This window comes from Primulina tabacum, chromosome 14 (assembly GCF_025594145.1).
Source record: "Primulina tabacum isolate GXHZ01 chromosome 14, ASM2559414v2, whole genome shotgun sequence".
NCBI lineage: Eukaryota > Viridiplantae > Streptophyta > Magnoliopsida > Lamiales > Gesneriaceae > Primulina > Primulina tabacum.
Genome location: NC_134563.1, coordinates 35,312,129 through 35,456,307, shown reverse-complemented (window position 1 = coordinate 35,456,307; position 144,179 = coordinate 35,312,129). Strand labels below are relative to the sequence as shown.

General features: G+C 35.1%; 14 protein-coding genes and 2 pseudogenes across 15 annotated transcripts; 7 read left to right on the top strand and 9 right to left on the bottom strand.

The window, feature by feature from the left end:
* Window positions 1–3,895: 3,895 nt before the first annotated feature.
* On the bottom strand, window positions 3,896–6,801 carry LOC142525668 (putative pre-mRNA-splicing factor ATP-dependent RNA helicase DEAH5). Its single transcript, XM_075630020.1, has one exon. The coding sequence runs from the start codon at window positions 6,770–6,772 to the stop codon at window positions 4,484–4,486; it is 2,289 nt and encodes a 762-aa protein (XP_075486135.1). The 5' UTR covers window positions 6,773–6,801; the 3' UTR covers window positions 3,896–4,483.
* Window positions 6,802–15,316: 8,515 nt separating this feature from the next.
* Window positions 15,317–18,222, bottom strand: LOC142525663 (putative pre-mRNA-splicing factor ATP-dependent RNA helicase DEAH5). Its single transcript, XM_075630009.1, has one exon. It carries the CDS (start codon window positions 18,191–18,193, stop codon window positions 15,905–15,907), a length of 2,289 nt encoding a protein of 762 aa, XP_075486124.1. The 5' UTR covers window positions 18,194–18,222; the 3' UTR covers window positions 15,317–15,904.
* A 9,079-nt stretch (window positions 18,223–27,301) lies between these two features.
* Window positions 27,302–30,239, bottom strand: LOC142525660 (putative pre-mRNA-splicing factor ATP-dependent RNA helicase DEAH5). The gene has a single exon (XM_075630007.1). It carries the CDS (start codon window positions 30,176–30,178, stop codon window positions 27,890–27,892), a length of 2,289 nt encoding a protein of 762 aa, XP_075486122.1. The 5' UTR covers window positions 30,179–30,239; the 3' UTR covers window positions 27,302–27,889.
* A 9,481-nt stretch (window positions 30,240–39,720) lies between these two features.
* On the bottom strand, window positions 39,721–42,626 carry LOC142525662 (putative pre-mRNA-splicing factor ATP-dependent RNA helicase DEAH5). The gene has a single exon (XM_075630008.1). It carries the CDS (start codon window positions 42,595–42,597, stop codon window positions 40,309–40,311), a length of 2,289 nt encoding a protein of 762 aa, XP_075486123.1. The 5' UTR covers window positions 42,598–42,626; the 3' UTR covers window positions 39,721–40,308.
* A 14,648-nt stretch (window positions 42,627–57,274) lies between these two features.
* Window positions 57,275–58,282, top strand: LOC142525082 (ethylene-responsive transcription factor ERF014-like). Its single transcript, XM_075629253.1, has one exon. It carries the CDS (start codon window positions 57,299–57,301, stop codon window positions 58,028–58,030), a length of 732 nt encoding a protein of 243 aa, XP_075485368.1. The 5' UTR covers window positions 57,275–57,298; the 3' UTR covers window positions 58,031–58,282.
* Window positions 58,283–65,446: 7,164 nt separating this feature from the next.
* Window positions 65,447–67,600, bottom strand: LOC142524903 (uncharacterized). Its single transcript, XM_075629062.1, has 3 exons — window positions 66,476–67,600; window positions 65,862–66,090; window positions 65,447–65,771 (listed from the first exon to the last, which is right to left on the bottom strand). The coding sequence occupies exons 1-3, from the start codon at window positions 67,375–67,377 to the stop codon at window positions 65,607–65,609; spliced, it is 1,296 nt and encodes a 431-aa protein (XP_075485177.1). The 5' UTR covers window positions 67,378–67,600; the 3' UTR covers window positions 65,447–65,606.
* A 1,271-nt stretch (window positions 67,601–68,871) lies between these two features.
* Window positions 68,872–70,322, top strand: LOC142524920 (uncharacterized). Its single transcript, XM_075629082.1, has 2 exons — window positions 68,872–68,996; window positions 69,038–70,322. The coding sequence occupies exon 2, from the start codon at window positions 69,318–69,320 to the stop codon at window positions 70,320–70,322; it is 1,005 nt and encodes a 334-aa protein (XP_075485197.1). The 5' UTR covers window positions 68,872–68,996; window positions 69,038–69,317.
* A 12,253-nt stretch (window positions 70,323–82,575) lies between these two features.
* LOC142524180 (DIS3-like exonuclease 2) lies at window positions 82,576–88,140 on the bottom strand. 2 transcript variants are annotated; one of them, XM_075628003.1, is made up of 8 exons: window positions 87,775–88,140; window positions 87,016–87,372; window positions 86,867–86,916; window positions 86,711–86,779; window positions 86,120–86,258; window positions 84,033–86,005; window positions 83,481–83,552; window positions 82,576–83,386 (listed from the first exon to the last, which is right to left on the bottom strand). In XM_075628003.1, exons 1-8 carry the CDS (start codon window positions 87,908–87,910, stop codon window positions 82,997–82,999), a joined length of 3,186 nt encoding a protein of 1,061 aa, XP_075484118.1. In that variant the 5' UTR covers window positions 87,911–88,140; the 3' UTR covers window positions 82,576–82,996. The 2 variants fall into 2 exon arrangements, with proteins under 2 accessions (XP_075484118.1, XP_075484117.1); XM_075628002.1 differs by having other exon boundaries at window positions 84,033–86,258.
* Window positions 88,141–90,310: 2,170 nt separating this feature from the next.
* Window positions 90,311–102,893, top strand: LOC142523987 (alanine--tRNA ligase-like). The gene is made up of 21 exons (XM_075627713.1): window positions 90,311–90,348; window positions 90,544–90,785; window positions 90,899–91,137; window positions 91,245–91,385; window positions 94,936–95,082; window positions 95,201–95,353; window positions 95,779–95,908; window positions 96,283–96,379; window positions 97,459–97,579; window positions 98,115–98,174; window positions 98,456–98,506; window positions 98,580–98,675; window positions 98,875–98,976; window positions 100,491–100,613; window positions 101,003–101,146; window positions 101,235–101,306; window positions 101,401–101,476; window positions 101,545–101,687; window positions 101,800–101,908; window positions 101,987–102,174; window positions 102,849–102,893. The coding sequence occupies exons 1-21, from the start codon at window positions 90,326–90,328 to the stop codon at window positions 102,891–102,893; spliced, it is 2,502 nt and encodes an 833-aa protein (XP_075483828.1). The 5' UTR covers window positions 90,311–90,325.
* LOC142525073 (alanine--tRNA ligase-like) lies at window positions 102,219–104,663 on the top strand. The gene is made up of 4 exons (XM_075629241.1): window positions 102,219–102,495; window positions 103,052–103,234; window positions 103,344–103,523; window positions 104,071–104,663. The coding sequence occupies exons 2-4, from the start codon at window positions 103,094–103,096 to the stop codon at window positions 104,140–104,142; spliced, it is 393 nt and encodes a 130-aa protein (XP_075485356.1). The 5' UTR covers window positions 102,219–102,495; window positions 103,052–103,093; the 3' UTR covers window positions 104,143–104,663.
* Window positions 104,664–105,593: 930 nt separating this feature from the next.
* LOC142525511 (uncharacterized) lies at window positions 105,594–107,065 on the top strand. The gene is made up of 5 exons (XM_075629828.1): window positions 105,594–105,846; window positions 106,083–106,157; window positions 106,263–106,345; window positions 106,487–106,686; window positions 106,826–107,065. Exons 1-5 carry the CDS (start codon window positions 105,692–105,694, stop codon window positions 106,916–106,918), a joined length of 606 nt encoding a protein of 201 aa, XP_075485943.1. The 5' UTR covers window positions 105,594–105,691; the 3' UTR covers window positions 106,919–107,065.
* A 6,142-nt stretch (window positions 107,066–113,207) lies between these two features.
* On the bottom strand, window positions 113,208–115,236 carry LOC142525439 (uncharacterized; annotated as a pseudogene).
* A 1,828-nt stretch (window positions 115,237–117,064) lies between these two features.
* On the bottom strand, window positions 117,065–124,733 carry LOC142525328 (synaptonemal complex protein 1-like). The gene is made up of 19 exons (XM_075629588.1): window positions 124,217–124,733; window positions 124,091–124,140; window positions 123,420–123,627; window positions 123,217–123,342; window positions 122,990–123,088; window positions 121,396–122,072; window positions 121,047–121,295; window positions 120,837–120,965; window positions 120,677–120,745; window positions 120,491–120,601; window positions 119,802–119,909; window positions 119,618–119,728; window positions 119,461–119,547; window positions 118,778–118,843; window positions 118,579–118,686; window positions 118,333–118,419; window positions 118,176–118,238; window positions 117,645–117,748; window positions 117,065–117,160 (listed from the first exon to the last, which is right to left on the bottom strand). The coding sequence occupies exons 1-18, from the start codon at window positions 124,368–124,370 to the stop codon at window positions 117,647–117,649; spliced, it is 2,604 nt and encodes an 867-aa protein (XP_075485703.1). The 5' UTR covers window positions 124,371–124,733; the 3' UTR covers window positions 117,065–117,160; window positions 117,645–117,646.
* Window positions 124,734–125,341: 608 nt separating this feature from the next.
* On the bottom strand, window positions 125,342–126,863 carry LOC142525464 (multifunctional methyltransferase subunit TRM112 homolog A-like). The gene is made up of 2 exons (XM_075629768.1): window positions 126,711–126,863; window positions 125,342–125,906 (listed from the first exon to the last, which is right to left on the bottom strand). The coding sequence occupies exon 2, from the start codon at window positions 125,843–125,845 to the stop codon at window positions 125,477–125,479; it is 369 nt and encodes a 122-aa protein (XP_075485883.1). The 5' UTR covers window positions 125,846–125,906; window positions 126,711–126,863; the 3' UTR covers window positions 125,342–125,476.
* A 123-nt stretch (window positions 126,864–126,986) lies between these two features.
* On the top strand, window positions 126,987–129,167 carry LOC142525506 (ubiquitin-related modifier 1 homolog 1-like). Its single transcript, XM_075629821.1, has 4 exons — window positions 126,987–127,124; window positions 128,105–128,180; window positions 128,288–128,373; window positions 128,900–129,167. Exons 1-4 carry the CDS (start codon window positions 127,102–127,104, stop codon window positions 129,015–129,017), a joined length of 303 nt encoding a protein of 100 aa, XP_075485936.1. The 5' UTR covers window positions 126,987–127,101; the 3' UTR covers window positions 129,018–129,167.
* A 10,347-nt stretch (window positions 129,168–139,514) lies between these two features.
* LOC142524371 (phosphatidylinositol 4-phosphate 5-kinase 1-like) lies at window positions 139,515–143,921 on the top strand (annotated as a pseudogene).
* Window positions 143,922–144,179: the final 258 nt, after the last annotated feature.

Sequence of the window (144,179 nt, the reverse complement as noted above, 5' to 3'; positions counted from 1 at the left end):
ATCGTTTTGCGATATATATATATATATTAGTTATAGTAAAACTTAGAAATATAAAGGCTAATAATTCTCAAAAACAAAAAAGAAATGTAAAGGCTAATTATTTTCATATAAAATATATAATATTACAAAAATAAAATGAAATTATTTATTATCTAATTAAATTTTATTTTTTTGGTTTAGTTTTGACAAATATATCCCTACCCCGAACAATATAAACTTCTTTTTAAATATTTATATGCGAATAAAACAATGATTTTCGTATCATTTTGGTTCAATTTGTTTTCAACTTTTTCCGTTTGGATTTATGGTTTTTTCTAGTCACATTAAAGGTTAACACCTATATATCAAAGTCAGTGACTTGCTGATGCATTTTGAACTATGCCATATCTGGTTTTTATAACGAAAACAAAAAATAACTATGTTGCACCAAAAATATTTTTCACATAGAAATTTTTTTGCTAAATCAAAATTTTAATTTTTTTTCTCTTTTTTGTGCTTCATATATAAATTAATTTATATGTAAGATAATTAAATGAAGATTCAATTATTAATTTTTTAACAGTGGTTCAACGTTTATGAGAGAAAAAATTGTAATATAAGATAATTTTAAATGATCGTACTTATGTTCTCCAAATCAGTGCTATGGCTATCGAAATCGTGATTACAATTATCTTCATGCTTTATGTCATGTCAAATTTTCATCGATGAATATGTGTACTAATTTTTCGAGAATGTGATTTACGTATAGAATTTTATAATTTCAAAATATGCCACGAGAAATTTAAAAATTATTGTTGTTGTAAAAAATTTAATTGATATATTTGTTTTTTGTCTTATTACTTTGAATAATCATAGTCTGACTATATTATTTTACAATTTTAAGGTTGTGAGTTTAAAATAGGTGTCAACGTGATAGTAAGAATATGATTCCGATTTATGGATCACATTAATAAAAATTATTATATTGAGACAAAATATTAAAAAAATATAATTATATGTATATCAATCTTAAAACAACTAAATTATATTATTTTTCAAGAACTCGGCGAAAATAAAATCTGAACTTTATCGAGATATCGTTGATTGGATTAATTGTTGAAAAATAAAGACAGTGAGAATATGATGAAAATTGTTCTCTTCATATAATCCTTGTATATTCTACACGTGCAACACACGTGCATATCTTCTAGAATAAATATCCAAAATCATGCTGGTGCCTGTATAACTCCTCCAAGACAGCAAATTTCTAATTTATATATACACTCAACATTGATATGCATACTATTGAATTGCAAAAACAAAAAAAGATTAATTATTAAGCCAAACAAAAGTTTTTCAGTCTCAAAATCTCAATGCTGACATTCCATACAAGTAATAAAATCTCCAAGAAATCCTATATCATCTCCCCTTCATTATGGCTATTTAATTCTTCCACATATAAATTAATGCAAATTACTCTTCCTATACATACATATATTACAAGAACAACCTTCAAACCATTGACCAAAATGATGCAGGCTTTTTCTCTGGAAGACAAGAATAACTCACAAATCATGAAGGTAACCGACCCATTTTAATAGTGTGTGTATTTCGTTATATAATGATTATTAATTTCATAATCACAACGAAACATATTGATTTTTGTATGAGTGAATTTCAATTTTTTTTTGTTTCCTGATATTATTATGTGGTCATGTATAATATTGTGCCATGTTGTTTGATAATCCGTCGAGGCAACAAAAGATTGTGCTTCATGTGCTCACAAACGAAGAGAAAAGTAGAGATACAGAGGAGACAAAGTGTAATTGGTCCACGAGAAAGTGTCGCCTGGGTACAATTTAATGAGGACAATTAACGAGAACAATAGAGTAAAATCACAATTCAATCTGTATATTTATGTAGATATAATAATAGTATTGGATATAGATATAGATTATTGACGTAACACCGAAAATGCTGATGTGACACCTGAAATGTTAAATTGATATCTTAGTAAGTACATCATATATTTGGTTTTAAAATGTGAACACTTTGATCATGTCGAACCATAAATAGAACGAAAAAATAGCAAATAAAAAAAAAGTTGAAGAACCCGGCACTGTTGTTGGATTTTTGCACATGATTTATTCATTTTGTTTGAGTTGTATTCATTCAGTTTTACTGAAGCTAGTTTAAATTGTTTTCTAAATTTGAAAATCTCATAAACAAAGCATCTGTCGTAGTAGGGATTGTCGCTTTGCCTTGGAGTCGAACTTCTTCAACAACAAAAAAAAAAAAAAAAAAAAGATAGCCGCTGTATTTAGTTCATAAATAGTTCAAGTTTGGTTGCACTTAGGAGCTTATGGTTATAAATTAAATTGTGTGCGTACTGGAACAACAAAACCAAATTATTTAAACATCAAATCTTATTTCAAATATACTATGTTACCGAAACCATCAAACATGTTTTGCTAGTGAAAATACCAATTCTTTGTTCTCGATAAATTATTTTTAAATCTACATTTTTTTTTACCATTTGAGATGCACAAGTAAATCTCGTAGACCAAAAAGATGTTCTTCAAAATTGTCAAGTGATTGAGAGTACACTCTACAAGGAGGAAAATGACTAATTAATAATTATGTTGTCTCTAAATAAGTTTTTCTTCCTCTGGAAGTAGCGCCTCAGATACCACAATTGGAATATGGCAGCAACAATGCACATACCAATGGCCATAATGCTATACTACACAACTCTGATATTTTTTTTCTGGCTCGCTTTACTCGTATTTGCTTCCATGCAAAAATAAAATAACTTTTTTGGTCTGACATTTTAGTCATACATTTAGATATTGAAGGATATACAATGCAATTTATCTGATAGAAAATCCACAGCGGGATGCTTTACCTTTGTTGGGGGTAACTTAGTGACATGGAGAAGTAAGACACAGAAAATAGTAGCACTGTCAATAAGTGCTGAAGCTGAGTTTCCAGGAATGGCTGAGGGACTTTGTGGACTTATATGGCTCAGAAGACCGGTCTCAGAGATTGGTTTTGCGAATTTATTTTTGGACCACAAGGCCGCCATTGAAATATCTCATAATCCTCTATTCAGCATGACCGAACGAAGCACATTAAGATAGACAGATGCTTGATTAAACAAAAGCTTGAAGGAGTGATTCAGTTTCCCTTTGTAAGGTCCGAAGATTAACGAGCTAATATGCTTACAGAAGTATTTGAATGAATTGACCTTTGCTAATGTAATTCAAATTCATGAACTGGTATCAATAAAACGAGTCTCTTATTTCATAAAACAATGTTTTTTTACTTTAGCTACCTTTGATGTCTAAGAAAATAGTAGAAAAAATGAGTTAAAGCGTTTGATTTGTAATGAAGGAAAGAAAGTTGTCTGAGGAAATTTTGCAAGTAAAATCACATGACAAACTCATCTGGTTTCTGTATCAGTGGAACTTTAGTATTTCTCAATATTTTTTTGGAGTAATAAGGCAACTACCTTTTCAAATCAAAAGGAAAATTAATTAATTAAAGACAAAAATATACAACACTTGAGGAGAAAAAAGAAGCTTTAAATATCATTCATTATTAGCTATATACAAACACAATCAAGAAATTTACAGAAGCTTTTATTCATGTTCCGCCAAACATAATAGGCCAAAAATCTATAAACATATCCATTCATAAAAGAAAATAAAGCCCAGCAAGAATCAGAACCTCACTGAAAGATTTATTTCTGAAAACTAAAGCTTTAACCTGAAATACTCAAGTGATGGAAAACCCCTTCGAATTAATTCATCCAAAAAAAACTCGTAATTGTACAAAGCATCTAGTTTTAGACTTCACCGGGTTAGCAATACTCAAACATAACAGGCGATATGATGATAACTAAGAAATTACAAGATACCCAATGATCAAGATGATGTCCACAAGAACCACAAAATATGAATTTCTTGTTTGCAGTCACAAAAGAGAATCAAGAATCAACAGCGATATGAACTTAAAAACAGAAATGTAAAGAACACAAGGTTTACGTGGTTCGATCAAAATGATCTACGTCCACGGGAGGCGATCTCATTAGAATTGATAGACACGGAGTACAAAGAATATTATAGCAAGATGTCACTGCCAAAAACCCCTACAACACACACTTGTTCTTTTCTTATGACTTCCAAAAGAACACTCCCTGGTCTCCGTTGTGAGGAGATGTAGTTGTTGATATTTCAATGCTTCGTCCCCCTGATTTAAGTCAGCTTGATATTATATATCTCGATCAGATAAGAGGGAATCCCCTCTCATCGCTCTTGATCACCAGAAAGCCTTGGACTAAATTCCATCCTCCTCTCAACCAACCAACTGCCGTATCTTGACTCGATAGCTTTTAATTTTCCTTTGACTATCCTCCTTTAATTGTTGACACTGGAACTACAATGATGAAACAGTACTTCCATGCTTGATACAAGGAAAAAGAAAAGGTAACATACTTGAACAACTAAGCACGCCTTTTGCTTAAACGCCAAGAGTTAGGTTCATGGTGTCTGTCGTAGAGTGGTTCGATTCGCTCTTGTCTCTTCCGCTTGCTCATTTTCATAGAATTTGGCACCTTGAACATTTTTGGTGCTAGTTCCACCAGCCACTCTGGACTTATTGCAGTAACATCGTGGATGTACACCTTTGTGGTCATCACCATCTCATGATATATGACCCAGTCGGGCTGCCTTTGAAAAACAGCGCTGCTCGGATGAAGGTAAACCGGCTGGTTGTCGACCAATGTCCGGTAACCTTCCTGTGGATCTTTCCGAGCAGCATGGAAGAAGAAACCTGCAGCTATGGCTTTCCGGATCTTTGTGAAGTTCTTTCCAGCACTAACAACATCCAGTTTGAGCTTATCCATGATGGACAGAAGCTGTTTTCTCACGTCCTGTGCTCTCCTCAGTGATCGAGACTGAACAAAATTTTCAAAGCACCAGGGACCAGAAAAATTCTTTTCTTTCCAGGCCTCATACACCGCGAGTAACGTCAGATGATCTCCTTCAGGCTGGAAAAATTTGGCCCTTTTCTGGTCTGCCTGGGATTGTTTTTCCATAGGACGGTAGAAGATGTTCCCCGTCTGAATCATCGAAATAATGGTCAGAACTTCATCACTGCAACCAAGATCCACGCTGGCAAGAAGCATCTTGGAAAGAGGAGGATCCAGAGGAAACTCGGCCATTCTCCTTCCCAACTTTGTAAGCAGTCCCTCTTCTTCCAGAGCACCCAATCTATATAGCTGTTTCAAGGCATAAATGAGGGCCTGAGGTGATGGGGGGTCCATGAAATCAAAGGATAGCAGATCATTAATGCCCATGGCCTTCATTGTAAGAGTAGTCATCCCGAGGTTAATCCTCTGGATCTCCGGAATCGAAACGGGGGACATCTCACTGTGGAATGCACTCTGTGTGTAGAGCCGATAGCACTTTCCTGGTCCAGTCCGTCCCGCTCTCCCTGCTCTTTGCTTCGCGGATGCTTGTGATATCGGAGTTATCACCAGTGAATCAAGCCCCTGTTGAGGATTGTAGACATTTTGCTTTGCAAAGCCAGGATCAATGACATAAACTATGCCATCAACAGTCAAAGATGCTTCAGCTATATTGGTGGCGACGACCACCTTTCTCTTACCTGGAGGAGTGGGTTCAAATATCCTGGACTGCATTTCGCTAGGTAGGACGCCATATACTGGCAAAATAATCAGCTCGGGAACTTTTTTTCCTAAACTCTTCATCCTTTCATAGAGACACTGACAGGCATGATCAATCTCTTCTTGGCCAGTCAAAAACAGAAGTATATCACCTTCAGGTTCACTCAAGTGAATTTGCATCACTGTTATCAAGGATGCCTCCAGGTAGTCACTTTCTTGCTGCTTGGTGTAAAGAATTTCTACCGGAAAATTTCTTCCAGGGATAGTGAAGATGTTACAATCGAAGAAATATCCCGAGAACTTGTCTGCATCCAAAGTTGCAGAGGTGACGATCAGGCGAAGGTCCGTTCTCCGTCTCAGAAGTTGCTTCAATAATCCAAAAAGGACATCCGTGTGAATCGTCCTCTCGTGAGCTTCATCAAGAATAATCACTGAGTACTGAGACAAATCTGCATCATTCAGAATCTCCCTCAGAAGCATACCATCAGTCATGTATTTGATTAAGGTCTCCGGACCTGTGCAATCTTCGAAACGAATAGCGTATCCAACTTCTTCCCCTATGCGGCAACCAAACTCCTCGGCGACTCGCTTGGCTACCGAGATTGCAGCCATCCTACGAGGTTGAGTACAACATATTCTCCCGTTGGTAGTATACCCCGCGTCGGCTAGATACTGCGGTACCTGCGTGGACTTCCCAGATCCTGTCTCGCCAATCACAACCAAAACCTGATTATCATGGACAGCCTGAACCAATTCACTTTTCAAATTGTAGATTGGCAAACTCTGCCTCTGCTCCTGAAGAGAGAGCTTGGATCTTTTCCCAAAAGTCGGAGCTTTACCATAGTCATCCTTCCTCCACTCCGGCATGTCATATGCGGACAACCCGACTCCCTTCAGTTCCTGAGCAAGAAGTCTGTCACCCGTTTCGGGCATCGGATCTTCCCATTGCCTGTTCAGATCCTTTGGAATGGAATCCAACATCTTTCTTTGATGTTGTTCCCTGAATTCTCTCCTCTCTTTCGCGAGAGCAGATTGAAGAGCTGCCGATCGACCCAAAGACCCCTCCGAGTTCTTCCATGTCCTCACAAGCGAACTCATCGGCATCGTCGAAAAACTTGTTTCAATTTAGAATTTTGATATGTTGAAATTTTGGTCAGATATTTCCTTTCTCACATATATATATATATATATATATAAAATATATATTCAAAGGAGTAATATATTGGATATCAAACAATCTTATCAAACAATCTTATAAAATAATAGATTTTATTTCTTCTTTTATTGGATTTATTGAGATTTTATAACAATCTTATCAAATCCAATATCATTAAAAGATGAAATAAAATCTATTATTACTCCTTTCAAAGATGGTTAAATTTTTGGATCGGTTACGTCTTACATTTATTTTTAGATATCTTTTAATGTTAAAAGGATAAGATTATCATATAAAGATAAATAATAATATTAATCATAAAATAAATAAATAAATTATAGTTAATATAATGTTAAAGATAAATAATACTATTAATCATAAAATAAATAAATAAATTATAGTTGATATAATGTTAAATTTGATTGATAAATAATAGTTTGTTTGGTTTGATGGATTAAATTTAAGATAATATAATAAATTATTATTTTGTATTTTTAATAATTAAAAAAATATTAATAATATTGTTTATTAAGAGTGATATTGTAATTTAAATTTAATAATTTGATTGATGTAAGATAAAAGTTAATTAGTTGAATTATTTAGTTATTATCCCTAATAACGTTTTAATTAGATTAATTATTCATAATAATTATTATTATTAATTACACCTTGAAAAATTCTATATGTATTTGTTTGATTGATCGAAATCGGCGTGGATAATGATTGAAATGACTATGGATATTAATATTAATTAATAAATAATATTAATATTAAATTAATTAATTATCAATCGGTGTTTAATGTAAATGTAACAACCTTGAACAATATATTTTTTTTTCACCTCTTCCCGTATTCGCTATATTCAATTTAAGGAAAATATATTTTTCCTTTCATTAACTTGTCTATTTTTGTTTGGCAAAAACTTATGTGAGACGGTCTCACGGGTCATATTTGTGATACGGATCTCTTATTTGGCTCATCCATGAAAAAATATTATTTTTTATGCTAAGACTATTCCTTTTTATTGTGAATATGGGTAGGGTTGACCCGTCTCACTTATTAGGATCCGTGACACGGTCTCACATGAGACTGACTGACTCTGTTTGTTTTGGTCCACTAAATTTTCGATTTTGATTTTGGTATGCTAATTTGGATATTTATGTCTAACTAGATGATGCGACCCTGCTCACTCATTTCACCAGGATCGCATCACTAGATAAATGCACGTGCGTTGCACGTAGACAAATATAGATAATTTGTATATGATAACCTTATTTAAATATGTTGAAATTATTTTTGAAATAAGAATAACTTTTAATAGATAAATAATTAATTATTTGCTTACAAATGAAATCATCACATTTTCTTGTGTTTGATTTGAAGACCTCCTGAAATCTTTTTGTACCCATTGGTTTTATCTTCTTAGCTCTTTTTTTGTAGTCGGCAATTGGTTCGTCATCTCAAATCTCTATTTCAACTTCCTCTTCGTGGATCTTCATGTTTCTGTTGATGCTTAATTTATTTGATTTTTCTATCTTTAATGGTACATTGCTTTGTTTATTTTGCTTGTTAATTTTCTGATATCTCCGTTTTTTGATATTGACATTTGTTGTTGGATCATTGTCATGTATCTCAATAGCTTCTGTCACAAACCACTGAATTATCCAACTTGAACAAGAATGTGTGGAGCTTGGAGCTTGGTTGATTTAGCAAATATTTATATAGGTTATTTGGTAAATTCTACATTGCAGATTTTTATTGTTAGATTGAAAATCTAAATATTCTATTTATGTAGATATAGAATCATTTGTTTGTTTTATTTTATACGTAGTCATGAATTTGAATGAAACCTTCAACAGAACATCCAAAAAAAGATGCTGCAACTTTTCCAAATAATGTTATTCTTGTCGTCTCATCTTCAATTATGATTGTTATTATGTACATGTAACATAAAGAAATAAAGTAGTGATCGTCTCTTTTTTTTTAGTGTGCTCTAAAACTTGGGTTGGTATTGATATTTTTTTATTACCTTGGAATGATAGTAATTGGATAGTTGATGCAATTGGCACAACTTGCTTTGTTGTTTGTTTTTGTAGCAGCTTGGAAACAATGATCACATGTTTCATACCATGGAGCAGCTTTGTTTTCGATTTACTTTATGTTGCTCCGTATCAAATAGGAGTTGTTCTATGTAAAAATAAGAAGCATTTCGAATCTTGATTTACTTTGAATGTTTGTTGTTAAAAATTTTAATATTTAGCATGAGCAAATTATCTGGTTTTTGTTTTGTATCATTTTAGTAATTAAAACCATTAAGATTCATAAATAGTAAATGCAGTACCTCCGTCAACATAGCTCGTTTTTTTTTTTTTTTTGCATCATCTAATGTCACTTGATTGGCGTCTGTGAGTACCTTCGTAACCCAAATTTCATTTAACTTATCTTATTTTTGGTCTGCATCCAACCTACAAATTTAGTATAAATAATAGTCTTTAAGCATTCATATATTATAATAAACAAAATGTCCATATTTTTATGTAGTTTCTAATATTATTTTATATATTTAAAAAGAAAGTTTTCATAGTAGAATAATTTTTGTGAACAAATAAGTAAGTTTCGTACAGTTTTATGCAATGAAATGTATAACTCGCAAATACAAAGAGTTAGAAATTCATAAATATGTACCATGTTTGTATTGCTTTGGCGGTGTCACATAGTGGGTTAAGAATCATTGCAGTTGTCGGCGTAGTTTGTAACTGTTGTGAATCTATTTCATTATTTCGATTTACACCACACATTAGTCATTTTTGCTGAAAAAAACATTTAGGGAATGAAGAAAGAATATTTGTTTTATAACATACTAAAAAATATTTGCATGGTCAGATTGGAAAATGCAACAATATGATGTTCATACTCAATGTGCTTCATCAATTGTCCTTCGTGTATTGCCAAGTCGTCCCACACAGTGACAGAAATAGTTTCCATTCTAAACAAAATAATTTATATGTTACAAATTTTAAGATATGCATGTTTATATGTGTCATTTTTTTTATTTAAATTTACCTCATGTTGAGAAGCATAATTTGTCTCCTTTGACTTTCTGTTTTATCTGGTCCGGTGAAATTGCTTAATGGCATGACTTTATTTAATATATCGATCACATCTGTACACATTTCATTGTTGTTATGCAGATGAATATGACATCTATTCAACTAGAAAATTTATTTATTTGTGATAAGGGAACTTACGCAGAATTTCTTTTGCATTCACAATATTGGCGAGTTCGTCGTATTCCTTGAATTTAAATGTTAGGTGTGGCATCTTTAGCATCCGACGTAGCTCTGCAACCATGGTACTCTTCCGTAAATTAATCTCAAATTTGAGGTTGACATTTGAATATCTGGAGTCTATGCATTTGATAAGAGGGTTGTATATCGTATACTTGGTTTCCAGTAACTTGCCGAAATATTCTTTGACATTTGAGAAAATCAATCCATGAATCATTGTACCCCGTTTTGCAAAAGAAAAGTAAGAAATATTAATTTGATGGTAAAATACGTGAGTATGAATACTAAACTTGAGGGAAAAGTAAACTTATATATGTCTGTTTAATTTTTTTCAAAGTTAAAGAAATGAGCATATGTTGAGAAATAATAATTTTTTATTACTCTGATGGTGGAATTATGTTTTTATATCGTTTTGCGATATATATATATATATTAGTTATAGTAAAACTTAGAAATATAAAGGCTAATAATTCTCAAAAACAAAAAAGAAATGTAAAGGCTAATTATTTTCATATAAAATATATAATATTACAAAAATAAAATGAAATTATTTATTATCTAATTAAATTTTATTTTTTTTGGTTTAGTTTTGACAAATATATCCCTACCCCGAACAATATAAACTTCTTTTTAAATATTTATATGCGAATAAAACAATGATTTTCGTATCATTTTGGTTCAATTTGTTTTCAACTTTTTCCGTTTGGATTTATGGTTTTTTCTAGTCACATTAAAGGTTAACACCTATATATCAAAGTCAGTGACTTGCTGATGCATTTTGAACTATGCCATATCTGGTTTTTATAACGAAAACAAAAAATAACTATGTTGCACCAAAAATATTTTTCGCATAGAAATTTTTTTGCTAAATCAAAATTTTAATTTTTTTTCTCTTTTTTGTGCTTCATATATAAATTAATTTATATGTAAGATAATTAAATGAAGATTCAATTATTAATTTTTTAACAGTGGTTCAACGTTTATGAGAGAAAAAATTGTAATATAAGATAATTTTAAATGATCGTACTTATGTTCTCCAAATCAGTGCTATGGCTATCGAAATCGTGATTACAATTATCTTCATGCTTTATGTCATGTCAAATTTTCATCGATGAATATGTGTACTAATTTTTCGAGAATGTGATTTACGTATAGAATTTTATAATTTCAAAATATGCCACGAGAAATTTAAAAATTATGGTTGTTGTAAAAAAATTTAATTGATATATTTGTTTTTTGTCTTATTACTTTGAATAATCATAGTCTGACTATATTATTTTTACAATTTTAAGGTTGTGAGTTTAAAATAGGTGTCAACGTGATAGTAAGAATATGATTCCGATTTATGGATCACATTAATAAAAATTATTATATTGAGACAAAATATTAAAAAAATATAATTATATGTATATCAATCTTAAAACAACTAAATTATATTATTTTTCAAGAACTCGGCGAAAATAAAATCTGAACTTTATCGAGATATCGTAGATTGGATTAATTGTTGAAAAATAAAGACAGTGAGAATATGATGAAAATTGTTCTCTTCATATAATCCTTGTATATTCTACACGTGCAACACACGTGCATATCTCCTAGTATAAATATCCAAAATCATGCTGGTGCCTGTATAACTCCTCCAAGACAGCAAATTTCTAATTTATATATACACTCGACATTGATATGCATACTATTGAATTGCAAAAACAAAAAAAAGATTAATTATTAAGCCAAACAAAAGTTTTTCAGTCTCAAAATCTCAATGCTGACATTCCATACAAGTAATAAAATCTCCAAGAAATCCTATATCATCTCCCCTTCATTATGGCTATTTAATTCTTCCACATATAAATTAATGCAAATTACTCTTCCTATACATACATATATTACAAGAACAACCTTCAAACCATTGACCAAAATGATGCAGGCTTTTTCTCTGGAAGACAAGAATAACTCACAAATCATGAAGGTAACCGACCCATTTTAATAGTGTGTGTATTTCGTTATATAATGATTATTAATTTCATAATCACAATGAAACATATTGATTTTTGTATGAGTGAATTTCAATTTTTTTTTGTTTCCTGATATTATTATGTGGTCATGTATAATATTGTGCCATGTTGTTTGATAATCCGTCGAGGCAACAAAAGATTGTGCTTCATGTGCCCACAAACGAAGAGAAAAGTAGAGATACAGAGGAGACAAAGTGTAATTGGTCCACGAGAAAGTGTCGCCTGGGTACAATTTAATGAGGACAATTAACGAGAACAATAGAGTAAAATCACAATTCAATCTGTATATTTATGTAGATATAATAATAATATTGGATATAGATATAGATTATTGACGTAACACCGAAAATGCTGATGTGACACCTGAAATGTTAAATTGATATCTTAGTAAGTACATCATATATTTGGTTTTAAAATGTGAACACTTTGATCATGTCGAACCATAAATAGAACGAAAAAATAGCAAATAAAAAAAAAGTTGAAGAACCCGGCACTGTTGTTGGATTTTTGCACATGATTTATTCATTTTGTTTGAGTTGTATTCATTCAGTTTTACTGAAGCTAGTTTAAATTGTTTTCTAAATTTGAAAATCTCATAAACAAAGCATCTGTCGTAGTAGGGATTGTCGCTTTGCCTTGGAGTCGAACTTCTTCAACAACAAAAAAAAAAAAAAAAGATAGCCGCTGTATTTAGTTCATAAATAGTTCAAGTTTGGTTGCACTTAGGAGCTTATGGTTATAAATTAAATTGTGTGCGTACTGGATCAACAAAACCAAATTATTTAAACATCAAATCTTATTTCAAATATACTATGTTACCGAAACCATCAAACATGTTTTGCTAGTGAAAATACCAATTCTTTGTTCTCGATAAATTATTTTTAAATCTACATTTTTTTTTACCATTTGAGATGCACAAGTAAATCTCGTAGACCAAAAAGATGTTCTTCAAAATTGTCAAGTGATTGAGAGTACACTCTACAAGGAGGAAAATGACTAATTAATAATTATGTTGTCTCTAAATAAGTTTTTCTTCCTCTGGAAGTAGCGCCTCAGATACCACAATTGGAATATGGCAGCAACAATGCACATACCAATGGCCACAATGCTATACCACGCAACTCTGATATTCTTTTTCTGGCTCGCTTTACTCGTATTTGCTTCCATGCAAAAATAAAATAACTTTTTTTGTCTAACATAACACAAAAACAAATCATAGTATTTCTTTCATGTAGACCATATGTTCATTCCATCATTCCCCTAAGCGTTGATCATTAAATAAGCAGCATCCTCGTCATTATACTATTCCGGACAAAATACATCGCATCCATGAACAAAAATACCAAACCAGAGAAGAAATGGATTGACTAGAAAGTTAGTAAATACCTTCATTATGAGAGGGAATTTAAGAGGGTTAGAAAAGAAAAGACTTGCAAGAAAAAGGACATACAAAAGAAAAATAATTGCAAAAATATAAAGCGACAGAGAGATAGTCGAATATCAACAGAAGAAAAATGAATTAACTTGCCTCGATAAGTGCTGGAAATTTAAGTCTTTTTACGTTTGCTCCAAGAACCAATTGTGAGATATTTGATTGATATGTGATTGATTGTTTTAAGTTTCTGCACTTCGGAGTTCGATGAATTTCCACGTTCCACGCCCACCATTCCTAACTAGACTCTCCCATTGTTCTCTAAGAATGGACATTTAGATATTGAAGGATATACAATGCAATTTATCTGATAGAAAATCCACAGCGGGATGCTTTACCTTTGTTGGGGGTAACTTAGTGACATGGAGAAGTAAGACACAGAAAATAGTAGCACTGTCAATAAGTGCTGAAGCTGAGTTTCCAGGAATGGCTGAGGGACTTTGTGGACTTATATGGCTCAGAAGACCGGTCTCAGAGATTGGTTTTGCGAATTTATTTTTGGACCACAAGGCCGCCATTGAAATATCTCATAATCCTCTATTCAGCATGACCGAACGAAGCACATTAAGATAGACAGATGCTTGATTAAACAAAAGCTTGAAGGAGTGATTCAGTTTCCCTTTGTAAGGTCCGAAGATCAACGAGCTAATATGCTTACGAAAGCGCGCTGTCTCTAGCAAAATCTTGCATTGCTCACTTGACAAATGGGGTATAAGAGAATACATGAGTGTGTATTTTTACTTTTTTTACCAATTTAAACTTACTAGCTGCAGAACTAGAAGCAATCGACTTGAAAAATATTCTACCATTAGTACATCTTTTATACATGTTTTTCTAATGACATTGTAGGAACAATTTTATGTTTGAATTGTCTAAAAATAGTTTTTTTGGCAGTTGTTAACTAACTACTTGTATGAATTCTCCTAGAAAATATAACAATCAATATATATTTCTATAGATATATTCCATTGAATGAAGTAAAAAAGGAAAAGTCGATAGGAGGAAAAAAAAAACTTTAACACTTTCTTGTGATTTCATATTATGCTTCTATTCAAAATACATGGGTTGTGAAATTTGAATGAATTGACCTTTGCTAATGTAATTCAAATTCATGAACTGGTATCAATAAAACGAGTCTCTTATTTCATAAAACAATGTTTTTTTTACTTTAGCTACCTTTGATGTCTAAGAAAATAGTAGAAAAAATGAGTTAAAGCGTTTGATTTGTAATGAAGGAAAGAAAGTTGTCTGAGGAAATTTTGCAAGTAAAATCACATGACAAACTCATCTGGTTTCTGTATCAGTGGAACTTTAGTATTTCTCAATATTTTTTTGGAGTAACAAGGCAACTACTTTTTCAAATCAAAAGGAAAATTAATTAATTAAAGACAAAAATATACAACACTTGAAGAGAAAAAAAAAGCTTTAAATATCATTCATTATTAGCTATATACAAACACAATCAAAAAATTTACAGAAGCTTTTATTCATGTTCCGCCAAACATAATAGGCCAAAAATCTATAAACATATCCATTCATAAAAGAAAATAAAGCCCAGCAAGAATCAGAACCTCACTGAAAGATTTATTTCTGAAAACTAAAGCTTTAACCTGAAATACTCAAGTGATGGAAAACCCCTTCGAATTAATTCATCCAAAAAAAACTCGTAATTGTACAAAGCATCTAGTTTTAGACTTCACCGGGTTAGCAATACTCAAACATAACAGGCGCTATGATGATAACTAAGAAATTACAAGATACCCAATGATCAAGATGATGTCCACAAGAACCACAAAATATGAATTTCTTGTTTGCAGTCACAAAAGAGAATCAAGAATCAACAGCGATATGAACTTAAAAACAGAAATGTAAAGAACACAAGGTTTACGTGGTTCGATCAAAATGATCTACGTCCACGGGAGGCGATCTCATTAGAATTGATAGACACGGAGTACAAAGAATATTATAGCAAGATGTCACTGCCAAAAACCCCTACAACACACACTTGTTCTTTTCTTATGACTTCCAAAAGAACACTCCCTGGTCTCCGTTGTGAGGAGATGTAGTTGTTGATATTTCAATGCTTCGTCCCCCTGATTTAAGTCAGCTTGATATTATATATCTCGATCAGATAAGAGGGAATCCCCTCTCATCGCTCTTGATCACCAGAAAGCCTTGGACTAAATTCCATCCTCCTCTCAACCAACCAACTGCCGTATCTTGACTCGATAGCTTTTAATTTTCCTTTGACTATCCTCCTTTAATTGTTGACACTGGAACTACAATGATGAAACAGTACTTCCATGCTTGATACAAGGAAAAAGAAAAGGTAACATACTTGAACAACTAAGCACGCCTTTTGCTTAAACGCCAAGAGTTAGGTTCATGGTGTCTGTCGTAGAGTGGTTCGATTCGCTCTTGTCTCTTCCGCTTGCTCATTTTCATAGAATTTGGCACCTTGAACATTTTTGGTGCTAGTTCCACCAGCCACTCTGGACTTATTGCAGTAACATCGTGGATGTACACCTTTGTGGTCATCACCATCTCATGATATATGACCCAGTCGGGCTGCCTTTGAAAAACAGCGCTGCTCGGATGAAGGTAAACCGGCTGGTTGTCGACCAATGTCCGGTAACCTTCCTGTGGATCTTTCCGAGCAGCATGGAAGAAGAAACCTGCAGCTATGGCTTTCCGGATCTTTGTGAAGTTCTTTCCAGCACTAACAACATCCAGTTTGAGCTTATCCATGATGGACAGAAGCTGTTTTCTCACGTCCTGTGCTCTCCTCAGTGATCGAGACTGAACAAAATTTTCAAAGCACCAGGGACCAGAAAAATTCTTTTCTTTCCAGGCCTCATACACCGCGAGTAACGTCAGATGATCTCCTTCAGGCTGGAAAAATTTGGCCCTTTTCTGGTCTGCCTGGGATTGTTTTTCCATAGGACGGTAGAAGATGTTCCCCGTCTGAATCATCGAAATAATGGTCAGAACTTCATCACTGCAACCAAGATCCACGCTGGCAAGAAGCATCTTGGAAAGAGGAGGATCCAGAGGAAACTCGGCCATTCTCCTTCCCAACTTTGTAAGCAGTCCCTCTTCTTCCAGAGCACCCAATCTATATAGCTGTTTCAAGGCATAAATGAGGGCCTGAGGTGATGGGGGGTCCATGAAATCAAAGGATAGCAGATCATTAATGCCCATGGCCTTCATTGTAAGAGTAGTCATCCCGAGGTTAATCCTCTGGATCTCCGGAATCGAAACGGGGGACATCTCACTGTGGAATGCACTCTGTGTGTAGAGCCGATAGCACTTTCCTGGTCCAGTCCGTCCCGCTCTCCCTGCTCTTTGCTTCGCGGATGCTTGTGATATCGGAGTTATCACCAGTGAATCAAGCCCCTGTTGAGGATTGTAGACATTTTGCTTTGCAAAGCCAGGATCAATGACATAAACTATGCCATCAACAGTCAAAGATGCTTCAGCTATATTGGTGGCGACGACCACCTTTCTCTTACCTGGAGGAGTGGGTTCAAATATCCTGGACTGCATTTCGCTAGGTAGGACGCCATATACTGGCAAAATAATCAGCTCGGGAACTTTTTTTCCTAAACTCTTCATCCTTTCATAGAGACACTGACAGGCATGATCAATCTCTTCTTGGCCAGTCAAAAACAGAAGTATATCACCTTCAGGTTCACTCAAGTGAATTTGCATCACTGTTATCAAGGATGCCTCCAGGTAGTCACTTTCTTGCTGCTTGGTGTAAAGAATTTCTACCGGAAAATTTCTTCCAGGGATAGTGAAGATGTTACAATCGAAGAAATATCCCGAGAACTTGTCTGCATCCAAAGTTGCAGAGGTGACGATCAGGCGAAGGTCCGTTCTCCGTCTCAGAAGTTGCTTCAATAATCCAAAAAGGACATCCGTGTGAATCGTCCTCTCGTGAGCTTCATCAAGAATAATCACTGAGTATTGAGACAAATCTGCATCATTCAGAATCTCCCTCAGAAGCATACCATCAGTCATGTATTTGATTAAGGTCTCCGGACCTGTGCAATCTTCGAAACGAATAGCGTATCCAACTTCTTCCCCTATGCGGCAACCAAACTCCTCGGCGACTCGCTTGGCTACCGAGATTGCAGCCATCCTACGAGGTTGAGTACAACATATTCTCCCGTTGGTAGTATACCCCGCGTCGGCTAGATACTGCGGTACCTGCGTGGACTTCCCAGATCCTGTCTCGCCAATCACAACCAAAACCTGATTATCATGGACAGCCTGAACCAATTCACTTTTCAAATTGTAGATTGGCAAACTCTGCCTCTGCTCCTGAAGAGAGAGCTTGGATCTTTTCCCAAAAGTCGGAGCTTTACCATAGTCATCCTTCCTCCACTCCGGCATGTCATATGCGGACAACCCGACTCCCTTCAGTTCCTGAGCAAGAAGTCTGTCACCCGTTTCGGGCATCGGATCTTCCCATTGCCTGTTCAGATCCTTTGGAATGGAATCCAACATCTTTCTTTGATGTTGTTCCCTGAATTCTCTCCTCTCTTTCGCGAGAGCAGATTGAAGAGCTGCCGATCGACCCAAAGACCCCTCCGAGTTCTTCCATGTCCTCACAAGCGAACTCATCGGCATCGTCGAAAAACTTGTTTCAATTTAGAATTTTGATATGTTGAAATTTTGGTCAGATATTTCCTTTCTCACATATATATATATATATATATAAAATATATATTCAAAGGAGTAATATATTGGATATCAAACAATCTTATCAAACAATCTTATAAAATAATAGATTTTATTTCATCTTTTATTGGATTTATTGAGATTTTATAACAATCTTATCAAATCCAATATCATTAAAAGATGAAATAAAATCTATTATTACTCCTTTCAAAGATGGTTGAATTTTTGGATCGGCTACGTCTTACATTTATTTTTAGATATCTTTTAATGTTAAAAGGATAAGATTATCATATAAAGATAAATAATAATATTAATCATAAAATAAATAAATAAATTATAGTTAATATAATGTTAAAGATAAATAATACTATTAATCATAAAATAAATAAATAAATTATAGTTGATATAATGTTAAATTTGATTGATAAATAATAGTTTGTTTGGTTTGATGGATTAAATTTAAGATAATATAATAAATTATTATTTTGTTTTTTTAATAATTAAAAAAAATTAATAATATTGTTTATTAAGAGTGATATTGTAATTTAAATTTAATAATTTGATTGATGTAAGATAAAAGTTAATTAGTTGAATTATTTAGTTATTATCCCTAATAACGTTTTAATTAGATTAATTATTCATAATAATTATTATTATTAATTACACCTTGAAAAATTCTATATGTATTTGTTTGATTGATCGAAATCGGCGTGGATAATGATTGAAATGACTATGGATATTAATATTAATTAATAAATAATATTAATATTAAATTAATTAATTATCAATCGGTGTTTAATGTAAATGTAACAACCTTGAACAATATATTTTTTTTTCACCTCTTCCCGTATTCGCTATATTCAATTTAAGGAAAATATATTTTTCCTTTCATTAACTTGTCTATTTTTTGTTTGGCAAAAACTTATGTGAGACGGTCTCACGGGTCATATTTGTGATACGGATCTCTTATTTGGCTCATCCATGAAAAAATATTATTTTTTATGCTAAGACTATTACTTTTTATTGTGAATATGGGTAGGGTTGACCCGTCTCACTTATTAGGATCCGTGACACGGTCTCACATGAGACTGACTGACTCTGTTTGTTTTGGTCCACTAAATTTTCGATTTTGATTTTGGTATGCTAATTTGGATATTTATGTCTAACTAGATGATGCGATCCTGGTGAAATGAGTGAGCAGGGTCGGGTGCTCCACCGGATCTGCTATCAAAATGATGAAGGAAAGAAGATCAATGTAGTTATCTGAACCAGAAGCTTCTTCCCCGGGCGGAGAGGATTTCCTGCACTCAAGAAGGTAACCACGTGAATGGGCGCCGGAGAGGTGTCCGGCGTGGCCACTCCGATGCTTAAGTCAGTGAATGATTCAAGCCAAGAACCAATGTAACCAAGTGATGGTTGTGATATTGGTGTGAATGAATGAATGTAAATGTAAAGATAGAACCCAGTATTTTTTGTAGGAGAAGTAATGATGACCTCGTTCTCCGTGCTACCTACTAATTATAGTAGGACGGCTGAGCACACCCTATATTATGTCATGTCGGCAGGAAGGGTTCATCAGGAGCCGGCGGGTGAATGCCTGGGACGTCTCCTCCCCGGGCCACCGGACGCCCGGGCTCTCGTTCAAACTCCCGGGAACTTTCTACCTGGGCCATCTCGATATGAGCACCACACTCGAGTATAACTAGCAGAATAGGATGTGGGCGACTGTCTCATCTCTGACATCGATCCAAGTGGTTGACGGAATCAGACAGACAGGATTTGACTAGTATATGATTTGACATGACAGAATATAGTGTGTGCTCAGCCGTCCTACTATAATTAGTAGGTAGCACGGAGAACGAGGTCATCATTACTTCTCCTACTATAAATATCAGGTTCTATTTTTCCATTTACATTCATTCATTCACACCAATATCACAACCATCACTTGGTTACATTGGTTCTTGGCTTGAATCATTCACTGACTTAAGCATCAGAGTGGCCACGCCGGACACCCCTCCGGCGCCCATTCACGTGGTTACCTTCTTGACTGCGGGAAATCCTCTCCGCCCGGGGAAGAAGCTTCTGGTTCAGATATCTACATTGCTCTTATTTCCTTCATCATTTTGATAGCAGATCCGGTGGAGCACCCGACCCTGCTCACTCATTTCACCAGGATCGCATCACTAGATAAATGCACGTGCGTTGCACGTAGACAAATATAGATAATTTGTATATGATAACCTTATTTAAATATGTTGAAATTATTTTTGAAATAAGAATAACTTTTAATAGATAAATAATTAATTATTTGCTTACAAATGAAATCATCACATTTTCTTGTGTTTGATTTGAAGACCTCCTGAAATCTTTTTGTACCCATTGGTTTTTATCTTCTTAGCTCTTTTTTTGTAGTCGGCAATTGGTTCGTCATCTCAAATCTCTATTTCAACTTCCTCTTCGTGGATCTTCATGTTTCTGTTGATGCTTAATTTATTTGATTTTTCTATCTTTAATGGTACATTGCTTTGTTTATTTTGCTTGTTAATTTTCTGATATCTCCGTTTTTTGATATTGACATTTGTTGTTGGATCATTGTCATGTATCTCAATAGCTTCTGTCACAAACCACTGAATTATCCAACTTGAACAAGAATGTGTGGAGCTTGGAGCTTGGTTGATTTAGCAAATATTTATATAGGTTATTTGGTAAATTCTACATTGCAGATTTTTATTGTTAGATTGAAAATCTAAATATTCTATTTATGTAGATATAAAATCATTTGTTTGTTTTATTTTATACCTAGTCATGAATTTGAATGAAACCTTCAACAGAACATCCAAAAAAAGATGCTGCAACTTTTTCAAATAATGTTATTCTTGTCGTCTCATCTTCAATTATGATTGTTATTATGTACATGTAACATAAAGAAATAAAGTAGTGATCGTCTCTTTTTTTTAGTGTGCTCTAAAACTTGGGTTGGTATTGATATTTTTTTATTACCTTGGAATGATAGTAATTGGATAGTTGATGCAATTGGCACAACTTGCTTTGTTGTTTGTTTTCGTAGCAGCTTGGAAACAATGATCACATGTTTCATACCATGGAGTAGCTTTGTTTTCGATTTACTTTATGTTGCTCCGTATCAAATAGCAGTTGTTCTATGTAAAAATAAGAAGCATTTCGAATCTTGATTTACTTTGAATGTTTGTTGTTAAAAATTTTAATATTTAGCATGGGCAAATTATCTGGTTTTTGTTTTGTATCATTTTAGTAATTAAAACCATTAAGATTCATAAATAGTAGATGCAGTACCTCCGTCAACATAGCTCGTTTTTTTTTTTTTTTTTTTGCATCATCTAATGTCACTTGATTGGCGTCTGTGAGTACCTTCGTAACCCAAATTTCATTTAACTTATCTTATTTTTGGTCTGCATCCAACCTACAAATTTAGTATAAATAATAGTCTTTAAGCATTCATATATTATAATAAACAAAATGTCCATATTTTTATGTAGTTTCTAATATTATTTTATATATTTAAAAAGAAAGTTTTCATAGTAGAATAATTTTTGTGAACAAATAAGTAAGTTTCGTACAGTTTTATGCAATGAAATGTATAACTCGCAAATACAAAGAGTTAGAAATTCATAAATATGTACCATGTTTGTATTGCTTTGGCGGTGTCACATAGTGGGTTAAGAATCATTGCAGTTGTCGGCGTAGTTTGTAACTGTTGTGAATCTATTTCATTATTTCGATTTACACCACACATTAGTCATTTTTGCTGAAAAAAACATTTAGGGAATGAAGAAAGAATATTTGTTTTATAACATACTAAAAAATATTTGCATGGTCAGATTGGAAAATGCAACAATATGATGTTCATACTCAATGTGCTTCATCAATTGTCCTTCGTGTATTGCCAAGTCGTCCCACACAGTGACAGAAATAGTTTCCATTCTAAACAAAATAATTTATATGTTACAAATTTTAAGATATGCATGTTTATATGTGTCATTTTTTTTATTTAAATTTACCTCATGTTGAGAAGCATAATTTGTCTCCTTTGACTTTCTGTTTTATCTGGTCCGGTGAAATTGCTTAATGGCATGACTTTATTTAATATATCGATCACATCTGTACACATTTCATTGTTGTTATGCAGATGAATATGACATCTATTTTCAACTAGAAAATTTATTTATTTGTGATAAGGGAACTTACGCAGAATTTCTTTTGCATTCACGATATTGGCGAGTTCGTCGTATTCCTTGAATTTAAATGTTAGGTGTGGCATCTTTAGCATCCGACGTAGCTCTGCAACCATGGTACTCTTCCGTAAATTCATCTCAAATTTGAGGTTGACATTTGAATATCTGGAGTCTATGCATTTGATAAGAGGGTTGTATATCGTATACTTGGTTTCCAGTAACTTGCCGAAATATTCTTTGACATTTGAGAAAATCAATCCATGAATCATTGTACCCCGTTTTGCAAAAGAAAAGTAAGAAATATTAATTTGATGGTAAAATACGTGAGTATGAATACTAAACTTGAGGGAAAAGTAAACTTATATATGTCTGTTTAATTTTTTTCAAAGTTAAAGAAATGAGCATATGTTGAGAAATAATAATTTTTTATTACTCTGATGGTGGAATTATGTTTTTATATCGTTTTGCGATATATATATATATATATATATTAGTTACAGTAAAACTTAGAAATATAAAGGCTAATAATTCTCAAAAACAAAAAAGAAATGTAAAGGCTAATTATTTTCATATAAAATATATAATATTACAAAAATAAAATGAAATTATTTATTATCTAATTAAATTTTATTTTTTTTGGTTTAGTTTTGACAAATATATCCCTACCCCGAACAATATAAACTTCTTTTTAAATATTTATATGCGAATAAAACAATGATTTTCGTATCATTTTGGTTCAATTTGTTTTCAACTTTTTCCGTTTGGATTTATGGTTTTTTCTAGTCACATTAAAGGTTAACACCTATATATCAAAGTCAGTGACTTGCTGATGCATTTTGAACTATGCCATATCTGGTTTTTATAACGAAAACAAAAAATAACTATGTTGCACCAAAAATATTTTTCACATAGAAATTTTTTTGCTAAATCAAAATTTTAATTTTTTTTCTCTTTTTTGTGCTTCATATATAAATTAATTTATATGTAAGATAATTAAATGAAGATTCAATTATTAATTTTTTAACAGTGGTTCAACGTTTATGAGAGAAAAAATTGTAATATAAGATAATTTTAAATGATCGTACTTATGTTCTCCAAATCAGTGCTATGGCTATCGAAATCGTGATTACAATTATCTTCATGCTTTATGTCATGTCAAATTTTCATCGATGAATATGTGTACTAATTTTTCGAGAATGTGATTTACGTATAGAATTTTATAATTTCAAAATATGCCACGAGAAATTTAAAAATTATTGTTGTTGTAAAAAAATTTAATTGATATATTTGTTTTTTGTCTTATTACTTTGAATAATCATAGTCTGACTATATTATTTTTACAATTTTAAGGTTGTGAGTTTAAAATAGGTGTCAACGTGATAGTAAGAATATGATTCCGATTTATGGATCACATTAATAAAAATTATTATATTGAGACAAAATATTAAAAAAATATAATTATATGTATATCAATCTTAAAACAACTAAATTATATTATTTTTCAAGAACTCGGCGAAAATAAAATCCGAACTTTATCGAGATATCGTAGATTGGATTAATTGTTGAAAAATAAAGACAGTGAGAATATGATGAAAATTGTTCTCTTCATATAATCCTTGTATATTCTACACGTGCAACACACGTGCATATCTTCTAGTATAAATATCCAAAATCATGCTGGTGCCTGTATAACTCCTCCAAGACAGCAAATTTCTAATTTATATATACACTCGACATTGATATGCATACTATTGAATTGCAAAAACAAAAAAAGATTAATTATTAAGCCAAACAAAAGTTTTTCAGTCTCAAAATCTCAATGCTGACATTCCATACAAGTAATAAAATCTCCAAGAAATCCTATATCATCTCCCCTTCATTATGGCTATTTAATTCTTCCACATATAAATTAATGCAAATTACTCTTCCTATACATACATATATTACAAGAACAACCTTCAAACCATTGACCAAAATGATGCAGGCTTTTTCTCTGGAAGACAAGAATAACTCACAAATCATGAAGGTAACCGACCCATTTTAATAGTGTGTGTATTTCGTTATATAATGATTATTAATTTCATAATCACAACGAAACATATTGATTTTTGTATGAGTGAATTTCAATTTTTTTTTGTTTCCTGATATTATTATGTGGTCATGTATAATATTGTGCCATGTTGTTTGATAATCCGTCGAGGCAACAAAAGATTGTGCTTCATGTGCCCACAAACGAAGAGAAAAGTAGAGATACAGAGGAGACAAAGTGTAATTGGTCCACGAGAAAGTGTCGCCTGGGTACAATTTAATGAGGACAATTAACGAGAACAATAGAGTAAAATCACAATTCAATCTGTATATTTATGTAGATATAATAATAGTATTGGATATAGATATAGATTATTGACGTAACACCGAAAATGCTGATGTGACACCTGAAATGTTAAATTGATATCTTAGTAAGTACATCATATATTTGGTTTTAAAATGTGAACACTTTGATCATGTCGAACCATAAATAGAACGAAAAAATAGCAAATAAAAAAAAAGTTGAAGAACCCGGCACTGTTGTTGGATTTTTGCACATGATTTATTCATTTTGTTTGAGTTGTATTCATTCAGTTTTACTGAAGCTAGTTTAAATTGTTTTCTAAATTTGAAAATCTCATAAACAAAGCATCTGTCGTAGTAGGGATTGTCGCTTTGCCTTGGAGTCGAACTTCTTCAACAACAAAAAAAAAAAAAAAAAGATAGCCGCTGTATTTAGTTCATAAATAGTTCAAGTTTGGTTGCACTTAGGAGCTTATGGTTATAAATTAAATTGTGTGCGTACTGGATCAACAAAACCAAATTATTTAAACATCAAATCTTATTTCAAATATACTATGTTACCGAAACCATCAAACATGTTTTGCTAGTGAAAATACCAATTCTTTGTTCTCGATAAATTATTTTTAAATCTACATTTTTTTTTACCATTTGAGATGCACAAGTAAATCTCGTAGACCAAAAAGATGTTCTTCAAAATTGTCAAGTGATTGAGAGTACACTCTACAAGGAGGAAAATGACTAATTAATAATTATGTTGTCTCTAAATAAGTTTTTCTTCCTCTGGAAGTAGCGCCTCAGATACCACAATTGGAATATGGCAGCAACAATGCACATACCAATGGCCACAATGCTATACCACGCAACTCTGATATTTTTTTTCTGGCTCGCTTTACTCGTATGTGCTTCCATGCAAAAATAAAATAACTTTTTTTGTCTAACATAACACAAAAACAAATCATAGTATTTCTTTCATGTAGACCATATGTTCATTCCATCATTCCCCTAAGCGTTGATCATTAAATAAGCAGCATCCTCGTCATTATACTATTCCGGACAAAATACATCGCATCCATGAACAAAAATACCAAACCAGAGAAGAAATGGATTGACTAGAAAGTTAGTAAATACCTTCATTATGAGAGGGAATTTAAGAGGGTTAGAAAAGAAAAGACTTGCAAGAAAAAGGACATACAAAAGAAAAATAATTGCAAAAATATAAAGCGACAGAGAGATAGTCGAATATCAACAGAAGAAAAATGAATTAACTTGCCTCGATAAGTGCTGGAAATTTAAGTCTTTTTACCTTTGCTCCAAGAACCAATTGTGAGATATTTGATTGATTGTTTTAAGTTTCTGCACTTCGGAGTTCGATGAATTTCCACGTTCCACGCCCACCATTCCTAACTAGACTCTCCCATTGTTCTCTAAGAATGGACATTTAGATATTGAAGGATATACAATGCAATTTATCTGATAGAAAATCCACAGCGGGATGCTTTACCTTTGTTGGGGGTAACTTAGTGACATGGAGAAGTAAGACACAGAAAATAGTAGCACTGTCAATAAGTGCTGAAGCTGAGTTTCCAGGAATGGCTGAGGGACTTTGTGGACTTATATGGCTCAGAAGACCGGTCTCAGAGATTGGTTTTGCGAATTTATTTTTGGACCACAAGGCCGCCATTGAAATATCTCATAATCCTCTATTCAGCATGACCGAACGAAGCACATTAAGATAGACAGATGCTTGATTAAACAAAAGCTTGAAGGAGTGATTCAGTTTCCCTTTGTAAGGTCCGAAGATTAACGAGCTAATATGCTTACAGAAGTATTTGAATGAATTGACCTTTGCTAATGTAATTCAAATTCATGAACTGGTATCAATAAAACGAGTCTCTTATTTCATAAAACAATGTTTTTTTACTTTAGCTACCTTTGATGTCTAAGAAAATAGTAGAAAAAATGAGTTAAAGCGTTTGATTTGTAATGAAGGAAAGAAAGTTGTCTGAGGAAATTTTGCAAGTAAAATCACATGACAAACTCATCTGGTTTCTGTATCAGTGGAACTTTAGTATTTCTCAATATTTTTTTGGAGTAATAAGGCAACTACCTTTTCAAATCAAAAGGAAAATTAATTAATTAAAGACAAAAATATACAACACTTGAGGAGAAAAAAGAAGCTTTAAATATCATTCATTATTAGCTATATACAAACACAATCAAGAAATTTACAGAAGCTTTTATTCATGTTCCGCCAAACATAATAGGCCAAAAATCTATAAACATATCCATTCATAAAAGAAAATAAAGCCCAGCAAGAATCAGAACCTCACTGAAAGATTTATTTCTGAAAACTAAAGCTTTAACCTGAAATACTCAAGTGATGGAAAACCCCTTCGAATTAATTCATCCAAAAAAAACTCGTAATTGTACAAAGCATCTAGTTTTAGACTTCACCGGGTTAGCAATACTCAAACATAACAGGCGATATGATGATAACTAAGAAATTACAAGATACCCAATGATCAAGATGATGTCCACAAGAACCACAAAATATGAATTTCTTGTTTGCAGTCACAAAAGAGAATCAAGAATCAACAGCGATATGAACTTAAAAACAGAAATGTAAAGAACACAAGGTTTACGTGGTTCGATCAAAATGATCTACGTCCACGGGAGGCGATCTCATTAGAATTGATAGACACGGAGTACAAAGAATATTATAGCAAGATGTCACTGCCAAAAACCCCTACAACACACACTTGTTCTTTTCTTATGACTTCCAAAAGAACACTCCCTGGTCTCCGTTGTGAGGAGATGTAGTTGTTGATATTTCAATGCTTCGTCCCCCTGATTTAAGTCAGCTTGATATTATATATCTCGATCAGATAAGAGGGAATCCCCTCTCATCGCTCTTGATCACCAGAAAGCCTTGGACTAAATTCCATCCTCCTCTCAACCAACCAACTGCCGTATCTTGACTCGATAGCTTTTAATTTTCCTTTGACTATCCTCCTTTAATTGTTGACACTGGAACTACAATGATGAAACAGTACTTCCATGCTTGATACAAGGAAAAAGAAAAGGTAACATACTTGAACAACTAAGCACGCCTTTTGCTTAAACGCCAAGAGTTAGGTTCATGGTGTCTGTCGTAGAGTGGTTCGATTCGCTCTTGTCTCTTCCGCTTGCTCATTTTCATAGAATTTGGCACCTTGAACATTTTTGGTGCTAGTTCCACCAGCCACTCTGGACTTATTGCAGTAACATCGTGGATGTACACCTTTGTGGTCATCACCATCTCATGATATATGACCCAGTCGGGCTGCCTTTGAAAAACAGCGCTGCTCGGATGAAGGTAAACCGGCTGGTTGTCGACCAATGTCCGGTAACCTTCCTGTGGATCTTTCCGAGCAGCATGGAAGAAGAAACCTGCAGCTATGGCTTTCCGGATCTTTGTGAAGTTCTTTCCAGCACTAACAACATCCAGTTTGAGCTTATCCATGATGGACAGAAGCTGTTTTCTCACGTCCTGTGCTCTCCTCAGTGATCGAGACTGAACAAAATTTTCAAAGCACCAGGGACCAGAAAAATTCTTTTCTTTCCAGGCCTCATACACCGCGAGTAACGTCAGATGATCTCCTTCAGGCTGGAAAAATTTGGCCCTTTTCTGGTCTGCCTGGGATTGTTTTTCCATAGGACGGTAGAAGATGTTCCCCGTCTGAATCATCGAAATAATGGTCAGAACTTCATCACTGCAACCAAGATCCACGCTGGCAAGAAGCATCTTGGAAAGAGGAGGATCCAGAGGAAACTCGGCCATTCTCCTTCCCAACTTTGTAAGCAGTCCCTCTTCTTCCAGAGCACCCAATCTATATAGCTGTTTCAAGGCATAAATGAGGGCCTGAGGTGATGGGGGGTCCATGAAATCAAAGGATAGCAGATCATTAATGCCCATGGCCTTCATTGTAAGAGTAGTCATCCCGAGGTTAATCCTCTGGATCTCCGGAATCGAAACGGGGGACATCTCACTGTGGAATGCACTCTGTGTGTAGAGCCGATAGCACTTTCCTGGTCCAGTCCGTCCCGCTCTCCCTGCTCTTTGCTTCGCGGATGCTTGTGATATCGGAGTTATCACCAGTGAATCAAGCCCCTGTTGAGGATTGTAGACATTTTGCTTTGCAAAGCCAGGATCAATGACATAAACTATGCCATCAACAGTCAAAGATGCTTCAGCTATATTGGTGGCGACGACCACCTTTCTCTTACCTGGAGGAGTGGGTTCAAATATCCTGGACTGCATTTCGCTAGGTAGGACGCCATATACTGGCAAAATAATCAGCTCGGGAACTTTTTTTCCTAAACTCTTCATCCTTTCATAGAGACACTGACAGGCATGATCAATCTCTTCTTGGCCAGTCAAAAACAGAAGTATATCACCTTCAGGTTCACTCAAGTGAATTTGCATCACTGTTATCAAGGATGCCTCCAGGTAGTCACTTTCTTGCTGCTTGGTGTAAAGAATTTCTACCGGAAAATTTCTTCCAGGGATAGTGAAGATGTTACAATCGAAGAAATATCCCGAGAACTTGTCTGCATCCAAAGTTGCAGAGGTGACGATCAGGCGAAGGTCCGTTCTCCGTCTCAGAAGTTGCTTCAATAATCCAAAAAGGACATCCGTGTGAATCGTCCTCTCGTGAGCTTCATCAAGAATAATCACTGAGTATTGAGACAAATCTGCATCATTCAGAATCTCCCTCAGAAGCATACCATCAGTCATGTATTTGATTAAGGTCTCCGGACCTGTGCAATCTTCGAAACGAATAGCGTATCCAACTTCTTCCCCTATGCGGCAACCAAACTCCTCGGCGACTCGCTTGGCTACCGAGATTGCAGCCATCCTACGAGGTTGAGTACAACATATTCTCCCGTTGGTAGTATACCCCGCGTCGGCTAGATACTGCGGTACCTGCGTGGACTTCCCAGATCCTGTCTCGCCAATCACAACCAAAACCTGATTATCATGGACAGCCTGAACCAATTCACTTTTCAAATTGTAGATTGGCAAACTCTGCCTCTGCTCCTGAAGAGAGAGCTTGGATCTTTTCCCAAAAGTCGGAGCTTTACCATAGTCATCCTTCCTCCACTCCGGCATGTCATATGCGGACAACCCGACTCCCTTCAGTTCCTGAGCAAGAAGTCTGTCACCCGTTTCGGGCATCGGATCTTCCCATTGCCTGTTCAGATCCTTTGGAATGGAATCCAACATCTTTCTTTGATGTTGTTCCCTGAATTCTCTCCTCTCTTTCGCGAGAGCAGATTGAAGAGCTGCCGATCGACCCAAAGACCCCTCCGAGTTCTTCCATGTCCTCACAAGCGAACTCATCGGCATCGTCGAAAAACTTGTTTCAATTTAGAATTTTGATATGTTGAAATTTTGGTAAGATATTTCCTTTCTCACATATATATATATATATATATATATATATATAATATATATTCAAAGGAGTAATATATTGGATATCAAACAATCTTATCAAACAATCTTATAAAATAATAGATTTTATTTCATCTTTTATTGGATTTATTGAGATTTTATAACAATCTTATCAAATCCAATATCATTAAAAGATGAAATAAAATCTATTATTACTCCTTTCAAAGATGGTTGAATTTTTGGATCGGTTACGTCTTACATTTATTTTTAGATATCTTTTAATGTTAAAAGGATAAGATTATCATATAAAGATAAATAATAATATTAATCATAAAATAAATAAATAAATTATAGTTAATATAATGTTAAAGATAAATAATACTATTAATCATAAAATAAATAAATAAATTATAGTTGATATAATGTTAAATTTAATTGATAAATAATAGTTTGTTTGGTTTGATGGATTAAATTTAAGATAATATAATAAATTATTATTTTGTATTTTTAATAATTAAAAAAATATTAATAATATTGTTTATTAAGAGTGATATTGTAATTTAAATTTAATAATTTGATTGATGTAAGATAAAAGTTAATTAGTTGAATTATTTAGTTATTATCCCTAATAACGTTTTAATTAGATTAATTATTCATAATAATAATTATTATTAATTACACCTTGAAAAATTCTATATGTATTTGTTTGATTGAATGAAATCGGCGTGGATAATGATTGAAATGACTATGGATATTAATATTAATTAATAAATAATATTAATATTAAATTAATTAATTATCAATCGGTGTTTAATGTAAATGCAACAACCTTGAACAATATTTTTTTTTTCCACCTCTTCCCGTATTCGCTATATTCAATTTAAGGAAAATATATTTTTCCTTTCATTAACTTGTCTATTTTTTGTTTGGCAAAAACTTATGTGAGACAGTCTCACGGGTCATATTTGTGATACGGATCTCTTATTTGGCTCATCCATGAAAAATATTATTTTTTATGCTAAGACTATTACTTTTTATTGTGAATATGGGTAGGGTTGACCCGTCTCACTTATTAGGATCCGTGACACGGTCTCACATGAGACTGACTGACTCTGTTTGTTTTGGTCCACTTAATTTTCGATTTTGATTTTGGTATACTAATTTGGATATTTATGTCTAACTAGATGATGCGATCCTGGTGAAATGACTGAGCAGGGTCGGGTGCTCCACCGGATCTGCTATCAAAATGATGAAGGAAAGAAGATCAATGTAGTTATCTGAACCAGAAGCTTCTTCCCCGGGCGGAGAGGATTTCCTGCACTCAAGAAGGTAACCACGTGAATGGGCGCCGGAGAGGTGTCCGACATGGCCACTCCGATGCTTAAGTCAGTGAATGATTCAAGCCAAGAACCAATGTAACCAAGTGATGGTTGTGATATTGGTGTGAATGAATGAATGTAAATGTAAAGATAGAACCCAGTATTTTTTGTAGGAGAAGTAATGATTACCTCGTTCTTCGTGCTACCTACTAATTATAGTAGGACGGCTGAGCACACCCTATATTATGTCATGTCGGCAGGAAGGGTTCATCAGGAGCCGGCGGGTGAATGCCTGGGACGTCTCCTCCCCGGGCCACCGGACGCCCGGGCTCTCGTTCAAACTCCCGGGAACTTTCTACCTGGGCCATCTCGATATGAGCACCGCACTCGAGTATAACTAGCAGAATAGGATGTGGGCGACTGTCTCATCTCTGACATCGATCCAAGTGGTTGACGGAATCAGACAGACAGGATGTGACTAGTATATGATTTGACATGACAGAATATAGTGTGTGCTCAGCCGTCCTACTATAATTAGTAGGTAGCACGGAGAACGAGGTCATCATTACTTCTCCTACTATAAATATCAGGTTCTATTTTTCCATTTACATTCATTCATTCACACCAATATCACAACCATCACTTGGTTACATTGGTTCTTGGCTTGAATCATTCACTGACTTAAGCATCAGAGTGGTCACGCCGGACACCCCTCCGGCGCCCATTCACGTGGTTACCTTCTTGACTGCGGGAAATCCTCTCCGCCCGGGGAAGAAGCTTCTGGTTCAGATATCTACATTGCTCTTATTTCCTTCATCATTTTGATAGCAGATCCGGTGGAGCACCCGACCCTGCTCACTCATTTCACCAGGATCGCATCACTAGATAAATGCACGTGCGTTGCACGTAGACAAATATAGATAATTTGTATATGATAACCTTATTTAAATATGTTGAAATTATTTTTGAAATAAGAATAACTTTTAATAGATAAATAATTAATTATTTGCTTACAAATGAAATCATCACATTTTCTTGTGTTTGATTTGAAGACCTCCTGAAATCTTTTTGTACCCATTGGTTTTATCTTCTTAGCTCTTTTTTTGTAGTCGGCAATTGGTTCGTCATCTCAAATCTCTATTTCAACTTCCTCTTCGTGGATCTTCATGTTTCTGTTGATGCTTAATTTATTTGATTTTTCTATCTTTAATGGTACATTGCTTTGTTTATTTTGCTTGTTAATTTTCTGATATCTCCGTTTTTTGATATTGACATTTGTTGTTGGATCATTGTCATGTATCTCAATAGCTTCTGTCACAAACCACTGAATTATCCAACTTGAACAAGAATGTGTGGAGCTTGGAGCTTGGTTGATTTAGCAAATATTTATATAGGTTATTTGGTAAATTCTACATTGCAGATTTTTATTGTTAGATTGAAAATCTAAATATTCTATTTATTTAGATATAAAATCATTTGTTTGTTTTATTTTATACCTAGTCATGAATTTGAATGAAACCTTCAACAGAACATCCAAAAAAAGATGCTGCAACTTTTCCAAATAATGTTATTCTTGTCGTCTCATCTTCAATTATGATTGTTATTATGTACATGTAACATAAAGAAATAAAGTAGTGATCGTCTCTTTTTTTTTAGTGTGCTCTAAAACTTGGGTTGGTATTGATATTTTTTTATTACCTTGGAAAGATAGTAATTGGATAGTTGATGCAATTGACACAACTTGCTTTGTTGTTTGTTTTTGTAGCAGCTTGGAAACAATGATCACATGTTTCATACCATGGAGCAGCTTTGTTTTCGATTTACTTTATGTTGCTCCGTATCAAATAGTAGTTGTTTTATGTAAAAATAAGAAGCATTTCGAATCTTGATTTACTTTGAATGTTTGTTGTTAAAAATTTTAATATTTAGCATGGGCAAATTATCTGGTTTTTGTTTTGTATCATTTTAGTAATTAAAACCATTAAGATTCATAAATAGTAAATGCAGTACCTCCGTCAACATAGCTCGTTTTTTTTTTTTTTTTTTGCATCATCTAATGTCACTTGATTGGCGTCTGTGAGTACCTTCGTAACCCAAATTTCATTTAACTTATCTTATTTTTGGTCTGCATCCAACCTACAAATTTAGTATAAATAATAGTCTTTAAGCATTCATATATTATAATAAACAAAATGTCCATATTTTTATGTAGTTTCTAATATTATTTTATATATTTAAAAAGAAAGTTTTCATAGTAGAATAATTTTTGTGAACAAATAAGTAAGTTTCGTACAGTTTTATGCAATGAAATGTATAACTCGCAAATACAAAGAGTTAGAAATTCATAAATATGTACCATGTTTGTATTGCTTTGGCGGTGTCACATAGTGGGTTAAGAATCATTGCAGTTGTCGGCGTAGTTTGTAACTGTTGTGAATCTATTTCATTATTTCGATTTACACCACACATTAGTCATTTTTGCTGGAAAAAACATTTAGGGAATGAAGAAAGAATATTTGTTTTATAACATACTAAAAAATATTTGCATGGTCAGATTGGAAAATGCAACAATATGATGTTTATACTCAATGTGCTTCATCAGTTGTCCTTCGTGTATTGCCAAGTCGTCCCACACAGTGACAGAAATAGTTTCCATTCTAAACAAAATAATTTATATGTTACAAATTTTAAGATATGCATGTTTATATGTGTCATTTTTTTTATTTAAATTTACCTCATGTTGAGAAGCATAATTTGTCTCCTTTGACTTTCTGTTTTATCTGGTCCGGTGAAATTGCTTAATGGCATGACTTTATTTAATATATCGATCACATCTGTACACATTTCATTGTTGTTATGCAGATGAATATGACATCTATTTTCAACTAGAAAATTTATTTATTTGTGATAAGGGAACTTACGCAGAATTTCTTTTGCATTCGCGATATTGGCGAGTTCGTCGTATTCCTTGAATTTAAATGTTAGGTGTGGCATCTTTAGCATCCGACGTAGCTCTGCAACCATGGTACTCTTCCGTAAATTCATCTCAAATTTGAGGTTGACATTTGAATATCTGGAGTCTATGCATTTGATAAGAGGGTTGTATATCGTATACTTGGTTTCCAGTAACTTGCCGAAATATTCTTTGACATTTGAGAAAATCAATCCATGAATCATTGTACCCCGTTTTGCAAAAGAAAAGTAAGAAATATTAATTTGATGGTAAAATACGTGAGTATGAATACTAAACTTGAGGGAAAAGTAAACTTATATATGTTTGTTTAATTTTTTTCAAAGTTAAAGAAATGAGCATATGTTGAGAAATAATAATTTTTTATTACTCTGATGGTGGAATTATGTTTTTATATCGTTTTGCGATATATATATATATATTAGTTACAGTAAAACTTAGAAATATAAAGGCTAATAATTCTCAAAAACAAAAAAGAAATGTAAAGGCTAATTATTTTCATATAAAATATATAATATTACAAAAATAAAATGAAATTATTTATTATCTAATTAAATTTTATTTTTTTTGGTTTAGTTTTGACAAATATATCCCTACCCCGAACAATATAAACTTCTTTTTAAATATTTATATGCGAATAAAACAATGATTTTCGTATCATTTTGGTTCAATTTGTTTTCAACTTTTTCCGTTTGGATTTATGGTTTTTTCTAGTCACATTAAAGGTTAACACCTATATATCAAAGTCAGTGACTTGCTGATGCATTTTGAACTATGCCATATCTGGTTTTTATAACGAAAACAAAAAATAACTATGTTGCACCAAAAATATTTTTCACAGAGAAATTTTTTTGCTAAATCAAAATTTTAATTTTTTTTCTCTTTTTTGTGCTTCATATATAAATTAATTTATATGTAAGATAATTAAATGAAGATTCAATTATTAATTTTTTAACAGTGGTTCAACGTTTATGAGAGAAAAAATTGTAATATAAGATAATTTTAAATGATCGTACTTATGTTCTCCAAATCAGTGCTATGGCTATCGAAATCGTGATTACAATTATCTTCATGCTTTATGTCATGTCAAATTTTCATCGATGAATATGTGTACTAATTTTTCGAGAATGTGATTTACGTATAGAATTTTATAATTTCAAAATATGCCACGAGAAATTTAAAAATTATTGTTGTTGTAAAAAAATTTAATTGATATATTTGTTTTTTGTCTTATTACTTTGAATAATCATAGTCTGACTATATTATTTTTACAATTTTAAGGTTGTGAGTTTAAAATAGGTGTCAACGTGATAGTAAGAATATGATTCCGATTTATGGATCACATTAATAAAAATTATTATATTGAGACAAAATATTAAAAAAATATAATTATATGTATATCAATCTTAAAACAACTAAATTATATTATTTTTCAAGAACTCGGCGAAAATAAAATCTGAACTTTATCGAGATATCGTAGATTGGATTAATTGTTGAAAAATAAAGACAGTGAGAATATGATGAAAATTGTTCTCTTCATATAATCCTTGTATATTCTACACGTGCAACACACGTGCATATCTTCTAGTATAAATATCCAAAATCATGCTGGTGCCTGTATAACTCCTCCAAGACAGCAAATTTCTAATTTATATATACACTCGACATTGATATGCATACTATTGAATTGCAAAAACAAAAAAAGATTAATTATTAAGCCAAACAAAAGTTTTTCAGTCTCAAAATCTCAATGCTGACATTCCATACAAGTAATAAAATCTCCAAGAAATCCTATATCATCCCCCCTTCATTATGGCTATTTAATTCTTCCATATATAAATTAATGCAAATTACTCTTCCTATACATACATATATTACAAGAACAACCTTCAAACCATTGACCAAAATGATGCAGGCTTTTTCTCTGGAAGACAAGAATAACTCACAAATCATGAAGGTAACCGACCCATTTTAATAGTGTGTGTATTTCGTTATATAATGATTATTAATTTCATAATCACAACGAAACATATTGATTTTTGTATGAGTGAATTTCAATTTTTTTTTGTTTCCTGATATTATTATGTGGTCATGTATAATATTGTGCCATGTTGTTTGATAATCCGTCGAGGCAACAAAAGATTGTGCTTCATGTGCCCACAAACGAAGAGAAAAGTAGAGATACAGAGGAGACAAAGTGTAATTGGTCCACGAGAAAGTGTCGCCTGTGTACAATTTAATGAGGACAATTAACGAGAACAATAGAGTAAAATCACAATTCAATCTGTATATTTATGTAGATATAATAATAGTATTGGATATAGATATAGATTATTGACGTAACACCGAAAATGCTGATGTGACACCTGAAATGTTAAATTGATATCTTAGTAAGTACATCATATATTTGGTTTCAAAATGTGAACACTTTGATCATGTCGAACCATAAATAGAACGAAAAAATAGCAAATAAAAAAAAAGTTGAAGAACCCGGCACTGTTGTTGGATTTTTGCACATGATTTATTCATTTTGTTTGAGTTGTATTCATTCAGTTTTACTGAAGCTAGTTTAAATTGTTTTCTAAATTTGAAAATCTCATAGACACGCATCTGTCGTAGTAGGGATTGTCGCTTTGCCTTGGAGACACGCATCTGTCGTAGTAGGGATTGTCGCTACAAAAAAAAAAAAAAAAAAAAAAAGATAGCCGTTGTATTTATTTCATAAATAGTTCAAGTTTGGTTGCACTTAGGAGCTTATGGTTATAAATTAAATTGTGTGCGTACTGGATCAACAAAACCAAATTATTTAAACATCAAATCTTATTTCAAATATACTATGTTACCGAAACCATCAAACATGTTTTGCTAGTGAAAATACCAATTCTTTGTTCTCGATAAATTATTTTTAAATCTACATTTTTTTTTACCATTTGAGATGCACAAGTAAATCTCGTAGACCAAAAAGATGTTCTTCAAAATTGTCAAGTGATTGAGAGTACACTCTACAAGGAGGAAAATGACTAATTAATAATTATGTTGTCTCTAAATAAGTTTTTCTTCCTCTGGAAGTAGCGCCTCAGATACCACAATTGGAATATGGCAGCAACAATGCACATACCAATGGCCACAATGCTATACCACGCAACTCTGATATTCTTTTTCTTACTCACTTTACTTGTATGTGCTTCCATGCAAAAATAAAATAACTTTTTTTGTCTAACATAACACAAAAACAAATCATAGTATTTCTTTCATGTAGACCATATGTTCATTCCATCATTCCCCTAAGCGTTGATCATTAAATAAGCAGCATCCTCGTCATTATACTATTCCGGACAAAATACATCGCATCCATGAACAAAAATACCAAACCAGAGAAGAAATGGATTGACTAGAAAGTTAGTAAATACCTTCATTATGAGAGGGAATTTAAGAGGGTTAGAAAAGAAAAGACTTGCAAGAAAAAGGACATACAAAAGAAAAATAATTGCAAAAATATAAAGCGACAGAGAGATAGTCGAATATCAACAGAAGAAAAATGAATTAACTTGCCTCGATAAGTGCTGGAAATTTAAGTCTTTTTACCTTTGCTCCAAGAACCAATTGTGAGATATTTGATTGATTGTTTTAAGTTTCTGCACTTCGGAGTTCGATGAATTTCCACGTTCCACGCCCACCATTCCTAACTAGACTCTCCCATTGTTCTCTAAGAATGGACATTTAGATATTGAAGGATATACAATGCAATTTATCTGATAGAAAATCCACAGCGGGATGCTTTACCTTTGTTGGGGGTAACTTAGTGACATGGAGAAGTAAGACACAGAAAATAGTAGCACTGTCAATAAGTGCTGAAGCTGAGTTTCCAGGAATGGCTGAGGGACTTTGTGGACTTATATGGCTCAGAAGACCGGTCTCAGAGATTGGTTTTGCGAATTTATTTTTGGACCACAAGGCCGCCATTGAAATATCTCATAATCCTCTATTCAGCATGACCGAACGAAGCACATTAAGATAGACAGATGCTTGATTAAACAAAAGCTTGAAGGAGTGATTCAGTTTCCCTTTGTAAGGTCCGAAGATCAACGAGCTAATATGCTTACGAAAGCGCGCTGTCTCTAGCAAAATCTTGCATTGCTCACTTGACAAATGGGGTATAAGAGAATACATGAGTGTGTATTTTTATTTTTTTTACCAATTTAAACTTACTAGCTGCAGAACTAGAAGCAATCGACTTGAAAAATATTCTACCATTAGTACATCTTTTATACATGTTTTTCTAATGACATTGTAGGAACAATTTTATGTTTGAATTGTCTAAAAATAGTTTTTTTGGCAGTTGTTAACTAACTACCTGTTTGTATGAATTCTCCTAGAAAATATAACAATCAATATATATTTCTATAGATATATTCCATTGAATGAAGTAAAAAAGGAAAAGTCGATAGGAGGAAAAAAAAAACTTTAACACTTTCTTGTGATTTCATATTATGCTTCTATTCAAAATACATGGGTTGTGAAATTTGAATGAATTGACCTTTGCTAATGTAATTCAAATTCATGAACTGGTATCAATAAAACGAGTCTCTTATTTCATAAAACAATGTTTTTTTTACTTTAGCTACCTTTGATGTCTAAGAAAATAGTAGAAAAAATGAGTTAAAGCGTTTGATTTGTAATGAAGGAAAGAAAGTTGTCTGAGGAAATTTTGCAAGTAAAATCACATGACAAACTCATCTGGTTTCTGTATCAGTGGAACTTTAGTATTTCTCAATATTTTTTTGGAGTAATAAGGCAACTACCTTTTCAAATCAAAAGGAAAATTAATTAATTAAAGACAAAAATATACAACACTTGAAGAGAAAAAAGAAGCTTTAAATATCATTCATTATTAGCTATATACAAACACAATCAAGAAATTTACAGAAGCTTTTATTCATGTTCCGCCAAACATAATAGGCCAAAAATCTATAAACATATCCATTCATAAAAGAAAATAAAGCCCAGCAAGAATCAGAACCTCACTGAAAGATTTATTTCTGAAAACTAAAGCTTTAACCTGAAATACTCAAGTGATGGAAAACCCCTTCGAATTAATTCATCCAAAAAAAACTCGTAATTGTACAAAGCATCTAGTTTTAGACTTCACCGGGTTAGCAATACTCAAACATAACAGGCGATATGATGATAACTAAGAAATTACAAGATACCCAATGATCAAGATGATGTCCACAAGAACCACAAAATATGAATTTCTTGTTTGCAGTCACAAAAGAGAATCAAGAATCAACAGCGATATGAACTTAAAAACAGAAATGTAAAGAACACAAGGTTTACGTGGTTCGATCAAAATGATCTACGTCCACGGGAGGCGATCTCATTAGAATTGATAGACACGGAGTACAAAGAATATTATAGCAAGATGTCACTGCCAAAAACCCCTACAACACACACTTGTTCTTTTCTTATGACTTCCAAAAGAACACTCCCTGGTCTCCGTTGTGAGGAGATGTAGTTGTTGATATTTCAATGCTTCGTCCCCCTGATTTAAGTCAGCTTGATATTATATATCTCGATCAGATAAGAGGGAATCCCCTCTCATCGCTCTTGATCACCAGAAAGCCTTGGACTAAATTCCATCCTCCTCTCAACCAACCAACTGCCGTATCTTGACTCGATAGCTTTTAATTTTCCTTTGACTATCCTCCTTTAATTGTTGACACTGGAACTACAATGATGAAACAGTACTTCCATGCTTGATACAAGGAAAAAGAAAAGGTAACATACTTGAACAACTAAGCACGCCTTTTGCTTAAACGCCAAGAGTTAGGTTCATGGTGTCTGTCGTAGAGTGGTTCGATTCGCTCTTGTCTCTTCCGCTTGCTCATTTTCATAGAATTTGGCACCTTGAACATTTTTGGTGCTAGTTCCACCAGCCACTCTGGACTTATTGCAGTAACATCGTGGATGTACACCTTTGTGGTCATCACCATCTCATGATATATGACCCAGTCGGGCTGCCTTTGAAAAACAGCGCTGCTCGGATGAAGGTAAACCGGCTGGTTGTCGACCAATGTCCGGTAACCTTCCTGTGGATCTTTCCGAGCAGCATGGAAGAAGAAACCTGCAGCTATGGCTTTCCGGATCTTTGTGAAGTTCTTTCCAGCACTAACAACATCCAGTTTGAGCTTATCCATGATGGACAGAAGCTGTTTTCTCACGTCCTGTGCTCTCCTCAGTGATCGAGACTGAACAAAATTTTCAAAGCACCAGGGACCAGAAAAATTCTTTTCTTTCCAGGCCTCATACACCGCGAGTAACGTCAGATGATCTCCTTCAGGCTGGAAAAATTTGGCCCTTTTCTGGTCTGCCTGGGATTGTTTTTCCATAGGACGGTAGAAGATGTTCCCCGTCTGAATCATCGAAATAATGGTCAGAACTTCATCACTGCAACCAAGATCCACGCTGGCAAGAAGCATCTTGGAAAGAGGAGGATCCAGAGGAAACTCGGCCATTCTCCTTCCCAACTTTGTAAGCAGTCCCTCTTCTTCCAGAGCACCCAATCTATATAGCTGTTTCAAGGCATAAATGAGGGCCTGAGGTGATGGGGGGTCCATGAAATCAAAGGATAGCAGATCATTAATGCCCATGGCCTTCATTGTAAGAGTAGTCATCCCGAGGTTAATCCTCTGGATCTCCGGAATCGAAACGGGGGACATCTCACTGTGGAATGCACTCTGTGTGTAGAGCCGATAGCACTTTCCTGGTCCAGTCCGTCCCGCTCTCCCTGCTCTTTGCTTCGCGGATGCTTGTGATATCGGAGTTATCACCAGTGAATCAAGCCCCTGTTGAGGATTGTAGACATTTTGCTTTGCAAAGCCAGGATCAATGACATAAACTATGCCATCAACAGTCAAAGATGCTTCAGCTATATTGGTGGCGACGACCACCTTTCTCTTACCTGGAGGAGTGGGTTCAAATATCCTGGACTGCATTTCGCTAGGTAGGACGCCATATACTGGCAAAATAATCAGCTCGGGAACTTTTTTTCCTAAACTCTTCATCCTTTCATAGAGACACTGACAGGCATGATCAATCTCTTCTTGGCCAGTCAAAAACAGAAGTATATCACCTTCAGGTTCACTCAAGTGAATTTGCATCACTGTTATCAAGGATGCCTCCAGGTAGTCACTTTCTTGCTGCTTGGTGTAAAGAATTTCTACCGGAAAATTTCTTCCAGGGATAGTGAAGATGTTACAATCGAAGAAATATCCCGAGAACTTGTCTGCATCCAAAGTTGCAGAGGTGACGATCAGGCGAAGGTCCGTTCTCCGTCTCAGAAGTTGCTTCAATAATCCAAAAAGGACATCCGTGTGAATCGTCCTCTCGTGAGCTTCATCAAGAATAATCACTGAGTATTGAGACAAATCTGCATCATTCAGAATCTCCCTCAGAAGCATACCATCAGTCATGTATTTGATTAAGGTCTCCGGACCTGTGCAATCTTCGAAACGAATAGCGTATCCAACTTCTTCCCCTATGCGGCAACCAAACTCCTCGGCGACTCGCTTGGCTACCGAGATTGCAGCCATCCTACGAGGTTGAGTACAACATATTCTCCCGTTGGTAGTATACCCCGCGTCGGCTAGATACTGCGGTACCTGCGTGGACTTCCCAGATCCTGTCTCGCCAATCACAACCAAAACCTGATTATCATGGACAGCCTGAACCAATTCACTTTTCAAATTGTAGATTGGCAAACTCTGCCTCTGCTCCTGAAGAGAGAGCTTGGATCTTTTCCCAAAAGTCGGAGCTTTACCATAGTCATCCTTCCTCCACTCCGGCATGTCATATGCGGACAACCCGACTCCCTTCAGTTCCTGAGCAAGAAGTCTGTCACCCGTTTCGGGCATCGGATCTTCCCATTGCCTGTTCAGATCCTTTGGAATGGAATCCAACATCTTTCTTTGATGTTGTTCCCTGAATTCTCTCCTCTCTTTCGCGAGAGCAGATTGAAGAGCTGCCGATCGACCCAAAGACCCCTCCGAGTTCTTCCATGTCCTCACAAGCGAACTCATCGGCATCGTCGAAAAACTTGTTTCAATTTAGAATTTTGATATGTTGAAATTTTGGTCAGATATTTCCTTTCTCACATATATATATATATATATATATATATATAAAATATATATTCAAAGGAGTAATATATTGGATATCAAACAATCTTATCAAACAATCTTATAAAATAATAGATTTTATTTCTTCTTTTATTGGATTTATTGAGATTTTATAACAATCTTATCAAATCCAATATCATTAAAAGATGAAATAAAATCTATTATTACTCCTTTCAAAGATGGTTGAATTTTTGGATCGGTTACGTCTTACATTTATTTTTAGATATCTTTTAATGTTAAAAGGATAAGATTATCATATAAAGATAAATAATAATATTAATCATAAAATAAATAAATAAATTATAGTTAATATAATGTTAAAGATAAATAATACTATTAATCATAAAATAAATAAATAAATTATAGTTTATATAATGTTAAATTTGATTGATAAATAATAGTTTGTTTGGTTTGATGGATTAAATTTAAGATAATATAATAAATTATTATTTTGTTTTTTTAATAATTAAAAAAAAATTAATAATATTGTTTATTAAGAGTGATATTGTAATTTAAATTTAATAATTTGATTGATGTAAGATAAAAGTTAATTAGTTGAATTATTTAGTTATTATCCCTAATAACGTTTTAATTAGATTAATTATTCATAATAATTATTATTATTAATTACACCTTGAAAAATTCTATATGTATTTGTTTGATTGATCGAAATCGGCGTGGATAATGATTGAAATGACTATGGATATTAATATTAATTAATAAATAATATTAATATTAAATTAATTAATTATCAATCGGTGTTTAATGTAAATGTAACAACCTTGAACAATATATTTTTTTTTCACCTCTTCCCGTATTCGCTATATTCAATTTAAGGAAAATATATTTTTCCTTTCATTAACTTGTCTATTTTTTGTTTGGCAAAAACTTATGTGAGACGGTCTCACGGGTCATATTTGTGATACGGATCTCTTATTTGGCTCATCCATGAAAAAATATTATTTTTTATGCTAAGACTATTACTTTTTATTGTGAATATGGGTAGGGTTGACCCGTCTCACTTATTAGGATCCGTGACACGGTCTCACATGAGACTGACTGACTCTGTTTGTTTTGGTCCACTAAATTTTCGATTTTGATTTTGGTATGCTAATTTGGATATTTATGTCTAACTAGATGATGCGATCCTGGTGAAATGAGTGAGCAGGGTCGGGTGCTCCACCGGATCTGCTATCAAAATGATGAAGGAAAGAAGATCAATGTAGTTATCTGAACCAGAAGCTTCTTCCCCGGGCGGAGAGGATTTCCTGCACTCAAGAAGGTAACCACGTGAATGGGCGCCGGAGAGGTGTCCGGCGTGGCCACTCCGATGCTTAAGTCAGTGAATGATTCAAGCCAAGAACCAATGTAACCAAGTGATGGTTGTGATATTGGTGTGAATGAATGAATGTAAATGTAAAGATAGAACCCATTATTTTTTGTAGGAGAAGTAATGATGACCTCGTTCTCCGTGCTACCTACTAATTATAGTAGGACGGCTGAGCACACCCTATATTATGTCATGTCGGCAGGAAGGGTTCATCAGGAGCCGGCGGGTGAATGCCTGGGACGTCTCCTCCCCGGGCCACCGGACGCCCGGGCTCTCGTTCAAACTCCCGGGAACTTTCTACCTGGGCCATCTCGATATGAGCACCGCACTCGAGTATAACTAGCAGAATAGGATGTGGGCGACTGTCTCATCTCTGACATCGATCCAAGTGGTTGACGGAATCAGACAGACAGGATTTGACTAGTATATGATTTGACATGACAGAATATAGTGTGTGCTCAGCCGTCCTACTATAATTAGTAGGTAGCACGGAGAACGAGGTCATCATTACTTCTCCTACTATAAATATCAGGTTCTATTTTTCCATTTACATTCATTCATTCACACCAATATCACAACCATCACTTGGTTACATTGGTTCTTGGCTTGAATCATTCACTGACTTAAGCATCAGAGTGGCCACGCCGGACACCCCTCCGGCGCCCATTCACGTGGTTACCTTCTTGACTGCGGGAAATCCTCTCCGCCCGGGGAAGAAGCTTCTGGTTCAGATATCTACATTGCTCTTATTTCCTTCATCATTTTGATAGCAGATCCGGTGGAGCACCCGACCCTGCTCACTCATTTCACCAGGATCGCATCACTAGATAAATGCACGTGCGTTGCACGTAGACAAATATAGATAATTTGTATATGATAACCTTATTTAAATATGTTGAAATTATTTTTGAAATAAGAATAACTTTTAATAGATAAATAATTAATTATTTGCTTACAAATGAAATCATCACATTTTCTTGTGTTTGATTTGAAGACCTCCTGAAATCTTTTTGTACCCATTGGTTTTTATCTTCTTAGCTCTTTTTTTGTAGTCGGCAATTGGTTCGTCATCTCAAATCTCTATTTCAACTTCCTCTTCGTGGATCTTCATGTTTCTGTTGATGCTTAATTTATTTGATTTTTCTATCTTTAATGGTACATTGCTTTGTTTATTTTGCTTGTTAATTTTCTGATATCTCCGTTTTTTGATATTGACATTTGTTGTTGGATCATTGTCATGTATCTCAATAGCTTCTGTCACAAACCACTGAATTATCCAACTTGAACAAGAATGTGTGGAGCTTGGAGCTTGGTTGATTTAGCAAATATTTATATAGGTTATTTGGTAAATTCTACATTGCAGATTTTTATTGTTAGATTGAAAATCTAAATATTCTATTTATGTAGATATAAAATCATTTGTTTGTTTTATTTTATACCTAGTCATGAATTTGAATGAAACCTTCAACAGAACATCCAAAAAAAGATGCTGCAACTTTTTCAAATAATGTTATTCTTGTCGTCTCATCTTCAATTATGATTGTTATTATGTACATGTAACATAAAGAAATAAAGTAGTGATCGTCTCTTTTTTTTTAGTGTGCTCTAAAACTTGGGTTGGTATTGATATTTTTTTATTACCTTGGAATGATAGTAATTGGATAGTTGATGCAATTGGCACAACTTGCTTTGTTGTTTGTTTTCGTAGCAGCTTGGAAACAATGATCACATGTTTCATACCATGGAGTAGCTTTGTTTTCGATTTACTTTATGTTGCTCCGTATCAAATAGCAGTTGTTCTATGTAAAAATAAGAAGCATTTCGAATCTTGATTTACTTTGAATGTTTGTTGTTAAAAATTTTAATATTTAGCATGGGCAAATTATCTGGTTTTTGTTTTGTATCATTTTAGTAATTAAAACCATTAAGATTCATAAATAGTAGATGCAGTACCTCCGTCAACATAGCTCGTTTTTTTTTTTTTTTTTTTGCATCATCTAATGTCACTTGATTGGCGTCTGTGAGTACCTTCGTAACCCAAATTTCATTTAACTTATCTTATTTTTGGTCTGCATCCAACCTACAAATTTAGTATAAATAATAGTCTTTAAGCATTCATATATTATAATAAACAAAATGTCCATATTTTTATGTAGTTTCTAATATTATTTTATATATTTAAAAAGAAAGTTTTCATAGTAGAATAATTTTTGTGAACAAATAAGTAAGTTTCGTACAGTTTTATGCAATGAAATGTATAACTCGCAAATACAAAGAGTTAGAAATTCATAAATATGTACCATGTTTGTATTGCTTTGGCGGTGTCACATAGTGGGTTAAGAATCATTGCAGTTGTCGGCGTAGTTTGTAACTGTTGTGAATCTATTTCATTATTTCGATTTACACCACACATTAGTCATTTTTGCTGAAAAAAACATTTAGGGAATGAAGAAAGAATATTTGTTTTATAACATACTAAAAAATATTTGCATGGTCAGATTGGAAAATGCAACAATATGATGTTCATACTCAATGTGCTTCATCAATTGTCCTTCGTGTATTGCCAAGTCGTCCCACACAGTGACAGAAATAGTTTCCATTCTAAACAAAATAATTTATATGTTACAAATTTTAAGATATGCATGTTTATATGTGTCATTTTTTTTATTTAAATTTACCTCATGTTGAGAAGCATAATTTGTCTCCTTTGACTTTCTGTTTTATCTGGTCCGGTGAAATTGCTTAATGGCATGACTTTATTTAATATATCGATCACATCTGTACACATTTCATTGTTGTTATGGAGATGAATATGACATCTATTTTCAACTAGAAAATTTATTTATTTGTGATAAGGGAACTTACGCAGAATTTCTTTTGCATTCACGATATTGGCGAGTTCGTCGTATTCCTTGAATTTAAATGTTAGGTGTGGTATCTTTAGCATCCGACGTAGCTCTGCAACCATGGTACTCTTCCGTAAATTCATCTCAAATTTGAGGTTGACATTTGAATATCTGGAGTCTATGCATTTGATAAGAGGGTTGTATATCGTATACTTGGTTTCCAGTAACTTGCCGAAATATTCTTTGACATTTGAGAAAATCAATCCATGAATCATTGTACCCCGTTTTGCAAAAGAAAAGTAAGAAATATTAATTTGATGATAAAATACGTGAGTATGAATACTAAACTTGAGGGAAAAGTAAACTTATATATGTCTGTTTAATTTTTTTCAAAGTTAAAGAAATGAGCATATGTTGAGAAATAATAATTTTTTATTACTCTGATGGTGGAATTATGTTTTTATATCGTTTTGCGATATATATATATATATATTAGTTACAGTAAAACTTAGAAATATAAAGGCTAATAATTCTCAAAAACAAAAAAGAAATGTAAAGGCTAATTATTTTCATATAAAATATATAATATTACAAAAATAAAATGAAATTATTTATTATCTAATTAAATTTTATTTTTTTTGGTTTAGTTTTGACAAATATATCCCTACCCCGAACAATATAAACTTCTTTTTAAATATTTATATGCGAATAAAACAATGATTTTCGTATCATTTTGGTTCAATTTGTTTTCAACTTTTTCCGTTTGGATTTATAGTTTTTTCTAGTCACATTAAAGGTTAACACCTATATATCAAAGTCAGTGACTTGCTGATGCATTTTGAACTATGCCATATCTGGTTTTTATAACGAAAACAAAAAATAACTATGTTGCACCAAAAATATTTTTCACATAGAAATTTTTTTGCTAAATCAAAATTTTAATTTTTTTTCTCTTTTTTGTGCTTCATATATAAATTAATTTATATGTAAGATAATCAAATGAAGATTCAATTATTAATTTTTTAACAGTGGTTCAACGTTTATGAGAGAAAAAATTGTAATATAAGATAATTTTAAATGATCGTACTTATGTTCTCCAAATCAGTGCTATGGCTATCGAAATCGTGATTACAATTATCTTCATGCTTTATGTCATGTCAAATTTTCATCGATGAATATGTGTACTAATTTTTCGAGAATGTGATTTACGTATAGAATTTTATAATTTCAAAATATGCCACGAGAAATTTAAAAATTATTGTTGTTGTAAAAAAATTTAATTGATATATTTGTTTTTTGTCTTATTACTTTGAATAATCATAGTCTGACTATATTATTTTTACAATTTTAAGGTTGTGAGTTTAAAATAGGTGTCAACGTGATAGTAAGAATATGATTCCGATTTATGGATCACATTAATAAAAATTATTATATTGAGACAAAATATTAAAAAAATATAATTATATGTATATCAATCTTAAAACAACTAAATTATATTATTTTTCAAGAACTCGGCGAAAATAAAATCTGAACTTTATCGAGATATCGTAGATTGGATTAATTGTTGAAAAATAAAGACAGTGAGAATATGATGAAAATTGTTCTCTTCATATAATCCTTGTATATTCTACACGTGCAACACACGTGCATATCTTCTAGTATAAATATCCAAAATCATGCTGGTGCCTGTATAACTCCTCCAAGACAGCAAATTTCTAATTTATATATACACTCGACATTGATATGCATACTATTGAATTGCAAAAACAAAAAAAGATTAATTATTAAGCCAAACAAAAGTTTTTCAGTCTCAAAATCTCAATGCTGACATTCCATACAAGTAATAAAATCTCCAAGAAATCCTATATCATCTCCCCTTCATTATGGCTATTTAATTCTTCCACATATAAATTAATGCAAATTACTCTTCCTATACATACATATATTACAAGAACAACCTTCAAACCATTGACCAAAATGATGCAGGCTTTTTCTCTGGAAGACAAGAATAACTCACAAATCATGAAGGTAACCGACCCATTTTAATAGTGTGTGTATTTCGTTATATAATGATTATTAATTTCATAATCACAACGAAACATATTGATTTTTGTATGAGTGAATTTCAATTTTTTTTTGTTTCCTGATATTATTATGTGGTCATGTATAATATTGTGCCATGTTGTTTGATAATCCGTCGAGGCAACAAAAGATTGTGCTTCATGTGCCCACAAACGAAGAGAAAAGTAGAGATACAGAGGAGACAAAGTGTAATTGGTCCACGAGAAAGTGTCGCCTGGGTACAATTTAATGAGGACAATTAACGAGAACAATAGAGTAAAATCACAATTCAATCTGTATATTTATGTAGATATAATAATAGTATTGGATATAGATATAGATTATTGACGTAACACCGAAAATGCTGATGTGACACATGAAATGTTAAATTGATATCTTAGTAAGTACATCATATATTTGGTTTTAAAATGTGAACACTTTGATCATGTCGAACCATAAATAGAACGAAAAAATAGCAAATAAAAAAAAAGTTGAAGAACCCGGCACTGTTGTTGGATTTTTGCACATGATTTATTCATTTTGTTTGAGTTGTATTCATTCAGTTTTACTGAAGCTAGTTTAAATTGTTTTCTAAATTTGAAAATCTCATAGACACGCATCTGTTGTAGTAGGGATTGTCGCTTTGCCTTGGAGTCGAACTTCTTCTTAAAAAAAAAAAAAAAAAAAAAAAGATAGCCGCTGTATTTATTTCATAAATAGTTCAAGTTTGGTTGCACTTAGGAGCTTATGGTTATAAATTAAATTGTGTGCGTACTGGATCAACAAAACCAAATTATTTAAACATCAAATCTTATTTCAAATATACTATGTTACCGAAACCATCAAACATGTTTTGCTAGTGAAAATACCAATTCTTTGTTCTCGATAAACTATTTTTAAATCTACATTTTTTTTTACCATTTGAGATGCACAAGTAAATCTCGTAGACCAAAAAGATGTTCTTCAAAATTGTCAAGTGATTGAGAGTACACTCTACAAGGAGGAAAATGACTTATGTTGTCTCTAAATAAGTTTTTCTTCCTCTGGAAGTAGCGCCTCAGATACCACAATTGGAATATGGCAGCAACAATGCACATACCAATGGCCACAATGCTATACCACGCAACTCTGATATTCTTTTTCTTACTCACTTTACTTGTATGTGCTTCCATGCAAAAATAAAATAACTTTTTTTGTCTAACATAACACAAAAACAAATCATAGTATTTCTTTCATGTAGACCATATGTTCATTCCATCATTCCCCTAAGCGTTGATCATTAAATAAGCAGCATCCTCGTCATTATACTATTCCGGACAAAATACATCGCATCCATGAACAAAAATACCAAACCAGAGAAGAAATGGATTGACTAGAAAGTTAGTAAATACCTTCATTATGAGAGGGAATTTAAGAGGGTTAGAAAAGAAAAGACTTGCAAGAAAAAGGACATACAAAAGAAAAATAATTGCAAAAATATAAAGCGACAGAGAGATAGTCGAATATCAACAGAAGAAAAATGAATTAACTTGCCTCGATTTTTTCTCTCCTTGCTACTGATCATCCCAATCTTTCGCAGCAATCCCCGTTTTCCAGTCGATACCAATCAGTTCCATATGGTGAAGTAGCCAAATAAAGATAATTCAAGTGCCCCAATAAGCTTCCATTTTTAAAATTTATAAAGTAGATAAAGCAGAACAATCATAAGAGCAAAAAAAAAGTTGAAGAACCCAGGACTCTTGAAATGTTGAGCATTTTGTTGGTTTTCATGTATTCAGTAAAATACAATCAGATGCACTACTTTTTTTCGTGATTCTGATAAATTTCTGTAGAGTTATCAAGATTGTCATAAAAAAATTTCTATGATATTATTGTGATTCGTGCTTATTATTACGATTTTTCGCCTCTTATATGTTAGGAAACCAGCAGCTTTCTAATATATTGTTAGACTTTGAATGGAATTGAACAGGAACAGGAGATTCAACGGGCTCCAGAAATTGAGAGAGAAAGATAAACCAACAAGACATACAAATTGGGACAATTTGTATCATTTATTATTTAACTACGCTATCTATAAGATGTCGTCAAGACCATGAATTATTGGGCAGGTTCTTCTAATGCATATTCTCGTACATGATCAAGAAGCAGGGCCGTGCTTATTAAGAGGCAAATGAGTCCAATGACTCAGGCCCATCTCTTTTTTGGGGCCCAAATTTTTTTAAAAAAATTATTATATATAATACTACTTACTAGATAGCCCAAAACCAAGTATTTATTAAATGAAATTTGCTTAGCATGTTATCGATTTATTCCTCAATCTTCCCCAATATTCATCTGCAGACAAGCCCTAATCGACTCCAGTCGTTGCGTCATCTCTAGGTTTGATTGAAAGACTCGTGAGGAGCTGTAAGTCTATTTTCTCATATTTGCTTTGTTCGAACTTCTAATTTTTTATTGTAGTTTTTTACTTTCTTCGGGGCTTTATGTGGTACCTATAATCTACGCTTTTGAGTGAAATTTTGGTGGTTGTAATACTTATCCGGCTTTCAATGTGTAGTGTATTTTCTGTTTTAATTCAAAGCATTTTTTCTCGAAATTTTGGTCACGAGTCTTTATCAGACTCTGTTGTCTCTGTTTGCTCATGTTTTTTGTTTCGCCCCACGTATGACAAGTTCTCTTTCTTCGTACGAGCTATTTTTCTTTCTCTGTATTAAAACTCATCAAAACTTTTCTCCGATCAACCATATCACAAGAAAGATTGAATGGATTGGCTATGTTATCGATTGAGAAAGAAATTACTGAACAACTTGATTATACAGACTTGATTAGTATTTTTAGCTCTAAAACTGTTAGGCAGGTTGTTTTTTAGTGATCATTTTGGACATGTTTGATATTTTTATTTATTTAGTTTTTTATATTGTCTTTGACGTATTGATTTAATTTGAAAAATTGATATGAAACTAAAAAAAAATATTAACACACATTATGATCCGGAGGCCTGTTTTTAAAAGTTAGACTCAGGCCCAAATATTGTTAGGATCGGCCCTGTCAAGAAGGTGTGGATCATGAATTTTGGAGAGTTGGTTACGTTTTAAACATCATTAACACTAGTTACTCTGCACACGCGTTGCGTGTGTACCATCTTTTTTATCATTATCGATAGACTAAAGTGAAATTTGATAAATTATGGAGGGACTAAATTAATATTCGAAAGATTGAAATAAAAAGTTAACTCATGTGATCGAGAGTGTCTGAATAAATGCAATATTTATTAATCCAATATGCATATATCATTCAACAAACCAACGGTTAAACGGAGACAAAAGAAGTCAACATTATTAAAATCTTACAACCTCGCAACGCCCGACTCTCTCGAGAGTGGAAATCTCACGCTCTTTTCTTTATTGATTTTTCTTTGGGCTCTGCCCGTACAAGCCCAGATGACATTTTTGCATGTTTCAAATTATCGAATTTGGGCCACAAATTCTATCCTATCATTTTTTGTTGTGGCACGTGTCCATTTGAATGTATTACCAAAAAAATGCAAGATGTTTTGGGTGTTCGCATCATTTTCTACTGATTTGTATAGAAATAATCATGTTAGGATTTTATTTCTTCAAGTTTCAATTTAGTTTCTTTGTTTTTTGTATATTCATAATCATGTTGGGACATTATTTCTTCAAGTTTCAGTTTAGTTTCTTTGTTTTTAGTACATATTAGTGTAAGAGATCATAACATGCAGTCAAATTTAGTATCTATTTCTATTGAATTCTTAGAATTTAGATTTTTAATACTTTTTCATACAAATTGACACCATCGCGAATTTTATGCAAACACAAGAATAAAATATTAATACATTACATTTAGCATTTGTCTCAAGTTTTACAAAATAGTAGAAATTACAAATTCTCATGTTATCCATATATATTATATATTATTTATCATCTCATTCTCCGAACTAAATGGGTGTCTAAGTGATATAAAAAAATGTGTAGTTCCTGGCTCCATGTAATCACTAGATCATAATGTGTGAATATGTTAAACTTTACTCGCTCACAAAGTCGGTTTTGGATGGGATTTCATATCAATCACATGCTTCTTGGTTATTTCCCTCCGACATGTATTGTTGCCTGACTCTTCATGGTCAAACAAACTCCAAGATTCAATGTTTCTTCCATCCCAACCTCATTTTATCTAATATAAGATTTGCATATTTTAAACTTTTTTTTTTAACATTTATGAAACCATCGATCACCGGATAACTTATTTGCCCTTTCCACCTAACAAACCTAGTCCACACTCCATTAGCAGGATTGGCCTACCAACAACAGTACAATGTATTTTGCTCAAATCGATGCTAGCTGGGGTACGTACGGAAGCTCCTCCCCCACGAATTCACACTAAATATGATACTTTCGCACTAATATTCTTTAACCTCGCACAAATCCAACTTTTGAATAATCGAGTAGGTCTTTTGTGAGATGGTCTAACGGTTAACTATATTAAAAAGTAATGTTTTAAATTTTTTGCATGGGTTGGTTGACTATTGAGACATTTTCGTATGAGTTTTTTTTTTATTATGATTTCATTGTCATTATGTTCTGAATAAATAATTTACGATACAACTACAAAAATTGTAGCTGGAACGAGGCGACATCAGCTGCTGGTTGAGATTTTGTGTTAGAATTAATGAGTTAATTACTAATTTAACAAACATTTAAGGTTTATAAAAACAACTCGTGTTCTCATATGATGCTACCAGGAAGGAGATGATTACAGATGGGGACAATAATACAATAATTATTATTTTTATTACATTAATACAAAATTAAATTAATAAAAATTATTATTGGTAATTAATATTAATTAAATGTTCTTATCCAGGTCATCATAATATCGATCTTAAAATATAAAGTCTTAAATAAGCCATACCATACAGAAGAAATTTATTTAGTATTTATATGTTTAATTTCATTTGCGACTCTTTCTTTTATGCTTGACGTGGGTGTATTGGTTAAATGAAAATGTAAAAAATTTACTTTCATAAAAGTGATTTTTTTAAAAAAATAAAAATTAGTATAGAAAATTTTAATATTATAACATAAACAAAATTTCAATTTAATACTTGTAGCATACTTTAATACTCTAATAATATTAAAATCTTCAACAGATAAAATCAAATTAAATTGAGTACAGATTAAAAAATAAATTAATTTAGATATACAAAATCATTTTTTTCCGTTAACATGATAGATCGAATTTATCGACAAGAATAATTGAATAATAATAATACAAAAAAAAAAAAAACCAAATTTACTAACTAGAGCATATTCCTTTAAAAAAAACTAGAGCATATAAATGACTAAATCTATCTTTGATAGATGTATGAACATAATTTTTAATCAAAGTGTAGGACCGAGCGCTTGCCGCTTTACCAAAAGATATAGCTGGTGGTAATAGTGCAACTCAAATATTTAAAACGCACAGCAGCTCAAGCACCACGGTTCGATCGCTCTACCAAGCAGGGACAATTATTGCACCCAACACAAAGCATACATTTAACACCAATTAAAATAAACTAAAATTTCAATAAACACATGAAAAAATTTGCTAGTTAGAGAATTGAAACTTAAATAATATGTGACCATAATCGCAGCCTTCACAAAAAAAAAAAAAAAACAAAACAAACAACAACAACAACAACAACATAATTTCACCTTTAATGTAAACTATTTTATAATTACAAATTATATATATAAATTTTAAAATTTTCAAGAAAATTGTTACCAGACATTTTTTTTACTTAGTTACTTAAATAATCGCAGAGGAAAGTGATTATATACTTACGAATTATCATTCAGTCCAGAAGATCACGAATTATTCTTCTTTTCTTTTTTTGATATAATATATATGTATAAAAAAAGTCATTTTCTCAAGTATGAAACCTGATGCCACATGGAAAGAGCCATTATCATGTAATTTGCAATTGATTTTTGCAAAATCCAAGATAATAACATTGAATTATTACTTTTTTTTTTTTTCAAAAATTTATAGTAAGAAGTCATAAAACACAGATATTCTAAAATTTTATTAAGTCTTTTATTATTTTTTTATGAGATCAATATTTTTCAATTATCTGATTATTTTTTGGTGACAAATTATTTGATTAGTTTATTAATAGCGTTTCTGTTTGCATTGATTTCTGAAAGACCGAAGAAAGCAGCGAGAAGCATAAGGCGTTTTTAGTCTCCATGCATGACAGAGCAGCACCAGCTGTTTTCTTCTCTAATGTACAAATAAATTACTATATTTTATTTTTTATTTTTATTTTTATTTTCTAAAATTAACGATTTATATATATATATATATATATATATATATGTGTGTGTGTATATATATTTGCACGTACACTCCCACAAGCTTCTCGCAAAATCCAGGAAGCTGCATACGACAGATACCTATGGGCAATGTTTCACTGTATATCTACCCACTTATGCATGATTTGTTACATATATCCAACATCGATATATTAAACTAATAAAAAGTGACTTATAAATTCAAAAACGTTACACTACCCAATAAACAAGTCGTTTCAAATGATAATACTCTTCCGTTTATGACCTAACATGATTATATCAATAAATTAGGATACTTCGCATGATATAATATAATTATATATATTGTATATTAATGCTTCCTAAAATTTAATTACTGTTTTTTTTTAAAAAAAATATTGATCGAAAGATTGATTCTTTTAATTTATTTATCTGCTAACTTCGAATTAATATGATATTCTACAAAAATATACATTAATAGGAGTTAATTTTTAATTTGCGAGTCATGTGGACTTGTAGGACTTTATAACGAAACTCATGAATTATATAGTGATAAATGATTATTATTGTTAATTAGTCTAAGATATAGTAGCTTAAATCTACAATTAATTTTAAGCTACCCCATGTGACCAAATGACTTAGTTGCCCCAAAACGAGGCAAACTAAATTTCAAAAGGCAAAAACTTGTGTGAGACGGTCTCACGAGTCGTATTTTGTGATACGGATATCTTTTTTTATCATCCATGAAAAATTATTAAATTTTATACTAAGAGTATTACTTTTTATTGTGAATATTGATAGGGTTGACCCGTCTCACAGATAAAAATTCGTGAGACTGTCTCACAAGAGACCTACTCATTTCAAAATATTAATGTGCAAACAAATTTTATTTTTTTATTTTTTTGCATTCTTCTTCCAAATTATTGATAGGGTAACTCGTTTAAGTAAAAGTTCAGTCTAGAAAATTAATTGTTCGTTCATGCGCAAAATTTTGGTTGTCTCCTTTGAGAAAATGGGCATTTATCTGTTGTACTCAGCATGTTACTCATGCATGCAGTCGTATGATAAAAACGTGATTTTCTCTTTTCATTAATAAAAAAATATATTTTTTCTATTTCTATAAGGACGACAAATTGATTTGATAATATTTTAATCAAATCAATAGGAATTTTTAAACCATATTATTGAGATGCCTCTACCATATTTACTAACATTGCTTTTTTCTAAGTATACTAACTTAATAACTACTACCATTGCCACAAAGCTAATCACAAGCATGCATGTTTGAAGAAGTCTTAGCTAGCCCGAAGAAGAGAAGAGACGCGTTGAAAACTTAGATACCGTTTGGTGCGAATGATGAGATTTAACGTTCTTATGTTATTTTCGTATTTGACTCAAGTTCTATAACAATTGAAACTTAAAAAAATAGATATATTATGTATTTTTAACAATATAAATCTGAACGAATATAGAATAATTCGATTTACTTGCATTCATTATGCACAATGATATTATATTTTCATCCCTCATCAAGTTGATTAAATTGGACCACCTCCTTTTCCATTTCCTATCATTAATTAATAAAATATTTTGAATTATTTCTAAAATATTTTGGAGATTTTTTTTTTTAAAAAAATAACAGTCAATTCAAGCCAACCTAAAAAATGGAATAATTTACCAATGAGGGGTAGAAAAGTCATTGTCGTGTGAAGTGAGAGACATCTGATTCTCGACACAAATTACTGGAAAATATCTGTCAACCAACATTGCCTATTTTGACATTACCATTCTTTGACAATGGGTTATTCCTCTTTTCGATTACATATTTCAAACACTTTAGTTTTACACTACATGGAATAAATTAATATATAAATTTTAAATTATTTTTCAAGAATTATATATGATCTACATCTAAATCTCAAATCATATAATTAATAATTAGCTGAAGAAAAATTCTGCACTCGGAAAATTGACCTATAAATATCAGCCATCCCTTCCCATTTTGCATTTCACTTCTCAAAAAGCCCCAAGAAATAATGGTGAAGACAGAAAACAATATCCCATCAAATACATCGAAATCTCAATGCAAGAAGAAGTACAAAGGAGTGAGAATGAGGAGTTGGGGCTCATTTGTGTCCGAAATAAGGGCACCAAATCAGAAGACAAGAATCTGGTTAGGTTCTTATTCTACACCAGAGGCAGCCGCTAGAGCTTATGATGCCGCACTTTTATGCCTAAAGGGATCCTCAGCCAATCTGAATTTCCCACTTTCAAAATCTTCCCAACAAAATCTCAACCCTGAAAACGTCATCATGTCGCCGAAATCCATCCAACGGGTCGCAGCGGCGGCGGCAGCCGACAACACGGTCCTCGGAAACCCGAAAAATCCGAGCCCTTCTTGTAAATACATCCCGAAACCAGCAGCAGCAGCAACCAATGTCATGTTTCCAGAAAACCAGAAAAATCTAAGCCTTTCGCCTCACACAGTTACGACTACTACTACTACTACTACTACTACTACTACTACTACATCATCATCGAATTCATCTCTTTTATCTTCTCCTGATCATTGGAATATTCTTCAAATTGTTGATGAAGATGATCATTTTTCATTGGACGCCTCACATGTTCGTGATCACATGGCCTCGTGGTACAACTTTGATTCTCCGAAGTACAATGACATGATCAATGGGGTGTTCTTAGATCCTTTGATGGCAGAAGATACTTATTGCGAGGATAGCGATATCCGTTTGTGGAGCTACACGTGATCAAGAATTCAAGTTAATTCGTTTCCATTAATTATAAATATTATATTTATCATAATAATATTATATATATTTTTTTTTTTTGGTGATCTTCAATTTATTTCTTGAAGACACAACTGACATTGCCATTTTTTTTAGATTATTATTTTATAGTAAAATTCGAAGGTTATCATTTAGGTGGAAAACTGGAAAAGAATATATATTCTGGTCTGGTGTGTTATTGTTGCGAATCAACTGTGAAATATTTTTGTTTTGTATTCCTCAAAAAAGAAAGTTTATTTGTTTTGAATTTTGAATTACCCGGTAATAAAAATTTACCCTTTTGATCTTTATTTTTTTTTGGGTTTTTTTAGATTTTATTGTATTATTAATAATATTGGAATCGGAATTGGATTTGTATTTGAAATCCATGCATTTGTAATTCCATTCTGGTGTTTGGCTAATGTTATTTAAGAATTAGATTTGATAGCTAAAATTAAAATTATTTGATATTTTTTAAAAACATTACTTACTATTTTTAAAATATATTTCTTATTAATGATATTGAATACTCACATATTTTTTATACATGATATAGAAGAAAATGATTTATAAATACAAGAAAAATATATGTTTTTTGTTAAATAAAATTTTCAATAACGAAAAAAAAAAAAGTTCATATATCGAAAGAAAACTAAGATAAAGTCATGAACTTATGATAGATTAGGTTTTTAATATTAAAAAATAATCGAGTATCATAATAAAAAGAAAGAATTTGCATAATTTTTAAAACAAATAAAAAAATTAAATGATTTCAAAATATTTTTTTTCAATTATGCAATAAAATATGTGTGAATTAAACGTATTATTGAATCTCTTTAAATATCCATCGTCTCAAATCACTCTTGTAGGAGATTAACTCATTAATTTTTACAATCCATCTTTATGATAAAAACAAATAAAGTTAGGTTAAGTCTCTAATTTAACATGGTATCATAGCAGACTGACTGTTATGTATTGGACTGTCATATCGATCATTCGTTAATATCTTGTAAACTTAACTCTCCTGTGTTTATTTATGGGCGTGATGGAGGTATATTAGAAGTCTCACATCGACAATATTAAGTTATTGAGAATTGTATATATAGGAATGAACTTGGACAATCTTCTCCTTTGAGCTAACTTGTGGATCGTTATTAGATTCAAGTATCAATCTTAACAAAAATTAACAACTATTAATTACAAGCAAATTTTGGTAAAATAAAAAATGGCTATAAATTAGAGTACTATTTTTCCACAAATTTTTTAGCAAAAGCCACTATATAACAAAATTTGCAGAAAACGAGGAGTGAATTATCTGGATACGCGGAAACAAGAATATTTAATAATTAAATAAATATTGACAGGGAAATGTCTTAAAAATTAATAGATAATATTATCACTCAATATTTTTATATCAAAACTTATGTGCAGGCATTTATTTTGGGCTTAGTATTTTAAATAGTTTTCCCCTATTTCTTTGGTATATTATCCAATTTTTTTTCTATTTTTCAACTAATACAAGAATATCTCCCTCTAATTTTAGTCATTTTAGATACGTTGGAATTTTAAAATATAATATAACTGATTAAAATATTATATAATAATATATTATTTTTTTAATAATGTTGAAAATGTCGAATTAAATATAAATATTATTCGTAAAAACTGAATGCAAAAATCAAAATAAATTATTAATTTTATTTTTTGGGAAGTATAAATTAGATTTAAGAAGCTAAATGCGACCACTGAGAGCGCGTTAGGTCGAAGAAATCATAGCGCTAAAAACGCTTTTTTTTTTTTTTTTCAAATGCTTGTTAAAAATAAAATATTTGGTTACAAAAATTGCTACAAATTTTTAAAAAACTAGAATTTTTTATTATTTAACTTCTTCTACTTTTATTTAAAAATAAAATTAAAAATATTTTTGACATTTATTCAAACGTTAAAATTATTTATAATTTTTTAAATAAACATTGAATTATTTAAATATATTTTTTTAGACTACAATCCGTGCGTCGGTGAGTTGAGCTTTTGTTACGTCGTACTTGGTCTTTTCAGGGCCAAATTTGTGGGGTATGCCCACGACTTTCTGATATTATAAAATATATTATTTATTGCTGGTGGAATTTTGTCAAAAATAATAATAAAAGAAAAAAGCTGGGCTGCTCCCAACTTATTAGAGGGCCTACACAAGATTTTGGCCCATCAATTCTATGCCCAAGGGGCTACTCACCAAAATATTAATTTAAATTTTGCACTGACCGTACTCGAGCTTTGGATCAATGTCCTCATGAAGAAGGAGTATGCTCGCGTGTTTCAACGATAACACCGAAAAAACCTAATTCAGCTCTACTCTCCTTATATAGACTGCACCGTGCTGACCCATTCCTATTCAATCGGCTAGAAAAAGGGTGGTTACTAGAAGCTAGTCTCATACCTGGCTCAAGCCAGGTCTTTTTACTTGAAGTAATTAGCCATTGCGGGTAGAGACATTCGAATTCGAATAAGTTTGAAAGAAGAGATAATTTTTGTGTAGAATTATTTTATAATTCACACAAATTAGACTGGAATTGCACCTCAACCATTTTATTTTTCCTTTTTTTACTTTATTTTGAATAACTATACTTATTTTTTAAAAAATTTCATCCGAACCGATGAGATTCAAAGATTTGGCTCTCTGGACCGGACTCGTAAAAAGTTTAGGTGGCATCGATTTTAATTTATAACCACCACAGGTTTTCTTCTATGTATTCTTTAAACTAACTCGAATAAATTTATAGATTACGAAGAAGCAAAGAAAAATCAAAAGTGATTATTGAAAACAAAAGTAAAAGGCTGAGAAATCATAATTGAGTAATGTTTGATAAATAATTGATTCTAATACTAACTTGTTATTATAATAATTTTTGTAAAAGCAAAATCAGCTTCTCACAGGTTTCTGAATTTCAATTAAGTTAAGTATAAACTAATGCAAAATTTGAGTTCAAGAAACACACTAAATCGATTTTTTTTTTTTAAAAAAAACAATTTATTTTTTTTAATGATTGTGAACTCTTTCTTAAATGGTTTAATGGGTTATGAGCTTAACTAAAAAAATATAAAATTTTGCATAATTTTTGGCCCAGTCAAGTTACAGTGTTGGGCTTTCTGAAAGCTGGCTTGAGCTGAAAGTTTTTCTTTAGAGTAAACTACCCAAATATTGCGGGGATGAAGCCCAAGATCATGCCAAATTCCAATCATGACGCAAATAAGGATATGTTTGGATTGGAAGTGTTTTAAATCAGATGATTTTAATTTCGTATTCTAAATCCGTCGTACTTGTTTGGTGTTATTGAATTATATTTGTCGTTATAATGGATTTCAAATTCTCTCAAAATAAAGTGGTTTTTGAAAGTCAATCGTATGGATCCTTAGGACCATAATATTCATGTGGTTGTGTAGTTAGAAGATATGAAAAGCCATTAATAATTGCCACCGCATGCTTTTGAAAAAATTACCAAATTTTTAAATATTTATAAACTCTACTCAACTGCCCTAAATCCCATTCAATTTTTAGGTTATTTACAGTGTATACACTTAGCTGGGGGCTGGTTTTATACTCACCAGTTTCAAATTTTGAGATTCATTCGTAGACGGTCTCACGAATCTATATATGTGAAATAGGTCAACTCGATCCACACCGAAATAAAAAGTAATATTTTTTATTAATATTTAAAATAAAATGATGCATAAAATCAGATATTGAATTCAAAAGAAATTTCTCCACAAGATCCATCGAATTGTTAGTAGGAAGGTGGGGAGAACTTAGGAAGGTGATTGTGCGACCATTTATTCATTTATTACTGAATATCTAACTCTCTCCATTAGACCGACATTGCCAACCAAGTCAATGAATTTAGACTGAATTAGGTGACTTACCACGTTCATTATTAGCGCCCTACCTTCACTTATTATATTATTACTAATATAAGATCGAACTCTCGTCGTTTTATAAAAAAAATTATAGATTATAATATATAATTGTATAACTCAAATATTTTGAAATATATTATAATCCAACGTCACATTTTAATTATTTACGTAAGAAAAGGTTGTTTTTCTTGCTAAAAATTATAATTATTATTTAAGCTCAAAGTTTGCCATGGGGTTTCTTGTAATTGACGTTCTTGTGTTTGATATCGACATCAAATTCGAGAGGTAAAAACAGCATCTATTTGATGATCTGAATTTTTCCTATTTTGATTAAAGTTTCTAACAAATTATGTCTATAAAACGTTACTTTTGATTTGTAGCGAACTAAACCATGCAACAGCCAGTTCAGATAAGTAGGTTTTGTTGTTTTTCTAATTAAATAAGAGTAAGGTTACGGTTTCCGGAATCTATATCTGTTATATAAATTGACATGATCAATATTTATAAAGAAAAATGTTAATTTTGATATAAAAAATAATATTTTTCTATAAATCAGTTTTGATTGGATATTTGTCTCACAAAATTAAAATGTGAAATTATCTAAATGAAGAAAAAAATATAACGATTTAGTTTTGATTTTTATATATATAATAATATTATAATTATAATAAATAAAATAACAAAACATAACTTTTCAGTCAAAACTTTCAAAATAAATTACCGAACCACTTAATTCGTTGCTATAAAAAAAAGTTCAGAAAATGCCATCATTGTTGACCTATTCAAACATTTAGTATATCATTTTCAAGAAATTAATTTTAAAGTAAATGATAAATAAATCTTCAACAATATATATATAAACCTTATTTATGCCAATGTCTCCCCAATAGTTTTCAGAAATGTTTTTTTTTAGTCGATAACCTTTTTTAGTCAAATATTATTTTCTAAATAAAAATTTAAATATACATCGAAATTCACATTCTACCGAGCATTTGGCATTGGCTTTCTTGTTCTTTCTAGCCAATTTTTACAAAATATTAGATTCACGTTCCAGTTTTTCATTTTTAGCGTGAAAAGTATGTTAGATGTCTCAGATCGGCTTGACTAAGTTCTTCATATTCAAGGTCTTTTTGTGATGTGGATTAAATCAAAGTCCATATTTTTAACATATTTAGTTAACTAAAAATAACAAAAGTTAATTTGATGTGAATTAAACTCGTTCTTGCCAATATATATATACGATTTTTTAAAAAAATTCTCAAATCTCTAATCTAATCTACATCTAAAGATAGCTATTGATTTATTTCTCAATATTTAAGAGCTATTTTTAGATATAGAGTAGATTAGAGATTCAAGAAATTTTACAAAATCCCAGAAATATAAAATAGAAAACTCAAAACCTCCTCGGGATAATGGGAGTTTTCAGTCCACACAGAACAAACAAATAAATTAATAATGTGAAAAATTAACCAAATTGTAACAAAACTATATATAAAACTTGTGTGAGCAGTGAGACGGTCTCACGGGTCGTATTTTGTGAGACATATCTCTTATTTAATTCATCCATGAAAAAAAAATATTACTTTTTATGCTAACAGTATTATTTTTTATTGTAAATATCGGTAGGGTTAACCCATTTCACATATAAAGATTCGTAAAACCATCTCACCAGAGACTTACTCATATATATATATATATATATATATATATACACACACGACATAATTTTTTTACTTTCATCCTATTCGGAGGCTTAATTAACATACATGCATTTTGAAATTCAAAGCTTTTGCGATAATCGATACGATCAACACTTTCATGCTTTTGACTAAACAAACTTTTCAGCCAAATAGATCCATTAGTGATCAAACAAGAGGAAATAATTGATTCCGTAAATAAAATAAAATAGCGAAATCTCATTAATTATGGCTATGAAGATGCATGTCATGTGGGGGTGGTTGAAGGTGTGAAGCAAATGAAAGAAAGGAACAAGAATCTCAACAGGCTTTGATTATAAAATTTGAAAGAATCAAAAGTGTTTGCCTTTTTTGCAACTTATTTTCTTCTTCAAAAATCCTCCCGTCAAGTTTGAATTTTTTTAACAAGATTCACAAATTTATTGATTTTCTATTAGCTCATTACCATTTTTCCAAGAAAAATTTCATACTCATTTATCAAAAGAAATAAGAGATTTTATTAATATGAAAGCATAAATATGGTCTTCAATAAATGTAAAATGTTATATATATATATATATATATATATATTTACAGATGAGTAAGTTTCATGTGAGACGAGTCGATTTGGATAGAAAGCATGCATGTCGCAGATATTTTACCAAGAAAGCCCACCACCGATACAACTTGTGCCTCCACTTAAAAATGATGATGAATTATTTATTCAAAATAAAGATAAGTAAAAGACCACATGATACTTTTCACGAAATAAGGTCCCATATTTAAAAAAGTTGAAAATTCAGGTTTTGAGTTTTGCTTAGCTTGAAAATTCATTTCGATTTGTCTTCAATCATGGGATGGGTTTGTTGAGACTTTTGAAATAAACACAATTTTGCAAGATACACCAGTTGTTGGTAGGAAAAAAGTTGGGAAAATTTTGTTCATTCAAGTAAATATATAATCTTTTTGCAAATTCCAAAAATATACACGAATATTATAGTTAATTTATATCTATATATACAACTATACTTTATATAAAAAAAAAGACTTGTTTTACTCAAATTTTGTTACATATAGTGGGGTGGGTATGGGGAAGACATGGACCTTGGCTAGAGAGCAAGTTGCATAGTGAGGCTCTCCCAAGTTGCACGTATGACAAATTTAACAAGACAGTGAGTTTGTTCCACTCAACAAATTTATTTGTTTTCAACCGATGGAGCAATTTACAAGCTAGGCCAAAGCTCATCGTAATTCGAACATATATGATAAAACAAACGAGTAGTCTTTTGTGAGACGGTCTCACGAATCTTTATCTGTGAGACGAATCAACCCTACCGATATTCACAATAAAAAGTAATACTCTTAGCATAAAAAATAATACTTTTTTCATGGATGACTCAAATAAGAAATCAATCTCACGAAATACGACTCGTGAGATCGTCTCACATAAGTTTTTGTCAAAAGAATAAGCTCGATTTAAAAAAATCCGTTTAAGTGATGAGTGATGAATATGTTAACGATAAGATTCAGAAACATGGCTGACACTTGGTTATTTTTCAAGAAAAATTAAATAAATTTATGGGCATAATTTTTTCTAAATTTTAATGTGTTGATAAATTTTTAGTCACGCCATCATCCAAATTCCCAATATAAAATGTTTGCTGCTTCTCGAAGCATATGATATTGACCAAATGATAGCACCGAAAATCAAGATAAGATGCTGATTTAATAGTAAAGTACACAACACAATAATTGAACCCATTGGTTCGATCCCCCCCAAGAAAATAAGACAGCGTGATAACAAATGTACTGGAACAAAAAGTGTTTGCCTGCTGAAAATTAATCTTTCCATTAATGTATACATAGATCTATGTACTAGGTTACAGCATGGTTAACCAAAGCTCAACCGGTCGGTTTACTACAAAGTTTAAGGGAATTGGTAAATTTACAGTTGCCTACAATTTCCAGTTTTAAGTGTTAGTATCGCAAAATTTTCCATGGATCCTATTCTGGACGGCTTTCACGGCAGCAACCCTCGAGGCTGTTGCAGCCCGGTTTGCAGCTATCACGGCCTTGTTAACTTGTTCGTCTACTCGGTGTATGTGAAAAGCATTTCTGGCTGTTTTTCTTGCAGCCTGCAAAATATGCACCAGTAGAAATGACCAAAATTTTATATGTCGATGTTTTAAAGAGTTCGATTATTCAAGGTATGCTGATGTTGTCACCTCAACGGCTCGAAGAACTGAGTCGTTTAGACGGGGAATAGGCGTTGTAAGATTGCCATTGTCCCATTGGCCACACTTGGTGTCGCCGTTTCGAAAAGTATACATGCCATAACCTTGCTTACGCCCCTCGTGCCAAGATCCCTCGTAGCAGTGACCATTTGCAAAGTTGTATACGCCAAAACCATGGACTTTGTCTCCAAAATACTCACCAGCATATTTATCTCCATTCCTACAGCACAGTCAAATTCTTGTGAGATTATGTGCCCAACTCATCAAACGACCGGACAAGAGATACAAATCCATAATCCATGCAATGATGATCGTTGATCTTAATTAAGCTATGATCAAATATTCCTACAAAGGTGAACTTTTGGTACAAAAACAAAAAGTCCGATAAGTTTACAGAAAATACTGATTTTTAACTTCTACCGTCCGCAAAATTATTTCAGTAGGCTAAGTCAAGAAATCCAAGAACTCGATTCAGCCCAGTTAACATATTTAATGAACAACTTTTTAAAGAAAAACTAAAAGTTTCCATCTTGATCGCCTACAACCAAATTCAAGAAACACAAATAGCTTAACAAATGATATTAATTAATCAAAATTATAATCACCTGAAATGGTAACAACCAAGGCCATGTTTAACTCCGCACTTAAATTCCCCAACAAAAGAGCTCCCATCAGCACAAGTCTGCACTCCGACCCCATGACTCTGCCCATTACACCACTCTCCGGCATATGTATCCCCAGTGTAGAACTTGTAAACACCATACCCATTCCTTAATCCTTGCCTGTACTGCCCTCTAAATCTACTCCCTCTTGCCCAACTCTCTATCCCGTAACCATCGTACTTTCCATCAATCCAATCCCCTTCATACCGGCCATTCACAAAGTAATTATACACTCCACTCCCATTGCACCTGCCCTTGTGAAACTCCCCTTCGTAAAAATCGCCATTACTGTAAAACTCCACCCCTTCTCTCACAATCTTTCCAATACTACCCTGCTTTTTAATAAGCTTCTTCCGGTTAAATTGGCTCATGTTCGATTCCCCTATGAACCATTGCACTGGTTTTGCCTGATTCTTCAAGGTAAAGAAGGAAAAACCGTATCTTTTAGCGCATTCTTCGCACAATTGCTTGCAAAAGTTGAGTTTTTTGTTAACTAATGCTCTGTTTCTGGAGACAAAGAACAGTAAAACGGCCACGAAAATCAAGGCAAAAAGTAAATTCTCCGAAGTGGGTATATCACCCCAATGGAAAAATGCGAAAAGGGTGTAAACAGATAGCAAAAGGATCGAGAGAACCGGTCCCGAACGCGGAAAAACGGATTGAACCATTGGACCGGTTCTCTTGTGCGGCTTCTGCTCCTCGAGGTCTACCGCTTCTTCTTCTTGATCAGGTGTTATCTCGTTAAACGAAGATAAGCTCTGAATCGAAGATTTAACGGTGGGGGAGGACCTGAGGAGTGAAGAATTGGTCCTAGTAAGATTCGTCTGTCTTATCTGACCGTCCATGTGAAAACTAAGGTCCTCTAATCCAATCTCAGCCGCAGAATCTTAGCCTTCTTCTAGTGTTCGGCCCCTTTTCTGTACTCTTATCAAGAACTCCGACGCCGGTTTCATCTCCGGTGTTGCGCAGGATAACCAGTGACGCAAGTCCGCAGGTTACAGTTTAGAGGAAGGAAAAGAAGCCGTCTCGGAATATTTCAGCATGGGATTGGGGGGTGAATTTAGATCTGGAAACTGGAGATTGATTGGGGGCCTATCGGGTACTGCACAAACATCTACGGTTGAGATTGGTGCAGTTCTTGTCGTTGGATTGAAAGATCACAGTTTTAGCGGGAATCTTTGGTCGTCGGATTGTCCTTTGGCCTTTGTGGACGTTCGGCACGTGCACCACGCGATGCTATTTTTTTTTAATTAATAAAAAATAAAAATAAACCATAAATTTGGAATCTGACATTTCCAAAAAACTTCCCAGAAAAATTAAATTCTAAAATAACATAACATTTATCTCAATCGTTCCTTCATAGATTCTCTCAGAATTCCATTAATTATTATTTTTTATTCATAATTTTATTTGTTTCCCGGTGTAAAAAAAGGACTAAAGGGTGGCATATCCAAAGTTCAAACTTTGTATATTATTAGGCAAATTTAAATTTAGTGCCATTCACACTCGAATTGTTGACATTCCATTGCCTGTAACTTTCTTTCCCCATTTTCGATCAAATTTATTTTCGGATTCCAAATGAATTTCATTAAGTACTGATACCCTCGGATGGAGGATGGACTCGGCCCGCTCCCGATAGCCCATCTCGAGGGAAGCCCAGCGTTCAGAGGAGCACTTGAAGTCATCCGCGGGAGGTCATCCGGGAGGTCATCCCAGCCGACCTCCCATGTCAGCAGGGCCGTCGATTAGAGATGGCGGCCGAGGTCCCATGCCGACCTCCCTTGCCGACCTCCCAACAAGAAGCCGAGCCGACCTCCTACAGGGCGATATCGGGACGATTGGAGACGCGTTAGCCGAGCTCCCATAAGGTCCTGGCTTCACATGGGCTCATGCCTACGAGAGCCCTTCCTCAGATGTTAAGTGCGTAGCCCGCGGAGATCAAAGCCCAGAAAAGTAAAGCCCATCAGAAATCTAGATTAAATCTAGCGATATCTAAGTCAAATCTGGGTAAAGATCTAATCAAATCTTCCGAAGATTCTGAAGATCGAAACCTACCAAAACTAGGACTCTGCGGTTCACCTATAAATACCAGGTTTCGTTAACTCTAAATTCATTCATACTTTTTCACATTCCCTCTGCACACACACATTACTCTCTCAGTTTTCCGTTTTCTGACTTGAGCGTCGGAGGGGCTACGCCGGAACAACCTTCCGGCCCCCTTCTAACACTCTTGTTTGTGTTTCTTGATTTCGAGGTGCTGGATCTGAGCCCCACGGTGACGTGCCGACCTCCCAGCCAGCGTACCAAGGTTTGATCCGAGCTCCCCAAGCGAAGAACTGACCTCCCAGCTAGCATCACCGATTCCAGAGATATCAATTGGCGCCGTCTGTGGAAAAATACTGAGAAGACGTAGACATGTGGGGACGAACAGGCAGAAGAACAAGCCCTGCACGTGGTAACCGAGGTCCGAAGGTGGCAACCAGGGCCCTGCACGTGGTAACCGAGGTCCCGAAGGTGGCAACCACGGCCATGCAGATGGCAACCGAGGTCCCGAAGGTGGCAACCAGGGCCATGCAGGTGGCAACCGAGGTCCCGGAGGTGGTCAAGGTAGAGGCGTGGCTGATCTTAGTCTAGACCAATTGGCCCAGTTGATTAATAGGTCTGTAAATGAGGCCCTCCGACGAAATCGGACTCCATCACCACCGCCACAACAACCTCCTCCTCCTCCCCTCCTCCTGAGCACATAGAAGCCATTTGGGAGGAAGTCAGAAGGCTTGGCAGGCGGATGGGGGGCCGACCTCCCGTGTTGGATAGGGAAAGTCCACTCTCCCTCGAAATACTAAATGAGGACCTCCCCATTAATTTCCGCCAGCCCACTGTTAAGGATTATGATGGAAGTACTGACCCCGAAGAACACCTGGGAAGGTTTAATAATTCCGCTTTGCTCCACCGATACTCAGATGGGGTCAAATGCCGGGTCTTCCTTACCACCCTGGTAGGACCCGCCCAGAGGTGGTTTGATCTGCTCCCGCCGCATTCTATTACCAGCTTCCGAGAATTCAGCACCATGTTCATAAACCAGTATGCTACAAGTAAGAGATACTTGAAAACATCATTGGGCCTGTTCAATTTGAAACAAGGAGATACAGATTCACTGAGGGACTTCATTAGACGATTCAACAGTGCGGCCTTGGAGGTCCCAGCTGCAGCAACAGAAACCCTGGTAAATGCTTTCACACAAGGGCTCCGAGGGGGACAGTTTTTCAATTCCTTGGTCAAGAAACCCCCTCAAAGCTATGATGAGCTCCTTAGCCGAGCTGAGAAATACGTGAACCTTGAGGATGCACAAAGGCAAAGGCGAGTGGATATCCGACCCGACGATAAAAATAAGGGGAAGGAGAAAGTGGAACCGAGTAGGAAGAGGCCTGCAGAAAGAACAGAGGAAAGGAGCCGAGGTCCTGGACCTTTCCCTTATGCCCCGTTGGCCATGAGTTTGCAAAGAGCTATGGCAATTTGCGAAGAAAGAAGAAAGTTAGAGCGCCCAAAACAAGCCGAAAAGGGGCCACGTTTACCTCCTTCAGATAAGTTTTGTGAGTTCCACCAGGAGTACGGCCACGTTACGAATGACTGCCAGAAATTGGGTGAAGAGGTCCAAAGGATCATGCAAAGAGACCCTCACATGAAGCACCTCTTAGCCCGATCAGAAGGAAGGTACCGAAATGATAGAAGGGATCGAGGACCTCTTGGGATGAATCAGAGGCCACAACCCCGGAAGAACCGACCCAACTGAGGGGGTCGAGATGATCCCGCGCAACACCAAAGACCTCAGGTCCAGCAGATTGCTAATGATCCGACCAGAGGTATGATCCATATGATAACGGGCGGCGCCACCGACAGAGATTCAGGCAGAGCTCGTAAAGCTCACGGTCGGAGATTAGAGAGCCTGGGGTTAGACCTTGCCCCCAAAGATGACCCCGTCATTGGCTTCGGGCCCGATGATCTGAAAGGTGTTGTGGCGCCTCATAACGACGCCTTATTAGTCACTCTTACTATCGCCAACTATGACGTTGCAAGAATCTTTGTTGACACCGGAAGCTCAATCAATATTCTTTTCAAAAGAACCCTTGACCAAATGAAGGTAGAAGGTTTTGAGTTTGATCATATCTCTACGCCTTTATTTGGCTTCACAGGACATGCGGTCCAAACTATTGGACAAATCATGCTCCCCTTATCTCTAGGGACGGGACCGCACCGCATCACAAAAATGACGTGTTTTACTGTGGTGGATGCCCCTTCTTCTTACAACGGTATAATTGGCCGACCTGCTCTGGCCGATTTCCGAGCTGTAAGCTCCACCTACTATCAAAAGCTGAAGTATCCTGTGGGGATTGAAGTGGGAGTCGTAATGGGAGATCAGAAATCCTCGCGACGTTGTTACGTAGATGAGGTAAAGCAGGAAGTCAAAAGATCTCGGACCGAGGTGGGGATGATTGTGACCCAACCCAGTGTGACCTACAGAAAAGAGGTTCAACTCACATCAGAAGAGGAGCCAGAGACAGTAGAAATAGGGGTCCAACAGAGCGTCAGGGTGGCGGCTGATCTTGACCCCGAAACTAAGCGTGACCTGCTGACCTGTTTGAAAACTAATCTTGATGTATTTGCTTGGTCCTCACAAGAGCTCCGTGGGATCAGCCCCAGGATAATGGAACACCGCCTCAATATACTTCCTGAAGCTCGGCCAGTCAAACAGAAGAAAAGGCATTTTGGTCCCGAGAAGGACAAGGTAATAAAATAACAGGTAGACGAGCTCCTTAAGGCAGGACATATTAGGGAGGTCTTTTTCCCAACATGGCTATCAAATGTTGTCCTGGTCCCCAAGAGCTCGGGAAAGTGGAGAATGTGCGTCGACTTCAGAGATCTTAATAAAGCTTGTCCAAAAGATTGTTACCCCTTGCCGAGGATAGACCAACTGGTTGACTCCACCGCAGGTCATCAGTATTTATGTTTGATGGATGGTTATCAGGGATACCATCAGATCCCCCTAGCAGAGGAAGACCAGGACAAAGTGAGTTTCATCACCTCCGAAGGACGTTTTGTTATGTGGTGATGCCTTTCGGATTAAAAAATGCGGGAGCCACCTATCAAAGGCTCATGGACAAGGTTTTTTCAGATCATATAGGAAGGAATGTGGAGGTCTACGTGGATGATATTTTGGTGAAGTCCAAGAGTTCGGCGGACCTTATAGCAGACCTCGTGAGACCTTTGCCACTCTGAGGTCTTATGGGTTGAAGCTGAACCCACAGAAGTGCACATTTGGGGTCAAAAGCGGAAAGTTCCTGGGATTTATGGTAACAGAAAGGGGAATTGAAGCTAACCCCGAGAAAGTAAAGGCCATCCAGTCTATGACACCTCCTGGGAATCTCCAGGAGGTACAGAAGCTTGCCGGAAGAATCGCGGCTTTATCACGGTTCATTTCGAGGGCAGCGCACCGAAGTCTGCCTTTCTTCCGCGTCCTTAGAAAGGCCAAGGAGTTTGAGTGGGATGAAGAGTGCACGAAGGCATTTGAAGACCTGAAGACGTACCTGGCCGAGCTCCCGATATTAGCAAAGCCATCATCAGGGGAGCAATTATATGTTTATCTATCAGCCACAGAAGCAGCTGTGAGCTCAGTCTTGGTCAGACAAAAGGGCACCGAGCAGAATCCCGTATATTATATATCCCATGCACTCAAAGGAGCTGAGCTCAGATATACGACAGTGGAAAAACTTGCTTTAGCCTTGATCACCACGGCTCGGAGGCTGAGACCATACTTTTTGTCTCATCCCATTATGGTCCTCACTAACAGCCCTCTCGGAAAGATAATGACTCATGCAGATATATCAGGAAGGTTGGTCAAGTGGACAACCGAGTTGGGAGAATACGACATCCAATATGGACCTCGAACCGCAATCAAAGCACAAGCCCTAGCCGATTTTCTGACTGAGACTTTGCATGTCGAGATAGAAGACCTTTGGAAGGTCTATGTGGATGGCTCAGCCACCAACGAAGGTAGTGGGGTTGGAGTATTGTTGATCTCTCCAAAGGGGGATGAGCTAAAATTGGTCGTACGACTGGACTTCAGGGCATCTAATAATGAAGCGGAATACGAAGCTGTATTAGCAGGTCTAAGAGCGGCTCGGCAGGTTGGGGCTGCCCGGGTGCACGTCTTCTCTGATTCTCAGCTAGTGGCTCATCAAATGAATGGATCTTATGATATCAAGAATGAAAGATTGAGGGAATACGTGAAGGCAGTGGAGGCAGCCAAAGAGTTCTTCACCGAACTTGTGTTTAAACAGATCCCTAGAGAGGAGAATGAAGGAGCTGACGCCCTTGCTAAAATGGCAAGCTCACTCCACAGTTGGAAATCAAGAGAGGTGGTGGTCCAAGTAGAACTAAGTCCTTCTCTACACTACCCCTCTCCTGAGCACGAAGACAATGACTGGCGCGCCGAATTATTGGATTACATGAAGGATGGAGTGCTCCCCGAAGATCCGAAAAAAGCATACAGGATGAAGCGAAGGAGCCTTCGGTTTATAGTGGTCAACGGAACTCTTTACAAGAGATCAGCCTCTCGGCCTCTTCTCAAGTGCTTGGGTCCCAAACAATCTAACTATGTGCTAAGGGAGATTCATGAAGGCTGTTGCGGAAATCACTTGGGATCTTACTTTCTAGCGCGAAAGGCACTCTTGGCCGGATATTTCTGGCCCACTATGTTAAAAGACGCTCTAGCCATCGTCATCTCATGGGACATCTGCCAACGTCATGCTAAGCTCCAACACCAACCAGCTGCACTAATGAAGAGTATTGTGGCGGCCTGCCCGTTTGACCAGTGGGGGATCGACATTGTGGGACCTTTTCCCACGGCCCCAGCTCAGAAAAAGTTCTTGCTCGTTGCCATAGATTATTTCTCAAAATGGGTAGAGGCTGAGGCTTTGGCTAAGATAACTGAAAATGAGGTACTCAAATTTCTCTGGAAGAACATCGTCTGCAGGTTCGGGGTCCCGAGGAAGTTGATATCCGACAATGGAAGGCAATTTCAAGGAAGCCGGATCCAAGCCTGGTGTAAAGAGATGAAGATCCAGCAGCACTCACCTCTGTGGCCTACCCTCAGTGCAATGGCCAAGTGGAGGTCACCAACAGATCCTTAGTAGAGAGCCTGAAGACCAGACTTGGGAGCGCAAAAGGTAATTGGGTGGAGGAACTCCCCAGCGTGCTTTGGTCATACAGGACTACTCCAAAGATAGGCACGGGGGAGACGCCTTTCAGCCTAGTCTATGGAAATGAAGCCGTGCTTCCGGCAGAGATCGGTGAAGAGACAACTCGCGTAATATTCTATGATGAGCAAAACAGTGAGAGGCGAGCCGCGGACCTAGATTTCGTGGAGGAGAAGAGGGAAGCCGCGGCCATAAGATGGAAGCTTACAAGAGACGCATAGCCCAAACCTACAATAAGAGGGTCATTCAGAGGAGCTTCCAGGTTGGAGACCTGGTTTGGAAGAAGGTTCAAGAAGAGAAGGTCGGAAAGCTCGATCCGAAATGGGAAGGACCGTTCAAAGTGGTAGAGAAGCTCAGCTCAGGTGCCTATTACTTAGAAGATTGGGCAGGGAAGAAACTGTAGAGGCCATGGAATGCTTATCACCTCCGCAAATATTATGCTTAAATTTTGTTAGAAGCTCTAGTTTTTTTTTTTTTATGTCATTTACTTTCGAATCAAGGACGTCAGGCTTTAAATGCTTTATTCAGATACATTAATAAAGTTATGCATTTTTGTAGAAATTATTATTATTGCATGAAAAGGGTTTTCACCCTCAGCAGTTCAGGAGCCCCGAGCTCACCTCATCTTGGTTACGCCAAGTATGAAAAGGGTTTTCACCCTCAGCAGTTCAGGAGCCCAGAGCTCACCTCATCTTGGTTACGCCAAGTATGAAAAGGGTTTTCACCCTTAGCAGTTCAGGAGCCCAGAGCTCACCTCATCTTGGTTACGCCGAGTATGAAAAGGGTTTTCACCCTCAGCAGTTCAGGAGCCACGAGCTCACCTCATCTTGGTTACGCCAAGTATGAAAAGGGTTTTCACCCTCAGCAGTTCAGGAGCCCAGAGCTCACCTCATCTTGGTTACGCCAAGTATGAAAAGGGTTTTCACCCTCAGCAGTTCAGGAGCCCAGAGCTCACCTCATCTTGGTTACGCCAAATATGAAAAGGGTTTTCACCCTCAGCAGTTCAGGAGCCCAGAGCTCACCTCATCTTGGTTACGCCAAGTATGACAAGAGTTTTCACCCTCAGTCAGCTCAAGAGCCTCATAGCTCACCTCAGCTCGGCATAAATTTTACGATTCAGTTTTTATGGTCAAGTGCCTGGCCGAGCTCCAATGGCCGAGCCGAGCCCAGCAATGTTTTATTTTTACCAAGTTATTATGGTCAAGTGGCTGGCCGAGCTCCCATGGCCGAGCCGATCTCAGCAATGTTTTAGTTTTACCAAGTTATTATGGTCAAGTGGCTGGCCGAGCTCCCATGGCCGAGCCGATCTCAGCAATGTTTTACTTTTACCAAGTTATTATGGTTAAGTGGCTGGCCGAGCTCCAATGGCCGAGCCGATCTCAGCAATGTCTTATTTTTACCAAGTTATTATGAAGTGGCTGGCCGAGCTCCCATGGCCGAGCCGAGCTCAGCAATGTCTTATTCCTACCAAGTTACAATTTGATCAAGTGTCAGGCCGAGCTTCAGAAGCCCAGCCGACCTCTCTCAGCTTGACCTCACTGGTTTATTATTTGATTAAAGGTCGAGCCGAGCTCCAGGAGCCCAGCCGACCTCTCTCAGCGTGACCTCACTTGTTTATTAATTGATTTTAAGTGTCGGGCCGAGCTCTAAGAGTCCAGCCGACCTCTCCAAGTAGGACATCATCGATTTACTATTAGTAAACCGACCTACAATTAACTAGCTGACACAACACTAGGGAGGATACTGCAATAAAACATAAATTACGGCATAAATTCAGTACAAAGGGGGGGGGGGGGGGGGGACTGCCGATCACATATCCGGGGGGAGGTTCTCCACAACCTTCTTGGCATCCAGAAAATCGTCCGAGGTTCCCTCTGGGGGATAGCCAGCCTCTCTGAACTGGGCCACAGCGCCATCAAAGCCAACATAAATAAAGTTCAGGGCCTTTTCAGCAACGACGTCCCAAAACTCCTCGGACTTCAAGAAAGCCTCTTTGAAGACCTCAGCCCCATTAGCAAGGTCAGCTCTTGCCGAAACAATCTCCTGCTGGGCTACGCTAAGTTCCTCCTTAACGGCCCTCAGTCTCCTCCTGGGCAGCATCCAGGCGGACCTCAGCCAAGCGCAGTTCATTCTTCAGTTTCAGGTTCTCGGCAGCAAAGCCCTCCCGCATATCCGCCTCCTTCCTCTTTGAATTGGCCAGTTCCTTCTCCAGGGCCTCGGTCAGGACAGCGAGTTTGCTCTCAAGCTCGGCAGAGGTTGACTGGAAGGACCTGACGTCCTTGGAGGATTGCTTGCGGAAATTAGTAGCTCTGAATGCCACCTCGGCATTCAATAGGGCGGCCTGCATAGATGATATGTTAGCCAAATTAAAGTAGCATAAGGAGTCAACCTAAAGTAGATTACCTCAGCACTGGCGCTGGTGGACCTCCTGACAAGCTCAGACCAGTCTAGCCCATCGAGGAATTCTGCAGTCAGCCTTCGACTGCGATGTCCCGGAGAACAGCTCCGGCCATAGGAGTTGGCCCTGCCCCAACGATGCGCAGGTCCTCTCGGTACATGTCATACAAATTAGTGCGGCAGCGGAGGACTTGTGAGGAGGTGGCTGAGCTCATCTGCCGGATTGGCAAAACGTCAGCTTGGATGGGGTCGAGCTCCCTGCTGCTTACTGATTGTCCGTGAGAGCGAGGGGGTTTCGGGGGCTCGGCGCTTCCGGGAAGAGCTCGGGGGAACAATTCGCGTCTCAGCGGTAGAAACGACAGTGACCTCCGCGTTAGCCTCGGCAATCACGGCTTTGCCCTTATCCGCACCAGCTGAGCTGGCCTTCTGTTGCCTCCGGGCCTCAGCCTTTTTTATGAGGGCATTCATGACTCTGGCAGCTGAAACAAAAAAGAAAAAAAAACACAGCAAGTTAAATAAAAAAAAAAAAAAAGAGCTTGGGGGATCAGCAGAGGCCGGGCTAAATTCCATACCCTCGTTGCCTTGGGATGTGACTTTGGCCGGACTGAGCCCGTAATAACTCAGGAGGTCCTCGGCTAAGAGAGTGGGTGTATGGAAACGCCGACCCCTGATTGCCCCGAATGGTCCAAGAAAGGTGCTGCTCTTACGAAAGCCCGAGAGGGGACATGGGAGCTCAGGAAGAGAAACCCTCCACTGAGAACAGATGTCCCACCGATCGGAGGGATGAACAAAGAAAAAGTGGTTTTTCCAGTGTTTGTTAGAACTTGGGGCCCCTTCGAAAAACTGACAGCTTGGTCGAGCTGAGAAGTAGAAGGGGCCCTCCTCTGACCTCTTAGGGAGGTAGAAGTGGGAGAAGGAAATAGGGTCGACTTCATAGCCTAAGGCTTTGAAAAGGACTACATAGTTGCATAAAGTACGGAAAGCGTTGGGGGTGAATTGGCCGAGATGAATTTGATAAAACTGGCTGAGCTGCTGGAAGAAAGGAGGGAGAGGAAATCGAAGTCCAGCTTCCAGTTGGTCCTGATAAAAGGTGTAGTAGCCAGGAGGGGGGTTGTTAGCTCGCTCCTCAGAGTGAGGGAATATAAAATCGTAATCAGCAGGGGCGTAAGGAGATAGCTTGGATGCGGAGCTCATCTGAGACATCCAGCCATGAGGGATGGAGCTCAAACCAGGGGTCGGACGTCCTGATCGGCTCCTCGGGGTAACTTAGGCTGAGCTGGTTCAGGTCCGCGCCATCATCACCAGCAACAAGGCGGGGGCTGACCCCTTCTGTCTCAGGACACGCATCTGACCCCGAGAGGACCTCCGCGAGGGGATCATAACGATCCACCTCTCGGAATAGCCCCTCGGAGGTCGACGGAGAAGAATGGGTGGGGGAAACCATAATAACAATACCTACTAAAGGTCGGGAGAGCTAAGATATTGATTTGAAGTTCTGTTGGAGGGTCGGAGCCGAGATGAGGGAATCGAAACGTAAAAGTGAGAGGGGTTGGGGATCGTATTTATAGAGGGACCTTGAGGAGATCGGACCGTTGATTTCGGGTGACGTGGGCGGCTAGGATGTTCTCGAAGAATGTGCAACTAGCCGTTAGCTTGACAGGTGGCAGTGGCGTTTCATATTTAGGTCGGGAACCTACAGGACTGAAAGTGGAGCGCCTCCGCTTTTCACAAGCTCAGCAGACGTCATAAAGGGGTAATTCAGTGTAGCTCGGGACCGCGGGTCTCAGCTCAGCTCTCATAAGAATATTTCAGCTCAGCACAACGAATAGCCTTCCATGGCATAACGGTGTAGTTAAGGGAATTCATTTGATAGCCCAGAACGGCCGAAGAAGCCCAAGACTCAGCTCGACTAGAGGCTTTGCCGATCGCATCAGGACATACCAACACGCTATCACGAAAGGCCAGTGCCAAAAAGCTTCTAAGCTCAGTGTAGCCGAAGACCACCAAAATATCAGGCAACTATGAGCCTCTGGTTTGTAACGTCAGCTCACCCAGTCACTCAATCATCTTAAGCCCAGCACGATTCAATGATCTTGAGCTCAAAGTAATCATGGTCAACCGGGAGCTCATACCACTACGAGCTTCTGGTTTTCAACGTCAGCTCGACTCGAGGGGGGGACTCTTGATACCCTCGGATGGAGGATGGGCTCGGCCCGCTCCCGATAGCCCATCTTGAGGGAAGCCCAGCGCTCAGAGGAGCACTTGAAGTCATCCGCGGGAGGTCATCCCAGCCGACCTCCCATGTCAGCAGGGCCGTCGATTAGAGATGGCGGCCGAGGTCCCATGCCGACCTCCCTTGCCGACCTCCCAACAAGAAGCCGAGCCGACCTCCTACAGGGCGATATCGGGACGATTGGAGACGCATTAGCCGAGCTCCCGAGCCGAGCTCCCATAAGGTCCTGGCTTCACATGGGCTCATGCCTACGAGAGCCCTTCCTCAGATGTTAAGTGCGTAGCCCGCGGAGATCAAAGCCCAGAAAAGTAAAGCCCATCAGAAATCTAGATTAAATCTAGCGATATCTAAGTCAAATCTGGGTAAAGATCTAATCAAATTTTCCGAAAATTCTGAAGATCGAAACCTACCAAAACTAGGACTCTGCGGTTCACCTATAAATATCAGGTTTCGTTAACTCTAAATTCATTCATACTTTTTCACATTCCCTCTGCACACACACATTACTCTCTCAGTTTTCCGTTTTCTAACTTGAGCGTCGGAGGGGCTACGCCGGAACAACCTTCCGGCCCCCCTTCTAACACTCTTGTTTGTGTTTCTTGATTTCGAGGTGCTGGATCTGAGCCCCACGGTGACGTGCCGACCTCCCAGCCAGCGTACCAAGGTTTGATCCGAGCTCCCCAAGCGAAGAACTGACCTCCCAGCTAGCATCACCGATTCCAGAGACATCAAGTACGAATGCTAATCTATCCATTTTTTAAAAAAATTTACGCGTTATGATTTTATCTATTTTTTAAAAGTAGAAATAGTAAACAGAATACCGCTCGTATTTTTTACATTTTCAGCTTTTTAAAACCTTCCATAAAACAATTATCTATTGAAATAATGAATAGTCTCGTGTGAGACGGGTTGACTTGTTCTATATATACAAAGAAATATTATATTTTTTATTTTAAAAATATAATATTTTATGGATCAGATAAAGTTGGAGATTCGTATCGTAAAAAATTAAATCGTGAGAGTTTTTGTGTTTGAATACATGGTATTGGTTGGAAAGCTCTTCCATCTGAATCACGATATCAACTCTTGATCGTTATTTCCGAATTCAACTTTAAAAAATAGTTTTATATATTATTTTTCGAAACTTATGTATTAAATTGTATCCAAATTTCAACCTTAACGGACGGCAAGACTGAACCCAACGTTTAAATATTTCGTATCAGAAGCCCGATTCATTTTGGGCTCTAAAAAATATTTTATACATGGGCTGTAACTTTTGAAAAGGCTCGTTCTTTCAATGAGGGCTTGTAAAAATGAAAAAGTTCCAGTCCAATAATGTATCATGATTTAAATAAAATATAATTTTTTTCATAAAACTAAAGAATTTTTATTTGGACAGATTGAAATATGATATTCACATCTCTGTAATAAAATCAGATCATTCCATCAAATTGTATAATTCATTTTTGTAGATAATCTAACCAAACACTGAAAATAATAAAAAAAAAGTTACTAAAATCTCAATAGATAATCTTCCACACATTCGAACCATATTTCAAATGTACAAATCTTAAAAATAATTAGAGTAGGTTTCTTGTGAGACGGTCTCACGAATCTTTATTTATGAGACGGGTCAACCCTACCGATATTCACAATAAAAAGTAATACTCTTAGCATAAAAAATAATAAATTTTCATGGATGAACCAAATAAAAGATCCGTCTCATAAAATACGATCTCTGATACCGTCTCACACAAGTTTTTGCCAAATAATTAATAGAAGCAACTAACAAGGCGGGGCGGGGTATATCCATGGTTCAATTGTTCTTGGAGGGGGAAATTAAATGCCAAACTACAACTTTTTTTTTTTGGGAATAATTAATATTGATCTGGTTATATTTTGTGGCCTTATTCAATTGGAATACTTTATTTCGACAAATATTTGAATTTATGAATAAATTTGGTTTAAACAATAACAATATTATTAGGTTGATTGATTGATAGAAAGTACATTCCTGATTCCAACTACATATATAATATAGCACATGAATTTTTTTTAACTCAGGAAGAACATCATTAATCTTTATTTATATGACAAAAATTTGTCTGAGATGATCTCACGGGTTGTATTTTGTGATACGGATCTTTATTTGGGTCATCCATGAAAAAATATGACTTTTTATGCTAAGAATATTACTTTTTATTGTGAATATTGGCATGATTGACCCGTCTTACAGATAAAGATTCGTGAGACCATTTCACAAGAGACATACTCTACTTATATTACGTGTGTTAAAGGTGTCTCACATCGATTGGATAAAGTTCTTGAGAATTGATTATTGTATTTGGACAATATTTCTTATTTGAGCTAGCTTTTGGATATAGTATCAATCTTAACATGGCTTAAGGGGTATGTTAAGATGTCTCACATCGGTTGGATAGAGTTATGAGAGTTACACATATGGACTTGGATAATACTATATTTTTAAACTAACTTTTGAGGTTGAGTTAGATTCAAGTCTCAATATATATATTATATCTCACAAAAAATGAATAAAAAGTTGTGATATCATCAAAATGAAGTTCGATTATGTTGTATGAAAGTACATCCGATGAATCTTCCCATGCATACGCTCTTGAAGGGAAAAAAATCAAAGCTAGTTGGAGAGGGATGCTTCAACAACTAAAAAGAAAAATGAGGCTGGTCAAAGGATAAAAATATAAAATAACTTCATAAATATTAATTTTGAACTTATTTAATTATGACAATGAAGCTTAGGGAAAAAATTATAAAATTTGAATAAGCGGAAAGAGAAGCCTGATTTTCTTTCTCACTAGAGTATGAACCCAAGCTCTCATCATATGACTCATATAACTTTAAAGTGAAGGGCAAGGCCCGTTCATGGTAATCAATGGCGGTATCCATCCGTGTAAACACTCGTTCCCGCGGTCTTAATAATAGCACACACACTGATACACTCAAGATAAATGTCATTTTAACTTCAATTTTTTTCATGCAAACACAACCTATAGTACGTATTCTTGCTTGGCACTAATTTGAAGTCATTATTTTCACTTTTTAAGGCAAAATTAATTATTGGAACAAGAAATATAAGGGAAAAGTATTTCACAAGAAAAATAATCAAAAACATTATTATTCAGTGAGCTGGAAATTATTAATAATGATTATATGATAAGACGAAACAAAAAACAAAAACAAGAAGTAAAAAGATCGATATTTCATTCTTTTTTATATATATTTTTTATCGCCATTTTTTATATATATATTTTTCTAACGTAATCGTTACAAGTACGATATGTTCTATTTTATTAGTAGCAATATTTAATTTATTAAACTTATTAAATAACTGGTACAGCGGTACTGGACTTGTACTTTAGATTAAATTTGTAGCACAAGACGCTAATTAGTAGCCAGAAGAGTGGATCGCGACCTAAGGTACTACTACCATGCACTTGCTAAACTCGTGATCTTATGGAAAAATATACGATTTAGGTCATGTTCAGAAAACGATCAACGATATTTCAAAGCAATAGTATTACAATGTATGGTCAACGATCAAGTTTTTAATTTCTTATATCAACATTTTTTAAGATTATTGTGTTAGTACTGATGTTTATCTGATATGTATAATAAAAAAAAAAGTAGCAACGACGGATTGACACATCAAAAAATTGATTTTGTTATCATCGAAACAAATGTATTATTGGTTCTGGCAATCCAACATTTAAGGACGATGAGTTCGTTCGTTCTGCTAAGCTTCACATCTCATTTGTTTTCTCATTATATAAGCTAAAATTGAGTGCATAAATGGTTTATTTTCTATTTATTATTGTTATTCACATTATTGCCATCACAAAGGGTGAGGTTAATAATTGATTGTGATGTTATTATCAAAATTAAGACCATTGTTGAGTGCTATATTTCGGCAATCACGATATGTTATCCTCAGAAAAAGGAGCACAAAATCATTGTTTTAGATCATACCCAGTCTCCGTTACTCTATATATTTAATAATATATATAATGTATATCAATATTATATCAATACTAAATGAGAGCTTGTTGTAATATATAGTGGTTAATTCATACATACTCAAAGATGGCGTTTATATGCTCCATGCAAGGCAGTAAAAAGACAAGTAGATCAAGAAAGGCGATTGGTTCATTAGTAAAAGATGTCTTAGTCCAAGACCAGAATGTACACTTGAAAGAAAAAAAGTTCAAGTCAAATCATTAAAGCCCAGTAATCAATCCAGTTTAGTTGAAGTATTTCTTGGCATGAAACGCTAGAAGCTGTTATCAGAACTGAGGTGCAGACTGAAGTTAAACAGGATGAAGCCGGCCAACAAAAATAGACCCTTCATTCCTGCGACCAAAGTTGCTATAACAAAACACAACCACTACGCATTGAATCAGGTGACCCTCCCCCCATTTACACCATCCCTCCTCCTGAAATTGCCATCCGATATCGACAATATCTCAATTCACAACGTCCTAAAACTTCCACTCGAGCTCCTTGTACCACCTTCTACTGTCCAATACATTAAAAGTCATGTAACTATTATTGGAAGTATGAGCTTATATACAGCCTAGCCACAATATCGATGGGCCCATCATCCCCACCCACAGCATGCAGAGCAACGGGGATTTTTGATAGCAGATTCACTGTGAGTGGAAAAACAGCAGGCTGGTGACGGATATTGTGACCGATTATCTCATTTTTTTGTGAGTCTTCATGCTTTTCCCCGCAATGTCCCAGAAAATCCAAGTCTAGCTTCAAATCAGTTGGATTTATCAGCAAAGCAACTTCTTCAAGCACCTTGCACTTACCTGGGCTAGTTTTTCTGTTTGAGCGTTTACGAATGGAATGACTGAGTATCAAGGTTGAGGTTGATTCCAGCCACTCTACAGTCAGACCTTCAGTTTCATCATAATATATGCGACGTTCGATCTACATTAAAACAGTCAGTGAGCATAAGTTACATGCTCCTGTTGTATAAATATGATAATTTCGGAAGGGGAACAAGTCAATTATAAACGCTTACAGCTAGTTTGGAAATATATACAGACATAAACCTTGGTCCAAGACCAAGAACTCTAGCCTCCGAAAATAATATCTGCAAAGTTCCAAATTATGCTTAAAATGCAGCAGGAGAAAGTATGGAATTAAAAAGGATAACACTTGCACAGAAGAAAAAAGAGTAAATATATTACAATAGTAAGTGTTGGCACAAAATCATAGATAAATAGATCATCTATGGCATACACTGTAAACCAATTAACTGAATCAGCCTCCACAGGAGGATTTTATGATTGGTTAATGAGCAGAGCAGAAATTGAATAGAACATAACGTCATAAGATCGTCAAAAGATTGGTTAATGAGCAGAGCAGAAATTTAATAGAACATAACGTCATAAGATCGTCAAAAGAGAATTGTATAAGTGTAGATAAATCCTGAAGGTCAATTTTGAAAAGTTGACACTTCATCTGTAGAGTGTACTGAACATCTTTCTCAAGAAAGGAAACCGCAAAAGTACCAAATTATTCGGCTCAAACCAAGTACAAAATTAATAAACCAAAGTGGAAGTACATGTACCTCTTTCTTTTTCAAAAAAAGCCACATATAGAGCTTAATGGTGGCATCTTTTACGCGTCTAGCGGCCAGCTTCCTCTCATTGCAATGAGCAGCCACATCAGCAAGAGTTTCAGAACGCGGAAGTTTATATTTCGACGCTGAAATGGATAGAGCTTCCTGAGCTTTAACCGATCTAATTTCATCTTCGTTGAAACACAAACCAGTAAAGCATCGGCTTAACATTTCATTTTTAATTGGGTCTTCGAAAGTACTTTTCCCCTCCAAATACATACTTTCAGCCTCAATAACTGCAGCCAGCATACGATGTACCACAATATCAGGATATCGACGCAATGGCGAAGTGAAATGAGTGTAGCACGGAACAGCCAGAGCATAGTGACCCCAATCAGTATCAGTGTACTTCAAATTTCCAGTGCAAAAGTACTCAGCTAACTGCATTGGTCTTGTGGCATAAGACATCAAAATATCCAACAAGACAGGGTCGTTCTTAAGTTCCTTCCTGATATGCTCTAACGACCGATGAAGGTGCGCAGAAGATGAAGTATTCAATGCTAAACCATGTTTGCTACAAAAGGATTCAAAGTCTTGAAGTTTCCGCGAATTAGGTTCTGTATGCCTTCTAAGTAAAGCACAAGATGGATAAGCTCTAGTTATCACTTCTGCAGCAGTCAAATTGGCCAACAACATAAACTCTTCCACCAGAAAATTTGAGTCCTTTCTCCCAGAAAGCACAGTATCATATGGCATGCCTTCTTCATCGAACAAGAATTCTATGTTTGGGCTGTCCAATGACAGAGCCCCACCCTTGAACCTCTTTAACTTCAACATATTTGAAAGGACATTAAGGATTTTTACAGATTTAGTTACATCACACCATTCAAATTGGCCATACAATTCATGGCAGTGATTTTTGCAATGACTAGAATCCTGATTGTCGAAGGCTCCGTCAATGATTTCCTGAGCATGCTCGTAAGAGAGCTTGCAACAAGACCGGATAATTGTACGGTCTATCCAGTGGTCTAGAACTTCACCCATAGAATTAATGCGCCAAAAAATAGAGAATGCAAGCCTGTCCACTCCAGGTTTCAAGGATGCTAAGTTATCTGAAAGCACTGGGGGAAGCATTGGTATTTTATGTTGCAACAAGTAAACACTTGTTGATCGAATTTGAGCATCCAAGTCTAAAGATGTATCAGGTAGAACAAAATACGAAACATCAGCTATGTGGACCCCCACCCTAAAATCACCGTTCGACAAATTTTCAACAGATAGTGCATCATCAAGATCACTAGCAGTAGCCGGATCCATGGTGAAGATACACAAATTTCTCAAGTCCCTTCTACTCTGTAATTCTTTGGGGGGGAGCTCCAAAGGAAGATGTGGAAGATAGGTAAGCGTTTCAGGGGAAAATTCAGAAGTAATAATTGCATTTTCTAATAAAATTGCAGCAATCAGTGCTTCTACATCACTACCACTTCCAAAAATTTGTATCACACAGGCTTCTGGAATATAACGATCTTCAGCCCAATCAACAACTTTGGCTGCAACAATGTCATTCTCCACTGTCAAATCACCCACTTCCAACCGTTTCTTGATGCTTATAGGCAAATTTACAACAGGGACCGTCATTTTGGTAAATTTGGGATCAGTTGGTGTCAGCAGAATGTATCCTTGATTCAGATTATACTGATGTTTGGATTTCTTAGAGTCCTTTCTTTTCAAGTCTCTGCTGTAAAGCCACTGCTTTACACTCAAAAAACCAACAATACGGTCCTGCCGAGAAGACCTTGCAATGATGGAAACAACTCTACCAGTGGGTCGCCTGAAGGGAAATAAACTCACCAAGTAGCACAACTTCTCAAAAATATTCAAAAGGTTGTAGTCATCACCATAGCATGGTTTGGTAGAATCGTGTATGAATGGCTGATAGCCATTATCCAACATTCCATTCACATACCTATTATCAGCCATTGCTGCAGAAGAAGAACCAGTTTCGTTACGAATACCATCTTCGGAAAAACCCAAGTAATCACCAGAACACACGTGTTCAAAATCCAGTTTTAATTTGCTTTTTTCTTTCGAGCTACCTCGACAAAGCATAAGGGCTTCACTTTGCTCCAAACAACTTGTTCGACAAACACTCTCATTGAGAATTTCATTCGAACCTTTCATCTTTGGCCACGAGGAAGGAGGATCAATGACAATAGCTACAGTGTCACCTTCAAACTACAAGAATCAGATTCACCAAATCAAAAGGATGATTAACCAATGTTAAAACACATGTTCAAAATAATTACTCATGCGTATGCGCATCAGATCACATTTCAATCATTAGATAAACTTGGAATTCATGTCAATTAGACCACAGCACTACATGACAAAACTCATGCATGCGTACACACATGCTACCCCAAACCCATAAATTTCATTGCGCAGAAATGAACAATTCTCAACGGTAATCTGTCACAGTATACCAATGCAGATATACATAAACTTTCAAGCGGATATATCCAGGAACCAGGAATCCTACAAGCGTTATGTCCAAGAAAATGAAATTCAAAATGTGGAATGCAGAAATCATATGCTTGTTGCCATAGTGCAAAACGAATGGAAGAAAATATATGCCAGAATGTAGTAAGCATCCAGAAAAATCAGTAATCAAACAAGAGAACACTTACAGCTCTATTCTGAGCCATCACTCCACTGATGAGAACATCAGTTTGTACTCCATCAACCTTGCAGTAGGCCTAAAAAATCAAGTTTAGTAATTACAATTAACAATCAATTACATAGGGGGTCCAATAAATGCAAACAAAAAAACTATGATGGCCCACCTCAAGTCTGTTATGAGCATTGACACGAAATAAAGCTCTCAATAATTCACCTTTCTGCATATTGAAAAAAAAAAGATATTATGACAGAAAATAAGATTATTGCATCCAAATCTGACATAATAAAATATCTACATGTGCTGGATTTAAACTTGCCTCCAACGCCTTACTAACTGCTTCTGCGGAGAAATGTGGAGGAAAATACGTTGGACCAGCATGAGAATTGACACGACGGGGTATCAAAACAAGCCCATCGGTCTCCTTGCTTACAAAACCCTCGGTGACTGATTTGGAAATTATGAATTCCTCTAAATCATGTGAAATCAAGGGCTGATTCAGTATATCCCCATTTGTAGTTTCTTCATTCAAATGCATTGTGGAAATTGGGCTGCAAATAAAATTATCATCAGCCAGCAGAAGTTGATTCCCGGATGAAGCCTGCTGACTTGATGAGATACCTCCCGGTAAAGTTGACTCATCGACGAATATTTCACTTACAGAACTACAAGCTGCGTCAAAATCAACAAGTAATAGAAAGATCAGAGCCAACTAAGAGATTAAGGGCAAGAAAATGTACCACGTGTCAGGATACAAGGACAAGTATGTCCTGCGTAATTGCGGAACCAGATGCACTTTATGAACTTCGTAAACCCGATGTAAAAAACAATAGCAACTGATTAAGGGCAAGAAACAATAACCGCATCTCCAATTAAATTGACTGGAATCGTTTCACTTCTCCCCGCAATTCAAGAAATCTCACATCGACAAACGCTAGTTTCAAATTCGAAAAAAGCTCGTGTCCAAATCCCAGTTAACTAAGAGTTGGAATCACCATTACAACAGAAGCAGGAGAAATTTTCCGAAAACAACCTACTTATCCAAAACCCAATCAAAAGAGCAAATTAAATTACCAGAAAGCGAGTAGTTTGCCTTGGACCTTCTCGATCGACGCTTCTTTTTCTTATTAATATCTTTAAACCCCCCCTCAACCACAAAATCTTCGGTATGAGTAGAAACCCTGCTTGATTCAACAATAACACCACCCATAGTTTTCGGATAAATCTAAAACCGGATACAGAGAAGAAATCCGATCAAACAGCACAAAAAAAATCAAATTTAAATTAAAAATATGTTAAAAATCCTAGGTTAATGGGTCTTCCGTTTTCCCAAAAAATCGACGGAAGAAGAACCCAATAGATGTAGTTGAATTTTTTTTAAAAAAATGAAGAGAACTGCCGAGCCGTAGCACGAAAGAGATGTGTGGAGGGAGAAAGAACGTGATGATCGCGCCGACATTTTTATTTTTACGAACGCCGACATTTTTATTGTTATTATTATTATAATAATTATTTATTATTATTATCATAAATTCAATTGACGCTCCTCATTCCATTTTCTAATATTCTAATTTTATTTTTCCACTCCATTTTTCGTTTTTCCCCGAGATTTATTACAATTAGATATGGAACTCGGACATCGTCTCGAACCCAGATGTTGATGTTAGAACTCGTCTTAAATACAATATATTTCAATATCAAATTAATATATCTGAATTTTGTTTGCAAATTTTTTTTTTGGGAAAAACTTTAATTAATCTAATTTGACGATGAACACGATTACGAATAGATTATTACACAATCGACGTGTTTTTTATTTGTAAAAAAAGTTGATTTACAAAGACGACATATGTTCTAGTTCGTAAAATGTTTCATGGATTTTAGTTGAAAATAATTTATAAAATTTTGCCTTATACTATTATTATAATAGTTCGAGAAATATTTTCCGACTTAAAATTAAAATGATCACCAACAACATTAAAACTTACGTTACCACCCACAGATTTTCGAAACAAGGACAAGCAAAGCGGTTTATATTGTGCAAGCAGAAAACAAAATAAAATAAAATAGAATTATTGATTCAAGAAAGAAAATAACAAATCCATTGGGATAAAATCCTAATGCCCGTTAATAGAAATTATGCGTTTCATATTATAAATGTGCCTTTAAATAGACTTCTTTATCATATTATCTGATTTTTCTATGTTGAACATGGAGCGTTCGTCTCTCTATGATGTGGTGTAATTTTAACACGTGGATTATCGACATATGATGTCAACTTATATTAAAATATGAGGAACTCATATGATCTAGTTGTACCGAGACACATGAAAAATTACTTTCATGTGCTAGCGCACTAGTTTTTTATTACAAAAAATCATTCGATGTTGTGTCTCATTGGGCTTCAAGATACGAATCTCGGATCCAGTCCATGAAAAATATTATTTTTTATACTAAGTAATTTTTTTTGGGTGTGAATATGAATCGAGTTATCGCGTCTCACGAATATAAATCCATGATAACGTCTCATATGAGAATTATTATTTTTTAATTTCCATTGTTTTGGTCCGGTTGCATATATGATGTTGGTCATGTCAACATTATCGATGTTAAGTCAACATTCTGATTAATTAAGAGTAAAAACCAAATCAAATAAAAGTTAATCTACCAAATTCAAAATTTAGTAGACAAAACTCAAACGCAAAAACTTGTGTGAGACGGTCTCACGGGTCGTATTTTGTGAAACAAATATTTTATTTGGATTATCCATGAAAAATTATTACTTTTTATTGTGAATATCGGTAGGATTGACCCTTCTCACAGATAAAGATTCGTGAGACTGTCTCACATATAAATATTCGTGATACCATCTTACAAGAGACACCCTCAAACTCAAAATGAAATAATTTAAGTGTTATTTTTTTTATTGGTTCGAATTCAATGTATTTTATTATTTATATATGTGCTGAATAAAATCCGATTTATGAATCTGCTGATTTTGATGGATATTGGAGTTGGAGAATACGATAATCGAATTTAATTATTTGGGCTCCATTTGATAAGCCCAATTAACCATTGCTATGACCCAAGCCCGTAAATCACTATGACCTTGAAAAAATGTGAATGTTCTAAAACCCTCACGTGATTTACTGACAAGACTGCACTTCGACGCTACTAGCTGCACTAAGGAAACGGCACTGGTGGCGGCTCTCGTAACGGCCTCGGCAGCTTGTTTCCGGCGAGTAACTTTTCTATTTGGTTGAATTTTTCTTATGACCCTGAATTGATTTCTTCTACTTCAACTCGTAATCCATTGAAATAAGATAAAATTTATTGGAGGAACATGATAATTTTTCGTGCATGTGACAGATGGCTGATAGTTACATAATTGAAACAGGAATCCATCGAAGTTCACAAAATTGCTTAAAGTTCCAAACTTGACAAGTGCAGAGAGAAAATTGGAATTTTTTCTCAAAATCTTTATTGCAGACTTCTGGATTGACTTGATCAATTGCTTCGTCATCTTAGTTAACTCAAATAAGTTTCTGTTTTCTAATAAGCTCAACTTGCTGAAGTTTGACTTTTCCTTGATAGTGTTTGTTGGGTTCCAGTTTTGTTATTGATAATGACTATTGTTCTCTTGTTAAGGTAAATTGTTTATTAAGCTCGTGTTTTTGTTCTTGTCAATCAACTGCTTGTGATCTTAGGTGTAAATTATTTTGTCATTATATAATTTAATATACGCGTGAAGAGATTTTAAACGGGTGATAAATAATTACCTCCGAAAGTAAAGTTGCTCGACTGTTTCAAATTAATTTGGATGTTAATTTTTGTTATTGTCAGAAGTACTTTCCTATTCCACAGACGTCTAATCACATCAAGTAAATCACCTGCACCACTGTCGTTACTACCAATACAAGTAGCATCTCGGCGGTTGATGGGATCTCAGGCGAGTGAAGTTGAATGGCCTGCAAACAGAGTAAGGGATACCTTTGTCAAATTCTTTGAAGACAAAGCGCATGTGCATTGGAAATCAAGTCCAGTTGTTCCTCTCAATGATCCAACTCTTCTCTTTGCAAATGCCGGTGTTGTATTTTCCTCCCTTCCCTTCCCTCCCTCGCTTTTAATATGATGTAGCAGCTGTGTGAGCGTTCTTGTGTTGTACCGAATACTGATGCTTGTAATATTTGGGGAACAGGGATGAATCAGTTCAAACCCATATTTCTAGGCACTGCCGACCCCAACACTGAGTTGAGCAAACTGACCCGTGCTTGCAACACCCAAAAGTGTATCCGTGCTGGTGGTAAACACAACGATCTCGATGATGTGGGCAAGGACACTTACCACCATACTTTCTTTGAGATGCTTGGAAATTGGTCCTTTGGGGACTACTTCAAGAAGAAAGCCATTGAATGGGCTTGGGAGCTTCTCACCAAGGTAAGTCTGCTCATATATTACCAATCATTATGATTAAGATGGAAAGAAAGAGTATATAACTCATCAGTGTTTGCCTCTTTCCTGTTAAATTATTTTATGTCTTTCAGGTGTATAAATTACCTTGTGATCGAATATACGCCACCTATTTTGGAGGTGACGAAAAACTTGGTCTTCCACCTGATACCGAAGCCATGGAAAATTGGCTCAAGTTTCTCCCTCCTGGGCACGTATTACCTTTTGGATGTAAAGTATGTCCATTCTTCATGTTCAAGTTCCATATATATGCATGAACAGAACATACTAGTCCCATATTAAGAGAAGATTTGGCTTCTTAATTGTGTTCAGAGCTGCATGAAAATTTCTAGAGCCTTGATTTAAGTTGGTATTAGGGTTTTCACCTTCTCAAATATTGTGAGACTGTTGCTGCTTTTTATTACCATAAAGCCTTGTAGGCCAGAATTGTTTTGTCACCTCACAACACACAGTGTTACAAGGAAACGCTTTAGCACAAGAAATAAGTCTGATAAAAAAGTGGTGAATGATAGACCAATGCTCTGCTAACTGGAGTATGGCATGAGCATGGGGAGAGTACGAAGAGCAGCGATATATACATTTGATATAATTTTTAGCTTTGTAAAGTCTTGTGAGTTGCCATCTACATATGGGTTCAATTTATTTATGGATATATTTGATACTCACGTGGTTACATCATTCTCAGCGTGCAAACTCTAGGTAGGTAGCTGGCTGTTTAAACCATACTGCATGTTATGTAAACAATACTTTCCAGTGTTGTAAATGACGGTAGGCGGTCAGGTGGCGGGGCAATTAATGACCGCCTAGGCGGTTGAATTTTTTTAAACATATTTTATAGGTAATCATATATAATAATGCAATGTAATCACAAATAGTCATCATTTTTTAATGTAAGACGTGTAATTAAATACCAAAAAACTAAATTTAAAATTCAAAGTTTCAACCCACTATGATAACAAGTACTAGACAAAACATAACTAATCTTCTAAATTATCTACATATGCACCATCAACTACGTTCATAATCATCTCATCATCGGACTTAAAATAAACATCTTATTCTTTCTCGTCCTCCGATGTATTTAAATTCTCATCAAGTTCTTTAATGAGGATGTTCCTTGCACTCATCCTTGGTTGTAGCACTTCATCCGCTCCCGAGGCCTCCCCTACTACTGTCAAGTAAGTCCTGAACCCGGCTCTACCTCATCTTCATCGCCACCATCAACAAGCCAACCTTGAGCTTCACTAGCTTGAGATGATAGAAGCAAATCTCCACCATTTTCTTTTTTACTCTTCATCTTCATAAGATTGACGTTGAATTTGGCATATACAAGATCATTCAATCTTGATGTCTCAATGCTTATTACTCTTCTTAGTATGTATCTAAAGATTTTAAACCATTGTTATTAATAAAAATAAATGGTATATAACATAATTTATGAATTACTACTTAATATTTACCCTTTCAAATTGGCTCCAATTTCTTTCACACCCCGATGAACTACTTGTCAAATAGAGAAATCTCATTACCATTTTTTGTAAGTTTGGAGTGCTACCACCATTATTGGACCACCATCCAACTTGAAAAAGCGAAGAGGCAAAAAAATAATTAAACCAAATATGAGTAAAAATTACATGTATGTTAGTGAATAGAAATAAAGGAAATAAATTTACTTGGATCAAAGTCATGGTACACATTTACCTTCTCGTATGCCGTACCATTTTTCCTCCAAAGTTTCCGAATTTACTCTTATACTTCAACAATTCATCATTAGCAACGGTAGATTGCATGTCCTCGTCAGTGGGAAAAATTATTTCAACACAATTCAAGAACTCATTCATAACATGGGTGTCATTTGATATGCTTGAATATTTGAAGTAAAAAACCGAATTCAACAAGTAAGCGGCATAATGCCTATCAAGTCTACCCTTAGACTTCTCATCAATAATCTTCAAAATAGGGGTGACATTTTTCTTTTTTTGAAATAATTTCTAATGTTTTCTTTGGCTTGTTTAGGCGCACCCAATAAAAAGGCCATGGGTGGCTTTTTGTCGCCGTCAACAAGACGTAAAACTTTTCACTAAAGGGGTGAAAACATTCAAAGCCAAAAAAACACCATTCAAAAAATATATACTTGTTACCGATGCCTCCGCCACTTTTCACTTCACACTAGTACTTAACTTTGTTTTGCTTCTCATCGGATGTGAACATGAGTCTCAATTGATCTTTCTTGTCTTTGAGACTTTCCAAAGTAAAAATGAAGTAGCAAATCTGGTCACCCTGGGCCTCACAATATATTCCTCATAATAACCAAAGTTCTATGATGTGCGTAGATGAATTTGATAAAGTAAGGCCTTTGCTTTCTTAAGCATTCTGGCTTTCCAACTTCAAACATGAGGTAATCTAATTGTATGAGTCGCACAAGAGGTCAAATAAAATTTGAGGTTGGGTAACTTTCAATAAATCTGCCGCCACCATATTGTTTGTGGCATTGTCCGTAACTACTTGAACAACATGTTGCGGGCCAATCTCAATAATATATTTTTCAACAAACTCAAAGATGTAAACCCCGGTGTGTGCTTCCATGGATTCTTCAATAGAACCAAAGAATGAAGTGCCTAGCTTGCAATTAACACATATATTCATAATGCTTCTTCTCTTGTGATCGGTCTATGCATCGGTCATTTTTTACCCTCCATTTTTCATCCATTCTTCATTTTTTAGAGATAATTTGGTTATCTCAACTTCTTGCTTCAAAAGTGGCTCTCTTAAAATATATTGACTTGGAGGTTTGTAACCCGGACCGAATTATCCAACCGCCTTTACAAGTTTTCTAAAGCTTTGATTGTCAATTGCATGAAAGGAATCTCCGCTTCATAAATCCATCTAGCAAGTACTCATGCACATCATTTGTAAACTTTAATTTCATGGCATCATTTATGTTTTGTTGCCTTGCTTTTGTTGGATCGATTGCAGATGTCCACTCGTCAATAAGCCCGAGGTTTTTTGAATTCTTTCTTGAAGAATTTCCCGCCACCTAACAATCATCATCTTCTCCATCAACACATATGTTGACCTCCGCTCTCTTTTCCTTTAGTTCTTCTAGTCTTTCTCGCTTCTTATTCTTGTTATTTTCAAGATAGGCTCTCGCTCTTTTTTTGTCCTCGTCAGATGCTTTATGACATGCTTCAACTTGTCTTACAATATCCGCAACATTATGTGTCATCCTATAAACTCCTCTTTTATTAAGCCTCTTACACAACTTGCATATGATCCGGTCCCTTTTATCTTTACTATACAACACCCCTCCCAAACAATATCATTAGACTTTGGCGTAAATTCCAATTATCCATTGTTTATTTTTTTCCGTCATTAATTTTCAACAATTAATAAAAGGAGAAAAAGAATATGAATTTTGAAACAAAATCTGGAATATTATGTAAAAACATGTTAAATATACAATACCTAAAATAGAAACAAAGGGTTGTGTTTTTATAATTAGGGTTTTAAAATTTGTTGATTTTTAACTAGGTTTTTAAAATTAATTGACTTTGACTAGGTTTTTAAAATTAATTGACTTGATTGGAATTATAAAATTATGGACCACCTCAGCTGCCTGCCGCCCGCCTCGACCGCGAGTGGTTAGGTCCGCCTGATGTAAAGGATGGGTGGTCAAGGGCCGCTTAGTCTAGGCAACCGTCATTTAGAACACTATTAGTTTCTTTCTGTTTTTTTTTTAAATTAATTATATGCTGCTTTGAATAGGACAATTTCTGGGAGATGGGAGATACCGGACCTTGTGGCCCCTGCACTGAAATTCATTTTGACAGGATCGGCGGTCGTGATGCTTCCTCGCTAGTGAACAATGATGATCCTACAGCAATTGAAATATGGAATCTTGTGTTTATTCAGGTCAATTCATCATTGTTTAGGGGCTCTTAAACTGCTTATTTCAAATCGCAATGTGACTAGTTATCATAGATTCTCTCAGACTATTAATATACTTTTGTTCGTTGATATCTATTCGCAGTTTAACAGGGAATCTGATGGCTCATTGAAATCTTTACCTGCAAAACATGTTGACACTGGAATGGGTTTCGAGAGGCTGACTTCTATTCTCCAAAATAAGATGAGCAATTATGATACCGATGTGTTCTTACCCATCTTTGATGCAATACAGAAGGTAAACTTCAATTCAAAATTTATTAAGTCCTTCCTTCGAATTATTGCAAAATGTTACTCTTGTTGCTAATTTATAGTTTGAAGAATCAAGAATAAATAACAATGCAATTTTAAATATATATTTTTAATTTAAGACATGATTGAGTACTTTAGATTTAGATTGTTTCTGTTGGCAAAGTAGTTTTTCATCACTATATTATTTTAGAGTTTGCTTATTTGTGATATGGTGTTTGTGTTTGTGTTTGTGTTGTGTTTGTGAAGTAGTTTTTAATCTCTACTTTATTATTTTAGAGTTCGACTATGCAGTGTTAAGGTGTTTGTTAGCATAGTAATTTTACTTTCCATATTCTCTACTGTGGTCTTATGCAATATTGCGTCACAATATCAAGTTCTTTGAGTAGTTTCTGAAATCTGACCTTCCAACAGGCTACTGGATGCCAGCCGTATACCGGAAAAGTTGGATCTGATGACGTGGATAAAGTTGACATGGCATACAGGGTAGTGGCTGATCATATTAGAACGATTTCATTTGCCATTGCTGATGGCTCGTGTCCTGGTAAAGTACTATACTTAGTCTTGGAGATCAATTTAATCCATAGTTTTGTGGTTATCTTCAACTAGCAAAATGCATTAGTAAGTGTGGACATCTCTCTCTCTCTCTCTCTTCCAGTGAGATCTAGTTTGGTCAATTTTACATTTTTTGAAAAAAGTTAATATATTTATCTAACAGTATTGTTTTTATATGATGTGACTGAAGCAATTAAGCTGCTGGCATTTTGTTTATTTGTGCATGAGAAGGCCTTCAAAGTTCTCTGTCATAATGTTGAGATTCCATGTTTTCTGATATTACCTTTAATACCTTAAGTAACTTTCTCAATTTTGGTTGTTAAAACATGTACTTGGAGTTTATCTTGATTTGGTAATTTGCAGGCAATGAGGGGCGTGAGTATGTACTAAGGCGCATTCTTCGTCGAGCTGTGCGATATGGTACTGAAGTCCTAAAAGCACAACAAGGCTTCTTCAATGGGTACAAAACGACATGCTTGTTTTTTATAGTAATATTTTATTATATTTACTCATACACACATTGAAAAGACGAGTAGTGCTTTGAACTAAATATCCACCAGAATGAAATGTAGGTAGAGCAGCTGTATATCAGTATATGTATGCATGCATTTATGTGCACATATATTTATGTGTGTGAGCATCTGTTTATTTTTTCATATATATTATATTACTTAACAAAATCCTGTAATACCCTGATCAGTTTTTGTTAATAATTTTTATGCATCTCTTTTTTTTTTCTGACTAAAGTTTTATACTCCTTGGTAATTTTTCGTTACTCTTAACTTTTTATCTCCTACTTACATAATTCATGAACACATTCATTTTATTTGGGCACTTCCCAATTCATATTTGGGCTATTGGATTGGTTGCGATTTTTAAAGAATTATTAAGCAATTTAATTTCAATGAGGTATTTGCTTGGATTAATGTCTAAATTTGAGTTGGGCTTTCTTTAAGAAAATTAATGTATTTTTAGATGATTGTGTACACTTGAGGTTGTTTTCAGCTGATCAAAATTCACATTTTTACATGGATGCATATTATAATTTGTGTTACAATCAATGCGATTTGGTAATGGGCCTAATGGCATCTATACGTTAAAATGATTGACATCAACTTCATAAAATTTTGTACTGTCTAGTTGGATTTGGTTTTTAACTTAATAATTTTAAATTGTAAATATTTTTAGATTCCAAGACCACATGAGTTCATCTTGAAGTATTGTACTTGATGAAATTTGATTAATTTTTGTTATATTGATGATGTTTTTTTAATAATAAATTAAACAGCTCCAGCCCTTTAAGTGGTAGCCAAATTTTCGCATTGGGCCTGGATTGTATATGTTAGCAGGTTTTGTGCTGGGAATTTCTCAGCTGTTTACTGCCCAGTTATTTGATGGTTTTTGTTGGGTCCAGTTCGATCATTAAATTTTTGTTAAAGCTATATTCGTATTTATTAGTTTGCTGACATAAAATCAATGGATCTATTCAATGCTGTGTAATTGTATTGTCTTCCCATGATTATATCATTACGAAAACAGGCTGGTAGATGTTGTGGTGGATGTCATGGGAGATATTTTCCCCGAGCTGAAGCAACACAAGATAAAAATTCGGGAGATAATTGCAGATGAAGAAGCCAGCTTTGGCAGGACTCTGGTTAAAGTATGTATACTATTTTCTTCCTTATCATTTGTTTGGCTTTACTTTGGGTTCAGCAGGGATGTTTCAAGAGTATAACTTGTATGTTTTGACCAGTATAGATTCCTTTAGAGCGTTTGTTCACCAAAAACATTCAATTGCAAGATAGTGTACTCTAAGAACTTCTTGAGCTATGGGCGACACTGATTTTTAACCTTATCCACGTTATTGGAATCTAAAAGTTATTGGTAATGAAATGTTTATAAATTTACTTCATTCATTTTTAAGATATTCAGTAATAGATGGAGTATTGATGAATATTCTATTTGTTAAATCACTCTGTAGCTAAGTGGATACAGAAATGCTCCTGGACTATGTGATTTTGTTTGTCTTATTGATGACGCTGGCTTAACCTATCCGTGCCCTAATGCTATAAACTGCAAAGCTTATTTTGCTTCCATACTAGTATTATCAAAATATGTATTATATTTCAATTAATTGTGTTAGTTGTGTGTTCATTTGGTAACCACCCACTTCCCACATTGCTTGACCTGTTCAGGGAATCGAGAAATTTAAGAAGGCTGCTCAAGAAGTCCAAGGGACAACCCTCAGTGGGCAGGCAAGGGGATCTTGTTAGCTATTGTTGTGTTTCAACTTAATCTTATTCTTGTATGTATTATACTCTTATGTGTACTATGGTCAATATCAGTTCTAAATTAATATGTCACTAGTTCCCCATAATATATCGTTCTTACTGGTACTCAATTGTAATTTTCTATAGATTTATAATTCTCACATTGCACAATTTAATTGTTAAAATAATTGTGCTACTCCAGCTGGCCATTGGTGCTCGGTGATTTTCTAGTGCTTTGTCTCACTGCAGTTATCAAATGAATGCAGGATGCTTTCGACTTATGGGACACATATGGATTTCCTCTGGATCTAACACAGGTGACTATGCAACCATTTTTTGAGCATGAACAAATAAATTTTTCGTAAAATACTAACATCTTATGTCTCACAGTTGATGGCAGAAGAAAGAGGCCTGTCTGTTGACATAGAAGGTTTCAATGTGGCTATGGACAAGGCAAGAGAAAGGTCAAGGAATGCTCAGAATAAGGTGTGAATTTGTGTTTCTACTTGTTCGTATAGATACACGACGTTAAATGTCGTTAATTTACTGCTTCTTGTTCAAAGTGAAATTTTGATGTTGGCGGATGAAAAATTGGCAATAATAAATTCCATTCAAAATTGACGGGTATTGTTTGTGAATATGATCTATATTAATTTTTGGAGCGTTCTTTTGTATAATTTAACAGCAAGCTGGTGGTGTTATAGCCATGGATGCTGATGCGACATCTGTGTTGCACAAAAAAGGAGTTGCTGCCACAGATGACTCGTTTAAGTTTACTTGGTTTCAGGTTTGTGCCTTGATGGATTTGTATTTTCCGGGGTTTTTCCATGATTTTGTAATTATTTGAATCCATTTCACAAATTGTCAGTTTATCAACACTAGCAACTATTTTACGATTTGATGTAAATCACCTTCCTGATTTAGTTGCTTATTATGGGGATGCCTATTTATGGCTTTTTAGTTTCTTTTAAATTTAATCTCTATTTGTATGAACATATCATAAACTTTTGTATTTTTTACGTACTTGGTGGATTCAGTCCTTTTTGTTTTTCGGTTATTTTACATTAATGCGCTGAACTTTGGCGACATGTCAGTTGGATCTTAAAAATCAACTTGATTCAACTATGCTTTTCATGCGGTAATTTTGGGTTGGCTCTTGGCCTGTTCCTAATTATCAAGACTACATTTAAATTTTACTATCAAATAGCCCAATCATCCCATTAACCTTTTCTTCTAACCGAAATAGAGCTAAAAAAACGAAAAACTTTTTACATGACAATTGGCTTTGTTCAAACTTCAGTGAATAGTTTGGGATGGATCAACCCATTTATGAGGCGTAGCCCTTTGTGCAAAATAACCAGATAGCTATTTACGACGGGACAGGGGTTTCAAAATTTTTACTGAGTCAATTTGGTCTTTGTACTTGTAGTCAAGTATGCTTCAGTTTGTCATTTGTATACCTCTGTCTTGGGGTATATCATCACATTTCATTTTCTGAAAAATCTTCTAAATACTAGTCAGCTCGATCGATTAGTTTTGTTGTCGCATAGAGATTGATGACTGTTAATGTCAATGTTGTCGCATATAGATTGATGACTGTTAATGTCAATGTGAAAACAGTTCTATTCTTGTAATTTCTATAAAGTGCCATTTGTGCCCATCCACAACTGAATTATTGATTGAATTCTACTTGCCATTCACCTATTTGTGGAATCCCGTGAGTCTGGAATGAAGGTCTTTATTGGCTTTTTTCTCTATAGACTTGAGCATTCTAGTGGTCACACATTTTGCCTGCTATGTATTGCTGTTTGAACCTCTTCGTTCTATCATTTGCAACATTGTTCTCGAACCCGGTTTTTTTTGTTGAAATCCTGATGGGGACTGTTTCTTTTGTTGAAAATTGATTTCTAATTAATTTTTTGGTATTATACATATGGTTGATTATTCTAGTGAGGGATTGTTATTTGTGTGTCTTGTTGAGTGTAATGACACGCTTTTAATTCATCGTAGTTATTATTGCTATAATTTTGAAATGAGAGTTATGCTGATCTCAATTGATTGGCTAGACCAAATGACCTCGAATTGACCAGGTATATGACCAATCACTTCTTTAGAGCTGCAAAAATTAGATAAATGTTCTTAATTTTTGTTAGGTATATGAAGTTGAATTATTCACTTATTTTCTTCCTAAGAAGTTGGTTCCATCTGAACTTAGTCATGCAAATCTGTTATAACTTCTTTTTTGATGAAACATGAATTTTAAATTGAAGATCTATGCTTTTACATGGCTCATAATTCTAGGATCATGAAAGTGTGATAAAGGCTATTTACACTGGAAGCGAGTATTTGGAAAGTGTTGCTCATGATGAAGAGGTTGGCATTATCCTGGAAACTACCAGCTTCTATGCTGAGCAAGGTGGTCAGGTGAATATTTTGTTTTGATAAGGATCTGTAGTGCATTTGACTATAAGTGCCGTACATAATTTTATAGTTTAAAAGGTACTTTAACTATGGAATGAAGTCAATGAATAAAGAAGAACTTGGTTAGGAGCTGGATTTTTCAGGCATAGAAGAATTACTCACCTCTTTTAAGTTAAAGATATACAATGAATTATGCTTGATTAAGTTAATGTATCTTACTAAGTTCTTTCATTTTCTGCACTCCATATTGGTCTACATTGTTTTGTTTGTTTTAAAGTCAAGCAGTAAAGCAGCTCCTTTTATATATTTTTAAGTCCCTTGGTATGATTGCATGTGCGTGTGATGACATACTTTCATATGTGATAGAGTTGACTGAGTTCATTTCCTTGTAGATATATGATACCGGCTTGCTAGTAGGTCATGATGGAGTTTTTGAAGTTACTAACGTTCAGATCTATGGTGGATTTGTTGTTCATATTGGCTCATTTCGTGGAAAAACTGGTCGATTGTTTATTGGAGATAAAGCTATTTGTAAGGTAAAATATTCCTTCTTGCTATCATAGATGAGCCATGTCATTCAACACGCCATACTAATTGCAATTTTCTTTATCTTGGGTTGAGCAGGTTAACTATGATAGACGGACAATGATTGCTCCGAATCATACATGCACACACATGTTGAATTTTGCTCTAAGGGTATGCTCGTGAATAAAGTTCATGGAAGTTTCTAATACTAGTGATTTTTAATTATATCTCAAGTGTAGTCTTTGACTAATTGCATTAAGTGCAGCAAGTACTTGGGAATCATGTTGACCAGAAAGGTTCCATTGTTCTTCCTGAAAAATTGAGATATGATTTTTCTCATGGTAAGCTTATTGTTGTTGTTTGACCATATGTATTACGAGTATTCCAATTGTTTTTACACCTGAAACAGGAAAACCTGTAAAGCCCGAGGAGCTGCGAAAAATTGAGTCGATTGTAAATGAACAAATACAAGAAGGGCTGGATGTATTCTCAAAGGAGACCAGGCTGGCTGATGCAAAGAGTATAAAAGGTCTAAGAGCTGTTTTCGGGGAAGTAAGCTTCACCAAACAATTTCTGTTTAGTTTGAGTTATCCAAACAATGGATTGAAGTTCTATATTTTCTACTTTTAAATGTTAACGCAAGTGCTCACTTCTGTTGATGCAGGTGTATCCTGACCCTGTCAGGGTAGTTTCAATTGGTAAGAAAGTGGAGGATCTACTTGCTAATCCTGATAATGAAGAATGGTTGTCAATTTCTGCTGAGCTCTGCGGGGGTAAATATAATGGAAATTTAATTGCTATCTAAAGGTTGAACTTTTTAGGATTCTAAAGCCATTTGTTCATGTCTACAGGTACACATATGTCAAACACGAGGGAAGCCAAGGCATTTGCTCTCTTGTCCGAGGAAGGGATTGCTAAGGGAGTCCGTAGAGTTACGGCAGTGACGTTAGATTATGCTTTCAGAGCCATGGAACTGGCATCCTCCCTTGAACAGGAAATAAACAACGCATCCATGACTGAAGGAACCATTCTGGAACAGGTTCTTACACCTATCATCTGTATTGCATGGGTCATGGATTGCTATATTTATTTTTAGTATAAAGATTGAAACCTGCCCTATCTTCTTTCCTGCAAGAAGAAATATCATGTATCCTTGGGCACTGATTCGTGTTCTTGTCCTTATTCAAGAAGGAATTTTCCGACTTTGTTCCATCAGTGACATATTTTCTTATGATTTAATAAATAAATTTTTCTTGCCCCTGATATCAGAGAAGTAACATCTTTAAATGGCCGTGTGGAAGGAGCATCTATCCCTTCGGCGAAGAAAGCTGATCTCAAGGCCAAAATCTCCGAGCTCCAGGTGCTTTCTGTAAATTCTGTGGTGATATTTGTCAACAGAGGCTCATTCAGCTGTTCTTGGATTCAAAAATCATATATGGAGATGCCATGCAATTTTCCTCTCTTTTTTATTTTTATTTTATTGTTCGAGTGATGAGAAATGGCAAATTGACTTGGATTACCTGTGTAAATTTCTTCATGAGTGAATGGATAACTAGAATTTCCAAAAAATGTCCCGTCCGACGAAGTAGAATCGAGGTTAGGAATAATTTTTCTTCAATAAAAATTATGACTAACAGAATTGACTTGAATGTCAAGGAAACATTGGTTTCTCCCATTAACTAAAGATGACTGCATGCCTGCATCTAACTGCAGTTCGTGGTAGAGGAACTGGATCCGACTAGTGTTAATGTGGATTGAGACCAGGTTGTAGGAATATTTGGTTGTCATGTCAAGTCATATATTTTTTTAAAGTTCACATGTTCCCCGCTGTTCCTCTTCTTTTTGACATATCTGAGACAATTCAAGACAAATATTTGGAAAAGGTATTCAAAACTAACTCCAAGATTTTTTGTCAGAGTCAAGTGATTAAAACCAAAAAGAAAATCGCTGAAGAGAACATGCAGAAAGCCATTGATAATGCTGTGCAAATGGCTGAAGCTGCTGCTTCAAATGGAAAAGCCTACTGCATCTCGCATGTCAATGTTGGTTCAGATACTGCTGCCATCAGGGAAGCAGTTGTGAAAGTCATGGAGAAGAAGGTTTTAAGCTGTTCCCAACTCATTATCTTGTTACCTACTGTTCTGAACTCTGATTCATAAGTTACATGAAATTACGCTAGCCTTCTTAATTTTGTTGGTGGATTAATAGGGTATGGCGATTATGGTCTTCAGCAAGGATGAAACAGTGAACAAGGCCTTTGTGTGTGCTGGTGTACCAGAGAAAGATGGCAATTACAAGCAATTAAATGTCACAGAGTGGTTGAAAAAAGTTTTGGATCCGATTGGTGGAAAGGGTGGTGGCGGAAAAGGGGGTCTTGCACAAGGCCAGGTTTGGAATGTTACTTTTATTGCTTATCACAATCATAGCTGCACTAAATTGTTCATCGACCTAATAGCTTTGAAGTTTGCGTCGTGCATTTTTGTCAAAAAAAGATCATAGTCTTCGGGTTTCTTCTCCCTCGTGTTTCAGTACTACCAAATCAGCCATGTGTATAAGAAGTGTTAATGCTCTTTTATGGAGTAGGTTTTTATTTTTATACATGAAAAGAAGCTCTTTGTCAATGAGACCTTTCCCCAAAAGCTAGTATGATGCTTACCAATTGATCTGATAGAGGCATTTAAAGTTTACTACCGTTCTTTGTTTATGGATGCCTTTGCGTCGAAAAAGTGGTTACTTAGCTAAAAATGATTTACGAACTCTTGATCCTAGCGCCTGTGTGCTTCAAATGGTAAGAAGTGTAGAAAATTTCGCTTTTCACTTGTTTGAGCAAATGAGTTTGAGTGCGCATGCATATTGTTGTTTGATTCATTCTATGCTTACTCTATGCTAGTTTCTCATCATAGTTTTATTTAGATTCCTCGTTTCTTTCATCCAGGCAAGTGATTTATCCCATATGGCAACTGCAATGGATGTGGCAGAATCCTTTGCTGCCATGAAGTTGAATTGATGCAAAGGGCAGTATTCAACTCGTAATTGACCGCGTTTCAATTTTTTTGCTAAACAAGTTATTGTTTATCGGTATTTATAATAACTTGAGGTTTTCGTGGATTAGAAGTTTTAAGTGAATTCCAGAGTCAACCTTTACTGGATAATTAAAATGTATACTGGATTTTTCTTCTCATTTTTCATTTTCTTGTTCAGTTTCCTGCACGCAGTTGTGCTTTCATTTTTTAAGAACCACGGTGTGGAATCACATGCGCATCACGATTCTTATTTGCAACATGAATCGTCGATGGTGTGGAGCCTTGCTTTTCCGCTTAGGAAGGCGGGGATTTCAGTGGACCATTCTTTGCTTCATTTCAGGTGAATAGTGATAGTTCGTTCCTCTTGGAAACGTGAAATGTTATTTGTCTCTTAAGCATAAGTGAACAAATTGTGCATGTGCAGATACGATATAATTTATGTTATATTTTTGTATTGTAAAGATTTAAAACTCTGAAAATTCGTATATATGTGCATTTGCTGAAAGCAGTGGCGGAATCAGAAATATGGCTCTGCCCGGGCTATAATTTTATACTCTAGAATCTTTTAATATTTTAAATTGATTTACCTGGGTTAATATCATATTATTTCAAAATTATACAAATTTTACATTATAATTTTTTTTAAAAAAATTGGACCACCCGAGCTTTTAGTCCAGGTATAAACTCATGTGGCTCCGCCTCTGGCTGAAACGTGAAACAATTAATCGTGGACAAAGCGATTTTGCTCGACTGATTTTTGCGGTAGATTAGTCGTTTGGACATAAATATTGCATATTTTCTATAGTATTTGATCAGTGATTGTACCATCTCAAAATTCACATTATTATATAATTTTATTCAACTATTATAATACATTTAAAATTTTGATTATCAACTAACTTTTTATATATAATAATTGAAAACGTGTTTAAGTGGCGCACGAAATTAAATTATTTTCGTGTGTGATAGAAAGCAGTCCTTGTTTGATTTAAATTCACAAGATAGAAAAATAGATCAATTTTAACGTTATGTGTGATTAAATATTTAATATTTTTACAATATCTATACATTAGAAAAAGAATTCAACACGTTTTTCAGTCGAGATTCTTTATTTCCTAGATATTTATAACAAGTTTGGACCACCAAGAAGTCGTACAAAATATAATTAGTTTGGTTTATTTAATAATCAGAAAATACGAAATACGTTAAAAGCAAAAGTGAATGGGTTGTCAGAATTGACTGTTTCACGCCTTGTTAGGCTAAATTATTTAGCATGACTTTAACTATTTTTAAATTTACAAAGTGTCTGCTGGAGTTTTATGGATTACCGAAAAAACCCTTGTTGACTATCCATTCAAAGTCTCAATTCTTGGTCCTATAAATATGATCCCCTCTCTTTCAGGGTAAAGTCTGAAATTATATACCATCTTTCTGAAGAATTTTTCCTAACTTTGAATCCAAAATAAGAAGCATCTTCTTTCTTTCTTTGTGCTAAAAACTAAATATCTTTCTTTCTTTGTGCTAAAACTAAATATGTCGATTATTACAAGTTCTAAAGTTGTTATTGGGCACAAGTCGACCACTCGGTTCCATTTGAAGCCTGCAGTCTCCAACTTGGGTATCTCAAGTTTCAAGACCAGGTTTGAGGGCAACAAACCAAGGGAGCAATTTGGTAGCAAAATGAAAAGGTATGATGTATATATATATAGTGTGTGTGTGTGTGTGTGTGTGTGTGTGTGTGAAGGTTAGTTCTTTTATTGTCATAAAATCGTACTACAAAGTTCTGCTTGTTACAGGTGCAGATGATTCGATGGTTTTTTTTTTTAGATTTGATGTGATCATTATTATGTAATAGGAAATTTATTTGATGGTTTTGTTTTGCTAGTGGAATAATGATTTATATATATGTTTCTTTGCATTGCAGGAGATCTTTAACCGTTTATGCTAATACCGTATCGGCTGCTCCATTGCCTTCTACCCCTCCACCTTCCGGATCAATGTAAATTAATTTGCTCATAATATATATATCTTGAAATACGATGATTTTAATTTCATTAATCAATCTTGACTAATAATATGCATGATTTTATTCACCAAATTGCAGCAAAAGTTGGATTATTGGATTGGTGGTATCCCTGATATTGCCCTTCTTCTCTCACAAATGGGGGCCATTATGGGTTCTTGAAAGTAAGGAAATCTTCCCAAATTTAAGTTTTTCTTCTTCTTTTTCATATGACAGAAAGAATTCTACAAATAAAATTATCGTATTTTCAAGTGTCCTCGAAATTTTCTATGCGCGACTCATCGGATGAATCTTATGGAGTGCAGAGAGGATTGTAAATGCAGTGCAAGCAGTGGAAGATATCGTGGAAGTGGTGGAGAAAGTGGCGGAAGAAGTAGAGAGGATTTCCGACGACATATCGGATGATCTTCCCGAAGGAAAAGTAAAGGAAATGGTGGACTTTGTTGAAAATATGGCTGAAAAAACTGCTAAAACTGCTGATTCTGTCGATGATCTTATTGACAAGGTATGCAGCAAAAAAAAAAAAAATTAGAATTCAATATTTTTTGTCTTAAAGGTGATCCAATATTAATTTTTGAAGAAAATTTAGAGTATAAAATATATTTTCAGTTAATTTGAGGCTAATTATCGATGTGAAAATGCAGGTTCAAGAAACGGAAGAAAAGGTGAAGTGCGTAGTTGAATCTATCGATAAGGAAGTCAAAAGTTCTCCTAAACAAGCAACGGAAGATAATTGATTATTACAAAATGTTTAGTCTCTAAATTCTTTAATTTTTATATAATAAGATGGGATATGTCACACTTGCAATTTTGTACATATATATATATATATATATATATATATATATTCATCTTTTCCGTGGAAGATTACTTATTCTGAATCATTTATTGTTCGAAAATTTTAATTAGATTTATAATTTTTTAGCTACTTGTAACAATCTATGCTGAATGCTTGAGATTATATTAAACCTAGAACTTTAGAAAATACGGACAGACAACTGATCGATAATTATACATCCAAATCACAAAAGATTTCTGGTTTTCTTACAGTAAATATGAAAATTACCCTTGAAAATGAGTGAAGTTGGCTACGTAGAGATCATCCACCTACGATATGCTTGCTAGCTGTTAGGTGGGATCGGAGCGGCGTGAGCCTTAGCTTAGGGTTTCATTCTCTCCAATATTGCAATAATTCATATATTAATTAATTAATTAATTAAAATAGCCCGCAACTCTCAATTATTCTAAAAAGCCCATAAATATTTAATTGAAAATCAGCATCATATATATATATATATATATATATATAATATATATATATATGTAAAAGAAAAATTAATGTACGTTTAGTAATTCCATAAGTAGAACTTACTCTGCAAGCATACAGTGGAGAGTCAATCTTACTGATATTCACAACAAACAGTAATACTTTTAGCATAAAAAATAATATTTTTTCATGGATAACTCAAATAAGAGATATATCTCACAAAATACGACCTGTGAAACCGCCTCACACAAATTTTTACCTTAAAAAAATTAGTAACAGAAAAATTTTGTTTCGAGTTTTATATTTTTGAAGACAAAAAACGAAACCATTCGTCGCCGATGATTTCAAGATAGTGCCTTTCATTAATTGGTGGATAAATATCAATTTTATATGTATCTGTCTATATTCTTATTTCTATGTTGTAATAAGGGCACCCACATTGGGTGTTAAAGGGGCACCCACTCTCCAATGTGAGTGGGCGTTACATGAGAGAGAGTGTGAGTTTATTTTTTTAAAAAAAATTGCATACATATGAACGCCCCTGTGTCAGTTTATTTTTTAAAAAAATTGCATACTTAGCGACGGTTTTTGAAAAAACCGTCGCTATTAGCGATTGCTTTATAGAAACCGTCGCCGATTTGCTGACACGCGGGCCTCATGTGTTTTGAATTATTTTAACGCCCAACGAAATTGGACATTTAGCGACGGTTTTTACACTTGAATTTGTTTACTCCAAAATGTCTCAATATTCCAGTAGTTCAACCTCTAGCTCGACAAGTGAAAACGAAGTCCAAGTTGAAGTTGATGACGAAGATTATGATCCGGGGAAAGAGCTAATGTCATTGATACTTCAACAAAGTCGACAAATAGTTGAATCATGTCAAAGTAATAACGTGATGCGGCGAAGAAGAAGGTTCATCCAAAGAAATCGTGAAGCCGGGCATGCGAGGCTCTTCAACGATTATTTCTCCACAAACCCGGTGTATCCAGATCAAATATTTCGAAGACGATTTCGCATGCGAAGAGAGTTATTCTTTCGAATAGTGAATGCACTTGAGGATCATTCACCGTATTTTCAGCAAAGGGACGATGCTGCGAGAAGAAAAAGCTTGTCTCCACTACAAAAATGCACGGCTGCAATTCGTCAATTAGGCGTATGGAGTCCCGGCCGACCATCTTGACGAGTACCTACGCATGGGTGAATCAACTGTCCATCAAGTGTCTTTTCAAGTTCTGCGGATATGTGGTTGAACTATTTAGTGATCGATATTTGAGAAGGCCAAATGCTGATGATGTTCAACGTCTTCTTCAAATGCATGATGAAAGGCACGGGTTCCCTGGAATGTTGGGCAGTCTTGATTGCATGCACTGGGAATGGAAAAATTGCCCAGTTGCTTGGAAAGGCCAGTTTACAAGAGGCCATGGGTCACCGACAATTGTGCTTGAAGCGGTCGCGTCTCAAGACTTGTGGATATGGCATGCATTCTTTGGTGTCGTCGGTTCACGTAATGATCTTAACGTGTTGTACGAATCTCCTATATTCAATAACGTCTTGCAAGAAAATGCACCAGAGATTAATTTCATGGTAAACGAGACTCAATATACGAAGGGGTATTATTTAACAGATGGAATATATCCGAAATGAGCCACTTTCGTTAAGGCTTTTCCTTGCCCGGAGGATCCAAAGAGGAGGCTTTTTAAGGAAAGACAAGAGTCTGCAAGAAAAAATGTTGAACGAGCATTTGGGGTGCTCCAAGCTCGATGGGCAATTGTCAGAGGTCTAGCTCGTTATTGGTACAGAAAAAAGTTAAAATATATTATGTTAGCATGCATTATTTTACATAACATGATTGTCGAAGATGAGGGGGTTCACGTGACAAATTGGTACAACGATGAAGGTGACGAACCCGCACAACCCGTCCAGGGCTCAAACCGAGGATTTCATGAATATCTCCGAACAAATTCCGAAATACGTGACACTCATGTGCATCACCAACTTCGTGCCGACTTAGTTGAACATATTTGGTCACAATACAACAACAATCCTTGAATTAGTATTTTGCATCTTCTGTTAAATTTAATTTATTTTCTTTTATTTTTATGCAAGTGTTATTTATTATTATATGTTGTACCGTTTTATTTTAGGTTTATAATAAATTTTTATTTTTAAGTAAATAACACTCATAAACAATCCTTGAATTAGTATTTTGCATCTTCTGTTAAATTTAATTTATTTTCTTTTATTTTTATGCAAGTGTTATTTATTATTATATGTTGTACCGTTTTATTTTAGGTTTATAATAAATTTTTATTTTTAAGTAAATAACACTCATAAAATTAAATTATTTTACGTATTGAATATATAAAAACAAATTATTATTAATATAAAATAATAATAATTTAAATTTCTTAAAAAATTTGAAATTGAATTTATTAAATGTAAAATAAGAGTAAGATGAATGAGTGAACAGCGGGACCCACAAATAATGAGTGTGAATGTTAAAATGAATGTGGGAGAATAGATGTGTTATTGTAATGTGTATGTGGCATGTGGACCCCACTGATTTTTGATGAGGTGATGGGTGTTACGCGAATGCTCTAATGTATGTGGATATATGACAACGTTTGAAATTAATATTATTTCTGCACCTTTCATTTCATTAAATCGTGGACAAGTCTGTCTTTTCACCACGTCGATTCCATTTGACGCAAAAGCAGGCCAAACATGTGCTGGGGATAATAAATTGTATTATATATGTAAAAAAAAAATAGTGCTAACTAAATGTGACCACTTTTGTCGTTTGTGATTGGTGGCCATCTTACCAAGTTGTCATGCTTCTTTTTTTCCATTCCACCGAGGTATCTCTTTCCAGTTATATAAAGGAGGCTTGTTTTTAAATCTTAAATAATATAGTTATATTTGTGTCAAAAAATTTGCAATCTCTAATTCATTAAAAAAAATGCATTTTTTAGGTTTTCATGTGTTTTTTGGGTAAAATTTAGTAAAAATTATTGAAAATCTGGAATATATTTGAATATTAATTGTTTTAGATTTGTTACAAAAGATAAAAGTTTGAATATAAAATTGAAAATACTATGTTAGATTAACACTTGCTACATTTGTTTGTGTACTCAATTATCATATATCAGTATCATGTTTGAGAAATTTAATATTGAAATATCGTATATTAATATATCATATTTTTGATATTTTTGTACCGATTTTCATTCGAAAAATACATATATCATTAATATCAGTATTTGTTTTTGATGTTTGGATACTCAAAAATCTTATATTAATATCAGATCTGAAACATTTTGTATTCGAATATCATACGTTATTATCATATTTTCAATGTTTTGTATCGATTCTCATCTTAGAAAATATGTGTCGTTAAAACCAATATGTTCGAATACACAAAAATCATATATCAGTGCCAAATCTGAAATATTTTGTGATCAAATATCATATATTAGTACCATATTTTCAATATTTTGTACCTAATTTGATCTTAGAAAATAATTGGAAGCTCATGAGTGCATAAACATTTTTTTAAATAAATCAAATACTGCAGAAATTTTTTTGGTCTGACAGAGATTGAACACAAACTCTTGGGAATTTGTTGATCATTTACACTTATTATATTTGCATGCATGTAATAATATTTACTCTGAAAAAATAATATATATATTCGTATTATTTGCAACATTCATTTATGAGAGAAATCGGATAATATAAAATAGAATTTAAAAAATGCACACAAATACACTTGCGACGCTGGCTAACGAGTTTGTTAAGTGTTTTTTAAAATTATTTTGGGGATGGTTTTTTTTTTTTTAAATTGTAAGTTTTTTGTACGAATGAGTTTAGCTATTTTTCAAAATAATTGGAGATTTTATTTAAGTGGCTGAATTAGTCGAGCATCATAAAATAATCAAGTCTTGTGGGGCTAAGCATCTCACGATGTTATTTGAAATTTAAACCTATGTTCGTCTTTCAATTCTACAAAAAAATTACACCCCTCCCTCCACCCTCTCCCACCCCAAGTTGTACTAAAAAAAAAAAACCAAATTCGAGCCAAAAAATTAGTTTTTGTGATCTTAGTTCCCATTTTTTACTCATCATTTTCAAGTCGGACCACAAAAATAGAATCATTTGAAATTCATTCGTCAATTTCAACTCCATCGATCTATCCGAATATTAAAATATCAAGAAGTATTTTCTAAACCAACGAGTAATTATCCACATTAAGTTAGACGTGTGTGTGTATATATATATAGTTTTAAAAAAATAAAATTACAAATTAATTGAGAAACTAAAGAAATAATCTTGAACTACAATCTTCATATATATTATAATATATTTAGAATTTCAAATTGTTGGAGTTTATAGTTAATTGATTTGTGTGTCGAAGAGGGATTGTAGGAGTTGGGGCCAAGTGTAATGGTGCCCAAACCAACGTTGTTTAGTTTGTCTTACTCGTTTGAGTTTCAAATTTAATGTTAAACAAAGATGGGTTAATTATATTATCTGTTTTGGAGTTCTTCAAAACAAAGATTTAAATATGTAATAGAAAACCCATTCCATTGTGCTCGACTTTATAGGTGGTACAAATTAATGGAGGAGCTTACACCATGCACAAAAGGATCGTAACTCGACACATATCAAAAACTCATGCTCGACCATTGATTCAGGCTAAAAAACAAACCCAAAAAGTATTCAAAAAGAGTCTCAGATTAAGAGCATGTTTCTTGTGAGACGGTTTCGGGTCAATCAGATCATATTCACAATAAAAGTAATACTCTTAACATAAAAAGTAATATTTTTTTATGCATGACCCAAATAAGATATATATCTCACAAAATACGACCCGTGATACCGTCTCACAAACGTTTTTGCCCAAAATTAATTATCGTCAGATTTATTTCAAGTTTTAACTGTATAGAATGTCCACATGATCAATGTACTCTGTATACTCACACACTTGTATGTTCATGCTATTTTTTAAATTCTTACTTTTAAGGTAAAACACCCAGTTGGCAAGGACCATTTGCCTTAATGACGAAGATGAGGTTCCAAAAGTTCAAATATCACCGCCTTAGATTAGCTATTTAGATAATAAAAAAAAAGAAGAAGAGGAAGATTCATCTCGTTGTATTAAAAAAGATTCATTTGAGTGTGAGAGAAAAATTTAATAATTTTAAAAAAACAATAACACGCGTATCTTTCGCTCATCGTTGTCTGTTAATCAAGATGGATACATGAATGCATCTGTATGAAACATATAGATCAAGAATATTTTAAATTTGTAATGTGTTATTTTCTTAATTATGCAATCTTTTCATTTAATTTTTTTTGGAATTTATAAATTAAAAGGTTGCATGTTGGTCTGGCAGGCCGAGTCAATTACACAGTCGACAGTTCCCTTGCTAAATCTTACCGTTCCATCGGCTTTTTTTTTTAAAAAAAAACATGAAATACTCACTTTATTTGTGCCTGTTGGATCGGAATTCCTTTTAAACCTTTTCTTTTGTGTAGTAAAAACATCTTTAATTGAGATCGAGGGCTTGGTCCAATTAGTCTCACCGGAATTCCACGTGTATTGACTGCAAATTCGAGTCTTCCCTGCTGCTAGATTAGAATATTAAAAAAAAAACATCTTTAATCAGCTAAGCACGTGCCTCGTGTGTCAGTGCACGTGCCTTTTTAAAAAAAAAATGTTACAAACGAAAGATGTAAAACTAAATATGTGTAATAATTAATGTATTGAACTTAAAATAAGAAATGTTTGTCCAATTGATCAGGATGCAATCAAAATATTGCGCCAAAATTCACATTAGAAACCACCATAGATGACAACAAAGCAAGGCAATATAGCCCTAGGATTGAAAACATGCAACTCGTCCAAATTTGAATAGACTGCCGCTGTCCCCGGCCACCGAGTCGTAATCGTCGACACTCACGGCAGCCAGCTCGACGTTCCTCTTCACCCGCCCCGCTATCACCCGACACACGAGCATTGCTCTCTTCCCTCTATCTAACAACACATTTGCACTGTCGTGTGCTTTACCACTTGTAGAAGTTGTTAATATACCTATCAAATAAATAAGATAATCGTGATGAATCATAATATGTACAGCAACCAGTGATAAGTTTCGATTTTTACACAGGTAATTGTTGATCATAATCATCATGAAAATAGTATGATTTGGCAATAACTTGTACCTTTTGTAGAGACGTCCGTTGCGACTTTGAACCCATTTCGAATGATGCTGCACACGCTGCAGGTGGGGATGGAGTTGCATAAGTTGGAGGATCCATTTAGGCCAAGTGAGCACATCAGAGTGGTGCAATGGAACCGCAGAAGCTCGTTGCCATCGGCTAGGCAACGCGGGTGTTTCTTGGGCAATCCAGTAGCTCTGGTCTTGATGGTGTCCCTGTAATCCTCAAATTTCGATATGGTTCTAGGGGTATTTTGGACTTTCAGTATGCGGTCTATTTTGCACACCGGGGCCTCTTTCTTGAGCCAGCTTGACTGAAATATGATCTCCACTATGTTCTTGCTTGTATCTTCCGGACCCAATTCACATACTGTTGAATATTCACATATATGTGTGTATATTAGTCACTAATTTTAGGATTTGGACAAGTATTTACACGTAATTATTTGAGACTTTCATGATGAACACTTCTAGGCATTGGAGTACACGCTTCCAAACTTTGCAGCAAAAAGTTCGACTAAAAAAAAAAACAATGTAAGAAGTGTAAAAAAAAAGATGCTCAAGGGAAGCGGAAAAAAATTACCGGCATGCCTGACAGACTTATGAAGCTCCAAATTCTCAGCTTTCACGAAAATTTCACCGCATTCAGGGCATGGAAATATAGTAGCTCTCAAAGAAGGATCCCTGGTCATTCCAAGAACAGGATCCACAACCATTCTACACTCATAGCATCCAGATAATTTCCTGAAACCCATGTTTCTGAAGGACCCAGGAATGGAGTTAGGAGAGCGCGTAGGAACAGTGAGTGAAGAAGAGGCCGAAGAAGAAGTCGAAGAAGAATTAATTGAACCCACAGCTGACCCGTATAAAGAACTATTGATTTTCATGGATCTGTTCGAAGAATTAGCGTAGTTGTCAGTGCAGGATGAGACCATTAACAGAACAGTGCTCCTCTTCTTCTGTTCTACTGAGTTCTCGGACCTTTGCGTCAGCTTTCGTGTTGCTGCAGAGTGAACCCGAGCATCTCGTTTTTTTGGTTTTCTTGTGAGTTTCTTCGAGGGTTTTTTCTTTCTTCGCCTGCTTTGATATGTAATTTTGCTTGCTTTGAATCACTTTCTCTTCTCCATGGGTATGTTTAAGCTTCTGGTTTGGTTTCTGCTTTATTTGTTGCTGTTCTTGTTGCTGTGCTTGAAGATACTTGCAGGTCATGAAGAGGCTCCTTACAGCGGCCCAGGAATGTGGTTTCTGATCATCAGGATCCTGTTGTTTGATCTGAGAATGACGGCGGTGGTACTTGTTTGGCTGTATCTCCTTGGATTTATTTCTGGGATTTCTTCTTTTAGCCGCCATCAGAGAGCGAGGTGGAAGATAATTTGGTGTAATTTTTTCCAGTTTTGTGCAAATAAGAAGCAGATATATAATTGATAGTGGCAGTGAAGAAAGTGAGACAAAGATAGACTTTTACAGAGAGAGGATAATTGCCATGGGAATGACATATACGTATGTAAAATTGAAGGAGTTGGTTTTGAGAGTTTGAGACTGGATTTGGGAGCTACATACTAGAAACAATATCACCATAATATATAATTATTAGATATATAAGAAACAAAAACGAACCATATAATTAAAATTGTAAAAACATTTTCAAAAAATTCTTAAAATTTATTATAATATTTAAAAAAAATATTACGATTTTAGTTTGATTTGATTAAAGTTTAATATAATTATACCAAAGTTTGAAACACTTTTATTATTATTAAAGTTTTCATGAAATTGGTTTTATATTGGATTTATAAGATGTCCAAGTATAATATTTTCAAAAATATTTAATTATGAATGTATAATCACATAGGCATATACACACTCACGATCATCATCGTATTTAAGCAATGATAAACTTAAAAATTTAATGTAAGTATATTAGAATCCAATTATTACGCATTGCTTAGGAAGAAAATATTAGCTTTTGCCAAACTTGTTTTTTTAAGAATGAAATTTAATGACATATTGTTTTTAGCTAGATTAAAAAATGTTAGATAGTTATTTGAATATGAAATTTATTGAAACAGATAAATTTTGAATTTGTATTTAAAAAAATACTCTATATTATTTGGTATTTTTATATGTATATCATATATTGACGTAATTTTTATTAAGTGTTTTATATTCAAATAAGGGACGATAATAAAGTTGATAGAAAAGGGTGGGATGGTCATATATATTGTATTATTATTTTATTTTTACTATAAAATAGACAATTAATGCATCTCCTAAGAGAAACAATCTACTCACTGACAATCCACATGTGTAAATCATTAAAAACTCTATATATAAAGGTGCAAAAAGATTCCGATCTTAAATACATAATTCAAGTACTTGATATTAACTTCAAGGCCAAAAAGCAAAATTATGAAATAATGAACTCATTAATTGCAATGTTTTCAATGTTTTAGAAAGGACATCCGGATAATGAGGAAATGCTACTTTCTAGTACTAGTTTACAAATGTGGTGAACCATTCTCTTTCATGTATTCCCCCCTGCTTCCGGTAAACACAGATTTCATCATCTTTTTAAGAATAAATTTATGTTTTTCGAAAAAACAAACTGACTAAAAAAAAGAAAGAAACTTTCATGGTTTTGCTCAAAAGTAATTTAGTGGGCACGCCGTTTATGGTACATAGAAATAAGAGTATTGGTAGGAACAAGGATAACAGTAATTACATCATGGTGCTGCTGCTTCAGTCAGCTGGTTTGATTCCATTTGCCTCAAATCATTTGAGACACGTGATGGGTCATAAAGTTTGGTAATTTCATTAACTTAAAATTCATATTGTTCCACTCAATATCTAGCAAATTTCTTTTAGTATTATTTGGTTCAATCTTGTAAGTAGGAACTTTTAACAGTTCAAATTTTTTTACTTTTGGAAAAATACAGAATCATGAGAGCCGTTGCAAGAAGACCTGTAATAGAACCACCATAATATTATGAATTTATGATCATATGAGAACCTCCGTCCTAAAAAGACCAAGATCTCTGTGTGTATGTGTTTTTTTTTCAGTCCGCAGCAAAGGACACCAAAGAAACACACCCAAACACTGCTTCAGTTCCACTAAATCTTTTCCATAAAATGATAACATATGTATCAGTATGATGTGTTTACCATATAAAAGTGTGTCATGGATATGATTCCACGAGACAAAAATCAAGGAGTCTTCCAGAATTCGAATGGTGTTCCTAACATATCAGAGTCTTCACATTGCATCGCAACTGCAGGTGCTTTCGCAAAACAAACATTCAAGCATTCATAGCAATTCGAAAAGCATATGATAAAGCACCTTTCTTTCGACTTGCTAGAAGTAAAATTGCGCATGCGGATTTTTTTTCAGATGTCACAAATGGCTGAAGCATCCAGGCAACAACAATCTGTATGGAGCCACAGCCAAAATTCGTTTTCCTGATAGTTTTGTAGCAGAAATGTCTTTGGAAGCCTACAATGAAAACAGAAAGTATTAGAGAATTCAACTTGCTATCCTTGTAGCCAATTTGGCTGTTCCCATGAATTGTTTATGATAGAAATAAGTAAAGTTAGACCAAACTCAGGCACCTAAGATGAGATTAAGACTTGCTTATCTATTGCAACAACTATTTTAGTGGTCGGTGTGAATTTTAAAGCAATGACTAAAAGTGAAGAAAATAAACATGAGTAACATAAAAAAGGAATTCTTTTAACACGGCCTGATTATCAAACCTTTCTAAGAAGGAAACATACTGTCAACAAAATCGTTCAGTTTTCTGTCTTTGTTTTTTTGGATATAATGGCCAGACGCATGAAGATCAAGTTCATCTGAATAAATGCTAAGCAGCTCCAAACTATTTTGATTAAAAATAAATTAATAAATTATAACCATCAATGGATGCCTAAAAGTTCTTTCAGAATTTTTTAGAAAAAGATGTACAATGAAATGGGAATACCTCTAATCAAATGCATAGGGATCATCAGCATAAGGATTAAGAGATCCTTCTGAGAACAAATCGCCTAACTTGGAAGGATTTTGTTGGCCTCCACATTTAGTTCTCTGCAATAAATGAATGAATATCACGATGAACTACAGATATTGCAGTTCTTGCAGTCTCTGAATCTGTTTACTATGTGTGTGTTGTGGGAATAATCAGCAGACAGCCGCTAGTTTACAAGAAGAAGCTTTCTTTTCCATCACATCAGCCATTTGACAGGTATATGAAACAAGAGCAATCAGCACATACACTTCTTACCCTGTTCTCTAAAATTACTAGTTTATAACTAATAAACTTGGGTCTACTTTAACCGAGCACGGATGCAGTAGTTATTGTCAGATTACTTCTTGTAAGAACTAGGTTAACTCACAAAAATAGTAGCCTGTGGGTCTACTGCTTAAACTCAAACAATATAAAGGGGTCATAAATGACAGGTGCAATTTCCGCAAAGACAGAAAGACGTTTAAGGATTTGTTAATGTCTACTTACCTTAGTTGCTTGATTGGGAGTCTTAGCTTTAGGCGTAGCTCTATTCCCGTGCTTTCTTGGGTCCTGAAAGTTAAAGAATGTGAATCAAGTGTTCGACCATAAACCTACAAAAACATTAAGTAAAAGCTATAATGATAACTGTTATGTAAATACAAACCCCAAACATTACTGTGCTCTTGGTTTTTCTACGCTTTGTGATTGTTCTTCCATTTGATGTTTCAATTTCATATTCATGGTGAGTGACCTGCCATTGACAATAAGTAATCATCAAAAGACAGGTGATACTAATATCAGGATCTTGGTTTAACGTGTACAAGACTAAAATAAGCATACACCACAGGAAACTCACACAGAGGTCCGATACATGAGATAACATGCACAACAGCAAGTGAAGTGATCTTACCTTCCTACTATGCTTAGGAAGACTCATTACGCTTCCCTCGTTTACTTTTTCCACCCTTTTCAACAAATTTGACACTGGTGTTTGAGATTCTTTCTGGTAGGGAGAATCCTGCGAAAATACCATTGAAATTCAGGCCAATCATAACACCAGTTTGTGAATCTACCGTGAAAGAAAATAACAATTTTCCTTCGACTTTCACCTTTTCATCGCCTTTTGTTCTGTCCAGATCATGCTTATTTCTCTTGCCACTGCCAGATCTTCTCGTCTTGGTTGACAAAAATTGAATATGTAAATATGACCTCGACTATGAAAAGTGGTGAAGAACAGAAAAGGCGAAGGACTCCGTTCAACTCATACAAACTAATCGATAATATGCTTCCAACTGACAAGATTTGGTACTTATGTATTTTTTATGACAATATTTCAAAGTCAATATTATTTCTTCCCCTACCAGCTTGGAAATTAAGGAGAAGCTTTATGTAATGGTAGTGTAATGCATGCAGATAAATAAAAATAATAATTGAGTCATGAGCTATATTAGATAAGTTTTCGGAAACATCATGAACGTTTGTCATTATCATGTACGGTGATATTATCACCAATTCTTGCCACTTGGTAGAGTTCAACAATGTGACTCCTGGGCATATAAAGATCACACAGTTGTTCTCTCTTCAATTGGACAAATGGGCCAGAACATGAATATTTGCACCCATCTGACAACTATTCATATTCCTATGCAGCTTCCAAATGATAAATGAAAAGAGGTAAGCTATGGATAATTAGTTTAGCATTAATTCATGAAGGCAATTATAACACAAATACTTCTTGATTTCCGTCAGTGTGGGGATAATGGAGGGGAGTATCAAGGTGTTACAGGCAGACCTTTTTAGAGTTCACTTCCTGGTCGCCTTGTGTGTTGTCACCCATTACTTTCCATTGCAGTTGCAGTAATGCCTTCTGCCGCTCTTCCTAAGATATAACAACCCATGACCACATTAAGGTAGTGGTAGCACGACTATGATGCAATTATGTGAATTACCTTGGTTTTCAGAATATCCAACTCCTCCTCGAGTCTTCTGGACTCGTCTTGGTGCTCACACCTCAAAGCTCGTAGCTGAGCCTCATGGTCAGACCTAAGTGACGCTGTTTTCTACAGAAAATATGATGATCATTAAAATGTATGATCATTTGTTACAATCGAATTAAGAGTTACAGTGACAAACCTCTCTGAGCTCAGTTTCAGCTTGAATCTGGGAGCGTCTTAGTTCTTCACAGTGCTTAGATATGAGGGTCATTTCTTTGCTACAGCATTCCTGCTGAATGCGGCCAATCTACATCGACAACACATTAATCTCACCATCTAATTGCTGTTCAGAATTTTTTTCTAGATTCTCACAAAAATAAAGCCAGCAACAAAATAATAGAATAAAAAAGTTCCCTGGTAATATCCTTAGGTTCATTCTCAAACAATCCACGACCAACAGCTCATTCATATTAGCCATGACCACATATGGCAGCTTATCAGTGGCAACTGCCAACTGCAATGTTCTCACTTCAATTCCTCAGTTATCTCCGGTAGAGAAATTGAGAGTATTATTGCGGGAGAAAATCTTTGAGACCTCAAATAAAGGAAAAAATTCACCCAAACTTGGAATGGGGACAAAAGCCAAAAATTAGGTGAAATTCTCTGTTCTTGTTTGTTTTATGCTAAAGAATAATAACAAATTTCACTCATACTGAGCAAACAGAATTAGAAGGCAACTCCAAAATTCTTCCTATGGCAGTTTCACAAATGTTCTTTCTTACTCAATTCAAATACAACCAGAAGAATAAAACTCAATGAAATTAATTTTAACTGTAAAGTCTGACTAAAATATTATTAGGTTAAGATGGCCTCTGTACAGTATCATACCAATGCAGCATGTTCTTCTTGTACACAAACCAAGTATTCTCGAGATTCTTTTTTAATTTCCGCTATCTTTTCATCCATTTGCTTTTCCATATCCGTGATATCTTTCTCGGCCTAAAAAATTGACACAGGTAATAGTACTTAATCAAAGTGAAACAGAAACTCAAAATGAAAAGTGAGTATCAAAACCTTTTCTTTTTCAAAATTAACACTCTCCTGCTTCTCCACCTCATACTTCCTTCGTATATCATTAATTGCCTGATCAAAATCCAACCAGTCAATTGCACACATCACAAAAAGAAGAGATGTGCTGTTAGGAGCTGCTGTAGTTGATGGTGAAAGAGAGTACCTGGTCATTTCTCAGAGATATTTCTTTCAAATGCTTTGACAACTCTATTTGTTTACTTTCGAACAACTGTTTGTATTGATTCTTCGCTTCTTCTAGGTTATTTACAGCATCATTCAGTGATTCCTTGATCTAAAACAGACAGCCAAATCATATCTGACCCCTTCGAGAGGCTATTCTACACGTAATAAACTAAAAAACATGTGGAATAACCTCTTCTTTCTGATCTTCCAACTGTTTTTCTCTCGTTTTGAGTTCCAAAATTAGGTGGTCCTTCTCCTCCAACGCAATATCAAGCTCATTGACTCTTTTTTCAACTGATACTAAATTTTCTTCATTTTTCTCCATATCCTTCTTCGAAAGATCGATTTCTTCTTGCTTTTCTAGGATATCTGCTTTTAACCCTTTGATAAGATTATTACTATCATTCTCTACCTTGGAAAGTTTCAGCGACAAATCTTTCTGCATTGCACAGGATTAAAACAAATAGGTAAACAAATAAAAGCTTGAACATAATATATTGTGTTGCAAAGGCACATGGTTAATTAAAATTAGCTTTCACCATTTCTTTCTCAGACAATCTTGAGTTTTCTAATGAAATCTTCACAGTATCCTCTAATTGGGCTATGAAGGCTTGCATTTCAGTCTGCTTAGATAAAAGTCCTTCTGCTTCAGATTCCAATTTCCGGATTTTCTCTTCTGCCAACCGGCAATCTTCTGCATGCTGCACCATTGCGAATTCCTGATCTTTCTGAAACTCAAGGACTTTACCATTCAATTCCTGATTAACCAATTGTAAAGCATTTTTCTCTGATGTGACGCATATAGATTGGTAGAGGATCTGATCAAACTTTTGTTGAGCACTCAGAGCAGCAAGTTCTTTCTCTTTCTTAGCTAGCTCAAGACACGAATCATATAAAACATTAAGCTGGATGACTTTTTCGTAAAAGGTTAGGCTTTGACTCTCCAATTCTGTAACCCTCTCAACAAGCAAATTGACAAAATCTTCAAGATTCTTGAGCTCCATGAGTGCCGTTTCTAACCTGTTAGCAAAGTCGTTTTTGCTAGATAGCATATCCATGTTATCTTTCACCAATTTTTCTTGGGAGTTTCTCAAATGTATCAGGTCTTCTTCTTTTACTCTCAATTCAACTTGCAACTCTTCCAACTTAGAGGTCAAACTTTTCAAAGCCAGCTGATTACAGTCATCAGCTTCTTCCAATTGTTTAATCTTGTTATCTGGTTCAAAAGAGAAAATGATGGAACATCATTTGGAGCAGAAGTATCTTATAGAAGTAGAAATACCAAAATCCTGGGATTGCACCTTAGTTTAATCTTGTTGTCTGGTTCAAAAGAGAAAATGATGGAACATCAGTTAGAGCAAAAGTATCTTATAGAAGTGGAAATACCAAAATCCTGGGATTGCACCTTAGTTCTCATTACACGAGGTAGTGGCACGAGCAAAGGTGCAAAGTGCATGTCAAGAACCATTGATGTCTATTAACGACCAGTTACCTATATATTTCAGTTGTTTGAATTGTCTTCTAGTAAAATGAAAAAAAATAATCTGTATCTTCTTCAGATTTTAATGTATCCATCCAGCTCCTAGCATCATAGCTAAATACAAACTGAAGTGGGTAAACCTATCAAATAATGTAAATAAAACTCAATGTGCAAATTAATTGGTTTCTTTTCAATCAGGACCAATTGAAATCTTGAGGGTTATTTAGCTCCACTTATTTAACAAAACCACAAAACCTCTCACTAAACCAAACAATGTGATGGGATTACTACTTACCATGAATAGCTATGAGCTGATAAAGTATGCTGGCTCTAAAACTGAAACGAAATTACAGCTACCGGAAAATAGACTGTTGATTATCGTCCTACTAACGAATAATGATAACTGTAGTCATTTTCAATGAAAAAGGTGTGTGAATGACTTTGTTGAGTTATATTAATTAAAATACCAAATAATTTGACTAGTGATGTTAACAGTACACTTGATGAATAAAAGGTAGAACAAATATTTTTGGATGTTCTTATGAATCTTTCCCTCATTGAACTTACAAGAGTTGGGAAAACTAATATGCAGCATCCCAGAACAAAAATTGTGAATTAATTTAATTATTCAAGTTTTACTTGATCAGCATTACCTTTCTCCTCAAGCTGGACGGTTGTCTTATTCTTGTCATCCAGGAAAGATTTCTCCATTTGTTCCTTGGCAAGACCAAGTTGCACAAGTTCTTGCCCCCCTAGATTTATTGTAAAAAGCATGTCATTGTCATAAAAGTACGACAGAAATAAAAACAAAAAGAATCAAGTTCAATTATTTGATATCACTTCTACTCTGAATGATGAACTACTGGAGTTAGATACTCACGAATTTTAACTGTTTCTTCCGAAGAGTCCAACCTCAAGGACATAGACTTCATCTGCTCATGTAATTTATCAAGGGAAACTGATGTTTCAGACAGTTTATCTTCAAAATATGCCTTATCTTTCTCAGCTGCAAGAGTTTAGATTCAGGGAGATAAAATATCTTTAAAACTGAAATGAGCGTCCCTTGCTGTACAGGACACATACCATCGTGAACCTGAACAGTTAATTGCTGCAATGTTTCATCGATTTGATCGCACAACGTCTTTGTCAAATAGAACTTAGAGTCAAGTCCTTTCCAGAGCTTCTCATCTTCTTTCTGCTTCACTTTTAGCTTCGCGTTTTCATTGAGTTCAGTTTGCAATTTCTCTTCCAGTACTTGAATTTGCTCCGTCTGTTTCTTGAGCTTAGAATTCTGCATGTCATCAAAGGTCACACCACAGTTTAGTCCATTAAATGAGGAAATCAAATGGAATTTCCAGAAAACAGAAAAAGATGATGTAACCTGACTGCAGTTTCGGGTTTTGCATTTAAAAAATAAATGGAAAACTATGATACATGTCCCTGCTTAGATGTACCTAACATATGAACAAATTTACATCTACCGGTAGTTAGCCTCTTTCCCAAAAAGCTTAGGCTTATGGAAGTGGGGACCAATGCCTGTTAATATAAGCATAATGGAAACATATCCATAACACATATTTACTTCCTTTCATTCATATAAAACCAGTCTCAAACAGCCATGCAATCTTGAATGGAAGAAATTAACACGCAAACTGCAATAAGTATACGGACAGCTGCATATATGCATGCTTCAAAGACTTTATAACATGCAGAAAATTATGCGTAAAGAATGTGATAATTATTTTTAGCCTTACTGCATGTTCGAGGTCAGTAATCGCAGAAGCTTGTTCTTTGACCAACTTTTCTGTACAAAGAAAAAACAACGTAACTTGTTAGATACGCCCTTATTTAGGCAATACATAATTCAAAAATTGTACAACCTGCAGTATTCTTCAGATTGGAGAAGCTTCCAGAGGAAACCGAGTCCAAGGAGATCGGAAGTGTCTTCGCTTTCACGCCTCCAGACTTAGAACCTGGCTGATACTTGAACTGTTCGAAGCTTTTCAAGCCTGACAGTCCTAGTATCCGACTCATTCTGTAAATCGCGATTAAATCTGGAACTGAATATCCCTAGATTTCAATCTGAAGACTTGCAATTTCAAATTCGAGCTTCAGTTTATCGAGCCAAGCGAAATGCACTTCGTAATTTTATTCGAAAACCTCCGAATTGAAGTTCGTGAAAATTATAACCGGTTAAATGCAAGGAAATTGATTGATTATCTCTTCATCTTGAAAAGCAATCAGAATTTTCTGAATGAGTAGAAAACGGAAACAAAAAACCTGCACGAATCGAAATCTCTCTCCTGTAGAGTGTTGTGGCCTGTGAGAACTGAGAGGCAGCATCAAATATACAGTTAGCGCCAAATGATGGCTATTTATAGGTTTTGAGGGTGGTGGTCTGTTTGAAGAATTCCTAAAAATTAATTCTTTCATTGCAACTTTTTTGGAGAGAGGAAAGTAATTTACATTTGATTACTAAAAAGATTAAACTCGCCTCTTGTGGTTTTTTATTATGATTTTTGTTGATGTTCAATAACAGAGTTCTCTCTTAAAATAGAGTAGTATAAAAAATATATTTTTTCATGGATGACCCAAATAAAAAATCCGTCTCAAAAAATACGACATGTGAGACTGTCTCACACAAGTTTTTGTCATTAAAATATAGTTCTTTCATTGTAACATAGGACATAATGTTTTGATTGTAAAAAATGGCATTTTATTATATGAATTTAGAACTTCTAACACTTTGTCATTAAATATTTTATCATATTAATTTTATAATAAATCATAAATAATCTTCTCCATCATCCCGTCACAGTTATATAATTTATGTTTACTTGTATTGTACAATACGAAAAAATAATAAAACTATGACGATTATAATATACTGGGTAGTGGGTACTATATATTTATTTAGGTATAATCGAAGCATGTAGGGGTCTTCTCGATATTGCCATGACTCCAAAAGGTTCAAAAGAAGAGGGGAAACGAACAAAGACGAGAAATTATGCATGCAAATGTAGCTATAAATACGCAAGGAAGAAAAGATTTTCCCATAGCCAACAAGCAACAACACTGAAATCCCACAAACATCAACTTCAGTTCTTGACAAGCACAAAGATCCCACATTCAAGAGACGTTCAAACCTCGTCTTCATGAAGAAGCATATTGGGAATCCCCTTACTGACAGGAAACTTACGACCCGTCTCAGGGCAAATTATTGCACCCTCTTCAAGGTGAAGCTCGAGGAGGGCGTGATGGAACTTCTGAAGGAAATCATCAGATTCGAGCATGGAGGATTCCACATTGTCGGGTAGCTCAAAGTAACCCATGGTTTTCGAGGCCTCCACCAAAGCATTCCATTCAACCTTTGCAAACATGTTCTTTAAGAAGTCAGCATTGAAATCCACCGTCTTTTCTACTACTTTCTCTGCTTCAATCCGTAATGGGAAGCCATTAGTCACACCTTTGATATTTGATGATAGCATATTATGGGTTAAGAGCCTCATGATTTGATTTCCTACTACTTCCACAATGCAACCACGCGGATAAATCTTGCTATGGAAAATTCTGTGAGAAAAGAAATCATCAGCAACATTAATGCAGGAAAAAATTGCAACTTCGTACAAGTTCTCCACTAAACCAACTAAATTAAAACAAGACATCATAAAGATATTATAATAGTTATTACGGCGTGCACTCAAGTAAGATTGAGTCTCAGCTCTTCCATGAAGCAAATGCCTTCAAGAGTGAAACCCCTACTCAGGTGTCATTTAAATGGCTCGAGACCCCGCCTTTTCAAAGCACCTTACTGTAAGAATGATAAATGTAATGGGAAAATACAAGATGACATTCATTCATTTGGCCAGACAACTGATGAACATTTGTTTTATTCTAAAACGCATATAGTTACATATGATGAAATCTCATCGGATAATTAGTTTCTACAAGGCTATCCCTTAGGTCTGCTACTACATTTTCCCTTAGGGTACCACCTCTAACAATGCATATTGTCACACCCCGACAGCACAGATGCTCGACAATCATAATTCAGTTCTAAAATCCATGAGAGATTATGAAGCCTAGCTCTGTAGCGCCCGAATTACCGCACTCGAATCACATATGTAAAGTAGAATTTATCAAACCGTTCGCACAAAGACATGGTGTTTTTATCAGATGAATCCATCCTGACTTTTGTACACAGTTTTCTATAATTTCATAACATTGCTGATTTCATTCTCTCTCTACTAAGACATGCTTCTTCTTCTACATCCACACACTGCGTCGTCGGAAAAATTAGAATTGAGGGTAAATCGGCCATTCCTGGACGGAAAAAAGTTCGTTCCACCGTTATTGACGGAAAGATAAACTAACCTCAGTTTATTGTAATAGGAAAGGTGCTGAAGAGAGAATGTAGAGCAGCAGTGTCGAGTTCTCTTCTCCTCGTTTCTTTCTTGATTGGCGCAGAGCTTCGGTTTGGAGGGTTTCTGTTATGGGCTACGAATAATTGGATTTGGATAAGGTTTTTATTTTATGTTTTGTTGCAAAGCCCAAGCCAAAGAGCATGTCGAAGCCCAGGCCAAAGCCCAAGGCCAAGCCCAAGCCCAAAGCTGCGCCCACTGCCGACCTGAAAATCGTTCACCATAACGTTTATCATTTAAAAACGCACTTCACCCATAATTTTGTTGGCATCGCTTGTACGTTTTCTAAAGTCGAAACCCTCCATCGGGATTTCTGCAAATCAAGTTCCCGGGTTTCCTAAGCTATGCAGCTGACGCTCGAATTCGGGTAATTTCTCTCTTTAAAAAAAAAAATCAATTTCTATTATTTCTTTTTGCATGTTAGTGTTGGTGTTACTGGAAAATGGAGTAAGAATTGCGAACCCAGTTGAAGAAATTTGCAAGCGGCTAGCGCATGTAATTTACCAGCAGGGCACGAATTTGGACCCTTTAATTAGCTTTGAATTTGATCTAGCTTATGTTCTCTTTACTGGAGTTTTAACTTTGCTTTTTTCCATTTTCGTTTGCTATTCTGATCTAAAATAAGATTATAAATCAAATGGGCAGCTGAAGAAAGCAGGTTCGCAACCCTTTTGTTCTAAAAATGGGATTTTGAAAAGAAACCTTGATTTGAGGAGCTACATAAGAATTGGATCCTTATTTTACTGCGTTTTGAGCAAAAGATGATGCTATAATGAGAGTATTTCAATCTGGTAGTTCATGTTTGCTGTTCACGTACTATATCATTCTTTTAAGTTTCTTTCGCCCTTGCCACCCTTTGGGCCTTCATGAAAAGGGAAGTTGGAAAATATAGATATATGTCCAGGAATGTAGTTAAACCACACTTACCCTTAGTGCCTTCTTGAAAAGGGAAGTTGGAAATTATAGATATACTTCCAGGAATGTAGTTAAACCACACTTTTTTTTATGTGTGTATGTTCATATAAATTCTTTTAACTATACCATGTTTTGCTTATGGTAATGCTCTTAGTTATACGTGACCACATGAACGCACCGATATACCGTGTTTTGGTTATTGTTGGAATTTGGTCATGGCATTGTTCAGCTGCTTGAAGACAGTGAAGTTTGGCTAATTCGTTTGCACTTCAGACCTATTTAACTGATAATGATTCATGCTATATGGAATATATAATGGGCTTGATCTTTTGACTGCTTGTCAGTGTATATAAACTTTATAATTTACCGCCACAGTTTTCTTTCTTCTTCCTTGTTTGCTGATATTTTGAAGTCCGTTCCTCGGAAAAACAGTGGTGGACTGGAACTTCTCTGCAATTCTGTGAAGATTCATGAAGTAAATGTCGACCTACAGGCTGAAGAAAACCAGGTGAATCTCTTCTGAATTACAGTTCTTTTTTCCTCACCACTAATCTGTGATTTTTTCTCTCGCTTATTGACCATATGAAGTTATGGTGTATTTTGTTTGATTTTCAGCAACTAACTATGAAACACTTGCTCTCTTGGGTCCGCACCAATTTGATTAAGGAAAGGCCCGAAATGTTTTTGAAAGGGGATACTGTGTAAGTAACTCATTCATTATAACCGTTTATCTGAAAAGTAAAAAGGAGTCCTTTCTTACAGTTGTTGTATGTCGTGCCTTGATGATTCAATTTTCAAGCAATGTTCGGTTAGAAATTTTTTTTCCCAAAATTTTGAGCTAATCCGTGTGGCCCAACAATAATTTTACGTTTGAATATGCCCATCACTTGTGAGTTAGGGATGTAGGAAATCTGCCTGAAATTTATATGTAGGTGTTGTATATATATTGATCAGATATTGGGGCAGTAGAGTCTCAGTTATAACTACTCAAGATCAACTTTTGTGAAATTCAAATATTAGACTTTTGAACTCATGGTTCTATGTTCATGCAAGAAATTACTTTTGTCTCAAAAGTTTGAGTTCATGGAGGTGGGTCGAGAATAATTATATGTCTTCAACATTTTCATCCAAAGAAAAAAATTATCCATTGCTTGTAACCTTCCCTAGAATGACTTTTAAGCATAACTGGAATTTGATGCATTGGTTTCATATCTGATGCACATGCAGAAGACCTGGAGTTTTGGTTCTCGTGAATGACTGTGATTGGGAACTCAGCGGACAGCTTGATACAACGCTGGAGGAGAAAGACGTCATTGTTTTCATCTCAACATTGCACGGAGGATAATTTAGTATGTGCAACTACAAATATAGAGATTTATTATGGGAAGGTGATACAAATATTTTGGATTGTCTCAGTTTGTCACATCACTCATCTTCGCTATTGGCTTGTGGCACAAACATTGATGTATGGTGTATCCTACATGAATATTATCCCGTTAATTTTCTTGTTTTCTTTGCTTTAGTTCCACAGTAATCGACTTTACTATTCAGGTGCTACAATTTAAACTTTTATTGACAGCTAGAAACAATGTAATGCGATATAGTAGTAAAAAGAGTTTTTTTTTTTTTTAATCATCTTTTGAATAAATGAGTTTTTAACATTTCTTCACAAGGATTTCTGCGTCCAGATAATGGGGATTAAAAGAAAAAGTACTTTCAAATAAGGACTTTTTATGAAATGCATTCAGTATCGAGAATTTTTAATGCGTGAGTTTATATATTTATTTTTGTATGTTGTATCACTGAGGGTTAATTCAATTTTTCTTATTAACAGAAATTAAAAATCTATAGAAAGGTGACAAAATTAAAGTAGAAATTGAAACGACAGTGTAATATCCACGAGGGCCACCAACATGTGACTGCATGAGGATGAGCTCTTGCTTGCTTCCACCAAATACGAGACAAGGTACTATGTATGTACAGTATAAAACGCTAAGGTATAGTTTGATACATTGGATAAGATAGTTTGGTACATTGGATAAGAGAGGGATTGATAAATAATAACTCTTATCTCACGTTTAGTATCTTTTTAGAATGATAAATAATTTTATTCAATAATAAAATATATTTTTTATGAGATGTGATAATTTTATTCCCATGAAATTGATATTTCTTGTGATGGCCTTAGTGCCATCGCTCACATGTATGGTAGGTCATTTTTATTGTTAGTTGGTTTTAGTATTAGTTGTTATACATAAAAGTGTTACTTAGCTAAACACGCTTCTATTCTTTTGCTTTCTATTCTTTTGCCTTGTATATAAATGCTTACAACTGTATTTGAAAGAACAAGTGCGGGAATAGATTCAGCGATATTCTTGTCTATTGTAACAAATTCTACATGGTATCAGAGCAGGAGAAATCGATGGATTATCAGCGCACATCTGAATTCACTTGAGATTGAGTTCGGACAATTGCTCGTTGCTGAATTCACGATTAAACAGATCAGGAGACTTTCCATCTGGAATGGCTGTGAATCCCAATTTCAATATCCATTGTTCTTACACCCTTCGGACACACCAGGTACGAATCTCGTCAATGATCAGCTAACAGGTACTGAGAATTATGGTGTGTGGAGTCGTGCAATGTTAATTGCATTGCGTGCGAAGAACAAAACTGGTTTTATTGACGGGACTTTCAAACGCCCCAATGCTGGAGCTCCTACAATACAACAATGGAAGAGGTGTAATGCTCTGGTCCTCTCATGGATCATCAACACAGTTTCGAAGGATATATTTCGAGGCATTGTCTACGCCACTGAAGCGTCTGTGGTTTGGTCTGACCTAAAAGAACAACTTGACAAGGTAAATGGATCACGAATTTTTGCGTTGCATCGAGAAATTGGAAGACTCACACAAGGAGACAGTACAATTTCTACCTATTTTTGCAAGCTGAAGCAGTTATGGGATGAATATTCCTCCTTGGTGACTCTTCCTTCATGTGAATGTGCAACTGCTCGAAAATATCTTGAGCATGATCAACAGCAGCGCCTACTTCAGTTTCTGATGGGATTAAATGAGAGCTATATTCAAATTCGCAGTCACATCCTCATGATGATTCCTCTACCAACTGTGGGGCAAGCATTTTCGATAATATCACAAGAAGAATCTCATCGAGCCATGATTTCTATGGAAGCCCCAGCCTCTGCAGTGTTTTTTTCTAATCAAAATCGCAGAGACTATTAGCAGAAAGAGGTCCTTAAATGCGACTATTGTAATTGGAATGGTCACACGCGAGCTACTTGCTATAGACTTAATGGATATCCTCTTGGACATAAAATGTTTAAGCCTCAAGGCAGGGGTGTTCCTCAGAAAACCTTCGTGAAGAATAAAAGGCCACAAGTTGATGCAAATGTAGTTGAACGCGGATCATCTGGTGTGACGGCAGAGGCAACACATGATACTCCAATTTTCAGCCAAGCTCAATATGCTGAAATTCTGAAGCTACTTGGAAAAATGTAAAGTTGAAGCTCCTAGTGAACCTGTGGTGAATATGGCAGGTACACGACAGAAAGAATCATCCTTGATATCTCATTTCACAAAGGTTCCTTGGATAATAGACTCTGGTGCAAATGAGCACATGGTAGGAGATTCTTTAACTTTGAGAAATCCTAAGTCCATAGCTAACTCCTCTGGGACAGTGGGTTTGCCAAATGGTAGTAAAATTTCGATCAGTAAAACAGGTTCCATAGCCCTTACAGATTCAATCATGTTGGACAAAGTCTTACAAATTCCTGATTTTAGATTCAACCTTCTCTCTGTGTCTAGACTTACCAAAGAACTTCAATGCTATGTTACATTTTACCCCACCTTTTGTCTGTTTCAGGACCTCAAGACTGGGCAGATCATGGGGATTGGTAAAGAGAGAAATGGTCTTTATCACTTGGAGAAAACAAGTAGTCCACACTCCGGGTTTTATTCATTTTCTCACTTTCCTACTTCTCGTTTTGAGCCACAGTGTCATACATTGACCCTTGATAGTACATTGGTTTGTTCATCTGTGAATAATTCACTTTGGCATCAACGTTTAGGCCATATATCTGTTGATAGAATGAAAATTTTACCTTTCAAATCTACTTGTGATTCCATGCCTCATTGCTCTATATGTCCACAATCAAAGCAAACACGGCTTCGCTTTCCACGAGCCAGCACTTCTAAAACTTTGTGTCCCTTTGAATTATTACACATGGACATTTGGGGACCCTTCAAAACAGTGACATACAATGGAGAAAGGTATTTCCTTACCATAGTTGATGAATTTTCTAAAGAGACTTGGGTTTTTTTGATGCACTCCAAACTTGATATATTAAGAATTCCTTAAGATTTTTTTCTTGCTCATCCAAAATCAATTCAACATGTCAGTCAAAGTTATTCGCACCGACAATGCGTCTGACTTCTTTAAACTAGAATGCACAACTTTGTTTCAATCTCTTGGCATCATACACCAAAGTTCTTGTCCCTATACACCACAACAAAATGGTGTTGTGGAACGAAAACATAGACACATCTTGAACATAGCTCGAGCCTTGAGATTTCAATCATCTATTCCACTGCGATTTTGGGGTGATTGTGTTTTGACAGCGGTTTACTTGATTAACCGCACCCCTACCCCTCTTTTAGGAAACAAAACACCCCATGAGATTTTGTTTCACAAAGTTCCTTCATTCAATCACCTTCGTGTTTTTGGTTGCTTGTGTTATGCTACAAATTTGACCACTCATCATAAATTGTCCCCTAGAGCATTGACATGTGTGTTCTTGGGATATTCCAATACACAAAAAGGATATAAGTTAGTGGACATGGATACTAACAGGATATTTTATTCTAGGGATGTAGTATTCCATGAGAATATGTTTCCATTTTCTGAAACCAAACAGCAGACACAAATTTTTCCCTCTCATCCTATTGTCGAACTTGATTCTATCTCCTCACATCAACCACATATCCCTGAGACACCTGAGCCAGAACCTTTGCCTCCTCGAAGGTCTTCTCGGCACACAACACCACCAATTTGGACAAGGGATTACACTTGTCCAACGTTGCCACGAAGTCATTTAGCTAAATCAAAGTATCCTATTTCCGATTCTCTTACGTATTCGAGATTTAATCCAACTTATCAGAGTTTTTTGACCTCCATATCTTCTGAAAAAGAGCCCCAGTACTACCATGAAGCAATAACTGATCCTAGATGGAGAAATGCTATGGATTTGGAGCTTGCTGCTCTTGAATCTAACTGTACATGGGACATTGTTGATCTCCCAGTCAATAAGAAGCCGATAGGATGTAAGTGGGTGTATAAAATCAAGCATAATCCTAACGGCACTGTGGACAGATTCAAGGCAAGACTCGTAGCAAAGGGCTCCACACAACAACAATGAATTGACTATCATGACACATTTTCGCCCACAGCCAAGATAGTGACTATCAGATGTATGTTGAGTTTGGCAGCCATTAAAGGCTGGAATCTGCATCAAATGGACGTCACAAATGCCTTTCTTCAAGGAGATTTAGATGAAGAAGTCTATATGGATATGCCATTGGGCTATAGCAGACAGGGGGAGTCCAAAGTTTGCTTGTTAAGGAAGTCCTTATATGGGCTAAAACAGGCTTCAAGACAATGGAACCACAAGTTTTCCAGCATTTTGAAGGATGCAAGCTATGTTCAGTCACAACATGATCACTCCTTGTTTATTAAACAAACTGCTGGATATATAGTTTTGCTACTTGTGTATGTTGATGATATCGTAATAACTGGTGATAATGAACTTTCCATCCAAGAGTTGAAGGCCTTTCTTCATTCGAGAATACATCTTAAAGACTTGGGGCCGTTACGATATTTTTTAAGCATCGAGATTGCTCGATCTCGTGCAGGGATATCATTGTGTCAAAGAAAATACACAGTTGGAGTTAATATCTGAAATGGGATTAAGTGGTGCAAAGCCGTGTGCCACGCCTATGGAACAAAATCTCAGGCTTACAAGCCATGAACTTGATTTGGTTCTTCACCCAGAAACCTCACTGGATGTGGTTGACTTCCAATTACCAGATGCTAATGCCTATAAAAGGCTTGTGGGAAAGTTGATATATCTCACTGTCACTAGGCCCGACCTCTGCTATGTGGTGCAAAACCTTAGTCAATTCTTACATTCTCCTAAGAAGTCACATATGGATGCTGCTATTAGAGTGGTTCGATATCTCAAGTCTGCACCTGGTTTGGGTATTTTATTATCAGCTAATAGTGATATTCACTTGTCCGCATATTGCGACTCAGATTGGGCAGCCTGCCCTATGTCCCGGAGATCGCTTACAGGGTATTGTGTGAAACTAGGAGACTCATTGGTGTCCTGGAAAACAAAGAAGCAAAGCACCGTTTCACGATCATCTGCCGAAGCCGAGTACAGGGCAATGGCAATCACATCCTGTGAGATTGTATGGATTACGGGCTTACTTCGAGACATGGGTGTATCTATTGCAGAACCAGCGACTTTATTTTGTGACAACATGGCTGCTATGCACATTGCTGCCAATCCACTTTATCATGAACGCACGAAACACATCGAAATCGATTGTCATTTGATACGGGAAAAGATTCAAGCTAAGCTACTCAAGACCTCCTATGTCCCTACCAATCATCAACTTGCTAATATTTTTACCAAGAGCTTGAGCAAGGTACATCACACCTATTTGTTGTCCAAGATTGGTGTTTTAAATCTACATCAATCTTGAGGGGGAGTGTTAGTTGGTTTTAGTATTAGTTGTTATACATAAAAGTGTTACTTAGCTAAACACGCTTCTATTCTTTTGCTTTCTATTCTTTTGCCTTGTATATAAATGCCTACAACTGTATTTGAAAGAACAAGTGCGGGAATAGATTCAGCGATATTCTTGTCTATTGTAACAAATTCTACATTTGTCACCCAATGAGTTCGTCTCCGTGTGCCCGTTGCATCGCATTTCCTTTTGTTTGGAGCGATGGATTTGTGAGTTCGTTCATTTAACGTGGATGGGTAGTTGGAAACTATATAATTACTACTGGTGGCTTGCGTTGCAGCGATTAAAAATGTTGACCCGATTAATAAATCGTAAGGGGTCATGTGCAATTAATGAAATATAAAGGGAGAACTTTAAATTTGTATCTATTATCCACCACCTGCAGCATATATCTATCAGGAAAATAGACAGCTCTATAGAAAACTGATGGTTCGTATCTGGAATTGGGTCGCAGTAATTTTACTCATCCAATTATATTACAATAAATTTCATATAATATATTATAATATAATATTACTTTAGATGCAAGTTTTGAGCATATAACAAATTTATATTATGTGAAAAATTACTTTTGTTAGATAAAATCATTTTGGTACAAGAAAATCTTAAAATTGATTGTAAAACATTAGATATAATAGTCTTGCTATATAATTCATGTTGCTATAATATAATCAAGAAGAAGACATTTTATCAACTATTATGATTTACTAAGCAGCCAACATCTTAGAGTAGGTCTCTTATGAGACGGTCTCACGAATCTTTATCTGTGAGATGGGTCAACCTTACCGATATTCACAATAAAAAGTAATACTTTTAGCATAAAAAAAAATAATTTTTCATTGATAATCCAAATAAAATATATGTCTCACAAAATAATACCAGTGAGACCGTCTTACAAGAGACCTACTGTTACTAAAAGTTCCAAACTGGATTCATAAAGTTCGATCTGAAACAAAAATTGATACCACAACCAATTTATCTCAAAATTTGTAAATATTATATTGTATTCGCGATATAATTTATTTTATCCTATTATTCGTCACAAAACATTAGATCGATGTGGTGTTAATTGCCAATTAGGTTCCAAAATTCTATCTTTTTTTATATTTATGTTTTACTGATTAATATTGAATTTTTTAATTAATTATTACACTGTTTAATAAAATGATATTGGAGATGGAAAATGACTAATACTGATGTTACAGTGAGTTGTCCCGGTTCTAATTATGAGCTTTAATATAATGGGCCTTCAACAACGCAACCAATTACGTAATTGGGCCCACCAGGCCCACACTTGCTCACCAACAAGCGTAACGCATGTTCACGGTCGACGTTGTTGTTGACTTAGTTATTTGATGTCCGGATAGATTAGCTCCATCGCATATAATATGTGGTTAGATTGACAATATTTGAATCTGTCGAAATGCGGGACAATCCATCTCGTCTCGCCTAACGAAGGGTTGTGATGGGTTGCGAGGTTAGCACGTCATACCCCACCAAATTCTATACAAAATTGGTTTGATTCGTTGGATCGATCTGATTCGTCATAGAAAATAGACGGGTTGAGAAGATATTTTCGGGACACTAGATTGACCCGATCTCGGGTCTGCGTGTCCAATTGACTCATTTTGGCAATGCTAATGTTTTGGAATATAAAAATATATCAAAGAGTCAGTGACTTATATTTCAATGACTATACCTGATTTCGAACAAATTCTTAAGTTTGAGACAAAATCACGACAAATTCTCACCCCTTAGTGTGTTACCAAAGAAATAAAAAAACAAATCAAGGTATAAATATACTTGCATATAAACAAGTCGATCTGGATTTGACTCGTCCGGCCAACCCAATACACTATGATAAAAATGTGGGTTGAGTTAAGATTTTAGAGACCTATTTGGAAGTAGAAAAATGAGTTAGCTCATTTAGATTATGTGCTACAGCGAGTTGGGTTAAGCTAGCCTGGCATTATGTTATTTACTTAGTTGATATATTAGTTTATTGTAATTTTATTTTTAAACTATATCCGACTTTGTTTATTTATCTATAAACATCGAAAATAATTCAATCATCAAAACAAATTGTCTTACGAAATATCAAATATTCTAGAGATTATTGATGAAGAGAAGAATGTATCTTAAATGATCATCCTATTTGTAGGATTTTTCATCATGGATCATCTATTTTGAAAGTGATTGCTCAATTTTGGGCATAATATTTAAAGAGTAGGTCTTTTGTGAGACGGTCTCACGAATCTTTATCTGTGAGACGGGTCAATCCTACCGATATTAACAATAAAAAATAATACTCTTAGTATAAAAAGTAATATTTTTTCATGGATGAACCAAATAAGATATATGTCTCACAAAATACGATCCGTGATACCGTCTCAAATAAGTTTTTGTCATATTTAAAATAACTAATCGAGTTTTCTCAATCCTTAATCAAGTTAACTATAAATTTTCATATTCCTAATTTTAGCCTAGTTAAATTAACTAGTCTAAAATATGTTATTATTCATTATGAGGGTCACAGAAAAAAAATTATATCTTGAAAAAAAATATATAAAGGGTGAAAACAAAGAAGGCTAATTTAGAGCTTAAATTACTAAGAATTTTTAGTTTATTTACCAAATTAATTACATTCGGAGTCTATGATTAGTATTAAATCAACACAAAAGCTTTCGTGAAATGATTTCACATGTCAATTTTGTGAAACATATATTTTATTTGAGTTACACATGAAAAAGTATTATTTTTATGCCAAAAATATTACTTTTTATCGTAAATATGAACATGATTGACCTGTTTCACGAATAAATATATATGAAAATTGAAATACAAGGAGAATTACTGGTGCTTACCATAATCAGTGAGGCATGTTAATGTACAAACTAGAACAAGGGTTCGCACCAAAGCAGTAAAGTAAACTTCACCCTTGGGATGGACCACCACCCCAAAACAACCGAAAACATTGGGCATCTTCGCAATTAAACCCAAAAACAGGTGTTGTTTCTTAAAAACAAAATGACCTATATGACAAGATCAAGCGCTTATCACAAGGTCAAAATTTATAGTTGTTAACCAAAACCTAACTTTATTTTCTTATACTTGTGGCAGCGTAGAGTGCACCTACTTGAGTGCTAATGAGTCGGGCCGTTAGGCTCATGAGTCCAGAGATATGCGTGTCTATCTGCTGGTGCTCTCTCATATCCTTTAGAGATCTGTCTTATCATTTTCCTGTCGTCGACCATGTCCTCAACAGAGACAGTATTACCAGATAAGATCTGGTATCACCCTTTTACGGCTCACTTAGCCAAACATATCAAACGGCACAACGTCAGCATCTTGACGCATGAGAATTTTCCAGGAGGTCACCCATCCCAATGCTATATTCACTCATGTATGCTTAACCCAACACTGTCTCACCCCTTTCACAGCCTGCAAAATTACCAAATCTTGTTTGCTATCCGATTATAACACATCGCAGGGCTTAGAGGTATGTGTGCCAAATTGTATACGTTAATTGATCCAGCGTATACGTAAGATTTTAGCATGTTAGCCACGAATCTTCCGTTGAAATATTCAGATGCCACTAATTTGAGCTTGTATAACTTAAAAAACTAGACATGTCTGAAACTTGAGAATTTGGTGACTGATAAATCGTATTTTTAAAAAAAAAATAATTGCAATAACAATTTAAATATGTTAATGTCTCCAAAAAATTCACACTTACTGAATATATATAAAAGTAATAACAGATGTTTCAGTTGATGAAATAAGTAAGTTTACATTAGTTCGAGAGTTCATTCGATATGCAATAGAAAATAACTGTTGCCAGTTTTAGGAATCATTTCTATATAAAAATCTAAAGCAAACCATATTTTATCGGTTTTACAAAATTTCAACAGGATATGCAATTTTTATAACCAAACCAACTCAAACCATGAATGTCTGTTTTGTTTAGTTTTGTCTGGTTTGGAAGATTAATTTTAAGATTTGAATTTCACAGTGAAATAATTTATCAAATATTGTAATTTTTTTAAAACAAATAGCGACTGACATTTGAGAGGAATTTGAGAACATTTTATTTGATTGTTGATTAAATGATTATAATTAAAACATGTATTAAAATACTAATGAAGATTACAAAATTTTAAAACTTATAAAAAATCTAGAATTTTAGCTATGTTTGGTTTCGATGACAATATTATTGAATGATTAATACATAAATGATAAAATAAGTATTGATGTTGAAGTATAAGGTTGGGTGAAAAAAAAAATATCAATATCAATACTTATTTTATTCATTTTTTTTGTGTGTGAGATAAATTAAAACCTGTAGCCATTTTAAATCAAATTATCCTTCATTCATAATAAAATTACAACCCTAACCAAGTGAGATAAGGTATCATTGGGTATTTTTGGGTGCAAGACAAATGACAAAGTTGAAAACAAGAAAGTGATTAGAAAATTATAGATACTACAATAGGATAGAAGATATTATTTTATCCTACTTAGCAAACACTTACCTTCCTACACTGGATTGAGTCAATTTAGTTAAAATCATACCAAACACTGACTGACAAAAAATAATCTAGTCATTTGTACAAACCATTATTTAAGGTTATAATTATGCTTATTTGGACTAAAATTAAATTAATAAATAAATTATTAATTTAATTGTACCATTAATCAAAAATAATACATATATCCAAGAAAATCACGCTGCATTAACAAAATTTATTACATGATTTTTTTTATTAATGTAGTGAGTTTGAATTGATTTTTAAACTAATCCATAAGATTGGATGGATTTTAAAATAAATTCAAGCCATGATTATTTAGAAACCAATCTAAATCATGCAATTTGGTTTTATTTTAAGGTTTTGATTGGTTTCTGAAGATTTCTAACGAGTTCGATTCTGCTTATCAAAAATAACAATATTCATATTCATTCAAGTTACTTTTTTACCCCAAAAAAAAAAAAAAAAAAAAAAAAACAACCTTCAAACGCTGTCGTGTCTCTCTGCATTCACACACTGTCATTTATTCACACATTTGTATTTCTCACCAATCTTTTTCTTCCGTCCGTCGGCCTTTTCAGATTCCTGTTATTCATTTCTTCTGCCTCTCTCTCCAAACCTCTCCTCTACACTACTGTTTACTGGATTCTCAGTTTACTACTGACACTAATCTTGTTCATCTCTTGGATTCTTTCCGGAGTTGAGGAAAAAGTGTGATATAGGCCGGAAAATGCTACTGGAGCTGGCTTTCCTAGCTATTTGTCAAATTTCTCGTTCACGAAGCTGAGTGCAACGACCCAACATAGAGTTTCTTAATATCATGCAGGAAACCTTCTTATTTTGCTTTCCAGAAGAGAAGAAAAGAATGCCAGACTCACTGTTATGCTTAAAGCTTATAGAGAATGACAAGAAGAAGACGAATGGAGAGACTTTAGATACAGACTCGGAGAAATTCCTTGATAATACTAGCACAACTTTTACGCCGAGATCAGTTGTCATTATTCCTCGAAGCAAGTCACAAGGCACCTGCCGTAGGGTAACACCCACCTCCATTTCAGAGAATAACGCGGCTAATATCGTCGAGAAACATCTACCAAATGGAGATCTGTATATTGGAACATTCTCGAACAATACGCCACATGGATCCGGGAAGTACTTGTGGAAAGATGGGTGTATGTATGAAGGCGAGTGGAAGAAGGGAAAAGCGAGTGGGAAGGGGAAGTTTTCCTGGCCTTCTGGAGCGACCTTTGAAGGTGAATTCAAGTCGGGTCGGATGGAGGGTACTGGCACTTTTATCGGATCCGACGGAGATATGTATAAAGGCTCGTGGTCCGGGGATCGGAAGCATGGCTTCGGGGTGAAGCATTACAGTAATGGGGATTATTACGAAGGGCAGTGGAAGAAGAATCTGCAAGACGGCCAAGGGAGGTATGTTTGGAGGAACGGGAATGAGTATATTGGGGAATGGAAGAATGGGATGATTAATGGAAGAGGCGTTTTAGTATGGAACAATGGGAATAGGTATGACGGAAATTGGGAAAATGGGATTCCAAAAGGGCATGGAGTTTTCACTTGGCCTGATGGAAGTTGTTACATTGGATGCTGGTCTGCTGATTATAGTAAAAATAGTAACAGAGCCCAGATTTTGAACGGTACTTTTTACCCAGCTCACAATTCCAAGAACAGGAATAGGAGCGAAGAAGGTTTACAGGGGTATTTTGGCAGTAAGCTATCCACTCCTTTGCTGGTGGTGGGGGATGAGAGTGTAAATGTGGTGATTGGGGGTGGATGTGGGAAGAAGAGGTCTTCTGTGGACGGTGGTGTTATGGCGGAGAGAGCTTTTCCGAGGATTTGTATCTGGGAATCGGATGGCGAAGCTGGGGATATAACGTGTGATATCATGGATGACGTGGAGGCATCGATGTTGTATAGGGAAGGGTTTCCGTTGGATCGAGATTTGATAAAACAGTTTCGCAAGAATCCATGTTTTGGGGGTGGGGAAGTGAAGAAGCCCGGACATACAATTTCCAAAGGGCATAAGAATTATGACTTGATGCTCAATCTTCAGGTGGGCATAAGGTAAGAATTAGGCTAATAATTAATGAAAGTCTTTTTGTTTGGCTGCTGGTCTATCAATATTGAGGCAATTCCTTGAGCTTATTCGACTTTTTGATTATTTATTATTGTTGTTGTTGTTATTATTATCTTGGTAGATATTCTGTGGGAAAGCATGCTTCTTCTGTGCGTGATCTTAAGCTGAGTGATTTTGATCCTAAGGAGAAGTTTTGGACTAGGTTCCCTTCCGAAGGATCCAAAGTGACTCCGCCCCATCAGTCTGTAGAGTTCCGTTGGAAAGATTATTGTCCTGTGGTGTTTAGGTATTCGCTCCTCTTTAAATTTAGTCGTTGGATTCGTGCTTAAATTGCAGTTCTTGCTATTTCCATCAGATGTTCAATGTATCCCTCATTTGCATATTCTTTATGCTCTCATTTCATTTGCATAATAATGTTGTTCTATCTGATTATGGTGATTCTGGAACATTTTGCTGTTTCCGCATCCTAAGATTGTGAATTCTTTTTTTGAATTATCAGACATTTAAGAGGATTATTCCAAGTAGATCCGGCCGATTACATGTTAGCCATTTGTGGGAATGATGCTCTAAGGGAGCTTTCTTCTCCAGGGAAAAGTGGAAGTTTCTTTTACCTGACACAAGATGATAGGTTTATGATCAAAACAGTGAAAAAATCAGAAGTCAAGGTTAGTTTCCTATCCCCTCTGCTTGTTATTTTTTCAGCATTAAAATTGTTTTTTATCACCATGTCTTAGTTAATCATCACTGCAAATTTGATGTTGGGTTATTTTTTATTTAGGTGCTTGTTAAGATGCTTCCTAATTATTATCAGCATGTATGTCGCTATGAAAATTCCTTGGTCACAAGGTTCTTTGGTGTCCATTGCGTAAAACCAGTTGGCGGCGTCAAGGTACGTTTACTTTTATGAAAAAGATTTTCTGTTTTTTTACTAGTGTTTTGCCAAACAGCTTATCTCAAATATTGGTGAATCAGACTCGGTTCATTGTGATGGGAAACTTGTTCTGTTCTGACTATCGAATACATAGAAGGTTCGACTTGAAAGGATCATCCCATGGACGCTCAACCGAGAAGCCCTGAGGGTGAGAGAGATGAAACTACAACTCTCAAAGATCTTGACCTGAACTTCGTATTTAGGCTTCAGACCAACTGGTATGAAGAAGTTATCAAGTGAGTATGGTGCATCTCTTGTTACCACAATATTATTCTCTATCTCACAATGTTAGCATTTTTCTAACAATATAAACGATTGCTCCAGACAAATCGAATGTGATTGTGAATTCTTGGAGGCTGAGGGGATCATGGATTACAGTCTTTTAGTTGGTCTTCATTTCCGTGACAACAATACTGCAGAAAAAATTGGTTTGTCACCTTTTTTGTTGAGAACAGGTATATTTTCATAATTTTTTTGGCTATACCTAGTTAATGTTTTGGTAGTTATTATTCACCATTTCTGGGATTTAAAGATTGCTTATATATGTTTCCGTTCTCCTCAGGTAATGGTTCTTATCAAAATGAGAAATTCATTCGTGGCTGTCGATTCCTTGAAGCAGAACTTCAAGACATGGATCGGGTTTTAGCCGGCAGGTCTGCAGTTCAACATATTTAAATACATATTGAGGTCTTAATTGTGTGTTTAAATTTGTCACGAGGACTTGGATATTTTTTTATCAGGGATATTTCTCTCTAGTGTGACCTCCCAAATTATTTTCTTCTAATATAATCGAGAAAACTGTAGATATGAATGCTTTAATTAGCAATATTGCTAGTCATTTAATTTTCTTCCAATTATTTTAGCATGGCAGTTGGAATAATTGGAAGGTCATGTTGCTGTGGTGGGAATATTGTTTAGGCATTTTATTAGTAGACAGTTGGTTGTTTGTGGGGGCACCTTATTATTGCCTTTTGTGATAAGAGCAAGTTCTCAGTCCAGTCCTTTTGATTTTGTTTTACGCCATTTATAGCAAATATTGATGGAAATGACCCGATATTGGTTGGGGGTGGCTATTCTGCATCTTCTGGGGGCAAATTTACATATTTTCTTGTTTCTGCATTCTGTTTATCATGACCGAATTCTGAGGTTATGGTTGATTTTGTTCTTGATCAGGAAGCCATTGATCAGACTTGGAGCCAACATGCCAGCACGGGCAGAACGAGTGGCTCGGAGGAGTGATTTTGATCAGTATACACCAGGTGGATTCAACGATTTGAGACCTTCCCGGAGCGGTGAAATCTACGAAGTGGTCCTCTATTTTGGAATCATTGACATTTTACAAGACTACGATATCAGCAAGAAACTCGAGCACATGTACAAATCCTTACACGTCAACTCTACTTCAATTTCAGCAGTTGACCCAAAACTATATTCCAAGAGATTTCGAGATTTTATTGGGAGAATATTCATTAAAGATAGGTGACACTACTTGAGGCAACACAATACCAAGATGGGTATCTAAAGATTCTTGGTTGAATCTCCTGGAAAAAAGTACCCACTTATCAGGTTTTTTCGCCATCGATTCCGGGATCGGAGGGAGAAGAATCGAGGTTCAAATTTGGCTGAATTTTGTGGATCAGCCGTTATTGGAAGTATGTCTGTTTTGTGCATCAAAATTTTCGCAAGGGAATTGGTTTTTTTCCCTATTTTTGTTGGTGTTGTCATCAAAGATAAGGTATAGTGAACAGAGCAAGTTCTTGCCCCCAAAGAAAATGATTCAAATCATCGGAAGAGGGGGATTTGAATAAATTAAAGTGTACAGTTTATAAACAGAGGAAAAAAAAGTGGTGGAAATTATTAGATATTTTGGTGAGATTTCCAAGCTCCTCTTGTTATGAGAGTCCCCACCCCCACCCTCTCTGGTCTTTTTGTCTTCGTCTTTTTTTTTTTCCTTTTGAAAAATTTTATGATTGAACTTGCCATTTCTTTTTAAAATAAATTGTACAAATACATTCGAGTGTTTTACTTGAATTGTGAAAATGCTTTGTTCCGACAAGAAATTGGTTAATTGAGAAATTTGACATTTTATAATACACTAATTACAGAGGCAATCTAAATTGTACAGAAATTC

Excerpts from the sequence above, each read along its gene's own strand:
- LOC142525328 (XM_075629588.1), bottom strand. The coding sequence starts at position 124,370 with ATGAGTCGGATACTAGGACTGTCAGGCTTGAAAAGCTTCGAACAGTTC. Across the intron at positions 121,296-121,395 it reads GATTGTCTGAGAAAGAAATG|AAAGATTTGTCGCTGAAACT; the intron begins GTGAAAGCTAAT and ends TGTGCAATGCAG. Across the intron at positions 120,746-120,836 it reads TATCTCTGAGAAATGACCAG|GCAATTAATGATATACGAAG; the intron begins GTACTCTCTTTC and ends GATTTTGATCAG.
- LOC142525660 (XM_075630007.1), bottom strand. The coding sequence starts at position 30,178 with ATGCCGATGAGTTCGCTTGTGAGGACATGGAAGAACTCGGAGGGGTCT.
- LOC142525668 (XM_075630020.1), bottom strand. The coding sequence starts at position 6,772 with ATGCCGATGAGTTCGCTTGTGAGGACATGGAAGAACTCGGAGGGGTCT.
- LOC142525073 (XM_075629241.1), top strand. The coding sequence starts at position 103,094 with ATGCAGAAAGCCATTGATAATGCTGTGCAAATGGCTGAAGCTGCTGCT. Across the intron at positions 103,235-103,343 it reads TGAAAGTCATGGAGAAGAAG|GGTATGGCGATTATGGTCTT; the intron begins GTTTTAAGCTGT and ends GTGGATTAATAG. Across the intron at positions 103,524-104,070 it reads GGGGTCTTGCACAAGGCCAG|GCAAGTGATTTATCCCATAT; the intron begins GTTTGGAATGTT and ends TCTTTCATCCAG.
- LOC142525464 (XM_075629768.1), bottom strand. The coding sequence starts at position 125,845 with ATGAGGCTCTTAACCCATAATATGCTATCATCAAATATCAAAGGTGTG.
- LOC142525662 (XM_075630008.1), bottom strand. The coding sequence starts at position 42,597 with ATGCCGATGAGTTCGCTTGTGAGGACATGGAAGAACTCGGAGGGGTCT.
- LOC142523987 (XM_075627713.1), top strand. The coding sequence starts at position 90,326 with ATGACTATTGTTCTCTTGTTAAG. Across the intron at positions 98,676-98,874 it reads CAAGGAATGCTCAGAATAAG|CAAGCTGGTGGTGTTATAGC; the intron begins GTGTGAATTTGT and ends ATAATTTAACAG. Across the intron at positions 101,147-101,234 it reads GAGATAAAGCTATTTGTAAG|GTTAACTATGATAGACGGAC; the intron begins GTAAAATATTCC and ends TGGGTTGAGCAG.
- LOC142525082 (XM_075629253.1), top strand. The coding sequence starts at position 57,299 with ATGGTGAAGACAGAAAACAATATCCCATCAAATACATCGAAATCTCAA.
- LOC142524920 (XM_075629082.1), top strand. The coding sequence starts at position 69,318 with ATGGGGGGCCGACCTCCCGTGTTGGATAGGGAAAGTCCACTCTCCCTC.
- LOC142525506 (XM_075629821.1), top strand. The coding sequence starts at position 127,102 with ATGCAGCTGACGCTCGAATTCGG. Across the intron at positions 127,125-128,104 it reads CAGCTGACGCTCGAATTCGG|TGGTGGACTGGAACTTCTCT; the intron begins GTAATTTCTCTC and ends TCGGAAAAACAG. Across the intron at positions 128,181-128,287 it reads TACAGGCTGAAGAAAACCAG|CAACTAACTATGAAACACTT; the intron begins GTGAATCTCTTC and ends TTTGATTTTCAG.
- LOC142525663 (XM_075630009.1), bottom strand. The coding sequence starts at position 18,193 with ATGCCGATGAGTTCGCTTGTGAGGACATGGAAGAACTCGGAGGGGTCT.
- LOC142524180 (XM_075628002.1), bottom strand. The coding sequence starts at position 87,910 with ATGGGTGGTGTTATTGTTGAATCAAGCAGGGTTTCTACTCATACCGAA. Across the intron at positions 86,780-86,866 it reads ATGCTCATAACAGACTTGAG|GCCTACTGCAAGGTTGATGG; the intron begins GTGGGCCATCAT and ends TTGATTTTTTAG. Across the intron at positions 83,553-84,032 it reads TTTTTTTGAAAAAGAAAGAG|ATATTATTTTCGGAGGCTAG; the intron begins GTACATGTACTT and ends GGAACTTTGCAG.
- LOC142525511 (XM_075629828.1), top strand. The coding sequence starts at position 105,692 with ATGTCGATTATTACAAGTTCTAAAGTTGTTATTGGGCACAAGTCGACC. Across the intron at positions 105,847-106,082 it reads TTTGGTAGCAAAATGAAAAG|GAGATCTTTAACCGTTTATG; the intron begins GTATGATGTATA and ends TTTGCATTGCAG. Across the intron at positions 106,687-106,825 it reads TCGATGATCTTATTGACAAG|GTTCAAGAAACGGAAGAAAA; the intron begins GTATGCAGCAAA and ends GTGAAAATGCAG.
- LOC142524903 (XM_075629062.1), bottom strand. The coding sequence starts at position 67,377 with ATGGACGGTCAGATAAGACAGACGAATCTTACTAGGACCAATTCTTCA. Across the intron at positions 66,091-66,475 it reads CTTGGTTGTTACCATTTCAG|GAATGGAGATAAATATGCTG; the intron begins GTGATTATAATT and ends ACTGTGCTGTAG. Across the intron at positions 65,772-65,861 it reads CAGTTCTTCGAGCCGTTGAG|GCTGCAAGAAAAACAGCCAG; the intron begins GTGACAACATCA and ends CATATTTTGCAG.